The sequence below is a fragment of the Balearica regulorum genome, chromosome Z (genome assembly GCF_011004875.1).
Source record: "Balearica regulorum gibbericeps isolate bBalReg1 chromosome Z, bBalReg1.pri, whole genome shotgun sequence".
Taxonomy (NCBI): domain Eukaryota; kingdom Metazoa; phylum Chordata; class Aves; order Gruiformes; family Gruidae; genus Balearica; species Balearica regulorum.
The window spans coordinates 12575695-12719873 of record NC_046220.1 but is presented as its reverse complement, the minus strand read 5'-3'; the positions used below and the strand labels follow the sequence as shown (position 1 = coordinate 12719873).

General features: G+C 40.5%; 1 protein-coding gene across 7 annotated transcripts; it reads left to right on the top strand.

Annotated features, from left to right (window-relative positions):
* The first annotated feature begins 35472 nt into the window (after nt 1-35472).
* On the top strand, nt 35473-133638 carry ELAVL2 (ELAV like RNA binding protein 2). 7 transcript variants are annotated; one of them, XM_075739331.1, is made up of 9 exons: nt 35473-35510; nt 36137-36253; nt 77367-77457; nt 79779-80019; nt 102112-102215; nt 124027-124180; nt 126701-126926; nt 130442-130480; nt 130939-133638. In XM_075739331.1, exons 3-9 carry the CDS (start codon nt 77386-77388, stop codon nt 131267-131269), a joined length of 1167 nt encoding a protein of 388 aa, XP_075595446.1. In that variant the 5' UTR covers nt 35473-35510; nt 36137-36253; nt 77367-77385; the 3' UTR covers nt 131270-133638. The 7 variants fall into 7 exon arrangements, with proteins under 7 accessions (XP_075595446.1, XP_075595450.1, XP_075595448.1 ...); XM_075739334.1 differs by lacking the exon at nt 35473-35510 and adding an exon at nt 35621-35852 and having other exon boundaries at nt 79782-80019; XM_075739332.1 differs by lacking the exon at nt 35473-35510 and adding an exon at nt 35621-35852.
* Nucleotides 133639-144179: the final 10541 nt, after the last annotated feature.

The window sequence follows — 144179 nt, the reverse complement described above, 5'->3', positions numbered from 1 at the left end:
TCTGTTCAGCTGTGTTAAGGGATATTGCAGGTATGTTTTATTATCCACACTTAGCTTGTTGTGTTCTGCCTCTAGGATGTAATGTCTGGCTTTTTATATGAATTTGAAACAGGGATTTATTACCAGAAGTATTTTACTATTATAATATATGCTGAGGATACAGTTTTAATTTTAGTCCTTATTTGTTTCTAGGCTAATGATTATCACATTAAATATAATTGAATCTATATTTATTCAAAAATATAACCTATTGGTATACTTAAAGTTGTACAAATTCATGAGGCTGTAACTAAGACAAGGATGACACTGCATCGTATGTAGAAAGTGGTATAAAAAATCTTCTTCTGTCTCAGGAAGATTTCTGCAATGATTTTCAAATAAGCATGGAGCTTTCAATTGACAGAGAGGTTGCTCGCCAACTCTATCTATGGCATAATGTAAATTCAGACACATTTAAATAAATATGCTTTTTAGTAGCTGTTTTGAATTACCACCACCAGTTTGGATGGCAGAAACAATGTACAAGCCAAAATAAAAACAGTGGGTAGGATAAAAGTGGTGCAAACAGGTTGACATTTGCCAACTTGCAGATGCTGCAGTTTGCTAACTATCTGCACGTTTTGGTAGAACATGGCATGTATCCCATGCAAACTTTAAAAAAAAAAAAAACCAAACCACCAAACAAACAGAATGCAGATCATAATGAAAGACTAAGAAACATAGAGTCCATATCTCTATTACTATTCTGAGGTCTCCTTCTACAGGGGCACCAAGACCTTTATCTTTTAGAGATACTAAAAACTCTTCATTTTTCACATGCACCTTAGGATGTTCTCCAAAAGCCCAAAAGCTTTCAAAGATATTGCCAGTTTGGTCGCTACAGTTAATACTAACACAATATTAAGAGTGGAGAAACAGAAATTTCAGAAGGCATGACTCTTCTTGATTAAGTTATTTGTAAACACAGAGATATCCCTTAATTAAGCCTTTTCGAGCTGTTCAGATCTGTTCATTACAGGAGGAGCTCTGAATGGCTTCAGTAGATTCAGCTATTTCATTTAAAAGCTGTCATAAATCTAAAAAAGTGTACAATCAACACAGGTAAATACAGAGAGTATCCACACTGGTTTTTAGCCCTCTATGTCCTTAATATCCAAGCCTTTGGCAAATTATGACCAAAACCTCACAGAAGAATTTTCCTAGGAATTACTATTCTCCACCAAGTCAGCAAAAGCAGCAGCTGATTCATTCCCCCATTGTGTGCACCACCCGTTCTGCAGTGTTGAATGACAGAAGATAAAGTGAACCACTGAGCTGTAATCACATCTCTACACTGACAGATTTTGCACAGCCACAGGGATAAAAATCTAAATTTACCTTGGGCTCTTTGTATAAGGCCGAGTTAAGCTTTGTTGCCCCAGGGAAATAAATAGTGCTATAGAAATCAAAAGGCAACAGTTGTCCACGGTGTACTTGCTCAAATCTGAAGAAGGAAACCATCAATGCTTGAACTGAATGGTAATGTTTCATCTTTGGAATACATAAAGTGACATAAGTTATTTAAATGGGATTGATTCAGGTTTTTTGTAATCCAACATAGATTTACTGAAAAGTAGATGGACTAGGACCATCGTACTGCTCCAACCTCTATTCCAATGCAGGGGAAAGTATAAAAAATATTATCTGAAGTGATGGAGTACTGAAGACAACAGAAGAGAAGTAAATATTTACTGAGAGACTTCATGAGGTATCACAGGAAAAGAAACAACCCACTTTTCTTTTTCCTCCTAACCAAGATGCTCTGACATAAATTCATTTGATTATCATTTATAAAATGCATGCATATTCCAAAGAAATCATAAATAAGCAGGAATCTGTGTAGGATGCAGGGTGTCGTGTTAAGTCCAATTATCAAGAACCTCTTCACAGTAACAGAAGAAAGGTAAATCTTAAACACTCAAAACCACTCCCCTCAAACTGAACTCTGTGTGAACAGATATTCTCTGCACCATACTTTAAACGTGCACAAGAACTGGGGGTCTGCTGAAGAACAGAGGAAAAAACTCTGAGGAAGTGACCCATTACGCAACTTGTCCTATGCCTGACTCTTCCACACTGAACAGCAAAAGCAATTTTGTAATGTGGTACTTACTCATGCAGAACTCATGCATTTGGTCCTGTTCCATTTCATTATAAGATTCTTAGCAGAACTGGAGAATTAAGAAGATTATGAGAATGCAACAATTTTAAAATTCAGTCTTTGTCCTTCCACTCCTTTTGATGTTAAATCCTGAAATAATTTCTGATATTATTAATTGCTGTTTATTTCAAATTTGTAAAAAAATAGGGTGGTGGTATTATTATTATTATTATCATCATCATCATCATCATCATCATCATCACCATCATCACCATCATCATCTACATTCCAAACATGTAACAGAATAATATATCAAATACCATTTTGCCAATGTGACATTATATCATTACATATAAAATTAGTCATATGAACCCATCTGGGAAAGAAGATCATATGTTCAGGTGAAGAAGACGATTATGAAAACATTGACTGGTACGACCCCTGGTAGTTAGCGTATGCTAAAGCCATTAAGATGTTCTACCACTGAGGGACAACATTTGGTGTGCTTCCTTCTGAAATAATTTTGGGAGATTTTTTACCTGTTTCATTTTTTTATTTTAGCTGAGATAATCTCTTTAAATTATATTCTCAGCTTTCCTGCCAAAATGCACTTTTATCATCCTTTATATTCTAACTGAATCTGACTGAAGAAATATTCAGATATTCAGACTCTCAAGAATAGAACCCCATACGGAACGAGTTTCTGCAGCAACAGATACAAACCAGGGATGTTGTCACTAGCAAAACCCTAGCATGATCCTCTTAATTTCCCCTTGGCAAAACAGAGGAGAAGGAGGGTTTCTGATCGCTCAGCAGAAATGGAAGTGACTCTGCTCTACTCACTTCCCAGCAAGGTGAAATGGTAGTGATATGTCTGGCCCAGGAGACAGTAGAATCATGGGCAGTAGAGAAGGTAATAAATTTATTCCAGTATTATTTGCATATAATTTTGTCAAAAATAAATTCTAACCTTAAGTATTGATTGCAGCAAACCTAATGAGCACTTAAAAATTATGTTTAAAAAAAGGAACAAAGAAGTATGTCGTGGTTTAGGCCCAGCCGGCAGCTGAGCGCCACGCGGCCGCTCACTCACTCCTTCCCCAGAATGGTGGGGAGGAGAAGTTAACAAAAGGCTCGGGTCGAGATAAGGACAGGGAGAGCTAATTATCATCACGAGCAAAACAAACTGAACTTAGAAAGAGGGATTCATCTAATTTATTACTAAACAGAACAGAGCAAAAAAAAAAACAAAAACCAAGTAACATCAAGCCTTAAAACACCTCCCCCACCCCTCCCCCCTTCCCGGGCTCAACTTCACTCCCGGCTTCAACCTCCTCCCCCCCCTCAGTGGCGGGGGGGGGGGAAGGGAATGGGGGGAGGGGGATGGGGGTTGCGGTCAGTGCAGCGCACGTTGTTTCTGCCGCTTCGTTGTCCTCGGGGGGAGGACTCCTCTCATCCTTCCCCTGCTCCAAAATGGAGTCTCTCCCACGGGCTACAGTCCTTCCCGAACTGCTCCGGCGTGGTCTCTTCCATGGGGTGCAGACCTTTAGGAGAAAACTGTTCCAGCGTGGGTCTCCCACGGGGTCACAAGTCCTGCCACCAAAACCTGCCCTGGCGTGGGCTCCCCTCTTCACGGGTCTACCGGTCCGGCCAGGGACTTGCTTCAGCCCAGGCTTCCCACAGGCCACAGCCTCCCTCGGGTACCTCCACCTGCTCCAGCGTAGGGTCCTCCACGGGCTGCAGGTGGAATCTCTACACCCCCTCATCGGTCCTCCATGGGCTGCAGGGGAACAGCCTGCTTCCCCATGGTTTTCACCACGGGCTGCAGGGGGATCTCTGCTCCGGTGTCTGGAGCACCTCCACCTCCCCCCTCCTCCTGCACTGACCTTGATGTTACATCTCCGCACTTCCCCCTCCGGAAGTAAAAAAAAAACTTCCCACCTTCTTAAATATGTTATCACAGAGGCGCTGATTGGCTTGGCCTTGGCCAGGGGCGGGCCCATCTTGGGGCTGGCTGGCATTGGCTCTACCAGACACTGTGGAAGCTTCTAGAAGCTCCTCACAGGAGCCACCCCTATAACCCATGCCCCCACCCACTACCAAAACCTTGCCACACAAACCCAACACAAAGTAACACCTCAGTCCTGAAAAAGAACCTTCCTTGCAATTTGAGTCCACCTTTTTTAACAGTTAAGTTTCTACCTAGAGGTCTGTAAACAGTCTCTGTTATATTATCCAGCTCTTGCAAAATACTTGTTTGGAGCCTGTCCTTAAAGAAACAAAGTTCTTAGTCTTCTGTTTTGCACACACATGATTACAGGCCTTACACACATGGAGGCTCACACCAACACTGCTGGGATCTCAAAACTGCCAGCAACAGCTTCATTTGATTTTAAATGAAGTTAGAAAGCAGAACCTCTTACATTTTCTCAAATGGTCAGGAGTTGCAAAGGAAAATTATAAAATAACTTTATCCATCAGAGACAACAGATGTTACTTCTGTGTGCAACTGCTAGGATATTTACAAAATTGGAAAATCTTGTATATATTATGTAACATTATTCTTATTGAGAGCCATAAACATTCATAAGTTACATAAAATTTCTCCAGTGAAGAAACTAATCAAGTAAAATTTATTAGGAAGAGAGAGTTGCAAATTGCCTATATAATGTCCACATTGGAAAAGTCAAGAATGTATCATTTTTCTGCAAAATTATATGACTCGCACCACTGAAATCAGCTATTGTTTGAAAATTACTGGGTTTTACCTCTTCTTTCCCTTTACTTCTCATTATTCATGGAACAATATTCAATATTTAAGTCCTGTTATAATGATCTATTTTTTTCCATTTCAACACTAGTTCAGTTGTCACTGGCATGTTAGATAGGATGTCTTCAATAACCAGAAAGTTTTCAACACATCATTCATCCAGTGTGTTTGTACAGGTGATAATTTAATCACGTCACCCACATGTAAGGCAAGCCTATGGTGTACTAAATAAATATGTAAACACAAATAATTGCTAGCCAAAGAAAGGTGGTTGTCATTTAGTTCATTTTACTAAGTGTATATGAAGGTTATCCGTTGCTTTTTATCTTAGTTTAGGGAAATTTTTTGCTCCATACATCTTAAAAAATAAGCACAGAAATATTTTCCTTGATTAAGGTTATTGCATGTCTCTCATTCTGAGACCTTTCATATGCCTGAAGTAAGAGACGTGATTAGAACTGGTAGCAATTCAAACAGCAGCAGTGGCATGCCTGTCCTCACAAGTCACCTCACAGTAACACCCGATGTTTCTGTTTTTCATGAATCTCACCTAGATTTATACAAAGATAATGAGGGATTGTCTATCCAACATATAGATGGGAAAATTCGCAGGGTAGTAGTGATTTCATGCAACAATCCATATATGATGCAATGATCACAGTATACCTAAGTTGTCCCCTATTTCTGCATTCTTACATTTCCTTGGGTATCTGTCTGACTCACTGATAACGCTAGCCACCTCTGGGTAAATGCTGATTTCAGTCAGATACCTGTGGACCTTACAGGAACAGCTTGGGAATGTGATTATTAGAAACCAGTAGTAACAAAAAAAAAAAAAAAAATTACTCCATGTCCAAGGAGAATGCTAGTGAAAACTACATTTTAGTGCCCATTACAAAGTTAAGTGCTCATACGAAAGTCTCACAAAAGGTCTGTGGCTTTTTAATGGAAACGTAATTGTGTTTTGAATTTGTGCGTTACCAATTCCATTACACTTCCCAAACCTACATCATTCCGAGTATCCATTAATTATTAAAAAAAAAAATCTGTTAGCTATAAGAAAGAAGAAGGAAAAAAAAATTCTGGATAGAGAAAATTTCCTTATTTTAGGAATTCCAAACTATGCGGCTGGAGTGCTGAAGGAAGAGGCTATAGATCTAAGAAAATGTTGGTTTAGAGAGAACACTACAGTATTTATTCAACACAAAACCACAACAAATTAGTGAACGAGACCTTCTATGTATGCAGGCAAGCTCATTGTCTTCCAAATCAAGCTACTTTTCCAACATGCAGTGAAGAATGCTTTCTGAGATTTGTTAAGCATTCAGTCTTCTTGTAGTCTACAGAGAAAAAATTGATTTTCCCTCCTTTCTGTTTTACCTGTAAATATGATTTTTGAATGAAATATAATCACACATTTGGAGTCTGAGGTAAGAATGGAAATTAATAGCTCCTGTTATTGATCTTCACACTTTGTAACCATTCACCAGATTACTCACAACATTATTATTGCTTGGCTGTAAAGTCCTGCTGCAGCCAGGCTCTGACACAGAACCCAGCACCGCCTGTTGTGTGCTGCCTTTCATGCAGGAATTCACTTGCGCTCACAAACCAAGTTTATCGTGGTCTGAAATGCAAAGGGAGATCTTGGCCCCATGACAGTCAGACAGGATTTTGCCAACAGCTTGTGAGGCCGTGGGTTCACACAAACTCTTCCTGCCACCAACCATCTCATCGCACGATACAGTGAATTTAAAGCTGAAGGGATATTGAGACAGATTTTCATGTGGCGTATGAGCAGAAGTGTATTATATGCATTCTTTCTACTCTGGATGTCTTTTCTAACATGAAAACATCCTGCACAGCAAATTAACTACATCTGCTCATGCAATCTGTTTACATCCTTCTTAGTTTGCACCTCCTCAAAAGCCTGCTCAATCAGTGTAGTGTTCAAAAGCCTGACTTCAGCGAAGTGCCCTCTGTCAGACCAAATCACCAAATTAAGTTGAATCACTAATTAGTCATAAAATTGTGAATAGAATTAATTGGAAAGTAATATTCTGAAGAATGTTAGGAGCCTTTAATTCTAGAGGTAATCTTTTGTGATGCTACGTTAGACTTCTACGCATATTAGCAGTTTATTACTATTGCACATGGTAATAAATCATGCATGAGATAGAAAGGTCTGTATACATACAGTTTTGCACAGATGGCCTGGTACTTACCTTTAGGAGGAACTTCTGTCACACGATTCTCTAGCTAAATTAACAACTGTAGCAATATTGGGGTTCATATATGTTTTGTTTCATTTCTTTGTCTCCATTTTCTGTGTATATTCCTGAAACCTTTAATTATGTCCAATACCTATTGAAATCAGCAAAAGGAGCTGGCATGGAGGGAATTTGTGCTTAAAATTCAGTACAGCTACAAAGACCTGTTGCATCACTTTTTTTTTTTTTTACTTTTTTTTTTCAAGTATATAGTAAAATCACCTGACAGTCTTTTTCAAATTTTCAGGTTTTCATTACAAAAATTCCAGTGATGATGGAAATAGAATTTCTCATTGATTTTGACTCACTTTACACATTTACAAAATGTATAATAAAAATGTACTTATTTCACAAGACCAACACACTAAATTAAATTCATTCTAAGATCTTTGAGTGAAAGGCATTTTGAAAGTAAAAAATAGTTTTACATTAGAAACAAATCATTTGAACTGTGTTACCAAAATAAAACAAATGTGGTGGTCTATTTATCTGTCTTTAAATCTTTCTTTGCCTAAAGACAAGGACTTGTCTTCCAAAAATTCATCTTTAATCAAAATGTTTGCAAGTTGATCTTGTTCAAAAGAAAATAACGGAAGCACACATTCCCCTTAAGATTACATCAGGCTAGTGTGAAAAACAGGGTAAGTTTCCTCCAGCACCCACAGAGTCTCCTGCTGATGACTGTACATGCATTAATGCACATATCTAACTGTAGTCCTCATAATGAGCCTGCTTCCACTTCTGTTCAGTGACCAGCTTCCAGAGTGGCTTAAGCAATTCCTGAAAGAGAGAAAAAGCTCTTTGCCATGCAGATAGATAAAAAGGAGTGAACCACACACAGATATTTCTCATTAAGATTAAAAGCATTCCCATAAAGTCTTTTTTCTAATGGATGGGGAATGGAAGGAGGGGAGAAATAAAGGCAAAGTTATTTCTCAGATGTAGTGGTGCGATTCCCATGTTTCTTGTTAATTGTTATAGCAGATAAATAATGCAGCCCTTCAAATTGTACACAATTTGGATGTGCAGACATTTTATCAGCCATCTGCTAGATGGTATCTTGTCACAACTCTCAAGTCTGTCTATTCCCTTTCTGAGTGAAAATTTCTTTTTGAGTTCATACTTTGTTGATTTTTAAGTTACATTTTCATGTTGGTTCCTGTGTTTTCACATTTAGTGAGGTTCTTTTTCTTTGCTAACTGAAGGCAAAACCTGCAAGGACGGCTGTGGAGGACTGACACAGAAAAACAGCTGGAAGGACCAAATTGAAAGTTAACACACTTCCTGCCCGTGTGCTCCCAAGCAAAAATGGGTACAACCTTCTGTTAAAGAGTCACTGGCATAGTTTTTCCCCTACGCTTCCTTGAATAACTAACTTTTGAAGGAGTGGAGGTTCACAACAGTAGCAGTTGCAACATCACGGACCAGAGAGAAATCAAATACCTTTTCTGGGAGGACCAAGGGGAAAGATGCCATCTCTCTAACCATCGTGGGGACATGAAGTAGGGTGAAGCTCTCACTGCCTTTTGCAACTAGGCTTGGAGTGGAAGGGGTGGAAACTAAGTGATTTTGCATTTGTACCATTAAACTGAGTAAGTATGTTTCAACAACAACTGATAACGCTGCTGCATTGTTAGCTATTGGCAGGAAGATGCTACAATGCAATGGTTTTGTGGGTCTCTGTAGTACTGTTTGATGACAAGATGTATCTCCCACTGCTAAAGGTTGAGTACTTCTGTGTGTAGAATAAGAAGATGTTACTCTATTAATAGACAAAATTTACAGACTTGATCTGACCCTGCTTTCCAGATAGTACCTAAATATCTCCAGGTCCCAGGGCAGAAGAGAAAATTTGAAGCGGCTTATACAGAATCCCAAAATGAAAGACAGAAAGAAACAAGCCAGTTCCTGTCTTTTCAGTTAGGAGATTCCCATTCTTTTTTACCACAGGTGTGGCTATAACTTAAGGAGGCAGTTCAGCTACACTGGGGATGGTAGACCAAAGTCACCTCAGGTTTCAGAAGACCGATAAAGCAGAAAGCCTAAGCCATATCATCTTGGTAGAAAGCCAAACATTTATAATTTATATATATTCACTTTCTAGAGTCCAGAATGAAGACATGTTTTCATCTAAATCCACACCAAACAATGAAGCCTACTTTTTTTTTTTTTTAATAATGCTATTATAAAATAAAACATTTGAGTATTTATGGAACCAATAGATACTCAGCAAGTTAGATCTAAAAATAAGTTCACACACATGAACTGAAATGAAAAATATTCACCATTATCCTAGATGATATAATGAGAAGAATGTAGCAAATAGATTGTATTCTGATGATATTTGCATTGGGTGATTAAAATCTGAGGGCATGACATTTGCTTAGCAGCTAATGAGAAATTAATTGTTCTTTGTCAGATGTTACATAAATATCAACCTAAAAACACAGATTGTGAGAGCATAAAATCTTCTGAAACAGTGAAGACAGATATCCAGACAGGAGATACAGTTTTATTAGAATTTTGGCTTTGAAATGTCTCATAATCAGACATTTTAATGATCCAAGAGCTGAAACCTTACACCCATACTTCACTCAAGTTCAGCTACCTGCAATCTGATATAAAATCCCCCAGAACAGCAGACAAGCAAGAAAAACCTCCAGTAAGAAGAACAAAAAAGCCCTCAGTCAGAAAGTTAAGTGATCCATGGTACTCAACATGGTGGTATATTATCTGATCAATTTTTACTCTCAGACACATTTCTCAATACATTGTAGGCTAACCAAAGGGAAATATTTACCATGTACTCTAATGTTCTACACTAATTACTTTTTTTTTGCTCATTCTTTACATTTTTCAAGGAACAGAAATCTCATCAGTGTAAAGGACTCTTTTTTTCAAAGATGCAATCACCCTGATCTCTACGAATCCAGACAATATTGAGGAAATTCACTAATTTTCAAAATGTTTTCAATAACTTAAAACTGAATGAACATAGAAAGCAGGATAAAAATGCACAGAAGAACCTAAGAGCAGACTGAAGAAAAGAAGTTATATGAAATTCAATGCCCAGTGCAGGATATAGTAATCTCTCCTTTTACTTCTGTAGCTAACAGGACACATCATCAATGAAGCAGAGTGCTTGTAAAAGCTGAAAAGGGATTAGGGATGTTATGAAATAGGCAGAGAAGGACATGGCTTCCAGAAATCATTTGTCCTTGCAAGTACTACAGGACTCTTGCCTAGGCGGTCTTTTGGAGCAAACATATCTAGTACATACTTCCCAAATAAAAAAATAAAAGGGAAGTAGTGTTCAACATAACCTCTGTTTTTTCTTGCTTTTATAATTTCTTCCATCACGAGCTATTCTGACCTTTCCCACATCCCTGTACAAACACTGGACACAACAACTTTGTAACTGCCGAGTGCTTAGGGACTTTGTTGAGGGCTTTGTTCTTCCTAACATTTAACAACAAGCTATCATCCCTTGTCATTGGGCACTGGGTCTCAAAATGAGCCTTTGTGCAGGAGCAGAGCAACATTTCCATGTGGGCTATGGGTGGAATCAGCCAAACACAAACCTTCACCTCTCTGTCCGCAGTGACACATTCCTGTACAGGCCAGCATAGTTACTTACCAAGAAAACATTAAACTCAGCTCTCATCTCCCAGTTTCTTCTTTGGGCCAAAAAACCCAAGTTCTCAGACATGGTTGTCACACAGACTATTGTATATATTTTTATGCATGAGAATAATGCTATTTTTTAAGTATACATTCTGTGTATATCTTTTTTGGAAACAAAATATTTGAGAATTTTTTGTGTATTCTGCTCTTCAGCAGAAAAAATGCAGCTAATATACACAAACTGTCCTTTAATATTCTTCAGTAGGTACAAGCAATGTTAGTAACAGTATTTTCATGGTGCTTGTCATAGGTGGGGAAACAATAGAAGATGAGCTAGGGCAAATAAAGGACTTTCAAGAATTTTAAAAAGTTAAGAATTAGACACTCCAGGATATATCTTTGCAGTACTGCAGCCATATGCCTTTGCAACACAAAACCCAGAGTATATATAAAGTCCCTGAACAGCACATAGGGAAAAATGTTTCAGTCGAGTAGTTCAGAAATTAACATTGAACAGTTTTAATCTTCTGTTGAAAAATTTTCCAGAACAAACTTGAGGTTAGAGACTAGAGATAACTTTTGTCCTAGATCTGCTAACACCATAACATACAGTTATGCCATCTCCTCTTTCTCATCTTTTCATCCACTGAATCTTTAAGTCCTTTACAACACTCTGGCACAGCTTCAACAAAAAGGGAGGTAGTTCCTACTCCCAGAAATTTTTCTAGCTATGGTGGGAGTTGGAAGATGTGCCTTTGAACCTCCCAAGATGAAAAATGAATTCCTGAATTCCTCCCATTTCCTACCCAAGTTCTCTGACTGGTACAGCATCATGTATCAGATGGGCAGCATCACCAGCATCAATACCAGCACCACAGCTGCCTGTTGTGAAGCTTTACACCAAGGAGAGGTTGGATAAAAGCAAGGAGCAGGGTTACAGACCTATCTGTCCTCTGCACCAGAACAGATTAAAATGAGTCTCTGGAGTGGCTGAGACACCTCCATTCTGAGAAGCTTTATGCTGAAGGTCTCAAGCAGTATTTGAGCAGCTGGGAAAATTAAATTACCACCTAGGAAATGCTCGCTTCAGATGAGGAGATGAACCTAATAACCCCCAGGCAAATATAGAGCAAAACAGGTGTTAGGTCTCCACAGTTCAGGCGTCCAGTCACTATCCCTTGCGTGCCCAGCTCCTTTTGGTTTGATTCAGCCAAAGTGACTCATCCAAACTCACACCACGAAGCAAGGGAATGAAGTGCAGCCTTGTGCCAGGGCAGGGACTGACCAACAGAAAGGAGCTCAGGTCTTTGGTGGACAGCCCAGGGGCAAGAAAGATGGTGCTGAGTGAAGGAGGAGGAGGCAGCAGCATGAATTCGGGATGTGCAGGGAAGGCGGATGGGAAAGCAGCCTGATCTTTTCCAGCCAAAGGTGTCTATCACTATGGGCTCCATGGCTCCATGGGATATGGGCTAGCAGACTGGTTCTAACAGAGGGGTGATGACAATCTCTGAGAAGGAAATGAGGAGGAGTGTGGGGTGGGGTGTGTCAGAGCAGGGTATTATGCAAACATGACAGTTTATGGGTGGATGTGCATGTTGACTGCAAATACCCCACGTGGCATTTGACAACATGAAACCCCTGCTTCCCAACAGGCACAAGCAATATCTTCCTGGAGAAACACTTTGGACAAGATTCACTAAACTGATGGTGTTACACCTCCTCACCTCCAGCAGCAGAGTCTGAGGCAGAGGAACAGATTTAGGTAAAGGCGAGGGTGGCGAGGAGGGCAATACAAGCTGTCCAGGCTAGGGAAGCCAGTCCTGCTGGGGCAGTGGTGCAGAAAGGAGTGTCACTGGCGATGCAGTTGCAGCCAAATCCATTGCATGGGGGGAAAAAAAAGCGGGGGGGGGGGGGGGGGGGGGGAATATCGCAAGAGGAGCTGGAAGCAGCGGGGTATGTTCAGATCTGACCAGGTGAGCCCCAGCCAGCTCTCTGGCTGCACGGCGGGCTGAGCCGCTGAGGACGGTGCGCCCCGATGGCGGTGCGGGCCCCGCCAGCAGCATCCCCGGGGCTCGGCCGCCGCGCCGACCTCCACCCGGCTGTGCAGGCAAGCGAGGCTCACTCTGTGCGTGCCGGACGGTTTTGGCCTTTTTTTTTTTCCTTTTTTAAGGCAGGCGCTTCCAACAGCCGGATGGGAGCGTGGATCCTTCCCCTCTACCCACGCGTCTCCACCACCCCCCCCCCCCCCCGCTTTTCCTGCGTGGTCTGGAGGGGCGGGGGGGGAGTGTTTGGTCCGGGGTGGTTACCTCGCCCTCCTTTTATGTGGTGTACTTTACAGCGCCGGCAGTGCTCCCCCCGCCCCCCGCCCTCTTTGACCCTAGCACAACTGTTTTGAAGGCGCATACATACGTCTATGTGTGCGTGTGCGTGTGTGTGTGTGCAGGGCGTTTCCGAAGACCATGACAAAGCATTATGAGGTCAGAATGGTAAGTATACATAGTATTTTTAATTATTGTAATTTCTTCTGGAATCGGGTTAAAAAAAAAAAAAAAAAGCAGCAAGCACCGTCGGTGAGGGCGAGTGAAGGAGAAAATCCTCGCACATAAACCTCGTGTCTACCCAAAGTGCAAGCGGGAGATCGCGCCCTGACGCAGCCGAGGGAGCGGGACGCTCCGCCGCTACCCCGTCGGTCCGGGGCGGGCCGGGCACCCCCGCAGCGGGGGCGGCCCCCTGGGCGGCGGGATGGAGGGGAGGAGGCAGCGGGAGATGTCCGGGAGTGCGGGCGGCAGCTGCTCAAAGTCTGCTCCGCTACCGTTAAACACCGGGAGGGATCCCACCTTCCCGAGGGCGCGTCGGGGATCCCTCCCGCTCCTCCACGCTGCCAGCCTCCCCCCCGCCCCCCGCGGTTTTGCAGAGCGGGGCGGGTCCGATGCCCTCTGCAAGAGACCTTCATACCGGTCGTCTGTCCTTTACCGACCGCTGCGGCGGGGGGGAGGGGGGTAAAAGTAGCACGTTTGCACACTGAAACGTGCCTTCGTACAGCAACGAGCCCCATCGCGCTCCTGAGGATCTCTAGTTCACAAAACAAGCCGGGCAGTGCAATTTGCTGATTGATTCTTTTTATTTTATTTTATTTTATTTTATTTTATTTTATTTTATTTTATTTTATTTTATTTTATTTTATTTTATTATTTCATCTCATTTCATCTCGTTTCATTTAATTTCATTTCATTCACTTTATTTTCTTATCAATTTGATGTTATTTATTTTTTAAGGGATGGATACTTACAGCTGCTTGAGCCAGCTAAAGGAATAATAACGAAGTTCCCTCACTTCATGATTACCTGAGGTAACTTTCCTCATTGCAACATTTAGAAATAGCTTAGATTTTATATCATATGGTAGACAGAAATAATTAACTTGCACTGACTTTTTTCTGTGGATATTAGAATAATTTCTATAGAAAGTGGCTGTAAGTCAGTATTATTTAACTTCACCATTACTTAAAGCAATACAGATAATTGTCAGCAGAGGTAAATCTAGTCCCTGTTCTGATAACATTGTAACACTTTTAGGCTATTGTCTGTTACTGAAAGTGACCAGAACTTACATGTAGTCTAAATTGTATAAATGGGGGACAGGGGGGAAGGGGAACGGGAGAAGGAGGAGAAAAAAAAAAAAAAAAAAAAAGAAAAATTAAGTCTGCAATAGAAGACTTTAAGAAGAAGCTATAAAATTCTAGCTGTAGCTACAGATAAGTTTGGGTTGTGGGGTTTTGGTTGTTTTTTTTTCCCTAAGATAATTTCATCTTTAATAAACAAGTTTTTTGTCTTTTTTTTTTCTTTTTCTCTTTTTTTTTTTTTAATAGTGTCTGTCCAAAGACAGTAATGTTTAGGTTACTATTTCCCACAATACAGTGAGATGAACATGCAGGTATTCCAGCATTAGCTTGCCTTTTTTCTTTTCAAAAACATTATTCTTCCTCTGACCAAGTCAGTAATCAGTGAAATATAAATATGTGAGTACATTCAGTTTAGTTAGCTGAACCATGCTAATAGACTGCAGGTAGTAAACTGCACACATATTTCTGTAGCTAGAGGGTTTTTATGACAGAAAGGCTGTTTCTCCAAGGAAACTAGATTTACCACATGTATTAATATTTTCCTTTTATAGTAACCACATAGAATATAGTGCAAGAAGTATTTATAATTTCGAAGTCTCTTTCACTAACGGCACATTTACTCTTTCTTTCCATTACACTTTAAGTGCTATGCATGGGAAAAGTGGTGAGTGTGGAGCGCAAAAGATGTTGAATTTGTCAGGAAACTGACCTAACTAGAAGGGAACTCGCTTTTCTTGTGGATATTCTCCACAAATGCCATCAAGTTTACAGGCAGGGAGTAGATAAACTTACCTGTGCCCAGTGGTCTGTTTTCTCATCAACTCTCAGGCGGATGCACTCAGCCTGGGTGGCAGCAACCACCCGCCCGCTACGTAGCCCTTCCGTGCTCCCTGCCCCGAGCCCACCCATCCCGCCCCAGCGTGGTGGCGCAGGACGTACCTTCATTTACTCTCACCTGCATCTGGTTCTGGATGTATCACATATTATGCATTAGAGACACTGGATAAAATAAAATAAAATAATAGTTAAGAAGGCAATAGATCACATTTAGCCCAAACTGCGGCTTTGACAACCAAGAAAACAAGATTTGAGGATGCAAGATCTGATAGAATTATCTTGCTTGACAGCGGATAAGAATTTGATAGTCTAGGTAGATAATACTAGAGAAAAGGGTTTATGTTCCTCTGTGATTAGAAACACCTAGTAAAAAAGCCTGCGTGCTCATGCAAACACATTGTGTATGATACCTTCCTGAAGAATATACAGATGAATGTTCTGATGGAAGTGTTGTTGAAAATTAGAGCAGTTACTGTAAGCAAAATATACACAGAGACTTCTGTGTGAAATTACAAGAGGTGGGGTGGGAAATACATGTAGACATTTTACAGCAAACAATTAGGTGATGAATTGAAATTCTTTCAAACTATGTGAATATCACACTTTCTTACTTCAACGTACAGCTTTAGTGTGGAAAATGAGAATTCCAGTTGAAGGGAAACAGGAAAAGTACCAGAACTGCATTAATTAGTAAAGATTTTCTTGACAAGTTAAAGTAAAGGTGATTGTCTGGAGCTTCCTGGGCACCCTCTTCTGCTTTCTCATGAGTTTCTAAATGATGCTTTGACATTATTTCCTTATAAAACCACCTAAAAGGTGTGAAAACCCCTGTCTGTTGTTTAATATCAAGTGCCAAAAATACACATATTCTGTTAGAAGAAGAGTTACTTAAAGCAATAGTTTTATACCTAAGACACTTACAAAATAAGGTAACAAGCACCACTTGTTTTAGCACCTTAATGTAACTGTTTATTTGTTTTCTCTTGAAGGGTTATTACTGTACAATAATTATACAGAAAGATATTAAAATCAAATAAGCATAGTTCAAGTGCTTTCCTATCTGCCAAAATACTTGTATGAATTTATTAGGTCTCAATTTGTGATGTTTTTAAAGTTTATGTTTTGCAGACATGTATAATCAGAGCATGTTTTCATATCAAACTACTTAATGGTTCAATTATTAATTTTCAGTAATGATTCTCATCCTCAGAAAAGAGTTTGAAATTTTGGGAATCAAAGTTCTAAACAAGACTTCTTTGCCCATTTTTACAGAACAGATGGGAAATCATGGAAAAACAAGATCGCAGTTATTGCAGGGTTTCCATCTTCAAATAATGCAGATGTCTATTAGTCAGAACTGTGAGAAACATTTAAGAATTGATCTCAGCCTAATTCACATAGAAAAATAAAAAAATCACACTGCTTTATTCAGAAGCTATCATCTCGGTCTTTTTTGACAAATATTATTAAAGCCAGTTAACATTCCTAATTTGAATGTTTGGTAATACATGTAAGGAAAGCTGTTGACCTAAATCCTGCAAATAATTCTGCATGCCTGTAAAGTCAGCAAAACTTAGAAATGCTCTTAAAGAAATGCATATATCCTTGATGCTCCCAACAATACTGATAGGTGTCCTGAATCTGCTTCCGTTCCTTATTTATAACAGGGTATTGGCAGATATATTTGCATGGATACACATGCCTCATATTTATTATGGAGAACTAAACATTTGTAAATTTGCCCAGTCCTTGCAATTAAATTTCTTTAAACATCATAGAAGTGCAAAACATTAAAATATATATCTTAGGAACTATTCTTTAAGTTACTAAGTCTTTTAAAACCTCAATACTTAAAATAAACTTTTCCTTTTTTATGTATTGGTGATATTAAGATCAGTACTTCAGATGTCAGGCATTCAGAGACCTCTGGCATTAGAAGAAAATGTACATAATTGTCTGTGAAGAAGAATCTGTATTGAAGCCGAACCATTTAGGCAGCAGAGAATGTCATTCATCAAAGCTGTGTTTTTCTTGAAAGTTGGCTTCACAAGTTGTGTTTCTTGCCCCAGGTGGTGTTTGGTGACCTGGTAATAAAAATGTCAGGCTAGTCTGACATACCTTAGCAGAAATAGAGTTGTATTTTTCAGAAATTACAGGTCTAAAAATCAGGGTTAATATGACCAGAGTGTTAGTCTACTGAGTGGACAGTAAATAGTTGTTATGGCTAAATAAGTTGTTTCTGTGAAATGCAGAAGGTATTGCTCAGTCTTTTGGTAGCGCTGTGCAGTTTGTCCCTATGCCTTTCTCAGGGTTATGAGGGTAGGAGGAGAAGACTCCCTTCCCCTGTTTGCCTGATGCTTATGTTCAGTCTGGGCGTTAAGACTTCTTTCTGTTCCAGAAATGAAAGATACACAGTCATCTATGGCCACTGAAGTGCAAAATTGGCACCATCACTTTTTTTTTTTTTTTTTTTTAGTATGAGGTCTACATACTTAAAGTTATTAACAATTTCAAGAGGCACGGCCATATACAGCCTCAGCACAGGGACAAAGCTACAAATATTCCAATTTCAAACACTGGTTTGTTGTGGTTTTTTTCCCCTCCAACAGCACAATTTAATGTGAATAAAGTATTTCCAGCTTCAGTGGCTATTTTTTCTACTTTGGGTCTGAGTTGCTGGGGTCAGCATGGTCTGAAGTAAAGCTAGTTATTCCCTCTAGGCATGATTCATACTTTATTGTTCCTGTAGCCCTACTGACCATTCAGACAGCCTGCACAAGTGATAATTTATAAACAGAGTGGCAGGAGTGGGCATTGAGGCCCAGGGAGTACAGGATGCTTAGTTTTAGCCAATTAGTTTTACCAGTAGGTCAAGGTTTCAATTCTTCTGAGTTACATGAAGATCTTAATGCCTGTTGAGTTCATTTTGTCTCTCTAGTTATGGAATGTTAATTAATGCAGGCTGGGATACTAAATCCAGATGCTGTAAAATGTTCCAATATCTGCACTGAAATATAACATTTAAAAATATACATAAACCAAGACCAAAAAATTAAATAAATAAAAAAAAAATTACAAGGTTTGTTTTGGGTTGGGTTGTTTTTTTTTTTTTGGGGGGGGGGGAGGGGAAGAAATAAGAGCAAAACTACTTCTCTGACTAATGTTTCACCTTCAGTTATTATTTCTTTTAAAATGGGTGGTCATTGGATTCCACATTAAACTGAATGTGCTGTGATGGGTTTTTACATCCCATGGTACACTATGTTGTTCAAAGCATGCCGAATATCAAACAGATGGCTTGGGAAGATTGTCAAAAAGACCTGCTGGGCCTTCTCTGGTATTACCTTAAAGCAAGGGAGAGGATGAGTAAGTGTGCTGTAATTTTTGGCCTTAGCACAACATTCAGGAAGTTCAGGCTTCTGAAGGAATGCTTACTCAATCACAGTAACACATATGAAAACAAGTATCTATTTAAGATAATGGTACAAGAAATTATTTGAAATTGGGATTTATAATGAAAGGAAGAAAATGGAAAATTGCAGTGGAGGAGGGAGGAAGGGCAGACATTTGCTTGAAGATGCTCATCACTGGGCTGAGTAATGGAACAAAAATAAATTTCTTCAGGAGTTTCACAGGCCATCTTTAAATGTTTTTGTGTACAATGTAGTAGAAACTAAATCCTTCAATCTTTAATTTTGATTTTTTAAAATTATGATTTCAGAGGCCTCTTTATGGCAATAGGAGTTGTGCCTTCAAACTGGCTCGGTTTTGGTATCAAAACCTTTAAGCATGTAGTATCTTCTAAACAAAGGCAAACATTGTATTTTATACTAGAGAACCTTAGGCAGTAAAATCAGACCCTACTGTATAAACTTGAGTTTGCAAGACAGTGTCTTTTTAGGAGATATTTAATATACTGAGAATATATGCTTGCACTTTTTTAGTATTATAAATAGCAAGCAATCCAAATGTCATCATATTCTTGTCCACAGAAAATTTTTGGAAGAAGTTGGGGTTTTTTTGGAATCTCACTCCTGTAGCTGCATACTGTCTTACTTAACCTTAACTGAGAACAAGTAGACCTAGTATTTGAAGACAAAATTACTAAAAGTACTGCATATTTAGTAGTAGCAGTCGTATTAAAGTAATTCCATCTTTAAGTTCACAGTTTACTGAAATGAAGATTTATTTCCAGAAATTATTAGGTAACAGTTCGAAATGTGGAGATGGCAGTGTAAGGAAAGCAAATTTCTTTACTCATTGCTGAATTTGTGTTAACTATAAAAATGACCATCTAAAATGATCACTGAAAGCTTCAAATTTTTTTATGCTACACATTTAGTGTCATTGTTTCCAAGTTACTTTATTGTCTGTTGTTAGTTTCCTTAAGGTATTTTCATTGCTCAGTTGTCTGACAAAGCTGAAATGTGTAATTATCTGTTTCACCAATATTTTTATTTTTCAGCTCTAGAGTATAGCACATGGCTTTGCAATACAGATATGTCAGAGCTTTGGGAGATTAATACTTGTTAAAGATGGTATTACAATAACTAAGTTTATCTGTTTTTTTTGAAAATACACCTTTAGCTTATTTTTATTTAGTCTCTTCTTGGCATTGGGTTTTCATTTCATGTTTTAGGAAAATCCTATAAATGTTGTTATGTTACTACTTTGAAAAGGAAAAGAAAGGAAGAAGCATGTAAAATACTCTTGAACTCATTTTGCTTGTGATTTTGAATAGCTTTCAAATTAGAATGATTTTTCCAGATTTTTATAGGCTTGCCCAATCCAGCTGTATATTTTATATGCTAATCTAAGTTCTATTTTTGTTCCCCTTGGGATTTTAAGTGATTATAATTGTTGCTCTTCAAAAGCCAAACAGATGATGATTGCTGCTTCAGGAATATACCAAAAGAAACTGGCTTTCATTAAACCTGCTCATCCACTTCATAATTATCTCCATTTTATCTCACTAAGAAGCAGGAAAAAAGCAACTACAGTTCATTGAAGCCAGTTCAGTTATTTAAACATCACTTTACTGAGATAACAGGAGGTGTTAAAGTGGGAGGCTTTTTCCTTTCAAACACTAAAATGTAGCCAGTACTACAATAGGGTTGCCAACTGGGAGACCAGATCCTTCATGTCAGCTTGAAATATAATGCTAGAGGCCAAAGGCAGCAGAAGATACTGTGGTCTGGGCCACTTCTGGAGGACAAAACGTAAAGTAGATTGACAGCTATTTTGCAAGGCATCTGCTGGGCTGACCTCTCCACAAGCAATAAGAAATCAGACTAAGCAGAAACATGGCAGAAACATGGGAGGTTAGAGCAGGCAACAGCATAGAGACTAAGGAAGATAATAAATAAGCGAATGATACAAACTTTGATCGTAGGTTTGCTCTTTATATCTGTCAGACCTAGTGATGCTTGGAATGAGCTGTGCTAGACCAGAAGGTTTCTTCAGTATTTGTTTCAGTAATGAATTTCAGTTTAATTCCATTTTAAGAACATTAATGGAGAAATTTTGCAGTGAAGATCAATGTTGGAGAGGAACGGGTCCCTGTGAATTGCACCAAGATGCTGCAATATCTGACCATGAACACTGGCATAGACAGTAGTAAAAAGGCACAGAGGTTTCTCAAGACCTAGAAATATGTAACCAGTTCTTTAGTTCACATAACTGGTTATAAACCTCATAGCTTCAAATTTCTGCTGGTATCTTCTAATGTTTTCCTTATCTTACAAATATAGATAGGTTTTTTTTCTACCTGTTCTCTGAAGTGAGGCTCCTGCAATTTACAGGAAGAAGCCTGACCATATGTGTTGCCATTTGTCTTCTGCTGTTTTCTTTATGCTGGCAATCAGTGCAGTGCTTTTGTATAACTCACAGCTTACCACTCAAGGGGACCTGTAAAAAACCAGTATTATCAACAGTTTCTTCTTCAAAGACAGACTGCAGCAGCTGTCTGAAAAGCTGGTTCTTTCATCAAAGAAAGCAAGAATCCTTCACGGCTTTAGTGTCCCACATGACATGTTTATGCCAAGGAGATGACCAGGAAAAAAGCAGAAATTCACAAAGGGATGAATGTGGATTTTTATTTCTTAAATTCAGATACCTATATAAGAGCAGAAGTTAAACTTGGCCAACCACCAGAAACTCCCTTCCATCAATTATAGAAGGAAAACTGTCAACTTGTGTCTTCTAGCTTGTCCAGAATGTCACTGAGTTTTGGCTGTAGCAGTGTAACCTGAGAGAAAAATTTCAGGGCCTACAGCGTGGAAGGAAAAAAAAAAAAAAAAGTATGTTTCAAATAGAGAGAACAGAGCTGAAACATCCATTGATTGCAGTTTTGTTGGTACAGCATCGGGAGTCAGGCACTCACTCTTGTAAAGTAACGAGGTCTTGTAAGCATCATCAGTATGCCTAACACCTCCTTGAGACCAAAAGGCAGAGCACAGGTAGCAGGCTGCCAGGAACACAGATTGATCAATTCCTGAGCAGCTGTGTTCAGTACCACCAACAGTTTGGGGTGAGTTTAACCTCCAGGTAGTGTCCCATAGGACCACCTTGAACCTTCCACGTAATGCAGGAGCCACAGCAGCAAGATCTACCCTGGGAGGAAAGATCATTGTGCTCCTGTCACATGCAGACCCAGATTAGGTTTTACAGTTGCAGCATGGCTGAGCAATAGCAGAGGTGCTTTTTGTTTTGAAAATGGCTTTCAGATGAAAACATTATTTACTTTCTCCAAAGGTCTGATACTGCATCTAAGTCCTTCTCCGTTTCCCTCTTTTCAGCACAAGTTCCTCACTTTCGTCTGAACCGAGCTGCATTTTCCTCCCTCCCTCGCCCCACTGTGGCAGGAGGATTCCCGATGCCGAAGCAGTGCCCTTCCTTGTGCAGCTGTTCAGGAAAAAGAAATCTCTTGCCCATAGAATGGCAACACCGAGATCAGTCCTACCCGTAAGGCAAGCAAAGAATAGGTGACTGATGATACAGGCAGCTAATCTAGGAGTTTATCAGAGCTATCATCTACTTTTCATTCATTACCAAGAAGTAACTGATCGTGTCACTACTGCCTCTCTACCCAAAAGCAACAGGGGTCAGGAAATCCTGAGCTGTGAATCCTATCTCAAAGTTTTACTTCTTTACTTTGCTTAATTGCATATCTGCTTCCTAAACAAGATGTGTTTCTGTGCTAGTGAGTTTATAGCACAAAGACACACATTCTGCCATATCACTCTCAGACCAAACTCTTTGTAGACAGTGCATTTTCACAACAGCAAATGGTTCTTCATAGTCCTCATTACAAACTAGCCTACACGCTTTCAGCAACAAAGTGTTTTTAGATTCTACAGCTGGAGAAGTATTTATGCAGCTTCTGTAATTACTTGCTTACATTTACTTCTTGTTACATTATCATTCAAAATAAGCATCTTAAGCCAAATTAACATGGAAGGTATTGAAAACGTGCAAAATAAGCATTGAAAGAAAACTGTGCAAAAGTAGAATATTTTGTAATGAATTGCAAAATGTAATTTTCCACATTAGGAGTACCTCATTAAAATGGAAAACAACTGTAGTTGGTATTTGGCTTTCTTTTTATTAGTTTTCAGGTTTTGCTGTATTTGTGGTAGATACCTGATCTTAACTCTACGTTGTCTGCTTCTGGTGTGATTGCCTTGCTTAATTTAGAACAGAAATTTGCTAAATTAGAAAATATTTTTACAGAACAAGTAAACACTAATAAATTAGCTGTGATGTTGTAAAGAAATTGATTAAGATGATGCCTCAGTATTTACAGCTATGAATACAAATTGACTAGAAACATTGAGGAGAGTTTATTTTTAAAAAATGGTACCTTTATTCTCAAGTCTTTTTTGCAGAGTTCTATAAATTATAAAAAACCCAACAAAACAACAAACCAAAAACCACAGAAAATTAAAATCTAGTATAGATAATGGTAATAAAACCAAGGCAAGAAAAAAGAAAAAGCTTAACTGAAAATTACCAGGATAATAGGAGTTAAACAATGTAAGACTAGGAAGGATTCTTCTTTCCTTTGAAACCTAAGGGAAGCATAGCAAGAATAAAAAGAGATGTTTCACAGTACATAATGTCAGAATAATTCATGAAAATGTCTGTTAGTACTCAATTCAAAAAAGTCTTTTCTACAATTTACATTAAGGCATTTGACTTATGATTACTAAAGCGGTTCCTAAAGCAACAAAAATATTTCATTTCTCATAGGAAACTCCAAAATGAATGAGGTGGCATTTTTGGTGTACATTGCTATTCCATTTGAGAACAGCTCCTACATACAGTATCAAAATTATCTCATGCAAAATGATACAGGTATAGTGTTAAGTAATACGAGTTCTTGGCAGTTAAATAGATGAGAAGTGTTCTGCACGTTTGACTTCACACACTATAAATATTTCCATTTATGTCAGTAAGACTACCATAACAAGGAGAGCAAAGTATGCGTTGAAGTTTCCAGTGTTACGGCTCTACAGCACTACTGCTAAGCCTCACCCAAATAGAAAGGACAAAAGTCATTCTCCACAACAGCAGCAAAACTTATAAGCAAGGAAGAAACATTCTCCCCATTCATTGGGACTATGCAAACATTTTCTGGGTTTGTGTCTTTGTTTTTAAGGGAAAACAGAAAAGCATAAAATCCGGTAGTTATCTCTTCTTTCTGTCCAAAGCATTTTGACTATTCAAGACAACACTTGGGTGTGGCTGAATCAGCACTTCACAATGCAGAGTTGGAGGCAGGGTGGGAATTGATGGGAGGGAAAGTCAGAGAAGCAGCAATTATATAAAGGCTAACCGCAGCTTTGTTATTTCATATAGCCCCATTTCTTCTTGTCTCACTGTTATCAAGAACCAGGAAGGCCATAGCCCTGTGGACTGCTGGGAGATGTTAGATGTCTCCAAACAGCACAACTTGATCAATTATTCTCATGTGCTCTGAAGATGCAAGGACTGAGCCTCCTCTCTCTCTTTTATTAGCTTGAGGATGAAGTTCCAGGGGAAAATTTCAGTTCAGAGGAATGAAAAAGATCTATTCTGAATTCAGTCTACATTTCTCCAGCTCCCCGGTGTAAATCTCTCCCACCCCAAGGGTAACAGCTCTCTTTTTTTGTTTTGCTATGTGGCTCTTTACATATCCAGAGTCTCTGCTTCTTGCTGATTTCTCTTGTGTGTAAACAAGGCAGTCTCTCCCAGCTCAAATACCTACAACCTAAAATATGTTCTTCACTCATTTGTTTTCCTGTTCTTGAATACCTCGATTTTCTCTCCATAGAGAAGACATTGCATGACCTCGCACTCACAGCCCATCCAGTTGGTGATGTTTCCTGTTTCATACCCACACCATCCAGACACCGGGTGACACAGCATCGCCACAAGTTAGCACCAAGTTATGGCAAACCGGCTGTAATGAGAAACTCTTTTGATTGTGACTTTAATAGCCTTTTTATCCCATGTTGTGGAAGCAGGTAGCACATTAATAAACCATCTTCATCAAAGTATGCATTTAAATATTGATTCTCTTAAGATGTACTCTATATCAAAACTGTGGTGATTCCACACAGGTACAAGCTATAAATCGTTCATCCCTCTGTCTTAGTCTTCCGTGGAAAATATGATTATTCCAAACAGAAAATGCTGCAGAATAAGTGACTGCCTGAACATCACGTTACACAATGTATTTGCATGACACAAAATCCTCATTTGCATAGTTATTGCATAGTAGGCTCTTCAGACCTGAACTGCCCAGTCAAAATAGAAAAATACAAGAAAGTATTAGCCTGTTTGAAAACACTTCAGATTCAGGGGGATCTGAATACATTAAAAAAAGACTGGGAGAACTAATGAGATCCCATTTGAAGGCAAATAGTTATCATGTGTCTGGTATAAAGTGAGAAGATGGATGTAACTTTCACAGTTCAATTATTACACTCTTGTTCTGAATGCTCAATGACAGCTACAAGGATGTTTTACAAGGATTAAGGAAGAACTGTAGCCAACAAGTGTTAAATAATTATTTGGAGAGTAACCTGATATTTACCTTTTCTTTTACTGTAGCAGCTAGGAGCACTGATTAAGTGCTAGCTAGAATAAATACATCTGGTATAAATCTTGTCATTTTCAAGATTACCATGCAAGGAAAAAAAAAGAGAAAAAGGTCTGTGGATGGAAATATTAAGTAAGCCTTTTTACAGGTTTTTTAATAATTGTGGCTTAACTGCTTTTGCTGCTTTCATCCTCTTTCATGCATATTGGAAATGTGCATCTCATTTCATGTCTTTGGGAAGGAGCAGTATGTTTTCAGAATCTAAAAGGCACTATCCAGTCATCCTAATTCTCTCCTTTTTTTTTCCTTGTCAACACATCTAAAAAAAAATAAAATTTAAGTTCTGTATGGTTAAAGGCGACTTGAGGGAAGGGGGCAGATTTTAGGTTTGGAACCCAAATTTGAGTAGCAAGACAGATATTTTACAGCTTCTTGACACTTGATGTGACTTCACTTTCTGTTTTGCGTTAAATATCACATGACTTAAGTTAGCTTTAGGTCTCATAATGTCTCTTCCATTTTCTGTAAAGGATGGAGAAAATAAACTAAGCGTGATTGTGGACACATTTGGGAAGAAAACCTAGTAGAGTTTTGCACTATCAAGAAAGTACTGTGGAAAACCAGTTCCCATCATTAGGACCTATTTCTAGACCATGAAAACTTAATCCTGGCCCTTAATCACATCTATTTCAGGATTTTGTTATTCAAAGGTAAAAAGAAGATATCTCATTGTAGTTTCACTTTCTATAGATTACAGGTGAATGGCTAGCATTGTTGATTATGTCTGATAATCATGTCTAAAGTGTAGAATTTTTTCATTCTCATAAAGACAGAATTTGGTAGGTATGTGCATTTGTGCTACTGATTCAGAGGGGTTTATCCCATTATATAACTTATCATTATAAGTTAATATGTCACCATTTTTATGTGCTGAAATGGGAATTACAAAAGGATGCAAGATTTTTTAGAAAGCATATTGTCTGCAGCTAGCTTAACTCTGGATTCCCATGTCTCAAGTGGACAAAAAAAAGGCAAATTAAAAATCAACAACCAAACACTGAAAGGCACTTTGAAGATAGAGGTCTAGCAGATCAAAAAAACAATCAGTCTTTGAATTCATCTGGAAAAAATGCTAGAATGCAAATAGCTTTGTTCATCGGACTGGTATCTGCTTGGTTTCAATGCTTATTGACAAAAAGGAAAAACATGTAGACAACTTTTTTAGTACTTTACAGATTTTTTTTCCTCAGCATATCACATCTATTTCTCTCTTGTTTTTTGTTGTTGTTGTTTGGGTTTTGGTTTTGGTTTTGGTTTTTTTTTCTCAGGCATGCAATTGATTATAAAAGATAAAAAGGGAAAAATACTATTGAGAACTTTAGTCATTTTGGTGGTGGGGAATGATATCAATCAGAAGTGTACATCCCTAAGGAGTCTGAAGAGATCAAAGAATTCTCTGAGGATAAATAAAGTGTATATCTAACGTTGAACCTCAGTAACTTGCTTAAGTAATGTGGTCCAGTACTTAACTACTCTTAAAGAGTATTTTCCAGTTGTTAATCTAGATTTTATCTGTTGTGAATCAAGCCATTTCTTTTTCTTTATTTTTTTTTTAACTTACAATGCACATGAAGACTATTTTATCATAATCTGCCAATAATGACTACTTCTAAAAGCAATTTCGTATATCCTTTGTCACTGTTCTGTTTCTAAACAAATTCTCTCTTAAAACATATTCATAGGTCATCTTTTCTAAAACCTGTACTTTTAAATACATTTTTGTGAGCTTTCTCCAATTTTCTAAAAACATGGAAAGACTGGATACAGCATTCTGTTTTCAGCTTATCAATGTCAAATAAGAAATTTATTCACGTATGCCTTTTGAAATCACACTCTTTTTTACACATCTCAGAGTGAAATATCTTTCTTGCAACATCATATTCCCATGCCTCTTTTAGTATGATACAGTAGTATCTTACAACCTCTTCTTCAGTGCTGCTGTTATTCTCTGGTTTTTATTTGCACATTTGATTATGATCTTACTTTTCTAAAAATCACAGTCACTTGCCGCTTATCCTTATTGAGCTTTATCTTGCTGGTAAGTCTCTCTGTTCTGAAAAGATCATTTTGTATTCAGCAGTTAACCACCAAATGTTTATAACCATTCTGCTTGCTGCAGTCCACAGTTTTCATAACCATTCACTATGTTCCATCTTTCAAAACATGGACAGAAATACTATCTTGACCTTAAGAGATATAGTCCAGTAGGTCTTTATTTGATACAGCCATTCCTCTGGCAATGAACTATCGCTAAGTTTTCTCTAGATATACCCTTTTACAGTAATTTAAATAACGCTATGCTTCCTTTTTATCCTATGAGAATGCAATGCAGATTGGCAACATATGCTACTTCTCCGCCTTACGCAACATGCTATGATTGTAGAAGGAAATAGGATTTGCCCAACAATTTGTTCCTATGTTTCTTAGTGCTGTAATTCTGGGGGCTTCTCTTGAATTAACAAGCAGAAATAAGACTGAGTCGTCTTCCTTTTCCTGAATGTCTGTTTAAAAAAATGAACAATATAGTACCTTTAAACCCATTCTGCAGTGTGTATATATATTACCTAATGACCAGATAAACTGGAGAACTTTCAGCAATGAGTAAATGTCCATGACATCATCAGAATAATTTGCTGTAATTTTATTACATATTTTATTCCACTAAACCACGTTACGGTGCAGTATGTTACTATTAGTTTGAATAACCTTTTAAATATTTGCAGCTACATGATCATTTATGGTCTGGATTTTGCTTATGACTCATCTCCAGCAGAATCATAGTACAGAGCTGTGCATAATACTTCTGATGCAAAAAAATGAGTTGTATAAGCAGAAGAAACAAAACCTCCAGCATTTAAAGACAAGAAAACTAGGCCAGCACCAGTGGAAGACCATTAAGTCATCCACACATGAGTAATTTTGACATTAGAAAGAAGAAAAAGTACTTATTTAGATACTTTTTAGCCTGATCCTTCAAAGTAAAATCTCGATGATCAGTGTAAGTAAGATAAGGGAAGTGCTTTTTGGAAGTGAAATTTGATCTTCGTTGCTAGTATTTGCAAGGAGTAATCAGCAAAGTCTAATTCTACTACTTTTAAATACTGAGCTACTTCCTTATAAACCAATTGTAACTTGTAACATATAAAAGAAAAGCGTGAAGAACTGGGTGAAGTTATGTGACAAGCATGAAGGGGTACATAGGAAAGGAAAACAGGAGTCAACTGCCTTTAATATAATGCTAAGAAAAAAAGCATTTTTAATATCTCTTCTCAAGAGTGTGTAGATAGGCATCCACTCCCCACCACTGAGCAATTATAGTAGGTGCATGTCAAAAAAGGAAGAACTTCATTTGGAGGAGGTGAAAAATATACTACTTTCATAGACCTTCTAAACTCCCACCCTTACATGTTAGAGCAGAACAGTATGTGTACGTCTGCTGAATCATAATTGCCAGCTGGATTTGTATTATCTTAATTGAATAAAACAAAGGATTCAAGTTGATAGTTAAAATTCTGCGGAATGTATTTAAAGAATCACTTTACAAGGTAAAAAAAAAAATAAATTATCTACTATGCATGTGATCTAATTACATATTATACAAATACTTTGGAATTTATAAGGACTTTTTCAATAAAATAATAGTAGCATCAGCCACTATTTTACTCCACTATGCTGTCAGCAGGAAATATGCTGGCATACTAAAAAAGCTATCTTCGTGTAATACATGCTTTTCCCTCAACAAATGAAAACAAATACATGCTTTTGAAAAAGTAAAATCCATCTTTTAAGTCAATATTCCAAGAGCTTTAATACCATGAGAGGACGTACAAATTACAGTAAGTTTGTAACCATACATCTTTTTCCTGGAGAAACTTATGGTGGAAGTCTAATCTAACAGAATTGACAGTATTTGGGATGATTCAATGAAGAGCTTAAAAGGACTTGTTATTTTTTGATAAAAAACAGCATTAAAAATATTGATTACATTTTTGCTTTTGGTTGTTTCTTTTACACAAGGTTATTTCTCCTCACATCTCCACACAGTGCTTCACTGGCAAGAGTATCAATCACTTCAGGCTCTGGTTACATATTCCCTACAAATTAGAAAGGCTGAGGGCAAATTATTATAGTTGAGTTCTCTGATTTGTGACCTTCATTAAATTACCTACCTACTTGTGAACTACTGAAATGCATCTTAAAAACCAAATGTTTTTTCTGCTTTTGTAATAGCCACTTGGCACTAATTTCCATGTGTTAAAACCACACAGTCCACCTAAGTTGCTGAAAAAGTTTGACCTTATCCACATCTGCCTTCTGTTCTCTCCTGCACACCTTGTGATTTTACTCTCTACCACACCACTAGAAAGGCCCACAAATTTCGGGGACAAGCAAGGGCGTGTTTCCAACAAAGTGGATGTGCCAAAGACGCCTCCTTTCCCACCTCACCTGATTCTGCCTTTCCTCTTGACTCTGAGAAAGCTTACTGTCTTAAAGCATGAAAGAAATTAGTCATCTTCTGGGTCTTTATTACTCTGCTTTCTCTTCTTCCTTGCTAGCTCCCGCTGTCTGATATGTTTAAGTGACAGGCTAAGGCCAAATACATGTAGTTAGATTATCAGGAGGATAGCCCTGGTCTCACCTCCCTGCCCTCCATTTAACAAGTCTGAGTGGTAAGTCTTTATGTTTCTGTTCAGGTTTCAAGTTCCTCTTGGCATAAGGACCAAGCAACTGGTCTTCTGTTAAGAAATAAAGTTAACCTTATCTTAAATTATTATCCAGAGAAGAGGGAAAGTTAACCTTAATGGCCAAAATTCGATAACATAATGGCTTACAAGCCCATACAGTTACTCCAGATATTCAGGAATCAATCACAAGGAGTTAAGTGAAGGTAGCCGTCCCTTCTTTACAAAATAATGCTTTGTGACCTTAGGTTATATGCTCCATCTACATCATTCCTTTAATTGCATTTTCCACAAAGCTTTCTTCCAAAAAACCCAGATCAAAGATAAGCTGAACTCAAGTCTAAACTAAGTATTTCTGCTGGAAAAAGGTGGAGCTACAGTATTCTAATTTGATGCCATTAGTCAATCAAAACACAGTTTGAAATAAGATTTTGTGCTCCTATAAAATGTCTTAGTGTGTACTATGGCTTATGTTTTGTCAAGTGAATAATTCTAAAGATCATTATAGATCTTTTTCACATCAGCAATTAATTTTTGTTTATCTGTGCTCACAAACACATGCTTCTGTATTCTGTTACAGAATTGAGCGTGTGTGCCTTAATGTGAGCTTGACTGTTGTTTATTAAAAATCACAGTGCGGTTTCTTCTCCTGCAGAGGAAATGGAGAATTGAAAATAAGCTACTGCAGTTTCAAAGTGTTTTGTCCTTTGTGAAGAACTTGACAGCCAAAGGGACAATTTGTTCTTGGACTCAAAGACATGTCACAACAGTGAAACAGATGAGGAACTCCCACTCCAGTTCAGGTACTGCTGGGAGAGCAATTTGGGATTGGGATGTTAAGGTGTTTTTATTAAAGCAGCATCGAGTAAGAGAAACCTATTTCTCTTTGCTGAAAACATCCTAATGACAGTTTACTTCACTGGATTATCAGCAACATGCTGGCCGTGCCACCTGAATTTCAATTTCTTAATTTACAGCACAGATAAAATAGAATAGAGCTAGATCTCTACTGCTCTCTACACTGGGCTGGTCTTATCAAGCGTGAAGTTTGGCGCATTGCAAACCTATTCAAGTCATTATCTGTTGAGGACCTCTTGAGCCATCTCCATCTCTGCAGTGTGCTGATAAGACAGCTGTTTCTGTAGCTGCAATGTCTCTCTGGGCCCTGGTCTTCTTTCAGTGCAAACTACAGCTTTGTCACTGTGCCCTGATGCTGTCACTTTCTCTGTTGTGCAAGCGTTTGATCCAAGCACAAAAGAGGCAGCAATTGACTGGCAGGTGAGAGAGTCTTATTATTTTACAATTAAACATGCATTACACACTACTGGAAATACAAATCCTCAATAAAGGAAGCTACCCAAGCTGTGGTGCAGCTGAAATCTGCCTCTGCCTGGTCACAGTAGGAAACAAGCAAGGATACAGTAATTTGAATAAACAGACAGCTTCTTTCAGGTGTTATATTTATCTGGATTAAGGTTCCACAGTTATCGGTAGAAAATTTGAGTAGTTGTGGTTACCTTGTGTGGAACTGAGTTTTAAGATACCTTTTTAGTCTCAATTGAAAAAAAAAGTGAAACACTCCCCATTCCTCTCCCCATCCAAATGCTAACCTCTTTCTGAAAAATAGTTTTTATTAATAGTCAGGCATTGCCACATAATAGAATAGAGTAGAATATAGCAGCTTCAGTTGCAGTGTTCATACTATTGAAGTTTTATACAATATCCATATCTTATGACCAGTGAGAGGCTCAGAGGAGAAGGAGGTAAAACAATCACACACCTATACTGAACTGCAGAGTCCATGCCCGTATGTTTTGTACCAGGAAGTCTCAAGACTTGATCTGAAGCCTTCGTGCCTATTCCTGTTTATTTGTCAAAGTAACGGGAACAAACATCACCTTGCACTGTAAAATGACCCGTAGAGTCCCCTGGGGTGCAGTAACACGCACACGCACACACACATTCTCACACGTACCCGCGTGAGCACACGAACACCGCTGGGCAGAACTATTTGTCTGAGGTGCCTCCGAGAGAGCCGAGCCCACAGCCACGCCACATTCCTTACCGGTTTGGTTTTTTTTTTTTCCTGGGGAGAGGGAGGGGAAATTCCCACTTGGCGCGATGCTCTTGGTCGCTGCAGCGCCAGCCAGCCAGCCGCCGGCCCCGGGAGCGAGCCCCCCCCCCCCGCCCCGTTCCGCAGCAGCCCCCGCCGCCGCCAGCACCCGGGGCCGGGCCGGGCCGCGCCGTCGGGCCGCGCCGCTGTCCGTGGTGCTGACGCGGCGGAGCGGGTTCCCCACGGCCGCGCCGTTCGCTCCTGGCCCACCCCCTCCTGCGGGAAACCGCGGCTTGCAGCGTGCGGCGAAGCGGTGCTGTGCTTGCTCGATTTATTCTTCCTCCCCCCCACCCCCACACACACACACTTTACGCTGGTTGTTAAACCTCTTTCCGCCAGCGCATTGCGATCGCCACTTTCACTGCCGTTCCCGGACCTCCCGGTCCTGGTCGGAGGGTTCGGCATGCCTAAACAAGCAGTTCCTTTCCTTCCTCCTATAGCTCTCTCATTTCCAAAGACTATTTAATAAGCCATACACGTTTTAGCTTAAGGCTATGTCCAGACAGCCAGCTACTGCTAATCATAAAGACTTCTCTGCAGACATATTACCTAAGCAAATGGGAACTTTGCAGAAAAACGTGCTTTTCCTGAGAGAGGGGAGAATTTAGCTTTCCTTCTTCTGGCACTGCCGGCATCAAAGGCCTCTGAAAATGCACCAGAGACAGGAAGGGCCGATGACAAGACAATTCACTTTAACAGCTATTTTCTGCCTAATTTCACTTCAGCACCGTGTATCGACAAACGTGACAGACGTAGTGCATTATTAGTAGAGGTATTAAGCCTCGAAATAAAATGCATAAAGTTTGGCTTTTGTTGCTAAAAGCTGGTCACTAATTACAGCTGGAGGACTGATCCTTTTGGGGACGAGCAGGGGGGCAGATGAAACCAGAATCCTGAGTATCAAATCTGACAGGGAAGCTGTGAGTAGAGTTCTTTAATTTCCTGAAAGTTCAGAAAGACACACTTCTGGCTTCTAACATCATACATTTTGACTTCCCCTTTAAGTCAAGTTTCTTTAGTTCTAAGAACAGCTGTTATTCATATGATTTTTTTTTTGGGGGGGGGGGGGCGGTGGTGGTGTTAATGCATTGAACTGTTTAGGAATTTGAGAGAGCTTATTGTTTTCTTCCTTCCTTCCTTCCTTTCTGTGTCTCTTTCTCTTCTCATACATTGCTGACATTCCGCTAAGGAACACCGTCATCTGCTTAAACACATTCAACATAAACTGGATGAGGCAAGAAAGCAACCAGCAACTAAATCTAGTAATTCTGAAGACACAGTGCACAAGTTTTACAGATGTTTTCTACTTGGTGTCTGCTCTAATCCATGCTTCGAAACTCAGCCTAGAACAATCACTTTTTTTTTTTCTTCAAAAGATGTATACAAAACTTGTTGATGTATGCACCCACAGCATAAAGTACATGAGCAAGTTCATTGTTAATTGTGGTATCATTAGGAGACTTTCAAAAGCAGTTTTGCTGTATCAAAGGGTAACCGTCGCCATAATTAGACAAGGGTAAGCATCAGAGATAAGCTGAACAACAGCGTAAGCTCAGAGGACCTACCTTCTTGAATACTAACAGACACTGCTGAGAGCACAATTTACACATGCAATTCCAGAAACTGTGTGTGAATAGACATAATTACATGTAGGATTTTTGTATAAGCAGCTTTGAGGGAATAGCTACCCCCACCCCGTTCTTTATTCAGTCCTTAGAGCTGCTAGCTTGGCACTTGTTCCACCAGGGAGTTATCCCCTTTTTTGGAGTGCTGCTGATTCAAAACGTTGGTGATAGATTGTAAATAATCAGCTAAAGACTGTGTGCTCTAGAAAAACATCAGATGCATTCGGCGTATATCTAATTACATAAAATGTAAACACTCAGTTATTGTTACAGTAGTAGGAGAGGGAGATGGTAAGAAACACAGATGATGTATAAACAAGCATGTTTTCTCTTTCATTGTATTAATAATTTATAAACACTCAAGCATAGTCTCAAGAAATATTACTTTGTCTCTTTGATACCATATGCCTCTTTATTTTTGCGCCTTGCTACATGCAAATACCAGAATATTCTAAATAAGCATTTCCTTTCTGCAGGGTTTAAGTGCTTTGCTATTGGAAATGCATTATATACACTGGTGTGTTCTGTGTCAGAAAAGACACAAAAGAAAAGCCACGTCTAGGAAGCACTTTGGATACTGGAAAGAAATTATGATCAAGTACAATGAAGGTCGAACAGTACAAGGCATAAAAGGCATGTTTCTGAACACAATGCAGATTTTTTTTTCCCATACAACACAATCTTTTTCTCCTCAAACACTTATCTGTGCAAGACATGGGAATCGATCACATAATGAGTAAAAGCTTTTTTCCTTCCTTCCTTCCTTCCTTCCTTCCTTCCTTCCTTCCTTCCTTCCTTCCTTCCTTCCTTCCTTCCTTCCTTCCTTCCTTCCTTCCTTCCTTCCTTCCTTCCTCACTCCCTTCCCTCCCTCCCTCCCTTCCTTCCCTTCTTCTTCCCTTCCCTTTTCTTCCTTCCTTCCCTTCCCTCCCTTCCTCCCTCCCTCCCTCTCTCCCTCCCTTCCATTCCCTCCCTTCCTTTCCTTCCTTCCTCCAGCCCTCCTTTCCCTTCCTTCTTTCTACCCATAACGTTTGTTACAAGACATATCACAGATTAACACGTTCACTCTCGGAAGGGCAAATTGCAAGAGCAGTCCCTGGGCAGCGATATAAACTTTACACGCGCGGTGCCGTCACACGTACGGCCAGAACTGCGTGGAGCGGAAGAAGAAAAGCAATAGGCTGCTTTCCTGGCAGCTCTTCATGCGAAGGAATGGCCCACCGACAGCGGGCTGCCCCGGGCCGTGCCGGGATGCACCGCTCCGCTCCGCTCCGCTCCCAAGCGGCTGGCTCGGAGGACGCGAGCCGCCGCTTCCCCACGCCGCCGTCCGCGCTGCAGGAGCGGTGCCCCTGCGCCCCGCTCACCGCCCCGCGGCGCGGCGTGGGAAGGCAGGCGCGGGGCCGTCGCGCTGTACCGAGGAGACACGCGTGGCCGCGGGCTGTGGCCACTCGCGGGACCCCCGCGGAGCCCACCCGCGTCCGCGGAAACGGCCCCGCGCGCGGCAGCGCAGCCTGAAACGCGGCGCCATGGGGCTACCAGAGTGGCGGCGCGTGCGACCAATGGGCGACCGTCGCCTCGCCGGGGGGCGGGGCGAGTGGGAGGCGTCCGGACCAATGGGGGCTCGCGGCGCCGCCAGCAGCTTGCGTTGCGCCGGGGTGCGGAGACGCTGCCGCGCGTGGCGCCGGGGTAGGCGCGGAGCGGCCGCCGGGAGGGGGAAGGGGCGGGGGGGGGGGTGCGCAGCCGCCCACGGCCACACGCCCCCCGCGCGCACCCCCACGGCCACGCCGCCGGGCGCGGCACGCAGACGCACGCACCCCGGCGCGGCGGGGCGGCAGGCAGGGAGCCGGGCGGCGGGGCTGCTATAAATCTACGGAGCGGTCCGCCTCCCTGCAAAGCACGGCACGGCGCGGCACCGCACCGCACCGCACGGCGTCCTCCCCCCGCGGCCCCGCGCGCACTCCGCGATGCAGCAGCTGACTCCGGCGGCGAGCCGCTAGGAAGGGACCGGCAGGCAGGGAGAGAGAGAGAGTGTGAGAGAGAGAGAGAGAGAGAGAGACCGTCTTTTAAGTCGCCCTTCCATCCCTCTTTTCTTTGTTCCTTCATTTCTCCCTCCCTCCCCTCTTTTTGTTCGATTGGGTTGCGAAAGGAGGGTAGTCCTGTCACTCTCTCTCTTTTTGTGTCCTCCCTTTTTTATTTTTTAATTTTACACATTTTTTTCTTTTGGATTTTTTTTCCCTAGTGTTGGACTGTTGGGGGAGGGAGGGAGAGGATTGTTTATTTTGGTTTTGTTTTTTTTTTTTTCTTCCTCTTAGAACTGTCCCCAATTTAGCTCTTGTGTGTTGTCTTGAGAGAACTATCCATCTGCCTCTTACTCCTCTTTATTGAGAGAACTGCACCGTTACTTTTTTTTTTAAGCCGAGGAGAGGAAGGTAAGTTGTGGCTTGATTCTTTCCGTGATTGTACGTGTGCGATAGGGTCCACGCGAACGCCTGAGGTGCATGCCGCGTAGAATTACGTTGATAACCTATGTTTGCTCCGTATTAACACCGTTCGTGCCGGCAGCGCTGAATAAGGCCGTTCGCGCATATCGCAGCGTGCCTGCGGAGCTGAGTTGCTGGAAGTGTTTGCAGCGTGGCGAGGGCAGCCGCTGAAGCTGGGGAACCACACCGCGCCCACGCAGGAAGGCGTGCGCATCCCTACCTGTCCTGGCCCAACTGCAAAGTTCCCAACACCGCCCCGCCCGTCCAGCTCCGGGCACGTCCCCTTGCGAGGAGCGTCCGAAGGGACGGACCCGCACCCCGCGGGTGCAGGGAGGCGTATCGTTTTGAGGAGATGAAGGCGCATTTGCAGATTAGCCGGGATAAGACCCCCCCCCCGCGCCTAATTGCATTAACCGCGCGGCCTTTCGTGGCTTTCCTGTGGGGCTGGGAGGCGGCAGCGTGTCCACGGCGCACAAAGACGTGGCCGGCCGGAGCAAGAGCGGGCAGCGCGTATTGTCAGCGGGTGCGGGGTGCGGAGAACCGGTGAGCTCTCCCTGGGAGAAGTTCATTACCGTCCGCGGGAGGGGAGGGGGGAGGGCGGGCTGTGTCTTTGCGTGGAGATGATTAACCCGCTGCGGGAGGGGGCGCGTCCCCTTTGTTCGGGGCGGCGGGGCGCGGGCAGCGTACGCGGGGCGGCGTGCGCGGCGTTTCCGCGGCGGCGGACACGATCTCTGTCCGTGGTCCTACCGGGGCGGCGCGGGGAGCGGTCCTGGGCGTGCTCGGGGGAAGTTCGCATCCGGCAGCTGCGGCGGGGATCCGAGCGGCGCGCCGGGTAAAGGGACGGACGGGGCGTCCCGTCCGCGGGCGCCTCTTCCGCCCTCTCGCCCTCCGTCCCTGCGGCAGCGAGAGGGTCCGTGCAGGAGAAGGAGGCGATGGTAAAGGCTGGCGCTGCAGCGTGTGCCCCCGGCAAGGACCGGACCCAACGACTGCCATTGTTGTTTAATTTATGCCCAGCACGTTGCTCCGTACCCACCTATTCCACGTATTAAAATAATGGAGAGCTATACAAGCGGGGCAAATTGGTAGTTGGACGTGTTCCGTCAACTCGTCTCCAAGGACCGGTGGTGCTGCCGGCCTTGACACGGTTTGACTAGTCCTTGCGCGCTGCAGCGCCGGGAGGGCGGAGTGCCCACCGAGCCGTGCGGCCCCCCCGGGAACGGGACCCCCCCTCTCCCACTGACTCCCCCTCGGGCACTCGCTGGGGTGCTCCCCGCAGGGCGAGCAGCGGCGGGTCCGAAGGAGCGGAGCCTCGGACGGCTGTCGCGGCGTTCGGCAGCCGCGCTTTCCCGCGGGCGGTCTCCGCGCCGTCGGACGCCGTCGGGAAACGGGATGGTGCTGTTGCAGCGGCTACTGACCGCCGCGGGGGGCTCCGAGCACGGCTGCCCGGAGGGGACCGCGGAGCGCTCGTTCCCGCTGCGTCCCGTCCGAGGAGTGGCTCGGAGGTTCGTCCGCCCCGCCGGGCCGCTTCCGCAGAGCGAAAGGACCTCCGCGGCTCGGCGTTTTTGCAGGAAAAGGCGGCAAGCCGGGGAGACGAGCGAGCACTGTGCGGGTCCTGCCCCTGACACCGACGGGAAGGAGAAAAGCAACCCCCCGCCCCACCCTCCTCAGCGCAGCCCGCTGCCGCGCTCTCCCCGCGCCCCGAAGCGGCCTCCCCGCCGCCCGCAGGTGCTCGGCGGCGCTCGCAGGGTGGGGCGGGGCCCGTCCGGCTGCGGCGAGGAGCGGGGCGGCCGCCGCAGGGTGCCCGATGGGCCCGGGGGCGCGGCCCCGCGGGCACGGGGCTTCTTGAGTGGCCGGCGGCGGCGTCACTCAGGCGGCGGCCGCGGGGGCGGGCGCCTTTATCAGCCCGCCGCCGCCCTCTTCTCACCCTCTTGTGGCGGGGCGGCACCGGTGCCAGCAAAGACAGCGGGTGAGGCGGCTGCGGGGCGCTGCACAGCCTCGTCGGGGCAGCGGGCTCTCCCTCCGCTCCCTTCCTGCGGCGGCGGCCACGCTTCGCGGTTCCTGCCACCGGCGCGCCCCGCTTCCCCCCCTACCCCCAGGCAGGCCGGCAGGAAGGGGCAGCGCGGGGTCCCCGCGGGGTCCCGAGTGGCTAAAAGGAGCGGGGGCCGGGAAGGGCGCGGTGCTTGCAGCACGCCGGGCTTCCCCACGGGACGCGCGTAGAGGAGAAGTGTATCCGGAGCGGGTCTGTCGTCGGCGTGGGGAGTATGGCGGGGGGAGGGGCGGCTTGGGCGGGGGGAGGCTCAGTGCGCGACCGGGGGTTCCCCTGGGAAGGGGGTGAAAACCCGGTATCTGCGGAGACCTGCACCCTCCTCGGCTGTTGTAAAGGACAGGTGACTTTGCGCTTGTTGCGCTCCCAGTTGCGAACTCCAAGGTGTTCGCGGCGTTACATCGAGAAGGGGCTTCCTGTTGCTGACAGTGCTGGGGTTTTTTCTTTCTTTTTTTTCTTTTTTCTCCGAGCGGTTCTTCTCTCTCCCCCCTTTCTCGTGCTAGGCGGGTTTCATCGCTTTTTGTTTTGCTCTGCCCCTCCCCGCCCTCCCCCATGTGGCGCTAATTGGGCGAGTTCAGCACCTGTTCTCCTGACAAAACGTTGCTCAAATAACCCCTTTGTTTTGTCTGCAACATCCCTCTGGATGACCTTCTCCCTCCACCCATTTCCTTAGCGCGGCCCTACCACTTGAGCGTAGCTCCCGTTCTTCCCCCGAGCTGCGCCTCTGTTTCCCTTTTAGGTCTGACCTTGCTCTAACCGGATTGCCGATACCCACAATAGTGCATCTGCCGTCTTCTGCCCGCGCCGTCTCGTCTGGCGGAGGAGCTGCCGCCGCCCGAGCCCCGGGGCAGCAGTTGGGCGAGGGTGGAACCGCGCGGGGGCTGTCGCTTGCTGCAAGGGGTGCTGCGGCCACAGCCGCCCGCGGCTCCCGGCGCACCTGTGCGGCTGCAGGGCGGGGGAGCGGAGGGGGCAGAGCCGCGCGGCGTGCGGGGACCTGTCGGCGGAGCAGCGCCCGCAAGGGTGCAGGGCCGGCGGGGCTTTGGGACGCGGGGCTCCGTGGCCGGTGGCAGGAGTCCTTGCGATGGAGGAAGGCGCGGTAGCTGCCGGCAGAACACCCGGTCCCGTACAGTCCCGGCGGCGGCCCGCGGGGTGGAGGTGCCGGGGGTCACGCCGTGCGAGCCGGCTCTGCCGGGGCTGGGGTTCGCCGCGCTGGAGGAGGGTGCCGGGGGGGGGGGGTGGGGGGCGGCTGGGGGCTCAGCTAGGTGCACGGGTCACTTGTAATCTGTTTTATTTCGGGGGTTGCTTCGCGCTTCAGATGCGGGGCCTCATGCCAACTTGGCGCGCAGAGAGACTGTCTCGCCCACTTTTCTTTTCTCTGGGGGCTATACCTGGGTTATACCTATTGCCCACCTTTTCAGTTTATCCTGCCCTGCAAAAATTGGAGTGCCCTCCTTCTTGGGTTGTGTGGGTGGGGAGTGAGGTGGCTTTGTTTCATCTGCATAGATGGATAAGATAGTTGGAGCAGAGAGACAGCTCAGTATCCTGTTCACCTCTATAATCCCCGATGTACATCCATTTAATTACAGGTATAATTTGTTAGAGTAGTAAAACTGATCTTTATTTAAAAACAAAAAAAAAAGGCAACACAAACCAATACCAAACAGAATGTAAGCAAAGTAGGCTTATTGTATTTGATTTAATTGAAGTCTACAAGACTAAAATATGTTTATGGACTTTTGAAGACAACTTTGGTAATATGGTTTAGTAGCTACATAGGATTTCAGCATCTGATTTTCTTACAAGTGATAGTTGATAAAGTAGCAATACCTGATGGATCGAGTATTTCACAACTTGTGTATTTTCTTGAAAGGTAAAAGGTTCTGGGTTTTTTGTGCTATAAAACTCCATGCCATCTGACTTTATCTGCCTTGATGGCCAATGTTAAATTAAACTGAAAGAGTCCAGAAAATATTCCAGTAAGTGGGAACCTGTTCCGTTCAGGAAAAAGACACCAGGGTATTCACTAGAGCTTCAATTTTGCATTTTTCCTTTTAGTCCCGTGGATTCTGAATCCTAAAATTAAATTCAGTTTTTCCTTCTCCCTCGCTTCTCTGGCCCTTTGGAAATGTTGTATTGGGAATGATAATTTTAAGAATGGACTTTGAATCTGTTCTATAGCTATTATGCATAAATAATTTTGTTTGCAAATACGGAATTGGTAAGTCTGCATACTGTTTAAAATGGGATATTTAATCGGAGAGAAATCTAGATATACGAAGTTTTTGCTGTGATATGTTGAAAGCATTTGCAACTATAGACACATACAAATGACCTTGAAACAGCTAAGGAATTTTATCATACTGAATAAAATCTGACAAAGCACATCTTTAATGCCTCCTTCAAACCTCTTATGGCTGTACCTGAACTCATATTTCTGCTCAGCAATAGCTGTCTTAATTTTGTATGCTTTTATTCTGGTGGAGTGGTTGATCCTTTCTGTATGCAGTACGGATTTTTAATTGCTTTAGTCTTTGAGACGTATGCCTCTTCAATATATTCATATTTGCATAAATCTCTTCCTATTATTGGCTTAATTGTACTAGTGTAGTATTTCTGCATGTGAATTTATTGAAACTTTCCCATACTAACGTGAACATGAATTTTCACACCCTGGATTAATTTTAAATGCTGTTGTTTTAGTGAGAAGGGAAGATCCTTTTATCAGTGTTGTTGTTGTTGATGTCATTGTTTTAATTATTGCCTCTTAAAAAATTGTGAGCTACCATACTTCTGGTTGAGCTGGGTGATCCAGGTATAGTGAGTTGAAAATTTTCTAAACAGCTGCTAGATCTGGACTATCTGCTTTTAAAAAAAAACAAAACAACAAAGCAAGCTGAAACCAACAAAAACCCCACCTCAAAACAGAAAGTTTTTCAGATTATTTCCCAGGTTTCCAGATGGCAACCTTAAAACTACAATGGCACCCCAACATGAATTCTATTAAAGCCCCTGTAATGCTAAGCTAGGTTTTTTTGGGGGACAAAGCTAAGCTTGCTTTATTTGGGGACTAAGTAGGAGATAGATGACATGTGATCTATTATTTTAAAAGGCCAAGGAATATTTAACCTTGCCTGTGCTTCTTAAAATAAGTCAATGCCATTGCAGAGGTGGACTTTGCAGGTAAAAATAGTACAAGGATGCAAGTGTAAGCTCCTTCCTAGGAACAGTGATGTTGAAATAGTGCTTTATAGGTAAAACTTTTGCTGTCTTAAAATGTAAAGGCTTTTGATTATATTTATTACCACCGATGTTCTTCATAGCAGTAAAACCGATTGTTAGCTAATGGATAAACTCAGTTTGTGCTGAATCTACATTTCTGTCTTGCTTTAAAGCCATCTTTGCTTTCTCTCTAATGCTTTTCTGATAGATGTTAGTAGCTACAGAGGGCAGTGAATGTTACCAGCTCTTGCAAAGGCTTTAAAAGTGAGAGAATATTACCTTTGTGCACAGAGCTTTCTTTTCCTGACAGCCCCCAAATCAATTGAAAAATCACGATACTATCCAGCAGGATTAGCTGTTGGTGTGTTGGGCTTCGACATCTGTAGTTCCAATTCGGAAGGAAGACCCTGCATGGTTTTTAATCTGTTGCCTGTGTAAATCTACCTAATTCGGCTTACTCAAAAGGATTAGTTCTGGAGAAGCTGGTATAACAGAGTTAGAATTCATAGCTTTTAGCTACTACAACCGATGGGCTAGATCAAGATGTTTTGCTGCCTAATCCTTGTTGTCGAAATTTAAAAAGTCATCCTGAGTTTCCAGTGGCAAAATAACACAAAGAGGTAGGCTCCTTGATTGATTCCCACTTGAAGCTTGGAGAAACTGCCAATATCGAGCAAGCTGCTTTTGCCCAGTAGGCATTGCTCTGGATTTGTAGGGACCCCTAGCATCTAGTATTTTACCGCTGACCAACCAAATATCATGCTAAATTTGACAGAAGCTGAGGTTAGAGAACAGCTAATTGTTGGTCTTCCCTGTATTTGGAAGTGCTTGCTGTTTCGCATAGAGCTCTGCACAAAGTACACCTTGGAAAGATGACCTCAGTGAAACACTTGGCTTTAGTAGTCAGTGTTTTTGTAGGGACTGCAGTTTTTAGCATTAAAACAAAGTTAAATAGTTACAAAAAGCTTACGGCAGAAATCTTAAGCATGCTTTTTCAGAAACTTACTTAAAAATTCTAAACCCACATCAAGTTTTTGAAATAGCTCACAGTCTAAATCTGGCAAAATAGCTGAAGTTTTAGGAGCAGTAATTATATAATGACAAAAATTGTAATGGGAAGGTCTTTCTTACGTTTAAAAAATGCAAATTGGGAACAAGCTGAAGCTTTCCAGATGGAGCTTAAATTAGTGTCTCACTGTTTTCTGTTTCGTTTGAGCCACTGTTCCTCATGGTACTCCAGTACTTAAGCAACAGGAGGTTTCATTTGTTTTGATAGTCATAGTAAGCCCAGACATAATGTGGGTTTGGAAGAAGCTGTAGTTTCCTAATAGAAGGTCAAGATGAGTGTTAGGTGTTTAAATCTCTTGGCAGTGCCTCACTATGGTGAGTGCACCAGCCTAGGATCCACATGAGAATCATTCTAGGCAGCCTCAGGCTTCGCTTCATAAAACACTTGTGATATTGATTCTCTCGTCCCTCATGTGGTCCTGACATTGCCGGTGACTCAAGTGGTGCTGCTGATCAGAAACTGTGCAGATGCTTAGACTCAATGAAGCTGTAAGACGTTGCAAGAATGAGTATCTTGGTTTGCTGTGTTTAGCAAAAATCAGGTATATCCCAGTAAACCTGTGATGGTTGACTAAATGACTTGGAAGCTAGAAACTACTAAAGTGCTGAGAAGACTGTAGGGATGGTCTTAAGGACTCCAGACACTTTCTCTGGTCTTCAGCTGAGGGTGGAGTAGATGTAGAAAACTTCATATGCTGAATGTTTACTGAATTACTAGAATGTAAGGTAAAGTATGTATGTGCAATTTCTTGAATACTTAATACCTCAGTACTGGTAAAATAGGGAAAACTTAAACATTCACATGGTTTGTAAAATAGTCTGCACAGAGGTAGCAAAAGGCTGGTCAAGGTGTTCTGGAATATTCACTGTGATGTATTGAGCAGCCTTTCAGTAGGTCTGTGCTAGCTGCATTCACTTTCAAACTCCCCAGGGTGAGTTTGTTTAACCAAGTACTTACTCAGATTCAACTGAATAAACTTAATGTATTTTTGTGGAATGAAACTGCTGCTGCAGTACTGGAGTACTGATGTTCTTCTATACTTCAGATTTTCATGACAGAAATGTCCTGCTTCTTACCATGCTGATAATGTTTTTCCATAGTATTCTTACATATTTTTTCAAAAGTAGAATTATGGTCAGAAAGGGTACTTGGAGTCAGCATTCCTGTGGCTTTTTAGTTGCTTGTTTCTTATATTAATTTGCTGAAGATTTCTGCCATATTACCTGGAGTGAGGTAGGGGAGGAGGCAGGACAGAATAAAACAGATGGATACTCTTTATACTGTTTCTACCTGTCTGAATCACGAGGGTCATGTGGTGGTTCCAGTGAGTTTTGCGGATATTCGAACTGCCTGCATGCCACGGGGCTTGAACATGTGAAGGAGGCCCCTTAGGCTGGCCTTGTCTTTAATGTCAAGGTGAGTAGTGGATACATTGCAAGCATTAATGTTCATGGCATCTAAATTGAGTTTGATAGGGGAAAATGTGTGATTTTGAGTCCTGAATCGAGAGCTGTGTCTCTCTGTACTGAAATCTGGACAGTCAACTTCTGTTGACTGCAGGGGGCATCAGGGTTTTGTTTCTATGTAATGACATGGGAAGTTTTCAGTTAATATACCTTAATGAAGATACAGTCAGCTAAGGATTCCATGGTTATGTCTGTTAATAATAGAACTCCATTTCTTGAAGGCACTTTATAGTTCCTTGTTTTAGGGCTGCCACAATGGATATGAAAAGTAAGAAATTAAGTACCTGAACACCAGAAAAAAGGCAAGGGTTTGTCTGCCTTATGAGCTTGGCACTTCTTGTTCTGTAAATGTTTGTGGCATGTGATTTTAGCTTCACTACCACTCCTTCACTACTTCTCTCTGATTTCAGTATTTTCAGGGTATCTGTGAACGCATTCTTGAAGTTAGGGTCTTCTCCTTACATGCTGCAGAAACAACTGTACCTGGATTTTAAGCAGCACCTTTGGTGAGAAGAGTATGCTGAATGGCTGAATAGCTTTTGGTAGCTCATGGAGCCAGTGGAGCACAAGTGCATTTGTTTACCTGCAGAATACCATTTCAGGTGACCCTGTGAGAAGGGCATGCAAGTTGGGGAGGAGGAAGAGGTCCCTCAGAGCTCTGGTCTAGTAAAGCGGTGTTCCTGATGAGGAAGCTGGATGCAGGAGGCAGTAGGTATTGCAGCTGTTGTGGCAGAGGAAAAGATTGTTAGGGTGTATTTGGACTTCTGAATTTGCTTTGAGCATATCCATGCATAGCACTGAAATGGGTAATATATTGCAAGAATTCTAGCAGCAAACATGTCTTCACTGTGTACCCATTTTGTTTTTGTAACGGAGTCCTTGTTTCAGTGCCATCCATTTTGTTTGCCCTTTTGAAATGTCAGGAAACTAATGCTGTGACCTCTGTTTTTATTCATCCATTAGCATTAAATTTCATATGCATCAAACCAATTTAAAGGCAGAGCAAGATCTTGGGGATTTATTTACTTTTTCTGTATCTACTGTTCGTCTCTAGTCTTGAACCAGCAAACATAACTAAAGGGAAGAGGTGAACACTGTTGCTCGCAAATCACAGTTTATTCAAGAAGGGCTTTTAAGTCTTCTAAATTTAGATCTTAAAAATCTTAGTACCTGTGATAATTGTAATTAAGGATATTATTTTTATCTCTAGTAACACGCTTAGAAATCTCATCAGACTTCCTGCTGTAGTTCCTTTCTACCCAAATATGCTTTCAAAGCTGCTTTCTGTTTCCGTAAGAGGGACAACTAAAGTCATAATTCTAAAACACCATATGCTTCTTGTAATAAACTATGCATGTACTGCATGCATGCATGCAATGGTGAAGAAATTAGTTTATTAACGAGTTTAACTTTTTCATTTTGATGTGCTTACACCTTCAGCTATAACCCAAAATTGAGTTCCTGACCTAAAACTGCTGTTGCTAATCTGTGAGGAAGACTTTAGAAGCTGCTTTTGCATTCAGATAGCTAAACTGTGAAACTTGGCATAGTGATAGTACTTCCCTTGGACTGCATCCATGGTGAGATGTTGGTAGGCAAGATGAGAATTAAAGCCTCATTAACCGAGTAGCTGATTTTTTTCTATAACAGTTGAGCAAACTGAAAGAACACTAAATGGTGTCATGCTTGTCTTTTGATAAAGGCTATTTCTATGAGGAGACTGGTTCTTGTATTGAAATTCCTCTGAACTGGTACAGTGGAAGGATATAACACTAGCCATCGTGATGGAGACCATGGCTCTTTTTGGATATAGCTCAGATCAAGGATCTCTCCTCTGCTGAAATAACTGGGCTGTAGTGTTACTTTTTTTGTGTGGAAGATTTCTGGCACAACTCAGTGTTTGAGATGGTGACTGCTTCCATATCGAGTGGTGTAACACAGATGACACGTACAAAGGTTTTGGTCTAGTGGAAGATGTCCCTGCTGATGTCAGGAGCGTTGGAACTAGATGATATTTAAAGGTCACTTCCAGACCAAACCATTCTGTGAATCTATGATGAAGTGTCTGTGAGGGAGACTTTCTGTCCAAGTTGGGTAATGGAATCTACATTTCTCCTAATACTATTAATTTTGGGGTTTGATAATCTAGTCTTGCAGAAGTAGCTGTTAGAGCTGTTTATTTTGTGGATATGGCCTTTTTTGATCTTTGCAAATACTGTATGTGTGTAACCAGCTGGAATAAGGTTTACCTGTTTTGAAACATGTTTAGGTGTTTTGAAACAAGGGTTGTCAATGTTCTTAAATGCTAAGTCAATTGCCTTTTTTGGGTGTGAATTGCATAGAATGATGAAATGCACCAGGTTTCCTGTTCGAAGCAATGCATGAGAACAGAAAATGAGTTTATAGGAAACTGTTCCTACAGAAACTTTTTTTAAATTAACTGTGCAGTATCAGATTTAACTTACATATCGTATCGGCGTATCAATCTCACATAATCTTGGTATGTACTGTCCAAGTGCCCAAGATCAGGGACCTGATTTTAGTGGCTGTTGCTAGTACTTGCTCAAATATTCTAGTACTGAAAATTAATGACTAATTATAACTGTCCCCCTGTTTGTTAAACTGGGTTGACTTACTGTTTTAAAAGCTGATTCATGCATCTTTTCATGACTTGCATATCTAAGAAGGCTGTGCTGCTTTTATCTGTATACATCTGAAAAATCTGGCTGTTAGGCTATTAGGAAGAGCTGTAGGCATGTGATTTTAATCATACGTTTAGTCCAAATTAAGCTAACTATGAGTAAATTCCCATCCAATGCAGTATGTGTATGCAGTACTTTCCATTAACCTACATAATGGATATGAAATGGTACATTTAGGTACAGCATGATGTAGACAAATCTACTACTTGAGCAGCTTTGAACACAGATGGTAGGTGTTTGTCGTGTAATGTGTATGGACTGAAAGGTTATTTAATCAGCAGAAAAATACGGAAGTTGTACAACAGTATTAAATGGGAACAGGAGCATCCATTTCCTGAAACATAAAAGTATTTGAAGTATTGTGGATGTAGTAAAGGGGTGAAGATGCCTTTTGTATTCAAATGCAAGATAAATAGTTTGAGCAGTGTCTGTGACCCAAACTTGTGAAGCTTATCAGTCTCCTGGGACATCTCTTAAGGTATGCCTGACTCCATGTAACTTGTAATGCTCTTTGAAAACTGTGCAGAGTCCTTAGCTTCCAGATGTGCCCTTCCTTCTGGTATCAGTTCTGTGTTTTCTTTCCTCACCTGAACAAGATGATGAGCTTACTTGCACACTTACGATGCTACAGTCTTAAGTCAGTGACAGCCTCCAAATTGAAACTGTGGTGGCATCATCATTGTCTTGTGTTAAACATTTTTAAAAGTTTACTTGAAGGCTTATGCTACTTGATGGTCTAATCGCTACAGAGATTCTGCCCTGCTTTGACTTGAAGGTGGATGGGCAAACATTGAAGATAGTTTCCTTAATGCTAGACAGTAATTTTGCCACAGGCTGAGCTCTCTGGGAAGGGGGGGCCGGGGCTACCAGCACCAGATGCGGCTGGTTCCAGCTGGATCCACAATGGCCTCACTTTTGCAGGACCCAGCTGACCTGTCAGGGGAGCCTATGGTGCCTCCATGAAAACATACCTAGGACAAAATAATGCACAGGTGGAGAAGAATGAGGGGGAAAAAGTGTGAGGAAACAGCCCTGCAAGCACTGAGGTTGGAGGAGGGGAGGAGGAGGAGGTGGCACTGCTGGCCTGGGGCAGGCATGGCCCTGCAGCCTGGGGAGGAGACCATGGTGGAGCAGGCCTTTCCCTGCAGCCTGTGGAGAGGACCATGCTGGAGCCGATACTTGTGCAGCAGCCTGTGGAGTACCTCGTGCCATAGCAGGAGGATGTTACCTGAGGAGCTGCTGGCTGTGGAGGGCCCTTGCTGGAGCAGGGGAAAAGTGTGTCTCTAAACCCATGTCCTTGACCTCACCAGGGGGTGGTGGGGAGGAGGCAGAGGAGTTGAGAATGAAGGGTTGAAATTGACCCAGGGAAGAAGGGGGTTGAGGTGAGGGGAAGGTGTTTTAATGTTGTTTTTGTTTCTCACCAGCTAAACCCATTGTAACTGGCAATATGCTAATTTTCCTAACATAGAGTCTATTTTGCCTCTGACACTCACTGGTAAGTGATTTCCTTCTTTTTCTTGACCCATGTGCTTTCTCATCGTTTTCTTCCCCTGTCCTGCTGGATGCTGGGCAGGTGTGGCAAACCCACCATGCAGGTAACCAGTCAGTGCTTAGTCTGTGTCAGAGGGTGGTGAATCTCTGGAAAATGGGCAGTATATTGGTGGCCAGACATTGTTGGCTAAGCAGAACGATATATTAGGGTGAAGGTGGCTGTGCTGTGTGTTAAAAGGCTTCTGAATTTAGGTATGTCTGCCTCATGTTTGTGTGCCTGTGAGATGTGGCTTCTCCAAATTCTGTCACCTAGTTAGCAAGGAATAACCAGGCTTTAAAGTGGCCCAGGAATGTACATTCTGAGTGTTATTAGTGAAAGGCTTTGTATTTTCTTCTGTACTACAAGTTGTGCTTGCAGGAAGAGATGGTTGCTTTGTGTAAGTATAGAAACTATCCTGCCTAGGGATCTCAAGACTCATTTCTGTATGAATACCTGACATGACAACAGATTTTTGTCTTTATTTATACAGGTTGGGGCTCTAAATATGAGCAGTGTTACAGGAATGAGAGCCCTCAAGAAGGATAAAACAGTCCAAAAGAAAGCCCACTTTGAGTGTCTTTACACAAGTGTGACAAGCAGTGGAATGCAGATGTCTTTGTAGGTCAGAGCTGTGGGACTGCTGGAGAAACTGAGATGTGGTGGAACTGCTTATGTGGCTGCTGTCCAGTGATGGAGGTATACAAGCCCTCTTGGAAAGATAGGGAAGAAAAGTCTGTCCTTTATCTGAAAGCTCACATGCATGGAGCTGTTCTAGCACTTAAGAAAATCAATAGTCATATCACACTTGGTTGTACAGGAAACTCATGCCTGAGTTCCAGTGCAAAAACAGAGGTGTACAGGAGAGGGCAGTGAGAATGAGACATAAAAGAGAAGCATTACCAATGAAGAAAGGAATGTTGTTAGAAAAGCTAGAGCTCACAGCTGCAATTGGTGAATTATGTTGAGGGCAACAAGATGGGTAGCAGCAGCAGAAGGAAAAAAGGAGACTCTGGGCTTGGTGCTGAATGGGATGGATGATTTGCTGACAGCAGATAGGCAAGGTTGGGAGGTAGCCAGTGCTTTTATTGGCTCAGTCTTCACTGACAGGGTCTCCTGAGCTCTTACTGAACAGGGAGGGGGTGCAAGAAGGGCAAGAGCTGCTGGTAGTAGGAGAGGATTGGGTCCGGGATCTCTTAAGAAATCTCAATTGTTTCAGGTCCATGGGTCTGAGGGTATTGAGAGAATTGTCTGCAGTTGTGCTGAGGCCATTGACAGATCAAGAAGATCAGGAATGTTCCTGCTGACTGGAGAAGTAATTTCTGTGCAAATTAAAACAAAGGTGATTTGAAGTAGCCAGGTTGATTTACCAAGGGTAAATTGTATTGCAACAGACAATCTTTGAAATTAATAGGTCTGTGGATGAGGAGAGTGAAAGGCATCATCTACATTGAGTTGAGCATGACTCTTCAAGTGGTTTCCCATAGAATCTTTGTAACAGCTAAGGTTAACGTGAAGGTTTAGGTGGGTGGACAAATAGATACGTGGAAAACTGGTAGGATTATGGAGTTTGAAGTTCAGTGGTTAAAACTTAATGATCTTCCTGGAGGCTTGTTAGAAGTGGAGATCTTGGAGACACTGCGCTACCTATTGTATCTACTATTTTCTTCAGTGACCTGGGGAAAGGGAGAAAGTTCACCCTCATCAAGTTTGCAGACAGCAACTGAGGGGGTGTAGCTGATGTTCTCAAGGGCAGGGCTGTTATCTAGAGAGACTAGGACCAGTGAGAGGAAGGGGCTACCAGGGACCCTGTGCAATTCAGGCACGAGCAATATGCAGTCCTGGGCAGGCAGAGACCCAGCAGTGATGCCAGTGGGACTAGGGGGAGAAGGTCCTTGGCCCTGTTGGGCAGTGAGCTGAGCAGGTCTGGAGAGGCTGGAGAGAAGGGAAAGCTTTTTCCTCCAGAAGAACAGCTGGGCAGTGAGCTTGGGGTCCAGAGAGATGGTGCTGTCTTCCTCCTTGGAGGGTTTCCAGCCCACACAGGATAAAACCCTGAGCAACCTGGTCTGACCACATGGCTGAGCCTGCTCTGGGTGGGAAGTCAAGACTGGAGACTTCCTGAAGTTCCTGCTGGCCTGAATGATGCTGATCTCTTTTGCTGATGAAATGCATTTACTGGACAGGATGGTGTAGGTAGAAGATGTCAAGATCAGATTCTGCTTTGTCATCTGTGCTCTTTAAGAGGTCACTAGTTTGGAAGATGTGCTGTAGCTTTCAGTTCCATGTGACGGAAGCTTTATATAGAGAAGAAGATGACAAACCCAAGCTGGAATATTTTAATATACAGAAATGCCAGCACAGTGTGAAACTACTGGCTTGTTCTTATGAGTGCCTTTGAAGCTGAAATTCAGTCCTTTGCACTTTTGACACACTCCCTTTTGACACTTCATGCTGTAGATACTTGGGATAGCAATTAGACACCTAATTATGGGCAGCTGCCCATATGAGTCTACACTTAATGCATATCATCAGTTAACAGTTTTTCCCCAAGCTTTTTCATTAATAGTAGTAGAGCCTAATGTTTACTGATTCTGAGGGGCTGTATGGTACCGTTCTTTTGAGAGGAAAGAATTCAGTTGTCTCTTCCTCTATGGAAGTTGACCTATTGAAAAAATAAATAGTGTCTGTCTGAACTTGTTTTCCTGGTGAGGATCAGCCTAGAGGCTCCGTATTTACTTTTTAAGTAGTCTTCAGAGCCCTCTTGGAGAGCTTTTGCAGTAGAGGGACTTCTGTATAACAAATGAAAAATGTAAAAGCTTTGTCTATAACCACTTGTGACAATAAATGCTTCTGACATGTTCTTCTGCTTCTACTTATGAGCTAGTAATGTTGCAGAAGCAGCGTGTGTAAGCAGCATGCCTCTTCTGCAATTAACAGTATTTGGCCAACTGGTCACAACTTGTTTGTATCAACAGTACCTTATTTGCTGTCCATTTTTTCTGTGTTACACGATTCTGGGTGATCTCAGGACGATTAGGATGCAGAGTTACAGTGAAGAACTGAGCATGAAAAGCAGCAGTGGTGGAGGGAGGGATTGTAAGTAGTTTAGGTATTGCCTCTGGCTCAGATATTTTAACAATAGCTAGCTGTCATTGTTTTGCGTTTACTTCACTTTGCTGCAAAAAATATTTAACTTGCAATACGACATGGACAGTTTTTGTAGGACTTGAAGGTAGGAAGGAAATGGAATGCAGCAGCCTTTCCCAGTGTCTTCTGTGGGACAAACAGTAGTGGTCGTGAAAACCAGGTAAGTACCTGGAGGATTATGGAGAATTGGAAAACATGACTATTTGAGTGAATGGCTAATAGTTGTGCTTCAGCTTCTTTGCCTTGATACTGATGTGTTCTTCATTGCCTGCAGTCCTTTGAATGCAGTGTATACCTCCTGTGAGTGGCCTCTAAAGACACTTAAAAATGTGGATCCTAAACTGCACTTCTAGTCCATCTCATGGCCATTCATTCCAGTTAGCAGTTGGGATTGTCCATGCAGATCAAAACCAAAATGATTGCTGTCTTCTACAGTCGTCTTACCTCTTCAAACCCAAAAGATAGCTCTTAAAAGATGAACAAGGAATTGTTCCCCTTAAATGGGAGGAGATAAGTGGATCTAAAACTACTCATGTGGGACTGCTACTAACTGGCCATTGTGGTATTGAAATGTGGCACTTTTCGTCTTGGGATTTATAAAACCAGAACATTAACCAAAGTTAATGTTTCAGTCTAACAGAATTAGTAAAAAAGTCTTGTTCTCTCTGCCTTTCTGATTCTCACTTTTCTCAGGAGAAGCCTGTTGCTCAGGATTTAATCCTGAGAATAGTTTTGATGCATCAGAGTTGAGCAAGGTAGCCTGAATAGACTGTGGTGGGGCTAGCAAAGGTTAGTCTTGCAACCCAAACATGAGAGTGATGATGTGGGGGACTTGCTCTATTCAGGCTGCTGAATCCAGCCATGTGAATGGATGCAAAGGAAACTTGTGAAGCCTGGAAGTAGACTGGTATCATAGGGAGGGAGAAAACCTCCAGAGCTATTGTAGTCAGATGAAACTTTGGATGTCCTTATTTAATGCTTGTTTTATGACTAGATGTTGATAGGTTGTTCTGTCACAATAACTGCTCTCTAATATCTAAGCAAGACCTTCAAACTTATCCTTTCTAAGTGATGTCAAGAAGGACTCATGCAAAAGGTATGCTTGATCACCCTTTTCTAAAGAAGCCTGTCTGAACTTTCAGACATCTTTTCAGTCCAGTGAATTCTAACAACCTTCCAACTTAATAAAAAATAGCCTCTCCTCAAGGTCAGGTTCCGGAGTGAACTAGGGTGATGTCATCAGTTTATTAAGGAGAGTGGCATTTTGAATATTCTTAACAGTGAGCAGCTGGCAATATCTATGGCTTTTCCTCTGAAAGCACACAACAGTTATCTGCAGTGTATTTTCTCTGAACTGCTTTGCTGTTCCTTGATTAGGAACTGCTTATGACTTACTGTGCTGTGTGGGTGTAGCCAAAGCACAGCTTCTTGCTGGCTAATCAACATTTTCCTGCTTTTTTTTTTTACATTACAAAACTAATCTTGCTCAAGCTAAATGTAGCCACCCTTAAAACCTGCAGCACTACTGCTGTGTGTCAGTAAAACTTCCTTGGAAATGTTAGAACACAGACCTGTGCTTATTCTCTTCTCTCCTTCCACCCCACAAATATTTGGATAGGGAAAGGATTGTGTTAAGATATGGATTGTAAGTGACCTGAGATTTATATATTTTCCACTCTGTTTTGTGAGAAGCAGGGTGTAGTATTTTATGAAGTTGTCTACCTTGCATGTAATGTCTGATTTGGAGAGGGTGAGTGGAACCTGTGAGGATTTTAGGTAGTCATGTTCATTGTGGGGCCTACTGCCAGTGAGGAAGCAGTTGATAGTGCAGTTGTGTACTTCTCAGTCTAGTAGCAATAAGCTACTGTTGTTCGCATGAAGGTACCAGCTGTCTTCTCCTTTTTTCTTGTAAATCTTATGCTAAATTCATGTAAGGTGAGTCAAGAATTGAAATACGCAGCTATGCTAGAGTTCTCACCTGCCTGATGCTCTGTGTGGAGTTCCTGGAAGCAGAGTGGCCACTTGTGCCTAGCTGTGACTGCTTCTGGTACATGCTGTTTCAGATTGCAGTTCTCTACCTCAGCATGAGCCAATACACTGGTAAGAATAAGAAAGCCAGGGCCACTGATTATGCAACACCAAGATTGTTCATCAGTTTAGTGTTTCTACTCTGCTTTTAATGCCTGTTTCTGCATAATGTGTATGGCACTTGAAAACCCCATTCTATGTGGGGAAAAAATGAGTGTACTGAATAGCCAGCAGAGTTAAGAACACTGTTTTGTTCAACTTCAGGTAATTATTTCCAGTTATGGTTTGCAAAATAGGCAAACGGTTGTGTTTTAGGGTAGGTATTTGGTGAAAGTCAGGTTGACTGTAATGTTAAATTAGAAGTAATTAGAAGATGGCTAACTTGAGTGGTATCACTGAACTGCTGTGCAGTTATTTTGTCCATCAGCATTTTGAAACAGTGTCTTGAAATTTCTCAATGTGGTATCCATCAGGATGGAGGGTGATGGGTGGGAAGCAAAAACACTGTCAACAGTTATCTAAAGTTAGAGGTGGTTGGTAGCTACAGCACTGCAAAGGTTGTTGTAATGGAAGGAACACAGGCATACTCAATCTTAACAAGATTAAACAGATGGAGGGGTTGGAATTATTTCAGTATAACACAGCTGTAAAACTTAGTGTGTTCAGGAGATGTCAGTGGAGAGTCTGCTTGGTGACGAATTACATAGGCAAGATTTGATATGTGAAGGAAAAAAAATCTCAGCCAGAGCAGTGATGAACTTGTGTAATGGATCAAGCAACAGTTGCTATTCAAGGCAATTTTCTTCTGCTTCAATTCATTCCCAAGTGTGTTTTTTCTTTTCTTTTTATAGCTTGCGTACAACTGCTCCTTAACATTAAAGAATTCGGTTCTGAAGCCTCTGTAAAGGCATGACATGTCTTGTCTCTCTCCAGTTGATAAGGAAGCTATCACAAACAGCCTTGAGGAGGTAGACTCTGCAGTAGAAATCTCAGAACGAACTTGAGGAGAAATACCAGTTAGACATATCATGAGTTATATATATCAAAAAATTTTGAATCATAAAGCTTTATTTCTCTAACTTCCTTGTTAAGTCTTTTAATTCATTGAGTGCGTTTACTTAACCTAGAAGGTAAGGGTAGTGTTGAATAACATAATGTCTTGACACAGGTCTTGCTGTTACCTACCTATTTATGTTGGTAACCGTGACAGGGCTGTAAGCCTGGGGAGGAAAATGGTGCTTATTAGGACAAAATGGGCTATTCTCCTGAGCACCGGTGGAATGCTTTAATGTGCTCTTGAGAACACTGTTGTCCTGGGCCATATTCTAGAATGTGTTTTATCAGATAAACTGGAGAATGGAATTGCATGGTAAGTGGAGACTGTGTAAAGACTTGCAATCTGAGTGTGTAATAAGCAGTGTTGAGCTAATATTTTAGAAGTTGAATGCTACTTTGCCAAATACTTTTTCTGAAGTCTCATGTGTGAGTTCTTTCTCCATTTATGCTGGATAATTGAGTAACACAAATATGTCTTTTGCTTTATTGTTGGTGCTTTCTGTAAAGGGCACCTTAAAGGTATCAGTTTATCCACAGGACATATGAGTAACATACATCTTATTCTTCCCCAACATTCGTGTGGATTATAACATAGTAATAGTTTGAAAGCTTACTAACAACATGACCTTGGGCTGGGAATTTAGATGTCAGATACTCCTTAAGTATCTCCTCCTCTCTTGTTGCCTTATCTTGCTGTTGCTGCTGTTACAATTATGGAGGGGAAAAGTTGATGTCTAGGTTTACCATAATGTATTCCTGTAACTGCAAGTGCATTTGAATATTAATGAAATATAGTATAAATGAACTCTTTGTCATTACAGGTAGAATAATAGGATGACTACATGATGGATCCGTAAGTTTCCACCACTTATGGCTGGTAGAAACTTCTCAGTAACTCTTTTCCAGTGGCAGGAAAACAGAAGGACACAGACTGAATGTATTCTGCTTGTGTTCAATACTGTTTCAATGACTAGAGCTGGTGCAAGTGGTTAACAGTCCTCTACTGGCTACGTTTGCTTTTTTAGTCTATTAAAAATTATCAAAGGTATATTAATGAGTTAATCAGTTACATTAATAACTGAAATGATTTAGAATTGCAGAAGTCAGCATGCACCTTGGGAGATTTTCTGGTTCAACCCCCAGTTTAAAGCAGGGTCAAACTAGAGCAGGCTGCCCAGGACAATGTCCAGTTGGGTGTTGGATGCCTCTCTGTCCCAGAGAGTTTGTATCCTCTGTGGGTGAGCTGTTCAGTGCTTGTCCATGTTCACTCTGAGAATAAGTTTTTGTATATTTAAACATACTGTGTTGTCCTGACACTGGGTACACCTGAAAAGAGTCTGATTGAGTTGTCTTTACTCCCTTCCATCTGGTATTTCTATTGGTCTTACTGGTATAGATCAAGGTGAAGAAGGCAGAGACTATCTTAGCCTCTTCCATGCCCATTGTCATCAGGTTACCTGCCCCATTCAGCAGCAGACCCAAAATTTCTGTGGTCTTCCATCTGCCATTCTTTTTTCCAAATGTCTTAAGTTGACCTAAGTCTCTTGCAAGCAATGCTGGTAAGTTGAATTAACTTTCATAATTTTAAATTATGCATTGTGTAATCAGTCAACTTGCTAGCACTTTAAAAAAATGTTAAGAATGCTTTTTCTTCCCTCTGTATTAAGATACAAATGGTTGGGTTTTAAGAGCTTGTTTTCACTGGCTGTTTTTAGTTCTGTTTCACACTTCTTACCATCATCAACAAAAGGAGCTATAAAGTAAAGATCTGCAAACTTAATTTTTCGACTTACTGAGAAATTACCATGCTTTCCGTCTTAGATAAGAGCAGTTAATATCCTTGCATTTAAAGATGCAACTTGGGCAATAGTTCAGAATCCTGTGTTATACCACAGATATTTACTGGTTTTTTGTTTCCTCTGCAGGCTGTTAGGCTCTGGTTGGAGAATTGCTATGGTATAGAGTGCATGATTGAGTGTTCTTTTTGAAATTACTGTTTTATTTGTAACCTGCTTTCCATATTGTGAGTTGCATGAGAAGGAGTCAATAGTTACTGGAGATCTGGTTTTCAGAAAGCTCTGGATGCGCAATACTAGCTAAGTTCTAGTTTTAAGGACTTTCTTAAAAGAATGTGTCTGGTAGGAGGTCTAGTGAAAGTCTTTGACCTTGTCAGAATGCCAGTAACAATCAAGTATGTCTAGAATTTGCTTTTCATCTTTAACCTTCTGGGGAGGAACCTTGCACTATCTAAATGATAGTTTACATTGATTTTACGTGAAGGGGGGGGAATCAGCTTTTGGTGTTGCAGAAGAGTAAAGTGGATTATTTATCAGCAGCATCTAAAACTGGTGAAGACTGACAATTGATGGTTGAGTAAATGTATACTAAGCTTGTTAGCTTCTACAGACTCAAAGACATTGCTAAATCTCAAGATAGGCCTTTGCCACAGCTGTCCACAGCATTTCTGCAACCTTTGACTGAAAGTGTTTTGGGGGTAGGAGGTCTTTAATCTGCATAGTACTTTACAGGCTTGTTAGAGGAACAGGTTTTTCCTCTGTGTTTAGGCTTTACTGCTAACAAGTAATCCTCAGAGTTCTAATGTGCATACAGGACTGCTTAGATTCTGCAGTGGGATCTGAAATTATAGCAGGCAATTCTTTAGGAAGATGTCTGTTTCTTTTGGTAAGTGTGTGTTTTAGTTGAGAGCTAATGGAAGAAATCTCCATTTGTAATGTTGCTTGAAAATTCCATTTGCATGCTGGTATTTACCTTTTCTTTGTGGTGTTTGCTCTTCTTAATGCAAGACACAAGCAAAAAGGGTGTTACATGATGGCTTTCTGTCTATGAACTGATGTACCAACAAAAATAACAGATAATGTTAAAGGTAAAAATAATTTTCTTGTTACAGAAATAGCTAAATATCTTTTTCTGAGCCAGTTCTCTAGCATCACTCTCCTATTTTTGACAAACTCAAGCATTTCCTCATTCTAACTTGAATGATTCCTAAATAAAGGACAAAAATAGTAATGATGAAACTGGAAATAAACTGTCACAAGTCTGAGCTCAGCAAGAAGGTTTTGTAGTATTTGTCAATGTCACTTCTGTAAAAGAGCTCTTTTTTGACAAGTTTAGCCATTGACAAGATCTGTAGGAGAAAATGTTATAGCATATCAAAGGCATGATGGTTAGAAGTATATCTTTGTGTCTCTGGGAAGCCTTTATAGAAAATGCCATAGATTCTGGACCATTCTTGTGTGAGAGAAAAATCCCAAGAGTTACACTCTCCAATTATCTTTGCCCTTAGTGGACCAAAGTTTGAACTGGAGCTACTGTTTGTATGGTTTGAGAAAGACTGAAGTGCCTTGGACAGAAACTCTTGTGTTGACTGACTCAATGTGTGTTGGCTAGCTTAGCTTTTGTAGCACAAATAGGAACTCCTGTGCTTTAACAGGTTTTGACTCAAATTGTTTCTTTTGAGTAGAAGAAACAGCAGATGTGTGACATCTATTTATGTAGTAGATGATGGTGATGAAAAGGTAGAAAACAGGCTAGTGTAGTCTTTCTGACTGAGTCTACTAGACCTGTAGCTTCAGAGCAATAACCGCAGTTGGGAGGTTCATCAAGTCCCCTGGCTTATCAGAAAAACAGGCCTAGTGAGTGTATCCAGGCTTGCATGACTCTTTCTCTTGACTCTTAAACTCACAGGAGATCTGGCCATCTGTTTTAGGTTGTGTATAACTGTCGGTGTTTAAATAACTTATTTCTGTGCCAAAACTGTGTCCTGTGTAATGGTTGAGCTGAGCTGGTGCAAAGAATAGAAAGCAGAATTAAAAGCACTTTGGCAATCTGTACAAGACTGAAGTGTGTTATGGGCTAAGGAAAAGTTACTATTTTGTGCCTCATACCCATTAACACTTCCAGTAAGTTTGAATCATTCATTATGTGAGACTTCCTCTTTGTGAGACAGTGTTACCCCTGTATGGCAGATTGCACTGAGGAGGAAGGTAAGAGTTTAACTCGCTGAGTTAATGGATTGAAAGAATTCAGTTTAAAAAAAATTTAATGGCAGTGGAACACTTGATGCGTTAAAATTTACTCTAAAAACTGATCTAATAAAAGGATAATAGGTAGTGGATAGGGTGCTAGTTCAGGAGAGGTGAAGTTGATATAGCACGTTGACACAGCCTGGCACAGTTTCCTGTTTTTGAGGTCAAGTTTCTCTTCAGAAGCCAGGTGGTATGGTGCACAGTGTGCTGGATAAGTATCTGGTGTGTCAAAATTTGATATTGAATGCATACGATTTCTGAAGAGAAGCAGGTAGTCTGAAAATACTTGGTTTTAAAGCTAGAATAAAGATGGGGCTGGCCTTCCTTATTTTTGAACTCCAGTTGTCTCCTGATGAAAGCAACTGCCTTTAAAGTGAGATTTTCTTCATAGAATCACAGAATACTTTGGGTTGGAAGGAACCTCAAAGACCATCTAGTTCCAACCCCCCTGCCATGGGCAGGGACACCCTCCACTAGACCAGGCTGCGCAAAGCCCCATCCAACCTGGCCTTAAACACTTCCAGGGACAGGGCATCCACAGCCTTTCTGGGCAACCTGTGCCAGTGGCTCACCACCCTCACAGGGAAGAATTTCTTTCTAACATCTAATCTAAATCTACCCTCCTTCAGCTTAAACCCATTACCCCTCATCCTATCACTACACTCCCTGAAAAGGAAACTTTTAGAAGCTCTTGTCTGACAATTTATCTGCTAGAACTGAGTGAGGTGCTTGGTACTAGAATATGAAAGATTAAAGGAAACCTCCTTGAAGAAACAGCTTGTCTGTTGCAGTGTTTCTTATGCCACAGGTTTACTGGAGTAGTGCCAGGAAGCAAATGGTTTGCCCCAGATTTGAGACATTAACTGATGATGCTGATAATTACCAGTAACTTTTGGTGCATATATATGGCTATTGCTTATCACTGTCAAATTTGGGATTTCCCATTTTTGTGCAAACATTATATAGTTTGGACTTCTGAAATGTCAGGTGTAAAGAAAGTGTCCTTGTGAGTGTGTTCAGAGTTGCAGGTGGAACTTCATGGATTATTGGTATGAAAAAGCAAAAAGAGAACTGCAGAGTTGTGTGTTTCACCTGTTAATGCCCAGGGTAACTAACCACAGGGTTATATTTTTTTCTATCCTCATGATTTGTATCTTTGTGTATGTGTACTGCCGATAAAGATGCAAGGGGTCATTGCCATGCTCTGAAACTTAGCACAGTGCCCTAGGTACAGATGGATCTGTAGTATGGCATCAGTGAAAGAAGTGCTCTCACAGCATCCCAAAACTGGGAGAAATGAGATTTTGAATTAAGGTCTTACCATGGCCCAAGAGGTTATATTCCAATTTGGTATCTAGGGTTTGCATCATTAACAACTGAAATCAGATACCTTTGGATTCTGCCTATCTTTCAAGGAAACACTTCGCAAGTGTATCTTGAGGACTGCTGTTTCTTGATTCAGGTCTTTTGGATTTTTGGTTCTTTGTCAAGACACTGAAATGGGAAATACTTTAGCTGTCATGATAGGGGAAGGCTTTAAATTACTGTTGCTCACAGTGGAAAATTAGAAAATTACTTGTCAGGAACAAGTTAATAACTTGTCCTTAAGTTAATAACTCTTCAAAACTTGACCAAAATGCTCTGATCAGAAATCGTTAGGGAGTGATAATGGAGGGTTGTCAGTTGTATCGCATTCTTACAGTGGTGTAGATTTTACTAAAGTACTAAGTTAGCAGCCAGTGATACCTTACATGGGTAGAGTTTCACATCTATTGATACACTTCTAGCTATTTTTGCTTTTGCTCAAATTCTTGAGGTTTCTGTGTTTAGTTATTAGGACTGGAAAAATTTAACTTTCTATTTAATGAAGCCTCTGCCTGGCTTATGCTTGGAGGTGGACACTCTTGTCTCCTGAGTTCAGGAGAGACATGGATATACTGTAGAGAGTCCAGTGAAGGGTGATGAAGACACTGAAGGGACTGGAGCATCTCTCCTATGAGGAAAGGTTGAGAGAGCTGGAACTGTTTAGCCTGGAGAAGAGAAGGCTTGGGGGGGATCTCATTAATGTGTATAAATATCTGCAGGGAGGGTGCATAGGGGATGGAGCTAGCTCTTTCCAGTGGTCTCCAGTGTACAGGACCAGAGGCAATGAGCACAAATTGAAACATGGCAGGCTCCATCTGAACATGAGGAAACACTTTTTATTTTGAGAGTAACCAAGCATAGACCCAGAGAGGCAGTGGAGTGTCCCATCTTGGTGATGCTCAAAAGCTGTCTGAACATGGTCCTGGGCGACTGGCTCTAGGTAGACCTGTTTGAGCAGGGGAGTTAGACCAAATGATCTCCAGAGATCACAACCTCAAACACTGATTTTTGTGATTTGGTTGGGCAGCTATTCTAAGAATAGTGTATATGGTGCTTTATTGAGCTGAGTTTTAACTTTGGGAAACAGGAGATGTTACTGCTGGAGCAGCTGTGGGAGTTGAAACATGGCAGGGTCTGCAAAATCAGGCTTGCAGGTGAAAGATCTGTTGTCTGTGTTCTATGTGTAGATTCTGAAATCTTTAATTCAGTTTTGGTTAACAAGTTTGTAGGATTTGTTGTTGTTGAATTCTGCTTTTTGCAGGTGACTCTACATTTGATAGACACTGGGATTAAGCACTAATGTCCGTTACTAGGACTTCAGCCTTTTTTCACTTAGTAACAAGACCGAGTTGATGTGCTAAGTTTAGGAAGTGCTCTCAAAGCCCTCCAGCTAGAGGAAAAAGTATCATGTTGACAATCTGGGTTTCCAGACAGGATGGAGGCATGCTCTTCCTAGGATCAGTGACTTGTTTGACCACTCAGTACCACTGACAGTTTTTGAAATGGCTACCATATGTCTAAAAGCTGTTGAGGCACATCTGACTATGGCAGGCTATAAGAATTGATAGCTGGTAGCTTTTTAAAGGGGTGAACGAAAACATTCAAATACGCAAGGCTTGGAGATAAAGATTCCATGTAATGGATGGCTCCTAGCATCCTAGAGCTCACCTGATGAAAATTTTGTTCATTTCTTACTGTCATCACCTACCTTGCATTGATAGTGTTTAACATTTTATGACAGTTTTGACTTGGGATATCTTCCTCTCCATCTCAAAACTTGTCCTTGTAAATATTAATAGTAAAATGCTAAGTGTTGAGTCTTCAGTTGTTTTTTTAAAACTTTCAGAAGCACCTGTTTTTAGCTAGAAAAACTTGGTAAATACTCTTTTTCTGTTAGTCTTGTGCAGCACCAGTGTTTGGGGGACACAGCTTTGTGGGGTGAAGGAATTCGTTTCATGGAAGTGGTAATAAAGAGTATTTTCTTACCTCCATAATGAACTTCCAAGGTCCCATGATTATGCTGTTGAATCAGTGAATCACAAAGACTTTGCTGAAAACCAGAAGGAACAAGTAGTCCCAGGAGCAGATTGCTCCCCAAGGTGAACAGAATCTGCTAGGTCAGCTTACACTGGTGCAGTTTATTCTGGGTCAGGTAATCTAATTGTGATAGGCTTGCAAAATAATTGATGTTACATTTCTCCACTGGCTTGTCAAGTAGAGACTCTCAGCCAGCTGAATCACTTCTACCACTTACTCCTTTCTGAGGTCTGTTGAAAGATTCCTCCTGCTTCTTTTCTGCCACCTGTCTCAATAAATGCAAAAATCCACCCCCAGAGTCATACCTCTTCTTAGTGCCTCAGAGAAGAGTCTTGCTAATAATGTTAGTCCATGTAGCTAATCCACTTACTGTAGTGGATTTGTAGAGAAATATAACAATCTGTACTTTGCATAAGCAAATTAGAATGTAACAGACTGGGGTGACAGCTGGGAGACTGCACTGCTTACTGTTTTTTAAAATATTGGAACTAAGGATAGGTCTGGAGTTTTGTGGGTTTTGCCTCTAACATTTTATATTAGTTTCTGGTTTACTGTTTGAAGAGTGTTTCCCATCCAACACTGTTTCTGCTGGCTTTGGGAGCCTAGGGGGAGAAACTTTCACTACCTATGTTGTAAGTCAGCTGTGAGGAAGCACTTCACTGAACAGATAGTGTTCACAGACTTATTTTTTGAAATTCTGGATGAATAAAATGTGTTTGCTGTGTAAAAAATCAAGAGGGAAGAGAAATACAAGAGCAATTTTGGGGAGAAACAATCTTCCTAATTTTAGGCGGTAGTGCTTGGGCATGCTAACATACTTCTGAAATACCTGGAAGACTGTTTAAAGGCACTGCTGCTGTGTGTTGCAGCTTGGTGTGTGGTTGGTTTACCTGTCTTCCTTGAGGTTTATCTGACTTCTTCTGAAGGGTTTATTTAAAGATGTTGACTTAATTGTGTATTTTCTTTGACTAATGAAATAGAAAGCTCAAAGATCTCTGTGTAGCACAAACAAAAAAAGTAGTTTATTGTTAAACATTCTGGAACAAAATGCTTTTTGTCTGTCCCTCATTCTGTGTCTCCCCAGTGGATTTGTGAATCTTTCTACGTGTAAATGCTACTGAGAAACAAGGAGTGCAACTGTTGGTAAATTGATGAAGTTTCTTGTATTCAGCATAAGTGTCACTTTCCTCTTAGCAGGTATGGAAGAAAGACCTTTAGTCTTACTTATTTTGCATACGGACAGTGCTTTTTGAAGCACTTGGTGTGGATCAGTCTTTGTCAAAGCTGAAAACATTGAGTAGCTTCTGAAGCTTCTCCTGCACCACATCCCTCCCTTCCCTCTTCCCATTCTGACATAGAAGATGAAAGAAGATGAAGTAAATGCATTTAACTTAATCTTGAATACTTTAGATTGCCTAATATGTTTTTAGATTTGTGTTTTATGTCCTATTCTGTTTGGAACTGGATAACTTGCAGTCAAATGACTTAGGAGACACTCTGGAGACCACAAGTTTTTCATAAGACTGGAAAAATGCTAGTAAAACTTTGGAGGAGGATATGATGAACTTTCTGACACAACTCTGCTTTTAGTCTGTGTTCATGCAGGTCATTGTTTAATATATCAAAGGCCAATTGATGACTCCCAGTTGTTACCAGTAAACTACTCAGGCTCAGGTTTGAGAAATTCTTGGTGGAGACAGCTGCCAGTATTCCAAAGTCTTGAGTTTAATAATTGGTCACTGAGGCTTAGTGTGTGCTGTACACTATTGTTCAGTTTAAACAAAACTTTTACATAGCTCTGTGTGGGAATCCCTAAATGATTTTTTTGTGTGTAGAAATAATATATGGATCTGTTCTTAACCACTATTTGTCCAAGTTACTTCAAGATCTGATACTTTTAGATCCAGTAGGCACCTGTTGGAAAGATGAGCTTGAAAATCTTGCAGGCATTGGTTGTTCACCCTATTTCAGTGTGGCTGATCACAAGCTCCTATGTCAAAGTCTGTGTAGGAGTTATCTTTATAAGGACTTCAGGTTTTCAGTGTTTAAAGCAGGTGAGTACTTCAAGGATCAAGGAATGCAGACATTCTCTGCCAGCAACCATCGGAACATACCAGGTAGCATACCCTGTCTGATACCATGTTGATAATGTATCCAAGAGATTACAAATGAGGGGGTGTTTTTGCCTGTGTTGGTTTTACATGCTTAGCTACAGTACAGAGATCATTCAATAGCTGATGCAGAGTACAGCCAGCTGAAGGATGATGGAAACTTGGAGACTGGTCAGCCACTGAGCTCTGAGCTGTGTCACTTTTATTGTAGTAATAAACTTTTCTTTGTGGTTCATTAGATGCAGCTGCAGTCAATTAGAACCAGCTTAAATATAACTTAGCTGATTTGCTTTGAATCTGCTCTAGGTGTTTTTGTCAAAAGTTACAGGCTTGCTTTTCTTTCAGGTCCTTACTATAATGTTTAGTTATGGAAGCTAAGTGCACTTTGAAGGGGATACAGTTTTAAAGTTTGAGCTATGTTAGTTCTAAAAATTATCCCAACTTGTCTTTTCTTTATGCAAAGGATAAAAATGAGCTGAGGAGCTGGTAGTTTGGAGACACCCATGTGATTTCTCTAACCTCTGATACTTAACAGTCTAAAAATAGTTACCATATGGGATGTCTTTATTGTGAGGACAGCCTCTGCTGCTTGAGAACCTTTCTGTGTTTAAGCACTTTCTGTGCCTAAACATTTTTAGCTATTTCTTCAACTAGATGTAAGTCATCATATGGCTTTGAATGAGAGCTGCTGTCATTGTCCATAGATCTAGAAGGGAAAGGAGTTTTTTCTCTGAATTTAGTAGGGGTGGATATGGCAGCATTATGCGTTTGATCTTTTTTTCTACTGGGTCTGGTTTAGATCTCAGTTGAAAACAAAATGTAAAAAATTTTGATCTTACACAAGGGAAGAATGCATCAAATTTTAATCTTAACACCTGACTTGTATCTGTTTCAAGGCTGGCTGTTAGAGTTGTTTAACCTTCTAGCAACCTACTGAGAATTTGTAGCTTCAATGGAGGTTATTCAGAGATGTGCCTAACAGACCCTACTTCAGTAGTTGTTCTTGTTGTAGGGAGTTCACAAGCTGCTGAAGCAAATAAGAAAACATTTGATACTTGGCCTATGCTGAGTCTATTTTCCAGTAAGCTGTTGTATACAAACAGAATAATCCTTATGGAGCAGTTGCATGTCCTTTCAAGATGCACAGTAAATAAAGTAAAATCTAAACTTGCACACACTTGGTGTGGCAGAGGTTATAATTAGTGTATGTAAACTATCTGGTATTTTTCTCCTGGCAGTTTGTGGTAGGTTTGGGAGGGAAGTTACCAATAGTTTACTTTTTTGCAAATTTGAAATAATTACTACAAGCTCTTTTCATCATCAGTCAAATAATGCTTCATGGCAGGTCCTCAGTGTCAGGATGCTGCTCTTCATGTTTTACTTGTGCAGTATCCTGATCTTACCTTCCTTTTGTCCCTGTCTCTCCTGTTGGCATAGACTTTCTGTAAAGTGACTTGTAGGTTTGTGACTTAACTTTGTGACAAACTTTTCCAGCTTTCCCATGCATTGACTTTAAGTCTTTGCAACATCAGACTCCATAGCTTTGGTATAGTTAAAGGAACTTCTGCAGTTATGAGCCTCAAACCAATGTTGTTCTAAAATTTTTTTATCTGTAGATTAACAAGTTCACTGCAGCTGCTGTTAGCCTTAGGCAACTAGTCCTGTGCTCTCTATGCCTAGAGTAAAAGAGCTGTAAAGCTGTTGCATTACTCATTGTGCATAACCTGAGCACTTACAAATCTTTCAGCTGAGGCCCTGTCTTGCAGGTAACTTGTAGTGACCATGCAGCTTGTACAGAATGCAGGATTTGCAGTAAGAAAGGTTTATATTCCTTTTTCTTTACTGATGTTGCTAGGAGGCATACTTGAACCTATTTTTCTACTACTTACCCAAAAAACTTTACAAAGCAGTGAATAAACTTCTGAAGGTTATAAGTTGAGCATTGACTGAAAGGTCCATTTAATATACAACAGTATAATATGCCTGTAGAGTTAAATAAACAGATGAACATCCTTTTTGACTTAGGAGTTGGTTTAAAAATAAACAACCCTATATTCTTGTTTCTTTATATTGTACCTATATAATGGGACAATGAAATACAGTTTTGATCTTTCAGGCAGAGATGTGTGGGTCATTGATATCAGGGCTTCAGGATTTAGAGGTGCTAATCTGTGTATTAGGAAATCGGTTGAAGATGGTTCCCATGTATCTTTACTTCTTTTTGGTAGCAGGAGAGGAGGTAGAACGATGGCACTACTAGGAAAATGTAATGTCTTTAGGTAGTTATCTACAGTGTGAAAAAGGAAAAATCCTTGCTTCCTGACTGTGGGACAATATAGCACTTTGTATAACTGAGTCCTTTCAGATTTTGGCTATCCTGACTATGAGTTCATTTCCAGAAGTGGATGATTGATTGTCTTATGTCTATGTCCTTATATATTTTTATATATTATGTTCTTTTAAATGCCCGCATTTAAAATGTGGGCAGCAAAGCTTAAATGAACAGCCTGTCCAAATGAATAGTGTGGAATAAATAGTTTTCTTCCCAATAGACTTTCTTTTAGAGCTAGATCATTCTGACACCTAATGAAACAGACTTTTTCAAACTTGGAGCTGCTTCTATTATAATTTGTTGAAGAATCTGTTCCAACATAATCTGGATGGTACTTTTTTAAAATGAGATCTATGGAACTTCAACTCATTACAAACTACTGTAGTAGTGCAACTTCTACCTTTTTTAACTGTTTGGGACTCCTGTGTATGTATGTGGGAATGTATGATCATATAGGACAGTGAGAACCCATATTTGATACCAGCGAGGACTTTAATACTGACAATAGCAGTTGAAGACTTCTGCATAGTACTGATGCCTTTTGACATGTTGTCAGCCTGTCTCCAGTGCTTACTTTTGATTTTTTTTTTCTGCTGTAGTAAAACACATTCTTTACTTGATGCTGGTAAAGTGTATGTATAAGAATCCTGTACTTCAGGAGATTCAGTATATACCACTATCAACTTTTTGGCAAGATAAAAATGCCGGGAGGGAAAATGCATACTGTTTCTGAACAGCCTTTATTAACTTATTGATGCCTTTGCTTCACAAGACATCATTTTCCCTCCCCAATCATAATGTTCATCCTGTGAAAGTGGACTTGTTTTGGAAGTATTTTTTTACGAAAAAAAGACAAAAACTTCCAAACTCGGATTCCTCTCCATGTCACAGGGATGTCACAGCATAAAATCCACCATTGGGTTTATTTTGAGGTATTCTTCAGTACTTTGGGTTCTGTGGCAAATAACATGATTTGTCAGGTCTGCTACAAAGGGTGTTAGAGGTAAGCAAGGTCTTCACTACCTGATCTTAAATTTGAGTGCTGGGTGAAAGCAGCTGCCCTTCTCCCATGCCTCAGAGTCAGGGCATTGCTGTAGTGAAATGGTGATAAAAATATCCACGTTAGCCAATATAGGGAGCAAGGGTATCTTAAGCCAGGTAGGATCACCATCATGTTTCCCACCTGCTGAGTTTCTCAAAGTAAATTTTTTTGTTGCCGCTGCATGGCTGATTTTTCTGTCCACGTTCTTTTTTGTCCTGTAGTGTGTGTGTTACAGGGAGGTTTTTCGGGCATAGGGGACTTTCTAGTGCTTGATGTACACTGATACAGGGCAGAAAAGTCTAAAGTTTGTTCAGACCTGTGTGCTGTTGGACAGACTTTGTTCTTGCTATCATGCTGTCTTGAGACTTCTCATCAACTTTGTAAACAACTCTCTTGATTTTTCCTTTCATTTTAAAGTTTGAAGATGTACACAGGAGAATAAAATAAATTGGAAAAGATACGATTCTGAGTATTTGGGAGCTCTGCAGTGGTGTACTTCTGTAACTACTGTTTCTCTTGCTATTGAATTAGGCATAAAATAAGTTTTACTATGAAATGGTGTAGTAAAAGGTTTTTGATGCAATAATAAATCTCCTAATACAGTGAACTCAGCTTTTCAAAACTAATTTGAAAGAAGATTACCTAATCTAGAATTTGCTGTTACAAGGTCTAGATTTCAGTAATATGTATATACAATATTTAGTGTGTTAGACATAGATAATCGAAATGTCTGCTGCATAAATATCTCAAGTTTTAATAGGTTTAGGTATTATGCCTAGCATAGGTTAACACATGAAATAATATACCATAAGAATAAAATAAAAACATGTAGGTTAGCCCACATAAGGAACAAGGATATCTTAAGTCAACTTAGTGATACTTAGTTTAATGCAACTTGGGAGTACTGTAAAACACTAGAGGTGGAAGACAAATTGGTTATGGCTTTCCATGATCACAGGGTTAGGAGAAAGAGCTAGAGTGTATGGAAGCCAAAACTTTGTATTTTCTGGACAGAATGATAGGAAAATATGTATCAGTATTAACTATGATATATCCAATTCTTAGAGATTTAACAAAGGGTTCTGTCGTCTTGGCTGCTGTGTTTCTTGGTTCTTGAACTTGTTTGTGCAGAGATTCCCATCCACAGAGGTCTTGGATAAAATTTGTGCTGACTGAAATCAATAGCAAGATAATTTTAAAGTAGCAAAACTTCTAAGTATCCACTCTCTGCATTTTTAGTTGGATTATACAAATAAAGATTTCTGCACATAAGTCATCTCAGTACAGCATATGGATCTGTCATGTCTGTGTTGCATTATTCATAACTCATCGTGTAGCAGGATTAAGAAATTAAGCTCTCTTCATCTGCTACTGGAAGCCTGTGCTGCATTCATGGAACCACAGTGACTTTCTGATGTGGCAAGCAGGGAGGAATCATAGCTGGCTTTAAACTTGTTGTTTTTTTCTGAAAGATGTGATTATTAGCATTCTTAATGGTCTGAAGTTACTTAGAGACTGAATAGTCAGTCTTTATAACAATATGGTTTTGCCCATATTTTTTCATATTAGTTCATTATGAATTGTTGGACAAGAGTGGCTTGTTGATGTCTTCACTCTTCCTGGATGATCTTACATCCTTTTTGAGAAAGGAAGTAATGGAAGCCTCATAAGGCTGTAAGTGAAGTCTGAGCTGCTTTTGACTGAAGAGGGCAGAAAATGCTGACTGGAAGTGTTTTGGTTTGAGCAGTGTTCCTTTTGCTCTTCCAACCCCTCATGCCCAGCTGTGAAGAATTGTGTGGCACAAGTCAGTTGGTTCCACAAATCTCTTATTTTTTTTTTTGCCTTACATTCTACTTTGAGGCCTTTCACCAACGGAGGCAGGCAGATATTTAGTATTTGAATGTTTAATGTCTGTAAGATGTGCTCCTAGGTCATTGAAGCAATTTTGGACAATGTCATGTCCTGGGCTGTTCAGGTAGTTTGTTTGCTGTCATATCTGCTGTAATGCTGAGTTCATGGCAAACTCCAGTTTGCCCTGTCTTGCTAGGTGAGCTCTTATCCTTCTGAAAATCTCTTCCCAGAAAGTTTCATGCAAGGTTTAATTTTTCCTGTGCAAAAATGACTTGATTATATGTGTATGTAATAGGGCATGTTTCAGTTTGGTTTGAATACTTTTTTGTGTTTCACATAAGCTTTGCTTGTTGTTAGTTTTAGAACTAAAAGAAGGATGCACTCTCCAGCTCAGGATATGGCTGGCTGTCAGACCACTGGTGATCTGGGCTGGTAGAGGCATATGAGTGTGGAGGCTTTGTGTTGCTGTCCCAGCCTGACACAGCTTTGAAAGAATTTGTGAAGAACGATATGGAGGAAAGGAGAGCCATGGAGGCTGCTGGGTTTTGACTTTCAGCTGCTTTCTTTTTTTCCCTTTTTGTATGGGATTGAGGATGTCAGTTACTTAGCTAACTAGCTGGGTACATGAGGGTTTAAGAGGTAGGGATATTGAGTCATGCAATTTCTTCCTTGCCTGCTCTGCATTTGAGATAAAAGTTTACTGTGAGAACAAAAACTCCCCTGAAGGGAGGAAATCAAGGGAATTCATCCTGTACTTTTTGAAGGGTAGGGCTACGATGGAGATACCAAGTTCTCAAAATCTGGCTCTGTGGGTCTCCTGGGGCATGCCTCTAGTGGATGGTCTGCCATACGGCTGGGTTTTGGGCCCAGCCATCTCTCCAGGTTACCAGGGAGCTGTGAGGAAGAAGATTGCTGCCATGAAAAATGAGTGGAGCAGGTGTTTCTCTAACCTTGTCCTCAGCCTGGAAGATGAGTCCTGTCATCCATTGCTGGGCCATCCATTGCACTGAGGAAAGCTGGGTGCATGGGAGACAAAACCTTTTAGCTATGCTTTTCAAGGAGAGGAGTGGGAGAGTAAATGGAGTAGTGGGTGGCCTTGAAGTTGACACATGCTTTCTTGATCAGGAAGAAGCTGTTTTTCTAACTTGTTTTTAAATTTGGGAATCTCTTCAGTCAGACTAACCTGACTTGCTTCCTCTTCTTGGCTATTGGTAAAACTTCAGCTTTTGAAATTGCCAGTGGGGCAGAAGATGTAACTGCAGTGTGAAAGAGGAAGAAGTTTTACACAGCCTAATCTTGCCAATAGCAAGATAAATGCTGAAAAATTGATGTAGGCATCCTAGCCAGCTCAAGTGGGGCAGGTGCTGTATGTCTAAAAGTGGATGTTGACTTTGAAGCCATTCAAGCTGTATTTGAAAAGTCCTCCAGCTGTCTCACCCTATTGAATCGGTTTTCTTCTGTTTTTCTCAGTGGGCTCGAGTACTGCAGATGTACGAGGCTGAAGGGAAATGTCTGCAGTAAGATACTGTTACTTCATGCAGGATACATCTGCATTTTGACAGAATTGTATTGCCTTGGAGAGCACTTTGTTAGGCTGGGACCTAGCACATGAGACTGGGACAGCCTGTGTTTAAATGAATAAAAGCAAAAACTGTAGTTGGCAAGACTTTGAAGGGTAGGGTGCAGTTGAAAAGTCTGAGCATATCATATCCTTCTCTTTAAACAACAGTCTCATTTAAAGTATTGATCAAGTCTGAAATTGTTCATAACTTGTTTGAGGTTTGTTCTTTGTTTCAGGTCTGAATTGCTGGCTGAGTGTGGAGTGTGGGATCCAGTTATAGTTTTGGTAGAACTCTTGCTGAACATCAGCAATATTGGCTGCATTAAGACAGGCCCAACTTGACATTTAGTTAGGCTTTTGAATATAGCAAAAGTAATTGTTTCCCCTCAGCGGGCTTTGAACTTTTTTAAATGAAAGAGGGTGATGAAAGAATATAATTTTGTACAGAGTTATTTCATCTTCTGCATAAGCTAATTAATGCTACATGTTGATGCTCTCTTGCTCAGGGAATAAATTGTTACATTGGTAGAAGTGGTTGTGTGTCTAAATTGACCTGAATAATTGGGAGCATAAAAATGGTTTCACTTTATTGGAGTCCCACTTGAACTTATCACTTAACATAATGCAGGTGTTTATTTTCTTTACAGAATACTCTTAGAGTTGGTATTTCTAGTGTGGCTTTTTAAAATGACTTAAATTACCCTGTACATTTCCTTTGCTTTACCACAGCTGACAAGTAGTGAGTCAGTAATTGCAATCAGACAGAAGAGCTCTTGCATGGTCTCTAGACTACTCCATAGTCAAACAATCATAGAATCATAGAATAGTTTGGGTTGGAAGGGACCTCAAAGACCTTCTAGTTCCAACCCCCCTGCTATGGGCAGGGACACCCTCCACCAGACCAGGTTGCCCAAAGCCCCATCCAGCCTGGCCTTAAACACTTCCAGGGATGGAGCCTCCACAGCCTCTCTGGGCAACCTGTTCCAGTGCCTCATCACCCTCATAGGGAAGAATTTCTTTCTAACATCTAATCTAAATCGACCCTCTTTTAGTTTAAATCCATTACCCCTTGTCCTATCACTACACTCCCTGATAAATAGTCCCTCACCAGCTTTCCTGTAGGTCCCTTCAGGTACTGGAAGGCTGCAATTAGGTCTCCCCAGAGCTGCCTTTTCTCCAGGCTGTCCAGATCCCAACTCTCCCAGCCTGTCCTCATAGGAGAGGTGCTCCAGCCCTCTGATCATCTTTATGGCCCTCGTCTGGATTTGCTCCAATGGCTCCGTCTTTCTTGTACTGGGCACTCACCTTGTTTTTCATGCATTATTTTTCCAGAATGGCATGCAAATCTTTTTGCTGACTTCTTTCCTAATATGCTAGTAGCATTAGTGTGTGTTGTTTTAGAGCATTCCGTAAGTCCTTGGGTGTCCTACAGGAATGCAAAGAGTTTCCAAAAGCATTGCATATTGTGTGGAGACATTTTTTAATCTGTGTATACACTTTTAATGTTCCCTATAAATTTTTACATTCAGTATGTAACTTGCCCTTTCTTACTGCTGTCCTTTTAGTGCTGTCAACAGGACTAATGAGTTCTCTTCCTGACAGCAGAATTCATGCTTATACTCATGGCTGTTTCTTGTTCAGCCGTCTGCAGTTGTCCACTTGTCTTCTCACTGCCTACCAGGAATGGGCAAGTCTGTCGAGCTGCCTTTTCTTCCTTGCTCAAAGCTTCTGCAGATTGTCTTTTGCAGCACCAATCACAAGGATTAATTAAAACTGTTTATGTCCCATATGGTTTTTTTCACATCCATCTTCTGTCTTTTCACTCAATTTCTCATCATGCCTTGAAGGCTAAGATATAGCAATGTTAAGTGGTATTACTTGTTTAGTGATTCATATAAGAGCCAGTGTGGAAAGGTTTCCCTTCTAACGTGTTACCTTAGAGAGGCGCTCTATTTTGATTTTATTGTTGCACAGAACTCTTGCTTTCTGGTCTTAGTTGTTTGTGTTTACATTAGTAACTTTGGAAGATACTTTGAAAATTTTGAGACCACCTTATCAGAAGCTAATTCTAAATTTTCTGTGAGGTTTTTTTTGTCTTTTAAGTATTGTACCACAAAGTTCTTCCTCATAACTTTGCATAAATCAAGAGGTACTGTACTGCTTGGTTCTCTTGGCCTGGGTGAGTTTTCTTCTGGAGCAATACCCTAATCTAGTTTGTGCTACAGATTTTTTCAATAGTGTAATGGAGGGAATGACACAAATAAGTGGACTTGCAAGTGGGGAGCGCCTCTAATGGAGAAATGCTGGTTTAAAATAACAGTGAAAACACAGACCAAGAAATCTGCATTGTTTAGACTATGCAGACTCAGCAGACGCAATATGTGCTGTTAGTGTGGACATCAGAGTAACCATCAAGCTCTCCTTGACAACTATCCTTTCTACAGGGAAACTGAAAGAGTAGTATTTTCTTCTGACAAGTAAGGTGGTTGACTGAAAACATGCCCTGTGACCTGTATGCGCCTTTACCCATAAAGAAGTTTGCGATGTTCTAGCAGCCTGTGTAATAGTTTCTGCGTGTGCTGGATTCAACAGCCTCCATTATCTCTTACTGTAACACTTTTTTGAGTATGCACGAATTAATGCAGGCTCATAAGAGATTTGACTATTTGAAGAAAAAAAAATGAGCACTTCAGATTAACGCTGCAGTAAAGATTAAAATCAGTAAAGGGGAAGCATTAAGAATTGCAGCTATTCAAAGTACAAATAACTGCATTTTTTGGAGGTATTAAATTTTTTTTGCTGAGTTCTGTTTTTCAAAGCAAAATTCAGCATTTAGGTTATCTGGACTATTGCCTTTCACAGAGCCCACAAATGGTGATTTATTTTTATTTCTGTTCAGCAACACTCCTCACGCACAACACACAGCTTATCCTTGCTAAATTACCTTTGTTACTGTTGTGAGTCGAAGTATGGTATAAATCCTCTAAACCACACTGAGTATTTAAAAAAGAGAATAACTGTATTACAAGCTGAAACTAAAGTTCTGATTTACACCTTATCTAGAGGATATAAAGGACATTGTACTCAGCCATGGGCTTCTGCTTGTTCTGCTATATGGTATTATGAAAACAAAATGTGTAACATCTGCTTGTCCAAATAGCAGCATGTGACAATTGTCCTGTGCTTCCATTGCACTGTCTGTATCCAAGAGGAAAAAGGGCAAATAGTGAATTCTAAATCATATTCTGAAAGTTACTTAGTGTGTAACTCTTCAGGAGGATCTTCAGGAGCATGTTTAGGATCTTTTAGGATTTTATCAATAGCATTGTATCAGCTGTGGCCCTTGAGGCTGGAAGCATCTCATGGTGCAGCTTCAGTTGCATCTGAAGAGTGGTAACCTGCTGCAGGAGGCAGGTGTGTTTGATACCTGGTGTCTTGCCATTTAGAATCAGGTTGCTGATTTTTCTGTAGTCACCTTATGTAATAATACCATTTAGAAGTATATAGTTTAAGCAGCACAGGCATCTGTGCAGTGATTTTGGTGTCAAATCTATAAATAGAAGTAAATTCAGTATATAAAGCCTGTGTGAAATACTTTTTTCCCTTCAGTGCAGGGATGCACAGGTATGAATCAAAACAGGTGGTAGAAAGGTTTTGGCCAGAAATGCCATGCACTAAAGGTTTCTCCTTAGCATATGCATGTGAGGTGGTAGCAGTGGTTGAAGGCTTTTGTGTTTTGCCACCTCACCTTGGTTCTGTCTCAACACTGCCGGGATCCAGCCTCAACTTCCACTTTCAGCCAAATGTGAGCAGTTGAGTGTGTTACATACCAAAATACTTGTTTTGCAGGGAAAATCAATAGACCACCGTGAGTATTGTTTTGCTGGTCTTATATTGCTAGCTCTGCTTTATTTTCTAAAGCTCTCATATAAAAATCTGCTGTTGATATAATTGGAACTGTTCTATGGCAACCAGAACTAATTGTGTAAACCATATGGCTTTTTAACTCCTGATGTCTTTGGTCTTCAAAAAAAAAAAAAAAACAACAAAAAACAACCTAGTTGCTTCTCTGCTAGGCAAACCTTCCTCATGACATACTTAAACTGCAGCTAATTAGAAACTAGGATTTAGTTAATGGCACAAACTGTTTTAAGAATGTTTAGATTTAAAATTTTAACTGTGCTTGATGAATTAAAAGTAAGTTTATTGAAAGGTAGATGGCTCCCATGCACTCTGTGTTAACCAAGGAACCACTCAGTTTGGTGAACCGAACAACTTTGTGTTCAGTTCTACTTCTTTTCAGGACTGTAAAGAAAGTAGATTTCCTTTTCCAACTTCATTTAAATGTCCTCCTCTTAATCTGGATATATTTTAAGACAGACTTACATTTTTTTTTAACAGGCATAGAGCCCTCTTTCTTGAACTTACTGATTTCTTAGGTTTTGAATGCACTAATTGGTGAGCTATTTTAATAATCTGAAGTGTAATACTGTCAAAAACTGTATGAGCTTTTTTAATGGTATTAGTGACTCTTCAAGTACTTCAGTATTTCAGAACTTTTTTGGAGACTGTTCACAGCTTGAATTTTATGTTAATATGCCATTTTTAATCGGAAAGTACAGTGTTGAGGCTGGAACCTGGTTTTTAAAAATTTACTCTTCTTCCTTTGTAATTAGCTATATCCCTTATTTTCAGGTCAGGTAGAAGTGTAAATAAAAGGGTAAGAACTTGTAGGGTTTTTTTAATTAGATGTAAAAGAGCATTCTGTATGGCTTTGAAAGTAATAAAAATGGTAAAAGAATTGGTAGAGAACAGCTTGCTTTTGAGACATAATGGTGTGGTAGTTACAGAACTGACTTGTATGTTGATGTGAGTACCTTGTAGAACACTTCAGTGAAGACAGATGTGTTATGCAAACTGGAAATACCTCAAATGGGATGCTCTTTGCTCTTTTGAGAAGTGCAGCGATGCTCAAAGGCATAGTGAAGTCTATGTAGAGTGTCCACTGATGTCCTGTTCACACAAGTAAGCTGTCCTATTGGAGTTTTCCATCTGCAGCCCATGGCTCACAGGAAGCAAGTAATTTATCAGGGCATGCTGCTTTGAGAGCCGTAGAGATCACTACAGTCTCTGTAGGACAGAGATTTTCGTAGACTGCCACTTTAATGCAGTCTCCATAATGAAGCTTGTCTGGACTTAAAGTCAGTTAAGACTTTCAGTTTTTCTAATGTAATAAGCAGTTCATCAAACATACTTGCCTGTATACAGTGGAGAGCTTTAGAAGTGCAGTTGTTAGCATTGGTTTTGGGTTGAGACCAGAGGGAATGGCTGATACCAAAGCCTCAGTATTTTGCATAAAGAGATGATGAAAGGTCTTTGTCAACTTAAGTTAGAAATAAAAAACAGACATGAAGTCAGCTAATCGTATGGATCTTGGTAGCAAACTGAAATGAGGACTATTTGTCCTGTTTTAAAACAGGAAAAGTTGTTTTGAAGTATGTGTTTATAAACCTGGATACAGCAGCTGCCTTGCAAAATCTGAGTCCTTGTTTTTTATCAATTTAGACTTACCTCATCTGCTAAACAGTGGCAAGGAGTATCTCTTGTATTTACAGCAGTCTCAAGCTGTGGCAACAGTCAGGAGTCTTCCTATTTGTGTCAGTATTGTGGTTATATTTAACATCTGGACTACTTGTAATCATCTGCAAATGGCCCATTAGTTTTTGTGGTATCCTCCTAGCACTGTTCAATTCAAGTCTAAATGGATTTGCAATCATGTTTTACTTAGAAACAAAACCCAATGTGCTTGGGGTCAAAAACACCCTTATGAAGAACTCTCTTGCATTTTTTACTCCACTTGAGAAATCCTTGCCTGTACTGCTGTTTGTATGTCCAGTGTTACTCTTAAACAGCTATTGCAAGGTAACTTACTGAATACCTTGTGTGCAAGACTTTAATTTACTTTTTTTTTAAAACCTAGGATTTTAAGAACAGACTGGATTCTGGCAAAGTCTTGTGTATATTTTTGTGGTCTGGGAAAGGCATGTAAGGGGAGCTGGTTTTCAGTGGTGCATGGTCATCTTACGTGCCTATGGAAAATCTACTCACTGCATTTTCTTTCTTTCCTCTTCAGTCTTGAAGCCTTAAAGATTTGCTTTGTGGTATAGTTCCTTTTAGGCATGGTGTGGTTCTAGAGATAGTTTCCAGCGTAGATACAGGGGTAACTAGACTGCATTGTCTTTTAAATCTTCTTAAAAATAAGCATCTTATTTCATGTAAGAAAAACAACTTTAGAACTGAATTTGGAAAGATTAGATTGGAATTGCCTCAAATCCAATTAAGCCACACTGCATGGACGTGCTGGGAATATAAATGCAATTACTGTAAATTTGTACAAACTGATTTGTTGCATTATCTTGCTAATCTAACATACGGTACTTTTTGTGTCCATATTGCAGACGGCAACTCCAAACTAACATGGCAGTCAGACTGTGTGATGTGGCTTCTCTGCTTAGAAGTGGTTCGTGGGCAGCAGAGCCTTGGACTGGGGTCTGTGGGATTTTTCTTAAATTCTGTAGGCTACTTTTTTTACATGTTAATAGTGCTGAGGCCATACCAAACTCTTCAATCTTCCATTTGGAATGTTAACTCTCTTCTACGTTTTGTTACAGGCTGTAGGTTGTGTCCCTATTCTTTGAGAGCCTAGAGCACACTGGCGTACCACGACAACTTTTTCTATGATATGGTGATCTCCTGTAGAAATTATACTGCAGTGGCTTGCCTTTCTTCTAATGTCAATTAGATTTTTAGTACTAATTCAAAATACTTGGTGTATAATTGAAGAGTAGTATTGTACTGAAATGGTTTTGGTATGGTCTGAATACTAAATTGAAGTAACTTTAAAAGCCTGTATACTGTATATTTGATGACTATTTTTAAAGTTTATTTACAAGTCTTATTCTAAGAAAATGTTTGAAAACTGTAAATTTATCTCAAACTATTTTTTGTGGTGGAAAATATTTAGTAACTGGTGAAGTGCTTTGTTTTATGAAGAGTTGTATTCAACCTATCAATAGAATATGCATTATTTGTAAAACATATTAGTGTCACTTTATTCAGAGCAGATGGTTCTATAGCTGAGAAATGCTGTAATTTCAGCACACACAGGCTACTGCAGCTGTTCACTTGAATGTTGGCTTAGGTTCTCATTCTTGCCACCTGAACATGAAAATAAATGTGCAATTAAGTGAGGATTGTTTGTTGTCCTTGCTAAATCCTGCTAATTTTCATCAATGAATACTTTAAATTTGAGAGAAAAGAGGAGGGAAAAAAGCAATCCTAGAGAGCCTCAGAGTACAGCACTTCTGGCTACTAGCTCTGCCAGATATACTAGTGTTTTGAAAAGTAATTTATCTTAATTGGGATAATCTACTTTCTCATTTTTCAGCTGACTTGTTTCATCACAGTGCCAGAAGCAGGTTACCCCTTGGAGTTTGTCACAAGGGAAGACAATGTTGTTCTGGTTGTAGCTCCTCAGAAAAACTAGATCACATTTTTATATTAAATGTTAACAGATGTGTCCTCCCTTTTTTTGTGTTGTGCTGAAGTAACCTCTTGGAAAATACTTCTGTATGCAGAACATAGAAATGTGTTCCCAGGAATGTCTGAATTGTAGTTTAAGACATTCACCCCCTTCTCATACTTTTGGGAGAGTCAAATTTGCACTCACTCTATACAGTTGACCTAATCAACTGTTTGGGTATGCATTGATTGTGTATGCTATTTTGAACAGGACAGTTAGGACTCCAGAGGTCCTGACATTATGCTGTGATATTACAATAGGCGCTTTTGTGTGAAGACTCATACAAGTTTAAGTATGAGGTTGGATTTCAGTAATTGCTGGATTTTTTTTTAGTGAAACTTCTTGATGAGTCTTGCTTCTGTGTTGAAATGTTTATTACTGGAGAATTAATTCATAGACTTTTCTGTTGGACGTTGTCCTATATAGTTGGTCTCAGAGTAGGCTGCCCAAGTCTTGGATATTAGTCTGCCATTAAAAATCCAATGTATTTAACAGCAGTTACCATTCAGTCACTGATTGATATGGCAGAATGTCTTTTGTACATGTCATAGCTTGTGGGCAAGAACTGACACTTCTAATGATTGCTGCTGTATCTACCAATCATACAGTCACTTTGAGGTGAAACGCAGTAGTTCCTGGAGTGGTGGTCACTTCCTTATTTTCATGTCTAAAAGTAAATCAAGTTAAAATATCAAATTTAAGTGTTTTCAGGGTGCAGGGGAGGGAAGAAGTGAGAACCAAGAATTGTCAGTTTAATCATAAAAGCATTTAGAGACCTACTTCCAACCTGTGGTGACAGAAGGTTGACCTAGAGGTTATCAAGGAAGTGTTTGTTTTCCATCCCAGTACATTCGTGTATCTATTTAAATTACTAATCTTGCTTTTTGTTCTTGCTTATGATAAAGAAATAGGCTCAGGATACAGTTAACACCCACCTCTTTGAACCTGGCCAATTCTGGCTGGTAACTTCTGTACTAGAAAGGCTGTGATGCCTCTAAATGAAGGGAATGGGGAGGAGGGAGACTAAGCTTTCAGTGTTGACTTCATTGAGAGAGCTCCTAGAAGATTTTAGTGACAACTTTATTTGCCTCTTAAGTTTTCAAAGTATTGCCTTGACTAACAGTTAACATACCTCTATATTGGTGGGGACGGTTTGCATGTAGATGCAGTATACGGCCCTGGCAATACCACTTCTGCATAGTGACAGGTCTTCTAGATTCTTGTCTGGACTTTCCTAAAAAATGTTGAAATATGGATTTTGATGGTTCTTGTTTTCTGTGTTTTTCAGCAGGTAATTGCTGCCATGGAAACTCAACTGTCTAATGGACCAACGTGCAACAGCACAGCCCATAGTTCAGCCACCATAAACAATTGTTCATCACCTGTTGATTCTGGAAACACAGAAGACAGCAAGACCAATTTAATAGTCAACTATCTTCCGCAGAACATGACACAAGAGGAGCTGAAGAGTCTGTTTGGCAGCATTGGTGAGATAGAATCCTGCAAACTTGTCAGGGACAAAATAACAGGTATGTTGATTTTTGGATTTTGTGCATGTTTTCATTATCCAATCAGTAAGCTATCAGACTGTGTTCTGTAATTCTTAAAGCATGGAATAAAGGCAGAAGAAACCAATGCTGATGTTGCTAGTCAGAAGGAACTTAGGTTCATCGTTATCTAAATTCTACACCCAAAAAAAAAGTGGCTGTATTTGCATTTCATCTAGGTTTGTGTGAGTGCTATAAATGGTAACTGGGCATTTAAATCTTCTGAGCTTTAGAGTCTTTGCAAAGAAGATTCGGATTGGAAAAGCAGATATCTACATAAGGTTTACTTGAGTTTTTATTCAACTCCATTGGAGACATGACTTCATTAGATCTAGTTGATGCAAAACTTCCATTTTCAGGAATGCAGGTAATTAAACTTGTGCCTTGGGATAGGGGTGGACTCTAGTTATTCAACTTGGTAGGTAAAGCTGCTTTTGCACTTGAGCAGTTTCTTTAGGATGCACACTTGAATGAGTGTCCTGTCTGAGTGCAAGTGTGAACTGCAATGTGATGTATTCTGTTAGTTCTTTATTTTAGCAACAGCTGATGCATATGTTGCATGTATTTAGACCAGTTGTTTAATTTTGAAGAACTGCCAGAAGAATGCCTTCACTTTAAAACAAGAATGAAAGAATGCTTGGAAAAGTTTAGTTTCTCATCTCCATTTTTCAGCTCTGAGCTCTCTCAAATTAGAAAACATTGATATACCACTTACATCAACATTTCATTAGTTTTGTTCAGAAATGTTGACTTTGGGACTTTATTTCCTGGCTCTTTTTTCCAGAGTCCTCAAATATCCAGCTTTCAAGAACATAGCTTTAAGTTCACGGTTGCAACTCTTGAATGTGCTGGTTAGATTTTGTGTATTTAAAATTACATCTCTCCCAGGCTGCGTGTTCTCTATGCTTTGGTTTAAGGGATGGAAGCCAACACTTCCCTATTACTGAAAGGTCATGGCAGAACATGGACATTTTTCTCATGCTAAATAAAAACTTTTTTGTGACTCAGCATTCCCCAAGCAGCAACAGTGGGAAGTGGAAAGACAAAGGCTTTAGTTGACGCAGATTGCATGTAGCTTCAGTCCCCACTAAACATCTTTGGGTTGATGGCTTGGGTGTCCTGGAGAGATGTCTTCCCCAACTGTGTACGAACACATGAATACTGGAAGACAAGGCGTAAAAAGTGTCAGGCAGCTCTGGCATCAACCCCGGGACTTGTCTTTGACATGCAGCACATGCTTTCTTCTCTTGTCCAGATGACATGTTTGCTTTTCTAGCATGGGAGAAAAGTTATGCCACCTTGTCTCACACTGATGCAGACAGTGCTGTGTCATAGATAAAAGGATGATGCTTAAACAAGAATCTGACAACAAAGTGTTACAAAGGGGAATATTTCCTGAGTGTTTAGTTCATCTGTATCTGCACCTGCTGAGGATGAGCAGAGTCAGCTAAGGGATCTCTTCTCCTAAATTTCACCATCTAGCCTGCTGCACAGTGAGACTGACTTTAGCCAGAGCCTATACCTTTTTTGAATAATAAAAAGTAGTTTAATTGCTAGTGCTCATACCTGTATTCTGCTAATACACAATTAGTGAAAATACTGGTAACACACTGAATAATCACCATCTGTTCCTGCTCAGGCCTAGAGAGGAGATGCTGTGCTTCTGAGACTGCAAGAGTGGGATTTTTTAAGTCTTGATGTTTTCTATTGACTACTCTACAGTTTGCTAACTGGAGAGCAAAATACCTCAAAACAAGGTGCCTGCTTGAAGAGTGTGACACTTAAAAGATGATTGCTAGAATCCATACCTCTGTCTTGGTGAATTCACTAGGCCATGCTTCATGGCTGTTCATCATTTCAATTAGTGATTGCTGACAACTTAACCTCCCTGAGGTAGGGACCATTTAGTGGCACAAAATGAGTCAAGCAGAGAGGCTGCTTGAAGCCCAACACTGGCTTCCTTTTATTGAATAGTCTCTGGCTGACTTCTGTGTGTTTGAATGTTGCTTTGCCTCCCCTTTGGATCTGAATGACCAACACTTATTCCCATAGCAGGTGGCTTGCTCTTAAGATGTTAGGTAGTGCAATGGTTAAATCTGTAAAGTATGCTGCTTCAGCATGGTAGCCTCGACTACTGGAACCACTGCTTTTAGTCCTCCTGGGCTGACCAAACCTCAAAGCGATCTCTGCTCTTCACTGTGAAGAATATGAATGTGCTTGGGGATGCCGATGAAATTAGACTGGGCTGATGCCACACCTTGCTATCTTAGTCTGAAGGCTGGTTGATGCAGAAAACAGGCCTGTCTTCTCTATAGGGTAATGACTTCACTGCTTCAAAACAAAGTCCTTTACTTAACTGTTTCTTGACCTTTTGTTCCAGGAGTAGAAAGATGTAATTGGTACTTGATCAGTCAGTGGGATGGCTATTCAAAGTGTTTCTCTCTGTCTTGTAGATCTGAGTTCACATATTTAGCATTCCTTATTAAAGGTGCTTAGGGATTACATGCTTCTCCCAATTAAGAGGTTACTGTAGGCACACAGAAGTAAGCCTCAGGGTCTTAATGATGGATGTGCAAATTGCCCAGATCCTTAAATGGTTTTGATGTTTTATTTGCTAGATGCTTGCATTGCTGCTACTTAATGTCAAATGACTTCTTGCTTGGGAATGGAGTGGAGCAAGACTTAATTGCAGACCTCTTGTTTGAAGGTGTGATGTTTTCTGTATAGCATAAAGTGATGCCTAAGAAAGAGTCTGAATTTAAATTACATTCTTAATAGGTGAGAACTCCAGGGCTGGAACTATTGGAGATACCGTTGGTGTTTCTCCTTTATCAGAAAGCAGCTCCAACTTTAAGGCTTACTTTCAGCTGCCAGCAAAAACATTCTATCAGTCTTGTTCCAAAAGGTTTTAGTATAAATGAGAGAGAAGTGTGGTGTCTGACCTTATAACTGCACTGGGAGCAATACTTCTGATTTAAGTAGCCTAGGGCAAGGTTACCTAGTGTTCGTGGATGCTGGGGAGAGAATGCTCTAGTTCCAGTCCTGTTCTTACTTTTTCAGGTTTTCTGCAGAGAGTTCTTGAAAAGCAGATTGTCCTTTTCTTTCAACAGTTCAGAACAGGGATTGTTACCAAGTTTCTGCGAAGGAAGAGATTTGGCATAAATTTGAGAATTAACATTGGTCTAATTCCTGTGTTAAAACTAATTTTTTCATCTTAAATGAACTGTCATGAGTACTAGATATTTGGTGAATACTTTTAATTGATGAGAAGTTTAGGGGAGCATAGAAATTAAAATACACTTTCATACAGACTAGACAACAAATGAGAATTGATAAGAGGCAAAGCTTTGGTCTGCCTTTGACTGTTTAATTCAGGTTGGTCCATATCAGTATTGGATGCATCCTCTGGCTGCTTCATGAGGTGAAACTTTATTTATGACATGCTGGAACTGAGAGCTCTTTGCCAAGCAGATGAGACAGCTCCAGTATAGGAACGCTAAAGAATTTGGTAGTATCTGCATGGGTGAATGAAACAAAACATGCAAGTGAACCATTTCACAGCAGTGAAACATTATTTGATGAAGAAAACTGGACAGATAGGTTAGAATGTTAGAATTAGCTGGCAGTGTCAGAGTCCCAGACCATACCCCACTCCTGTGATCCACTAGTAAATTTTAAGACGTAAAGAAACCTGCTACATAATGGGCCACATGTTGAAATTCAGAGGCATCAAGGATTGCTACTGCCACCTTGGCCCAAATACTTCTCAGAGGATCCTGTGCATTTGAACCAAATTATCTCCCTCCCTATTTAATACTCAGTCTGCAGTCACATCTGCAGCACTGGAGTGCTTTTAAGACTGCATTATAGCAGTGCCCCAGTTCTTGGAGCTGTCTGCACACTTTAGGATTGAGACAAGTTGAGCTTGAGGGCCTCCCTGCCTCTGGAAAACCTATTGGAGGGAAGGAAGGCACCCTGGCATTCACTTTTTAATTCCATGTGAGCAGTCTGAAGCCCTGTTTCTAAATGGCTGTTCTAGTAGTGTTAGTAATGCTTTTTCCATGAGTGGAATTTGTTGAAACAACATCTTAATTCTTTCAACCAATGGTTATAGTTCCTTGCTGTGTACTGTCAACATAAAGCTTCTGTCCCTTACTGATGTTTATCTAAGTGTTTAGTTGTGAGGGAGGTGGGGATGAAAGCTGAATTGCAGAAGGTTCCTCCTGGTCATCTCCAAGCATGCAGTTGATGGACACAACTTTCTGTTGGGGCAGCATTGGTAGCTGAAGTGAAGTTTATTTTCTCAGCTAATGAAAAAACACTGAAAGTGTTCTCAGCAAGAATTAAAATAGCTGATTGCTATTCTGTAGTTTTACTGAAGGTAGAGAAATTAAACGTTGATACTAATGAAGATTTTAAAGGAGGCTGAACGAGAATCTCTCCATGTGAGAATCTAATCAAGAGCAGCATCTGAGAAGTGGGGCATGAATGTCACTTATTATCTGTTTGGAATGAGTCATTGTGCCCAGATATTTTGGAGTCTTACATACTTTTGATTAACACAGATGTATGTATATACAACATACAAAACTACCACATGAACTAAATATAGTTGTACAATAGGTGGGAGACGCTGATCTCAAAGCATCATAACTGAATTCTTACCTGCTGCTGTAGACAGCTGTTTAATTTAGGTTTAAGTGTTTTTACATACTTAAAAGCAGCAGAGAACATTGTAATTAATCTAATGTTAAGCATGTATAATTCTAAAAACTGAGGTAAAAACACTTGACATGGAAGAGGGTAAAATGGGATGAAGTCTAGTTATCAAACTGCCCCTGGTCAAGCACTTAAAAGCACAAACTTTCTGCTCATGCGAGACAGCTGACAAAATGCAAGGGAGAGTGGTAGCTACCACTTAAAAATGAACACTTACCTTAGTATGGCAAACTGTATTTTCTAGACCTACTTTTCTGAAACTTGAATATAAGTAAATATAGCAATGAATGTGGTGTCCTTACAAAAAAGACTGCACTTATTTTTAATGCCAGCTCTCTTTAGGGTAAACTCAGTTGTATGTGTAGAAAATAAATGCTTATTTTACACGTTGTGGAAAAATCTCCATGATTTCAGGCCTTTGCTTCTTTGTCACTTACCTAGGAGTACTTGCAGAGTTGTTAGCTAAACTGAAACTTTTTGGAATTCAGACTCTGATTTTAGAGAGCAGCTGAAATCAGATGTCATTAATTCAGGAGAATTTCTCAGTTTTAATGACTTCAAAGCTCCTGTACTGTTCTATTATGATAATCATATGCTCATCAAATTCACAACTTCTTTTCTCTGAAAGAGAACCTGTTTGGTAAATCATTTTTTTTCTTGTCTTTTTGACAGAGTGAACTAGTAATAATGCGTATATGTAGACTTTGCAGTTTAGCATGCCTACCTGTTCTGCGTAGAAAATGAGGCAGGATGTATTTAGAGATCTAGTCTGGAACAATATTTCACATTCATAGACTTGTGTAGCTGTGAAGCCTGGCAATAGACTCTTCCATTTAATACAAGACAGGTACTTACCACCTGAAGGTTTCTTTTTGCATTGCTTCCTACTGTCAAACTTCCTGCCTTCTAAACCTGAAGACAAAGTCTATTTGAGGACATTCCTGCTGATCACTGTCACATGGGCCTGTTTTTCAAACTTGATCCAGCTGTCTTACTGTAAAGCTTACATGTTGGTTGAAAGCCTGATTCTTTTGCACACTTTTTTAAAAAAAAAAAATCTATGTTCCCATTTGGCCTGTGGCTGGTTAACTGATCTGTCACATTGTGATGGGGTTTCCCTATGGTCAACATTATAGGCTCTCAGAGTAAAATTCTTCAGGTTCTATTATGTGACCCCTAAAAACTTTCTAGACTTTTACAATATAGAAATAACCCATTGTCATGGATAGGCACATACAGGAAGGGTCACAGTGCTTTCTCCTTTTGTCCTGTTAACTTCAGTCTTAGGAAAACGGGCATATTTAATGTGTTTAACTGTGCACATTTCATCTTGCCCTCTGCATATACTGATTTCTCAGATATTTGGAAGTATTGTTCCATTACTATGTTGCACACAGTGCAGATGCAGAATACAGTGCACATCTCAGCAGGTGCCTGGAACTACAGTTCTAAAAAAATTGCCTAGAAGTTGAACAATTACAGAAAACTGTTGATGCAGCTGTAGTCAGTATGTTTTGCAAGTTTGTACAGAAATAGTTTTTAGTTGTTAATACTGAAATTTTTCATTTATATTCTCTGTTTTCATTGAAGAACTGTGGTAATAAATGTGAAGGATTCTGGGTTGGTCACAGAAGAAAATAGAAAACATGTATGAGTCAGACACAATGTCATAAGAGTTGATGTTAACAGCAGTAATAGTTCTAGTGTGTGCAATGTACATGCATACAGCCAGTGCAGTGTTAGGAGGGACTCTGTCCTGTCAGATACCTTGGTTAGAGTACTCTCCTCGGGTGCAAAGTATGAGGACATACCAGTGCCAATGCTGAATTGTAGTCTGCCCAAAAACTGAGGTGTGAGATGGAGGACTTCTTTCTGTGGGGAAGGTGCTCTCATTAATGGCTAGTTTTCTCTACTTCTGTCATACCAATGCAAAAACTCCTAGGCCATGTTGATGTCTGGCAAGAGCAGAGCTGTTGGAAACCTTGTGCCTTATAAGTGCTACTGCAAAGCTCCTGACCTCTTCTGTATGTTAACTTTTTCAGTGTGATCTCATTGTTCAGTTGAGCCTAGGCTGGCAGTTTCTTTCAAGTCTCTTGTCACTATTGTTTTGAACAGTGCTAGCTTACTCTTCAACATTAATCTTCACTTACCCTAGAATTAGTCTTACATTAAGGCTTTTCAGCTAACCTTACAGGAATATGGGAAGAAAGTATGGTCATATACCTTAATCTGAGACTCTAGACTTGTTCCTGCCTTGAACTACTGTATGTGGAGATGAGGTAGGACACAAACTAGGCAAGTTCTCCTTTGATTCTTCATGTCCCAGAGGAAGCAAGAGGAGACAAATAGTATGGCATATCTGTGGAGTGGCTTAGTCTGCAAAGTGACTATTTATCTACAGTGTAGAAAGTTTTAAACATTCCCATGACAAAAAATGAAAATTTTGAGGATGGTATGACAGTGAGTAGCTGGAATTCCCAGGTATTTGCTTATGTAGCACAAGTGCCCAATACAGAGGGGACCACATTAGTGAATAGACTACTACAACTTTGCCACTTTCCCAAAGAGCTTTGCTGATTTTGTGAAACTCTTCAGCTTGTTTTCCTTCTCAGCCTTTACTCCCAATTTGCATGATGTTTGTAGTCGTATACCACTCTAATCTGTCAGATGTTCCTGCAGGGCTTTGAGTGCGGTCGTGGTGGGAGAATAGAGCAGTTGGCAGCTAAAGGAGCGAGCTAGCTGAAGCTGGATGCTCTCTTGTGGTGTGCTGAGTCTTGTGAGAGGCAGGGGTTCTTGCTAGCTGCTGCTTAGTGGTGTGCTGAGATAAGGAATGAGTTCTGGCAGCCTAACAATTTCTGATTTGGGCAGGGATGTGGACAAAAGGTATTGCCTGGCAAACTGTATCTTGCCAGCAGTATGACTTGTACAGACCTTGAATAAAATGTAAAATCCAAAATAAAACCCCAATGGGATTTGAGGCAAATTTATCTTTAGATACGGTGACTGATCTCTTTTCTGGAGTAACTTGCTTAAGATCTTGAAGCATAAATTTTCTGAGGGTAGGTGTGAAGGGGAGGGTTGTTAACATTGGCTTTTTAATTTTCAAGATAGTCCATGTTTTGAACTCTGCAGCTGTTAATGCAGTCTCTGATGTGGCCTAGGGACTCAGTGTGTTGTAGCAAAAGGTAATAATATAATTTTGAACTTCATGTGCTTGTTGGAAGAAAGTGTAACAGCAGAGTGTTGGCCTCCTTAGCTGGTGGTTGGAGTATTGTCCTATTGTCTGGACTGCAGAAATAATCTTGAAAGAGTTATGTTTTCAAACAAGCCTTATGTGTGGACCCAGAGCATTATTAATGGACACTTGTCTTAAGCCTGTTAATATTGTATCCTATAGTTACTCTTCTCTGATTCTGCATATTGCTGTTTAATGTTACTGAAAAGGACTTAGCAGCATTTACTGTGCTTTTTCATAGTAAATTGCATAATTTATTGCACTTTGCATGTCTCCTGGAAGTGAGTCATGCAAGCAAGTGGAAATGAAGGCGCTTGTTTCATTTTATAGTACTCAAGATAGCACTTGATTGCCTTTGCACTTCCATCCACTTGCTTTCCACTCTTTTGCAGGCACAACACTGTTTTGACCTTATAGGCTTTGTTTTTACAAAGAAAAAGGTAGCAAAAACCGGTTTGACTAAACCTGCATAGTCTTTTCCAGAGATTTAGTTAAGTTGCCTAGTTAGTTCTTACTACTGATGTTGTGGAAACGAGCTATTTTTAAAATGGTTGAACAGTTTATTCATCCGTATATTAATCTGAGTTAATGAGCTGATCTCAATATACAGAATAAGCAAGGACTTAATGTGTTAAAACTGGAACCTTTTTTATAAGGCTAGATATGATTAGAGACCTCCCCAAATGTAGCAAATAAGAATATAATCTTCATTAAATCACTCTGCTTTTCAGCAAGCACTGTGCTTTTTGATGGAGATTAATGCAAAATACATTCTCTTGCACTTTCCTACAGACAAATTAAAATTCATTCTTGTCAGTGATTGCAGTAACTTACAAGAAGCCCATGGAAGCATTGGGTCTTGCAGATTGATGCTGGTCCTCTAGTGATGTGGAATATCTTGTGTGCTTTCAGCAGAGGTAGTACTCTTTGCTTCCACCTTGGCAGTCCCCAGGCTGCCTGTTTGGCATGTCTTATCACTGCTTACTCTTTCATAGGTGCCTGTAGGTATATATTGCTGTTATGTCCTAGTGATTCTAGGGCAGCTGTTTGAATAAATGTTAATTCTAGTGGAAACTACTGTGTGTTAAGAGGCCTCAAGTAATCTGGAGGTTTTTATAGGCATCACTGCCTTTCAGGATAATTGTACTGTGAGATTAGTGCAATGCATTTGTAATAATCAAAGTGTGTTTCAGTGAAGTCTGCCTCAGGTTGGGTGGCAGTGTTACTGATCTGCACACCCTGAAGCCCTTTCACTCGAAGGATGTCATATGGATTATAAGGATGTGGGTATTACTACAGAAAGTGAATACTTCCTCTCAGCCATCACAGCCAGAGTGGTAAGCAATAAGGCTTGAAGCTGCAGATGGTCCTAACTGGTTCATGGTTGGTCCCTTATGTATTGAAGCAACTAGTAATATTGCAGTATAGAAGCAAGACCTTAAATATGTGCAAGGAACATTCTTTACCTGCATGTAAAGCTATACAAAAGCACTTTATTTCTACATTTTATTTTCTTTTACCATGGTGCACTTCAAGTGGCAGTTCTTAGAATACAAATTCGCCAGGCTGACATCGTGTTTCTTTGTGCACAACTGCAGAAAAGGATTTATTCTACTATTTTTCTATGAATTTTTTGTCTTCCTGGAGTATGCCAAGTGTGAGTAGAAATAGGCAGACAGTTGAAGGCAACAGAAGGAAAAATGTGCAACCCTCTGATTTTAGTGACATAATAATTTAATCCATATGTAAAGGGAAAATAATTGACACAAATACAACTCAGATCCTGCATTTAATTTTGATTTCTGTAATTATTGTACACCTATCAACTCCTAGAGTTATCAAAGGCACAGCCATGTTATCTTGAAGCTTTCCATGCTATTGATCAGTTTCATTTACTTTTTCAAGTAAAGTTTTTACAATGTCTTATTTGAGACATTTGGTAGAACTGACTGAAACAGAAGGAGAGTTGTAATCTGAATTCTTTCCTATTTTCTGAGTTCCTGGAGCTACTGAAGATAAAAGTTGCTCTTTTTCTCCGTGTCTTTCTGGTACCTATGGCTTCGTGCAGGTTAAGCCACAGTCCTTTTTGAAATGCATTTGAAGCCTAATGTTGTTGCACAATGGTTATGAAGTCTTGCATCTATAGCAAGCTACACTGATTATTCCCTGCCCCCCCCCCTTATTAAATTTAAAAAAGCTTCCTTCTGGAAGAATTTTGCTGTGTTCCTATAAGAATTACTTTGTGGAGACCTATTTCAGTTTTGAGTAAAGAAAATGTAATCTTTTCTCAGCATACCCTTTTCCTGTGTATTTACCAACTGCAGTGAGAAATGGCTTGTTTTCTACTACTTGGTATTGCAGATTAGTAGTTGTTCTTGTTTGTTAATCATAGCTATTAAAACTGAAATAAGGATATTCCTCTTTGACATACTTGCAAGGACATATCATTTTGAGCTGACAGTTAACATTTAGGCTAGGGAAAGAATTTCTTTTGAAAACAATTTATCATTTTGTTACTGTTTTTCAATCATCAGTAAAGACCAGAAAAAAACCTACATGACTGAACACAATGCTGCAAGTTAACTTTGGCAAAATGTACTGTAGAGGGAGAGAACAGTTTTCAAACTTTTCATCACAGCACACTTCAAGATGTCTTTCAAAACTAAGATTAGGTAACAGATAGTTGGGCAGGGGGAACCAAACCAAAAAAAAAAACACCAAAGCAGAACTCCAACAGTGGTATGTTAATGTTAAGTTTGGGGAAAGAATTTATGTTCAAATGTCACGCTAGCTTTTTTACTTGGATGCACAAATTACTGCACATATCTAAACACTGCAGCGGTAGAACAAGATGCTTTATCCACCTACTTATTAAGGTGACTAGGTGGTAAAATAGAGCAGAATATTTAACATTGCTGGCTATATTCCTGACAAGGAACAAATCAACTGCAAAAACCAAAAATTCTCAGCTGCATAGAACATGTTATACTAATAGTGGTAAAAATTAAAGGGTGAAGCTAGCTTTCAAAAAGTAACTGATTTAGCAAATTGTGGTATATTTTCACTTTAGCATAGTAAGGAGCTTCTACTTGTCATATGACAAGCTTGTTTGTAAGAAATCATGCTCCCTAGGTCAGTCATTATTTCAAACAGTTCATGGTTGTCACTAGTTATGTTTGAACGTGAGAGGCTGTAACAGGCAAGACTATCAGTGTTCAACCTCCTGTAGTATCCATAAGCAAATGCCCTGTTACTTTTGTGCGAAAGCATACACCTTCCCACACAGTCCCAGCTTCCATCTGTGGTTTTGGAGATTGAGACTTACTATTTGGACATGGTATATCTGTTAGTGACTCTCAATCACTGTTAGTCACTCTAACATCTGTTAGAGACCCTAAGTCTCTTCTGGCTTACTGAAGATCTTTCGGGTTCATGTCAATCGTAGCATCCACAATATCCCCTACCCTTGACTTCCTCTGCCTGCTGTGAGGAAGAACCTGAACTGCACTCTCATTTTTGTATCTGACGTCAACAAGCTTGTGTTGATGAAGCAGCAGACAATGATGTTCCTAAGATACGAAGAATAATGCAAAATGTAAGGCAAGAGGATGCCATTAGGTTAGTAAAAGGGCAGAATTGAACCTGACTGAGAAGAAACTTTGGTTTCTCTTCCTGAAAAATTCTGATTTTTTTTGATAACTTACAGCTCTGATAATAGCTCTTTAAGTAAAGACAGTAATCTTATTGTATGGCAGGATAAACTGTCAAGTACTTCGATCACTGTTTTATCTTTTTCATTCAGTCTTCAACTTGTGTTTTTTCAGATTCAGAGGAATAGCTGAGAAATTGGGTTTGGGAGAAAGAAGTGTCAGATATTGAAAGCTAGTAGTGATCATGGTTTACAGGTGTTTTCTTGCAAGCTGCCTAGCTTGCTAGCTCAGTGGTGTATGAGTTATGGGTGTTCAGTAAATAGAATCCATCTCCTGGAACTGTGAGCAAACTGCAATTAAATTGAGGATTGCTCAGTAGCTCATGCAGTTTCCCTCATCTTGCTGAAGCTGCTTTTAAAATGCAGTTCAAGCCTTAATGGAAACTTCAAAGCACTGTGAAACTTGAACAATAATTTGTTAAAAATAAATGGGAAGAAACCAACACTGATGGTATTCTGTGCTTATTCCTTTAGCCCATCTTGTTAGAGACCATAGCTATGTAGGTAGTTTTAGGTACAGTACTTCAGTTAAGTGAATTGCATGTCTGGGTGTGTGCTTCTAGCCTTACTGTGTCAAAGTAATACTGTGGTAATCTTGGTGGCTTAAATCAGATGCAGTTGACAATGATGATTTATGAACATGCAGAACTTTTTTGAAAAAGAGCTGGCACCAGCTGAATGATCCCCCTGTCTTGGCACACAAGTGCTCTATGGATTTGTGTCTCAGGAGGATCACCCTAGCATATTGTGGAGTGTTCTGATGTCTTGAATTGCAAATCCAGACAGACAAAAAGGTTGAGTGTTTCTTACTCCTGTATCTTAAACTCTGTCAAACTTTTCATGTTCCTGGCCTGTAGTCGAACTTCAGAAGTGCTGTTGATCTTTCCTGTGCCACACTGGTTTGCCTTTAGGACATCATAAGCTGTGACTACTTAAGAGTTTTTCGGTTGATCTTAACATCATGCTGTGTCTTTTAAGCTTTTGTGTGCTGGTCAGGGAACGCATCTCCACTCTGAAATTTTAGGAGACTTGTGAAAAATTATATGGGTCCATCAGATGAGTTCAAATGAGACCTCTGTATATGGGCTTGTAACGTTGTCATGTTTCTTTTAACATTTCTTCACCAGTGTGTGCAACTTTAGGAGTGATGAAATGCAGAATAAAGCTTAAGATCAAGTTGCTGTGAACTGATTTGGTCCTCTTTACACAGATATGAAGCTGACTTGTTCTTACAATACTTTAGTGGATCTGTACCAATTAACTTCATATACAGACAAATTTACAGCTTTAAAGTTATGCATAGTTTATTGAAAACAGTGTTTGATCTAAAATGAACACTTGCATGGCTGGTGGGAGAAAATGTATTAATACTCACTGGAAAATAGACTATTCTTTTTCAGTCAAGGCTGGCTGACAAATCGTCAAGGACTAAAGCACAGAAGACAGGATACCTAGCTGAAGTTAAATTATTTAAAAAACCCAAAACAACAAAGCCACCAATCCACTAGAATTCTTAGGCTTTTTTCTGTAGACTTAGAGTGAGTTTCAGCTTCTAGACTTTATTACTTCACCTCAGAAGTACGTTCTTCACTGGTATATATTGATGCAAATAGTATGTAATTTTTTTGGAAGATAGGTTTTTTAGCATTTCTTCTCTGTGATACTGTAGTTCTTGCTGGTTCTATTCCTTTAACTCATTATTTTGCAATAAGATCTCTTTTACAGAAGTTGAAATAGTCTGAAATATCACTATACTAAAAGTCACTATACTGAAATAAATTACTGTATTATAGAAAAATCCTATTTTTTTAAATGCCTGCTTATCTTAAATTTTTATTTGCTGTCTGTGGAAGGTAAATGTGTGAATATGTGTTGTTTGCTGTTGAGATTTTTAATTTTCCAGAATATGATTGCTCTGTGTTTGTGGTAGGTTTTTTTACTAGACTGTGAAACTAGTTTTATAGCTTAGTGGTATGTATTTCAGATGTATTATTAACCAAATGTAAGTGTTATTCTGGGTTTGTTTGCTTTATATTTAATATGCTTATGAGGATGATGATTTGAAATTGAATGGTAGTTTGGGGTTCTCTTTCTTCTAAGAATTAGCATTGATATCACTCAATTAGTGGGGCTATTTTTATTTTTACCTGTTAAAGAGATCAGTGAGTAGAGGAGGGGAGGTGGAACTTACAAACCTAGCTCTGCCTGTTCCTTAAAATGGAACAGTTTGTTTCATAAAACTCATTCAGTCTTACCTTACCAGAACTTGAGTACATACTGAAAAGGTTTTGTGAACTCAGACGATCTTGGCTCCCAATTTTTTTGTTGTGTGTGGAAGAAACAATTATCTGAAATTGTTGATTGTCTGTTTGGTCTGCAGACCTTACAGGAATGTTTAAGAATTCCAGACAAGTTGCAGGATGAGCTGGGTACTCAGGTAATTTGATCAACAACTGCTTCCTAAAGGTATCTTGCTCAGCCCTTGCGTTGGGTGTTCGATAGCTCCGACAGGAAACAGCAGCCAAGGACTCCCTCGTGTGGTGGGTGTGCCAAGGTTTCAGAGGCACCTTGCCGCGTTGTGGAACCTCGAGTGTTCTCGCTCACGAGTAAGGAGAGCATGTTGAAATAATGCCAAGTAGTTGACCCTATGAAGAAATGCAACAGTAGAAACTCTGTAAGTACTGAAGTTGCTGGGTTTTCAGCACCTGTTAGTCACTTGCTAATAATACTATTCTATACTAACGCAGCAGTGCTGAAAAAAATACTAGCTGTGTGCTCAACACAAAAAAATTCTGCAGTAGTGGCTCTAGATTTTGTCTAGGAAGACAGGCTTCCAACAATCATGCATGTAGGAAAATTATCTTTAGCGGTAGCTATTTAGAGAGAAAAATCATAAGGACACAGATTCAGTAGACAACTGGACAGGAGACTTCAAGAGCAAAAGATAAGTAGGCTTGATATCGGCCAGAAATTTCTGGGGTCAGATTTCATGTTTCTGCCCAAAAAACATGCAGAGAAGACCCAGCAATTTACCAGGGTGCTTTAATCAGTCATGAAATAAACTGGCCATACTAATCAGCTGCTCTCTAATCATGATGTTATGCAGAAAAGAATATGCATTCTTTTTCAGGAGTAAAAAAACCTGCATTTGTAACCTCGCAGGGAGGACTTGTGTGATACAGCTCTCAGTGTTTCAGAAGTGGCTTTTGAAAGGGCTTACTTAACATTTGTTAAGTTAAAGCTCATACTTGTCTGCCTTTCAAGCTTCTCTTTTAAGGTGTAACAGATAGTAAATGACACTTGAGCACTTTCAGGCAAACTCTTATTAACAGGACTGCATAGTTCAGATGACTGAACTCTCTCTTACTATGCATCCAGCCCAGTGGCATTGAGTAAAGAGCTGTTGAAGATGCTGCCTTTGGCACTTGTGTCTGAAATAGTATTTCTTCTTGGTTTTGAGGTGCCTACAGGCTTTAGGGAATGCTCCTCTGAAACTGAGTGGTAGCTTGTAGGTTGAAAACTGAACAGAAACATTTTACCGCCATTCTGCACTCCAAGGTCTGTTATGAAATGGTCATCCTTTGGCCACTGCAGAAGGGAGCAGCTACACAGACATTCCCACATATCTGTCTACTTACAGAAGTCTTCTGTTGTTACATGCTGTAGTCCCCCATTTTTATTTACTTTCACCTGTTTTCCAGGTGTATGGGTATAGTAGTCAAAGGGAGAGGATCTCTTTAAATCGCCCTTCAAGGAAGCTGTCTGATCTGGAAGCTCTTGTGCTTTTTGTCCTTCTTTTTGGAAGTGCAGCATGGAGAAATGTAGCTGTTATGTGGCAGGTAAATTAAAGCTTTAGAAGACAAGCCACTGTCTGTGGCTGTTGCAGCTGCTTCCAAAGACAAAAAGGAAGGAAATGAATGTTGGTGAGTATACTTTTTCTGGCAAGAAATGTTGTCAGGCAGGCCACTTTGCAGGGAGATTGAGAGGAGAGGCTGTAAAACATCATAATTGCTGGCCTGGTGTGGATGGCCTAAATGACCTGGTTCAGCTGTTCATGTAACATAACAGTAGAATCTTAATGCAGGTTTGTTGGAAAGAAGAAAACAGGCTTGGTGGTGGTATATAATTTAGTTTAGAATTTAATTTCAGGTTTTTGTATGTTTGGTGTAGTTGAGTTACTCTTTGGAAATAAGTTCTGGATTTCTCAGAGAAACAGGAGTCTTAGACACAGTCAAAATTGTTTGAGAAGAACAAACTACTAAGAGCTGGTAATTACATACAGATGTAGTGGGTTGCCCCTGGCTGGAGGCCAGGTGCCCCCCAAAGCTGCTCTGTCACTGCCCTCCTCAGCTGGGCAGGGGAGAGAAAATATAACGAAAGGCTCCTGGGTCGAGATAAGGGCAGGGAGAGATCACTCACCAGTTACCATCACGGGAAAAACAGATTCAGCTGGGGAAATTAGTTTCATTTATTACAAATCAAATCAGAGTTGAGTAATGAGAATTAAACCCAAATCCTAAACCACCTCCCCCCACCTCTCCCTGCTTCCCAGGCCCAACTTCACTCCCCATTTCTCTCCCTCCTCCCCCCCAGCAGCACAGGGGGACAGGGAATGGGGGTTGTGGTCAGTTCCTCACATGCTGTCTCTGCTGCTCCTTCCTCCTCAGGGGGAGGACTCCTCACACTCTGCCCCTGCTCCAGCCTGGGGGCCCTCCCACGGGAGACAGTCCTCCACCAACTGCTCCAATGGGAGTCCTTCCCACGGGCTGCAGTTCTTCACCAACTGCTCCAGCGCGGGTCCCTCCCACGGGGTGCAGCCCTTCAGGAACAGACTGCTCCAGTGTGGGGTCCTCCACAGGCTGCAGGTGGATATCTGCTCCACCATGGACCTTCATGGGCTGCAGGGGGACAGCCTGCCTCACCATGGTCTTCTCCAGGGGCTGCAGGGGAATCTCTGCTCCAGTGCCTGGAGCACCTCCTCCCCCTCCTTCTGCACTGACCTTGGTGTCTGCAGGGTTGTTTCACACATTATCGCTCCTCTCTCTGGCTGCGAAAGCTGCTGATAGGTTGGGGTTTTTTTTCCTTAACTCTGTTATCCCAGCGGTGCTACCACCATCACTGATGGGCTCAGCCTTGGCCAGTAGCAGGTCCGTCTTGTAGCTGGCTGGCATTGGCTCTGTTGGACAAAGGGGAAGCTTCTAGCAGCTTCTCACAGAAAGCCACCCCTGTAGACACCTCCCCAAACCTTGCTATGCAAACCCAATATAATAGGTTATCTTGGGAGAGTAAGTAAAAACCTTTGTTATCCTGCATTTGTCTAACTCTTCATTAGTATTTACAGGTGCTGCCCTCAGTCTAGTTGTGGTATAAATTGCTACCTTGGATAGGCAGTCACCAGTAGCAGTCCAGCCTTTAAACTGTCAGTAGACAGACGGTAGCAAGGAGGTACCACCAGTTTTTAGAGTGCAAACATTTCATATGATTTATGCCTCATTTTATAATCAGAATATATGATCTCTAAATTGATAACAAATTAGAAGGCAAGTGATGTCAGGTTTCCTGTTGAAATGGAAGAGATGAGCTGTATTTACTATGGAAGTGAACTGAAGTGAAACCTTTAGACTACAGCAACCAGCAAAATCAGTGACCTGTTGCTCTGCACTCTTACTTGAGATCATGTCCTATTCATTGTCCTATCTTGAGCAATCTCTGCTCTTACCTTAGCTAGCTACTTTTCCAACACTGAACTGGGGGATGTCTCAGGACATCTAGGCTGCTTCATGCAACCAAGTGTTTCATGCATGAACACTTCTCCAGCAAAGGACTCACCTGGGTAGTAAGATGCATCAGTGTTCAGACAGCTTCAGTGCTTATTTTTTCTTTCTTTCCTGTCACCAACTCTCTTGCTTATCTCTTCATTATGAATAATTTGGGTAGCAACAGGGCAACAGGAAAAATTGCCTTCTTTCCAGATCTCTTATTCCTCCCAAAGTTCATGAGAGCTTTGCATAAGTGATTAATAGTGATCAAGTGGTATGAGCTGGCTTGTAATTGCTTTTGAGCATTCAGTAATTCAGCAGTAATCTCTTTTGGATGGTGTAAATCGTCATGCCTCGTGGAAATGTACAGTGCAGTGTAGTGATGCATTTTTTTAATCCCACAATCCTTCTGAGTTACCTTAAGGAAAAATTAGATTTGTCTTATATTTTGCTAAACAACCAGTTAATTTTCTCGAACTTTTTGTTATTTCTTCACTAGTGGCACACTCCAATATTCCAATATAAGTCTTCATCATGAATTTTTACTTCTAAAATTCCATTCTTGCAACAGTACTCTGTTACAATCTGTGAGCGTGTTCATTTTCAAAGCAAAAAAAAAGTGACATTTTTTTACTACTGGTTTACTTCCCTCTTCTTGAAAATGTTTTGGTCTTTTGCTGACCAGCGCCTGTGAAGTCTGTCTACTTTGCTTTCTGAAATACTGAGTCATTGTGTTCCTTACTTGCTTATTTAACATATGTATTACTTTTTCTACGCTTTTCTAGTGTGCACATGGATCTCCACACAGTTTCTTGTAGTCCTTTCAAAGACTGATTAGAATTAAATTGTTTGAAATTGGTTTTTGCCCCTTTCTTCTCAAAATCCATTCTGTGTATCAACTGTAATGTCAGAAAGTAACTTTAAATTACTCTTTTAATTTGCATCATCATCATACATGGTGGTCAAGTGATATTTATGAAGCTCATAAACTTGAAACGTAAATGGAACAGTTTCCCCTATTAGTGAGTAGCATAGTGCTTTCCAGTTCACGTTTTCTTGTACGCCACATTCTTAGAGGCTGAACATTTGTCAGTGGTATGCTTAGTGGTGGATATAGCATGCCTAGCTTCAAAGAAATGCTTCACTGCAAGGACTTTTTTGCTACCTATGCTTGAATTTTACTTTGTTGCAAGTGTCAGTTACATAAAACTTAAAATGTAGTTTATGATTTTTAAAGTTCATATTCATTACCTTTCCTTTAAGTCCTTTGCTGTCTTACAGGCTTGTGAGATGCACTTCTGTTGTGTGGATTTAGGGGGTTTTTTAATCAGGTTTTGTTGAAGCGAAACTCAAGTCACTGCTTTTCCTCATGCATTTCCTAATTCCTTTCAGATCATTTTGTCACTTTGGCTTTTCCTACTTCAGGTGTTTTCTTCTTTTACCAATCATTTCGTTAACTGTTGGTTTATTCCACCCCACATTGTCTAATATTCATATAGCCTCAAGCATAAAATCTAGTAGAAACTGTACAGAAAGAGCTTTAAACAGTGCTGTGAAATAGCCACAAGAACTATTAAGAAGAGCTCAACTTGATAGTTTGAGCATGTAACTTCTGAAGTATTGCTCCCTTCTGCAAATGAGCAGAGTATTCCCTTTGAAGGTGGTCAGTGTTTTCTTACTGACCCAGGTAATAACTCACAAAAATAAGAAACTCAGTCACTTGTAAGGATTTAATCCTTACAAGTTAAACAAAACTGCACAGTAGGAGAACTTGTTTGAATTATACTGGCCAGGCATCTCTAATTTTATTTGTGTAAAATTTGTGTGCAGTGGGCATGCTGCTCCTCTTCCGTCTGAAATTCTAATCAGATGGACTTCTCTGGCTTGTACAGCTGCAGTGGTACTAGCATAAGTTTGGACTGAAGTCCTGTATGTGAATGAAACACTTAGGAAGAGCTAAGCTTCTAACTTCTTGTAACCCAGTTGGCACTTTCCCACCAAGTGAGAAATACCACCAGCTGTCAGACATACTTTGCAGTAATTGAGATGTCTGTGTTGTTTGAAATAGCTGCTTCTACTGCATTTTGTGAATTGCTTGTCTGGATTTTCTAAAACTAAGCCATCTGTATATGAACTGGCAAACCTCTTAAGCATCTTCCCTTAACACAAGCAGGAAGGCTTAAGAGTGGTCCCTCAAGCATCTGATTCTAGAAATCAGGTTTAATTTACAATTATTTGTGTTTCTTGTTGAGAGCAAAGATTCATCTTTATGTGCTTCCATGAAGAAAGTGATTTTTGACTCTGAATTATTGATGGTGTATAATTGAACCACTAATCTTCAGGCAAAATTTCGATCTCTCTAAGAAGCTTTACCTTTTCTTAACCTTTTCAAACACCTAAGGCCTTTGGAATGTCAGATCTGAACACATTTGAATTTTAGCTGATATCCCAAACTAAACAAAACTGAGTTAAGTAAAATAATCATTCACAGAATCATTGAGGGCAGAAGGGACTTCTGGAGATAATCTAGCCAACTCCCCCTCTTCAAGCAGGTTCTCCTTAAGCAGGTTTCCCAGGACAATGTCCAGTTAGACTTTTTAAGTCTCTCCAATGGAGACTTCACAACCTGGTGGCCTGCTTCAGTGTTTCACAACCCTCACTGTGAAAGCTTTTTTTAATTGCAAAATTGCAGAATAAACCTGCAAAAATTGATTCAAATATGACCTGAATAAATTACTGGATTTTGTTTGTGCAGCTTTCTATGTTGGTCTACTAATATTCCTCAAGCTTAACTAATAGAATGTCTGCAGAAGAACTGGTCATAAATTGTATCCTTTGTAACAGCTGGGTATGGTCTTTACCTGCAGTGGTCTGGGTGTTTTTAATGTGGAAAAACAGATTACACCAACAGAGGGGTAGTAGAAGTAATTTCTGCCCATCTTTTTCTTTTCACTCTGGAATTAGGGAGTGGTGTATTTGGAATGTCTTATGTGAAATAGCTTTCTCTTAGATGTCTTAACATCTTTTAAGGTTGTGGTTTAAATGGGGTCCTTCCTATAAAATCAATAATGACACCAAAATACCATTTCTGTATTAGGAGATAAAATAAGCCATGCACAAGGAGACACATTGCTTTAAGTTGCTCTTTTTTTTGGAGGCAGTACTGGGAAGAGTTTCTGCAGACAGTGGGAGTGATGGAGGTGACAGTTACAGAAATTGCTCTACCATAATCAAACTAATAAGGAGAAAAAAGGCACTTCTAGGATAAGGAACTTAGTTATATCTAGGTAGAGCTGTAAATGAATAGAGAAATGCTTCTGCATATTTCTATATTGTTTGTTACAGAAACACCAGATTGCTGATGTTGGAGGCACTTATGGAAATCACGTAGTCTAACCTCCTGTTCAGAGCAGGGCTGTCTAGAGCAGGTTGCTCAGAATTTTGTCCTGTTGGGTTTTGGATTTTTGTGTTAATAACTTTGCATATAGTAACCTGTTCATGGCTTCATCTAGCCAATTTATTTGTGTTTGTGTGTCCTGTTTTAAGGAGGAGAGTGGGAAGAATTGATTATCTTGGAGGGGTGGGGTGGTAGTGGTGTCCTCTACCATCATACCAAAAGTTAGCCTAATTTGTACAAAATTATGAATACCAGCAGTGGTGGGCTTGTTACTAAACCCTCTTGTCTTATTTAATCAATTACAAATTTTCCATCAGTTTTTTGCTTTATATACTATTTAATATATACTGTATAGACAGTATATATTAAAGAAATATAGACAAGAACACAATACAGCATAGATTCCTTTATGTCTTTAGTAATAAATGAATTTGCTTTTTGTGCTTTATGTACTATTGTTTATCCATTTATATTATTGTATCTCCAAACTAATCTTTCAAACTAGCATTCTCTGAATTAGATATATTGGATGTTTCCCGTTGGCTTGTTGACTGGTTTTTGGACCTCATCATTTCAGTTTCTATAAAAAAAAATAGTCAAGGAGTATGGGGGATAGTTTCTGAAAACATCCATGCTAATGAAGGATAGTATTCTTACTAAGTGGTATCCTTTTGCTATGTTAAATTTTGCTACCTATTTGCATACTTATGCACTAAAAATATTTTAAAAGAGTATGCTGAAAGCAGCTAGTTAAGGATGGTATACTTTAGGTTTTGAAGTTGTCAAGAAGTGACTACTGCTAAACTCTCAAGTCTTTAAAAAGAAGTGCTTAGACTGCATAGCTGTTAAATAATAGGCTGTGGTTCAGTGATTAAGAGCTAATTAAAATGCTTTATGTCCATCTAGCGTCTGAATTGCCCATCTTAACCTTGAAGTTCCTTCACTTCCTCTAGTCTCTAACAGATCGTAACAAACTCCTGAACATATTTTGGATAGCAATTTTAAGTTCTTTCATTAAACTGACTGTGGCCATTTCTGCAGTGAACTTAAGGCAGTCTATGGGAACATAGGAAGTTAGTTAAACACTAACCTTACTGAAAAAATTAGTTGTGAGCCTTTGAAACTTTGTTATCTGGGGCAGATACTGTTCTTCAATATAAGCAATTTTTGCTCAATGTGTCTATATAGATTTTAAACACTTAGTTATCCATTGCATAGCACTGTACTAATGATCACTGTTCTTCTTTTTAATCAGGACAGAGCTTGGGTTATGGTTTTGTGAACTACGTTGACCCCAAGGATGCTGAAAAAGCTATCAACACTCTGAATGGATTGAGACTTCAAACTAAAACCATAAAAGTATGTAGTGTAAATCATGATTTAAAGAAACAGATGTTTTGACTTCTTGTTGATCAGATGCATGATTTGTTTTCCCTTTTCAAGTGTAACTTAAGCATTCTGCTAATGTCAGTAGCATAGACTAAGACTTCACCATGTAGCAGATGGTTAGTGCTTTGTAGTCTATTTAGATCTAGAGAGGTAGATTATGATTAAGTGTAGAAAATTTCACATTTTTGGGGCACTTGATAACATTTTAGATGAGCTTGAATGGTTTTAACTAAGAAATTGTGTGCTTTAGTTGCAGAAATGCAATATTGCATATAGTCTGAACACTGCACTATGTGCTTCCTCCTTACTTTCTCAAAGATGATAAAACTTCCTTATCAATACTCCCTTTTATAGGCTGCTAGTGCCTTTTTTTCTTACGAATCCTTAAAATTAAATGGTGAAATAACTTTTGGTTATCTGTAAATTACTGGACTATTAGGGCTCTAATCTCTAGGTCTCTAATGTTAGGGATTCCTGGTTTTTTGTTTGTTGCAACCCCTGTACTTCTTGTTTACTAAATTCAGTTTCTTGAATTTCTAGGAGAACTCTTAAGAGTTACTTTTTCTCATCTACTCTTATTCCATTATCAGAAGAGTAAGGATACTTGTTTGGGCTCTAAAATCGTGAGAGAAGAAATGAAATAAATGTTATTAGGGAATGCAGACATTTGAACATATTTTACAGTTGTTGGTGACTGATGGCAATCCGTGTTCCAACCAGCCTGTTCTTCCTCATTAAACAGCAGGGTTTGCTAGCTGATCACTTGGATAGTGACTGCCCTCTAACTAAGGTCATGTTTGAGCCATAAGATAAAGCTCATCTCTAAAAAGGTTTGAACTTAAAGCAATGCAATGCCACTTAAAGATAACTGAGACAAAAATAAGATGGCAGTAATTATGGTTAGCATGTCCTACCTGTTCTGGATTCATAAGATTTAATAGTGGATTTCACGATTTGAAACTTAAATACTGCTGTTTAACAAATGGTGAATCATGGCTCACAATAACAGTGGATGAAAGACATGGATAGATGCTTTGCTGCAGAAAGCTCCCTATGTGATTCTAGCAGACTTCTTGCCCACAGGCAGTCTCTGCCACTTTCTGCTTTGAGGGAAAATAGAGGAAAGTCATTTTGTGCTTCAGGTTTTTTGAAGCTGTCTTTTGGGTGGTGGTGAGAAAGGGAATGGGTTTGCCTTCCAGTAGTATTGCAGGTACACCGTATCTTTACATTTAATGTCTTGGACAAATAAAAAATGTACCTGTCCAGGGTGGTAAGTTGGAAGTTCTGGTGACTATATAGCCAAGCAAAAAAAGAATGTTATGGAGAATCAAGCCAGGTCTCCTAAATCAAAATGATCTGTTAAGGGATTCCAGTGACTTACTTTATGCTGCCAGTTTATGAATTCTTAATCCTCTTTCATCTTGTGAAGTGATTAATGCAAACAGCCATTGTATTTCTGCAACTAAAAAAAAATGATTGTTAAAGTCTGGGAGGAAAAAAGTGAAAATAGAATAAACCAATGTGGGTGATGACACTAGTGCTTTTCCTTTCCTGCCTTCCCAGGACATGTAAGTAGAATTCTAAGTTACAAACAATACCAGATGGTGACCTTTGCAGTGAGACTAAAGGTTATGTATAAACTTTTAGGGACTTGAGCCTTAGATATCCTTAGGTAAAGAAAATGTGAAACATTTGAGTTGTCACAAGCCAAAATGATAACCAAAATAAAGAAAATCTTCATTTAGATAGGAAAAAAAAAGTATCTATAAATGTTGCTTGTTCATGTTACATGTAAAATTCTGTCCCTAGCTACCCTCATTCAGCCCTGTTTGACTTCAGCATCATCTTTCAGTGTTAGTGTACATAACTTGAGGGGAAAAACTGCTTTACTCCCTTCTCCTTTATTCTTCTTCCTTATTGGACATAAGCTGGTTTTTGGGCCAAGTTTTCATGACTGGATTCTCCCAAGGTGCTGCTTTAAGAGCCTGCAGAAGGGGCAGAGGCTAGGGGCATCCCTAATGTGTTTTAAGACTAAGGAATTTATACATTGGACAGTTGTTTCTCCCACTAAAAGAACTAAGATGTCTGTGCACCAGTGACTTGAAAGGAGAATGTGTTGGGTTTGCGTGGCAAGGTTTTGGTAGTGGGGGGGCTACAGGGGTGGCTTCTGTGAGAAGCTGCTAGAAGCTTCCCCTGTGTCTGACAGAGCCAATGCCAGCTGGCTACAAGATGGACCTGCCAAGGCCAAGCCCATCAGCACTTCTGTGATAACATATTTAAGAAGGAAAAAAAAAACAGTTAGAGCTTTTGCAGCTAGAGAGAGGAGTGAGAAGATGTAAGAACATCTGCAGACACCAAGGTCAGTGCAGAAGGACGGGGAGGAGGTGCTACAGGCACCGAAGCAGAGATTCCCCTGCAGCCTCTGGAGAAGACCATGGTGAGGCAGGCTGTCCCCCTGCAGCCCATGGAGGAAGGATGAGGGCGTGTAGAGATTCCGTCTGCACCCCATGGAGGACCCCACGCCGGAGCAGGTGGAAGCACCTGAAGGAGGCTGTGACCCTATGGGAAGCCCACGCTGGAGCAAGCTCCTGGCAGGCCCTGTGGTCCCATGGAGAGAGGAGCCCAGGCCAGAGCAGGTTTGCTGGCAGGACTTGTGGGAGGGACCCACGCTGGAGCAGTTCGTGAAGGACTGTAGCCCGTGGGAAGGACTCACGTTGGAGAAGTTTGTGAAGGACTGTCTCCCGTGAGAGGTACCCCACGCTGGAGCAGGGGCAGAGTCTGAGGATGAAGAAGTGGTAGAAACACCGCGTGATGAACTGACTGTAACCCCCACTCCCCATCCCCCTGTGCTGCTGAGGGGGGCGGAGGTTGAAGCCGGGAGTGAAGTTGAGCCTGGGAAGATGGGAGGGGTGGGGGGAGGTGTTTTAACATTTGATTTTATTTCTCATTGCTCTACTCTGTTTTGCTTCATAATAAATTAGATGAATCTCCCTTCTAAGTTCAGTCTATTTTGCTCGTGACGATAATTAGTGAGTGATCTCTCCCTGTCCTTATCTCAACCCACAAGCTTTTCGTTATACTTTTTCTCCCCTGTTTGGTGAACGAGGGCAGTGATAGAGCAGCTTTGGTGGGCACCTGGCCCCCAGCCAGGGTCAGCCCACCACAGAGACTCATCAAGAACATCGGCCTTTACCTGTGAATTGATAGAAATGTCCAGCCTATGGTCAAATGCTTTGTAATTTACATATTCCTCAGATCAGCCTGAAGGCCATACTGAGCAGAGGTAAAGTTGATGTCTGAGGCCTTTGCTGCCTCTGGTGGCAACACCTGGGGTGGATAGTCAACTGTGAGATCTCAGTGCCAGCACCTTTGCAGATACTACTTTTAGTTTATAGACCACAATGTTCCTATTTGTCCAGCATTGATATTTCAGTTAAAAAAAATTAAAAAATCTGTTTGGGAAACTCTGAATCTAACCCTTAGATTTACTTTCAGCTTTAGAAAATGGATGTCATTGAGATTTTTATATATACTTTCATATGCAAAATTACAGGATAGGGATTAGTGGATATTATGACTTCAAGAGAAAAACATTAGATGTTTGTTCTCTCTGTACATTTTTGGGACTTCTGTAGAAAAGTTTAGTAGTTCCTAGATTAATGGTGGAAAGTGGAGCATTCCCACTCAGAGGGAATTGTCCTGATCCTGATGTGTGGTTGTCTAGATTGGGGCTGTGATATATACCCCTGATGCACCTTACTAGCCTGTTAGTCACTGGATATATTTCTCTGATCCCTAAAAGGGGATGCCACCTACTGTTATGAAATAAAATATTTAAAAGGTGAATTTGCAAAGTACTGGCTCAGCTTTTCTGTATGGGTAGCAATATTAAAACCTGTTACCTGCTACCTTTTTAAAATCAACATCCTGTGGAATGCTATGGAATACTTTATTGAACTATTTGCAAAGTATCTTAACAAAATTTCAGATCCATACCTCCAAAGCAAGTAATAGCAGTTGTAGTCTTGTTTAACATGGTGCTAGTTGTGTTGCCTTCTGATTTGACCTGAATATTAACACTGGGTGGTGGGTATATACACTGATGTTGAAGGCACATCTAGGTGTGTTAAATACATGAACCTCACTCTGCTAGGCAATATGCCTACATATATTAGATGGTGCCCCCTGTGGCATAATTTATGGTTTATTTGCAATGTAAACAGGCTTATCTGTATTGCAGCTAGCCTGTGAAGTTTCATCTTCATTTAATTACGCAACTTTAGTGTGAAAACCAGTTGTGTCTTAGAAAAGGTAAAACATTTTCTGTGACTTCTCTTTTGGAAGAAGCTGTTATTGGGAAGCAATTTGGCTCTGTTCTATTGAACAGCCAGTGAAAATGTGAATTTCTGGGCCTGGAGTGATTTTTCTGCTTACCTGCTTGCTTGTCCACAACTTTTTTCATTTGGGTTGTGCTAGAAATCTCAGTTCTTCCCAAATGTTGAAAACTCAGAGGAGCAAACAGCATAAAAGAGTCCCTGATCTGCACATAGTGATAAGAAAATTCACCGCGTGTTTTGTTGGCTTGGCTTCCACCTGGGAGAGTGGAAATCCTCAGTGGCTTTCTTTTCCGTTGCTCCTGGGCACACCCTTTCAAAAAAACCAAAAAGATACAGGTGAATTTATTGTGTAGATGATCTGAACAGGAATATCTTTCACTGTTGAATGAAAGACATTAACAAGGCAGTGTAGTAAGATTCTCTGTCTTAACAGGAGTGGGCAAACAGATGGCCTACCCTTGAACTGGTGTAGAGCTATGTAAGATGCTGAATAGGAGGCAGCTTTATTTAGGAAGACACAATAAAATCTTTTTGGCTTTTCTCCATGGATGCTAGACTGTTTGAATGATGGACATGGTTCTTTTGTGGATCACAGCTTCCAAGGGGACACTGCAGATTGCATTACTGCAGTGCTTGTCCCTCCCTCGCTGGGTGAACTGGGGCTGAGGAGCTTCCTGCTGTCCTGTCCCCAGCTCTCCAGTGTGAGAGGGCCTGAAATGGCACAGCCTCTGCATGTGGCAGCTGGCAGGTGGTTTTCTTACTAATTAATGCATCCACAGACATGTATGCAAATATGTATTGGAAAGGGGAAAGAAAATAGTCTGTCCTAGCTAGAGGCCTAGGAGTTATCCTCTTTTTTATAAGATAGCATTGATTATTGAGCTGTATTTTACCTAGCTAGTGCTTCTTAAAGAAACAGATTTTTTTAAGGTTTCTTCCTCTTAAATTCTTTGGACTATTAGGGTGTTTACATGGATAATTATCACCTGTCAGGGGGATAGAGATTTAAGAAATATTTTTATCTAAAGTATTAAATCTGTAGGTTTTCTTCCCACTCCTTTATAGCTTTGCATATATTTAAAAAAAAAGGCTTAACATAACATTCTGCCAACTTCCTGTTGGAATGAAGTTTGACACATTCTTTGGCTACAAGCACAGATGTCTTACTTTGTCATCATCACCTAGTTAACTGCCCTACTGTAGAAAGCTGTGTAGTGAGTAGAGCTAGTTATGACCTCTGAAGAGTGAATACTGATCGATCTATCAGCTTTACAAATGCCCAAAGAAGTGCAGTACAGCAAGGGAAGACTTGAAGTGAGGGATGTGCCACACCTTCATTAGTGTCCTCTGAGGCAGAGTGTCCTTAACACTTGGCATTATGCAATGCAATTTCACTTGGTGCCTTGAACCATTACTTAGATTTACAGTAAGATTCACTTTAAAGGAATTATCGTTTAACTTAACTGTTCAAGGTCTCCACCCTTGTGAACTTCTACCTACAATAGTACTCCTGAAAAGGCTGTGTACACTTAATAGCAAATAACAAAAAAACAAAAAAAGAAACATGCTAGCTTGAATTCTGCGTTACTGTGGGTGAAAGATTGAGAGTGATATTGTTCCTTCTTCACTATTGATACTTGTAGAGGAAAATTTTGGTAGTGTCACTTTTTGTAGTGATTTCTTTCATTGACTAATGTCCTTGGGGAGCAATGGACTTGTGTAAAAACTCTATTAAAATATCAGAGGCAAGTGAGCTGTGAAGGTAAGAGAAACCCTCCTTACCTTCTCTATTTTTTTCTTCCAGCAATAAAGAACATTGATCTAGTGAGTAGCAAAAAGGGATCCTATTTGGAGGTTTAATTAAAGCTTGTGAGTTTTACTGATGCTATCAATCAAGAAAGATTGAGAGAGGGGGCATGGTGCCAGACCATTTAGTGGTCTTGACAGGGTAATTAAATACCTCAGGACTGTATTCTCAAGGTAAAATTGAAGTGCTCTAGCAGATCTGAAGCAGAAGAACAATTTGTCTTGGAACAAAGGTAAAGGTGTTTTATTCCCTTAAATTTCTGCAGGAGTTACATAAATGGTAATTATACAATCTTCTAGCTATGTTACAGTTAAAGCTTTGACAGCGTTTCCATTTTAAACCCCTTCCCCACCCCGCACATGCCTCTTCACCCCCAGGTAAAACTTGTTCTTCGCTGAAATTCAAATCCCCTCAGACTTTCAATGTTACTTAAACAGCTTAAGCTGGCTGCTTGTTTTTCACGTTGCTGAATAATATTGAGAGAAGGATTCACTTCTGAATGCCTATTGCTGTCACTTCCTGTAAACCACATTACAGCGGCACGGTTGTTCATTAATGCCTCACCACTTTGAGGAAAATAACATAGTGTGTCAGACTGAACTAGAAAATGTGTTAATCTCACCTTCAGCTACTACATACCTTGTTTTTTGTTTGGACCCCAAGTGCTGTGTTTCAGCTGATTAGAGGTTGTTCCAGGAGTCTGTCCCTGCTTTCCCTGGGGAAGAGGACCCTTAGACCAATGAAGCTGCTGAGCAGGTTTGCAGACAAAAACCTCAGTGGTGCAGTACGGTCCTTTCTGAGCCTGTGAGAGAAATGGAGATGTTAGAAGGGGCCAACAGTACTGTATGGAGCTGAAGAAAGACTGCAAGCATTGCTCAAAAGCCAAGCTCTAAGCAAGCAAAAAAGCCAACAAAAAACCTGCTTGTTACTGCTGAGATCAATCTTGCTATCCTCGGCCCTCCCCATGCAAAGGCCTGTAGGATATGGCTTTCTGCATGGCTTCAAAATGCTGCAAATGCCAGGCATTGAGATCTGTCTGGGGTTTTTTGTAGTAAAAATAGTTGTTTTCTCCATAAGAATGTTTTTACTATTGCAAAATATAACTGCTCTTTTTTCTGAAATTGAGATAAATTGACCCCTATTAAGCTAGTGGCTTTCAAGTTTTTTGACATATTACTTAAATATTTGCTTTAGGAGTCTTTCATCCATGCAGTAGTAGTTTTCACTGAAAGGTTGTAAGATATTCCAGTGAAACAGTAAGTAGCAATGGATAGGTGTTTTGTGCATTTCATGTGGAATGAATAATGCAAGAGACCCCCAAGGGATGTGCTTGCCAGTGTCTCTGTCAGCAGCAGCAGCTCCCTAGACACAAACATGGAAAAGCTGTAATATACTCGTTTCCTTCAGAAGGGAAAACTTGTGAACACATTCACCTCAGCTCCAAAAAACGGAAGGAGAATTGGGGTCTTCTGTTTGGAGATTTTGTTCTTGTTCATATTATTCCTGTGGAGGGCTGGATATTATTCTGTGTACTCTTGTCCTCTAAAGCATCTGAAATACGTGGTGCCCATACACTGGTTGGACATGGGTGGGGAGGGAGTATTTATCAGATCAGAATTAGGAGTGCAAAGTATGGAGGAAGGATTCTGAGACTATCAGGAAGCAAAAAGTAAGAAATTGAAAATGTTTGGAGACTAGATCTCCTTTTGTTTCTTAAATTCTAAGTACAAGGAAAAGATAAGTAAAGTATTTCTTATTTTTAGACAATGATAATTACGACAGCAAATTTTAAAATGTTCTTCTATATTAGTCCTTTCAAAGGCAAAACACCAGAATTGCTATTCTGTGACAGAATGCATAATTCGCATCCCTTAGTGTGGAAAGAGATCAGTGAACTAATAGGAAAAAAAAGTGGTCTAGAGCCTATCCAACCTAGTCATCGTACCCATCCTTTCTGATCTTAACCTTGGCGGCAAACAGCTACTTTTGTCTTAAACAGTGCTTATAGCAGGAAACAGAGAAGGAAAGCCAGTTCACCCTTTGCAAGGTCAGTCTCTCTGGATGCTTAATCTAAAATTGATTGAGCCATCCTTGCAGAACACGGTAACCATTGCTTGGAGATGTCCTCTGGCTTGACACTGCCTCTTGGAGAACACAAGTGCAGCTTTTGCGTAAGCCAACTATTCAAAATGCTTTGTGCTAGCATTTTACACTTGGCTCTTAGCCTAAGCAAGGCCAAAAAAAATTTAGGAAGATTGGTGGTTTTTCTGTAATGTTGGAAAGTCCTCATCTGGCACTGTGACATGCTCTGTAAAGATCCCTTTGCTAACTTTAGTCATGGCTTTGATGTTTTTCAAAGTCTTTACATGAAAAATTGTAAGGACTTCAGAGTTTTTGTGTTTTAAGACTCTTAAGGCATACTCTTACTCTGTGTCACTGATGTTTCTGAGGAATGTTTTCAGAGCACTGGTAGAACCATACAAACATACAAGATACCAGGATAGTGCATTTCTTAAGAGCAAAATCAACTTGATCTGTCCTTTGCTTGCTGAGTCACAAATTTATCACTCTTACATGAAGTAAATTCAGATACCTTTGAAATACTTTCCTACAGAAAATTTTCTTACAAATTGGAAGAAACTTGTTTTAGAAACCATGTTCCTCCTGAGAATTGTGGAACAAAGGGTTGTTTTCCAGTAGCTACTGAAAGTCAGAACAGGCCTGCTGATGTAACTGAAGCACCTCCACTACCCAAAGAATTTTCTTCTTTTGCTTGCAGACAGCCTGGTCAGATGCTTAGTGAACTCTAGTTGCTAGTTTTCTCTGGCTTGTGAGAACTGACAGCATAAGTCCTTGTGGTGCGGGTTTAGCTGCTGGGAACTGCTGCACAGGGACTGATGCCTGAAATCCCATAAGGATGTCACTTTCCATCATCATGACTGCTGTTTTTTCAAATGAAAGATGGTTCTCTTGGATAATGCAGTCTTATGCAAGGGTGTGAGACTGAACTAGAATCAAAGCTCCTTGAATCCACAGCAAAGGGCATCCATCTAGCTGGGTACTCTCAGCATGAGGGGAAGGGGTTGGTTAGAGTCTCTTTAGACACTGTAGCTCTGATAACATCTGTTACTACTATGTGTATTGAATTTGATACCGTTATTGGTCAGTATTGCTCCTGCCTAGTGATGAAACTGGCCATATTTTATTGGAATACTCATGGCCTAATGGCTTGCTTGATGATGACAGGGAAGATGAGTTGATGTCTTGCTGATACAAGACGAAGGGTTTGTCTTACCTATGTCAACATGAGTGTTCAGCCACTTTACATAGTGAGTCTTCAGCATATGAAAAATATCTTGGCTTCACAAGGAAGTATTTTGGTACTTTATTTCAAGATAACCTTGGGAATAGTACTGAGAAAAAATATTTCCCAGACTAGAAAAATCCCATTCTTTTTCACAAGAAATCTCAAGAAGAATTAATTACAGGCTTTCACCTTCTTAGTCCAGTTGTGTTTAATGTCTCACTGCTGTTGCAGGCCTTCATCAGTCTTCTCTTCCAGACAAGACCTGATCATGGTCTGAGTTCCTCTTAAAACTTTGGTATGCTGCCTTTGCTTTAATCATGTCCCATTCTGAAATCATAAAGGTGAGAGGGAGGAGTGGATTAACATGCTGAGCTGGCACTTAGAACCAGAATTAAAACCGGAATTTTCCTTAGATTTCATGCTGATCCAAGTAACCTGAGTGGCTCACTTGGTTTCCTAGCTTTGTTGTGGAGTAGGGCTTTTGGCTTGCTGTCCACTGGAAGGCGGGATGAGTGTGGGCTGTGCTGCAGGCGAGTAGTGCAAGTGGCTGTGGTGGTAGTTTCCTAAGAGTCAAATACAGAAACACGGTCAAAGATGAATAAAAGTAAACAGATCGTTCTGAGCTGTGGTACTCATTGCATCAGTAATGCTCCTCTCAGTAACTAATCTGAAAATTGGTGGAAATTGCTGGAGGCATCCAGTGTCCATACTGTGCACTAAAATCTTGAGTGAAGGTGATAAATATGTAAAGCTGGAAGACTTTCCTGTGAGCAGTTACAGCAAAAGCTGCAAGAGACTACATCTGTAAGGAGACTTCACCTTCTTGTAGTGGAAGTTACCTGCAGAGAGGTCATTCCTTAGTTTTGATAAACACATCTCTGTGTTAGTTTTTCCCCTGATTAAAAAACCCTGTTGGGTTTATATTTGAGTCTTACAAGATGTGGTGTGATATTTTTTAGCCTACAGCTCTTTGACAAGTTCATATTATCTACATAAAATTATTCTAGTTCAAAGGAAGAGCTTTATAAAATACAGGTACTCCTACATTGGCTAGTCATGCTCATGTGAACTACTGTGCCCATCGGTAATCACTGTGAACATCATATTTTAGGTCTGCTTGTGTAAGAAGCTTGTAGAGAAACAGGAGCTTCAATGCTGTTCTAGCTGGGCTGCTGATTTGGACATGTAAATGGCTGCCCTGGTCAGTGTAGCTCTCCTTGGGTGCCAAAGTTGTAGGTGATCGTTTGTGTGTGTAGCAACTGACATAATTACTCTGTGCTGCAATACCCTGAGGCAACTACTGACTTCACAGGTCCCTTACAAATAATGCCCTGCTCTATGCATTACTTGAAGAGAAAGCTTTGATGTCAGGGCAGTATATTGATCAGCCATTTGCCTCAAGTGTAGCTCATCATGATCCCCCACCAGTTAGCACTTCATGGCCAGGTCTGGTTCTAATGTGTCTGTTTTGTGGAAGAGCAAACCATCCCATTGGTCTGTTCATGCCCTCAGCTGTGCAGGCACAGAACACACATGGATCCCATTGCTGACCTCAGGGCTGCAGCTCTGGCACTGGTTGTAGCTGTCAGAGCTGGCACTCTTCATGAGCTGTAGACTAAAGTAGTAAAACCTGATGCTATTCTGATGATAGTGCTGAAAGGGTGTTACTTACATGTCCATTTTTTGAATGTGCTGCCTATTGCACATTCAAATAATGTATACCTATATGGTATCCTGGGCGATATCACAAGCAGTGTGACCAGCAGGTTGAGGGCGGTGATTCTCTCCCTCTGCTCTGGTCTTGTGAGACCCTACCCTGGAGTATTGTGTCCAGCTCTGGGGTCCCCAACATACAACAGACAGAGCTGTTGGAGCAAGTCAAGAGGAGGGTTATGAGGATAATCAGATGGCTGGAGCACCTCTCCTATGAGGATAGGCTGAGAGATTTGAGGTTGTTCAGCCTGGAGAAGAGAAGGCTCTGAGGAGACCTTATTGCAGCCCCACTTAAAGGGGGCCCACAGGAAAGATGGCGAGGGACTATTTACAAGGGCATGTAGTGATAGGACAAGGGGTAATGGCTGTAAACTGAAGGAAGGTAGGTTTAGATTAGAGATCAGGAAGAAATTCTTCCCTGTGAGGGTGGTGAGGCACTGGAACAGGTTGCCCAGAGAAGCTGTGGATGCCCCCTCCCTGGCAGTGTTCAAAGCCAGGTTGGATGAGGCTTTGGGCAACCTGGTCTAATGGAGGGTGTCCCTGCTCATGGCAGGGGGGTTGGAACTAGATGATCTTTGAGGTTCTCTCCAACCCAAAACATCCTGCGATTCTATATTTATTAACTTAATCTAAACACATAAGTGAAGCTGCGTTGAGTAGTCTGGTTTTGCAGTTTCAGAGTTGAATCTAAATTGCCTTTGCAGAGGGAAGTCTATTGTGTTTCCAATTTGCTTTGCCCACAGAAACAAATACTGCTGCAAGCTTGCATCACAAACTTAAACTTGCACAGCATGTACATGTTTAACAAAGCAGTTTTGTGTATACTGGGAAAAGTGGCATTCAAGCTTTGTTTGCAATGGAACTATCTTTCATTTGAGGGGAAACACAGTAAACTTGATGAATATACAGTAATGTAATCTTCTGTTTCAGACAACAACCTATCACTGGCTAGTGACAGCCGAGAGCCAGTCTCTCCTCTGTGCTGCAGCGTCTTGTTACTGGAAATCAAATTAAGAAAAAGAGTTCTTGAGCCATGGCTTCTCATATACTAATTTAAGTGCAAGTTAAGAGCACTTGCCTGGCACAATGGTCTCTGAGAATGTTGCTGTAACAAAAAGAAAGAAATATGACTTTGTTTTTATTGTGCTCGCCAAGGGGACTTATATTCCTAATGTATTCCTCTTTCCAATATAAATCTGTCTGGTTTGCAGGAAGGTTCAACCCATTTTCATGTGCACAGACTGGGTGGCAGTTTATTGGGATTTTTTGTTGGCTTTTTCCCCACTGAAGCATGCATTATAAAGGAAACAGGTACTATCCATAAGCAAACAGTGTTCTAAGCTGAAAGTTTACACTGGAAGTTATTGAATGTAAACATATGAAATTCTGATTTTAATATTTAAATATTTCAGATTTAAAAACCTGCAAGAAGACCTTAAGTAGAGGTGTTTAGAATTTAATATCACTTTTTTCTGAAGTTCTTGCAAGTAATACACTCTGCCCTCTATACTATTAAGTCACTCTGCCCTCTATACTATTAAGTATAGTATTGTGCTGATGTATCAAAAGGTAATAGCAGATAGTAAGAAACTGAAACTGTCATTTGTAGGGACTGGGTCGCTTTATTCTTTTTGGCAACTTCTCTGCTTAACCTGTTAACTTTCACAGTTTTGACTTGAAAATTGTAAATCAGTTCATCTTGATGTTAAGAAATGAAATATTAAAGCAGTGAAAATACTTGGATTTGGTGTTGTAATGTTTGCATTTCTAGAAACAAGTATCTTACCTACTAACCGCAGTGGAAAATTCCAGTGAAACTGGTTTTAAATTGGTGTCTCCAGAGTAGCTGTGTTCAGTGTTGTACAGTGTGTGTCATCGTTAAATATTTAAAACTGTAGGCTTTCTGGCTGCTTCTTGACTTGCATTGTGTTCAATGGTTTTGACATTGCATAACCTTAATGTTTGTCTATTAAATATTCACCTGTTGAAGTAGCTGTAGAAATAATATTTTAGTACAGCTGTTTGGTGCATGTTGTATATTGTTTGAAGAAACCAAATCTAGAACTATTGGCAAGTAATTACTGAATGAGCAAACAGGTAGGATACAGGTAGGGAGATTAATCTGGAGAGTCTGTGCTTTAAATCTGTATCAAAAGTGAAATAGGTGGACTTTGTCATCAATAATGAATAGAAACTGTATATCCCATATCCCAGGCAAGCTTCTTTTGCATGGGAATTAGTTCCCATATACTGGGTAACATTTTGTGGTGTCCTTGTTTTTCTCTAGTGATGCTGACTGGTGGTAATCACAGATCACTGGTAATGCTTTGTCAAAGAAAGTCAAATGACAGTTATGTTGGGTTTCTGAAGTTCTGTGTTTCTTTCAGATTTCTTGCGCGGCCAGAACTTCTAGGTGCTTAGTAAGATGTCTAGAGATAGGGTTTGGATATTGGTCATGAAGTACTGATTTCAGTTGGTATGTTATTCCTGATCAGATTTGAGTATGCATCAGTCAGGATACAGGAGTAGTCACTGGAATACTTTCCATGTAGGGTAGTCTGTGATCAGTGTATGTTCTTAGATGTAAAAAAACCTTGTAAACACATTTCAAGAATTCAAAGGGAATGACACTGAAACTGAACTTGTAATGGTAATATTTACTGGTTAGAGCTTATTGTTTTCATTTATTTGCTTGCTTTAAATTGCATTCAGTATAGGTCTTGACTACTATGTCAAACTCTATTCCAAATAACATTTAGCAGCTAGGGAGTTGGGCAATAAACATCACTGGATCAACTGTCACTGTGAAAGAATCCATACTCATTTGACAGAGGAAAAGTTGAGAGGAGTTCTGCAGATACTGTTTTATATCTTGATAGATACCTGTTCTGCAGCATAAGGTAAACTTACAGGAAGTTAGGAAACACTTTTTGTGCATTTTCCTTCTTCCAAGGGGCTCTGAATGAGTTTATATCCTTGATATGTTACAGCACGTCTAGCAATGTGAATGCACCTTTGGAAGACAATGTATTTTAATTCCTCTTGGAAGGAATAGGGAGGGAAATTACTGTATCACTGGTTTTATACAAAAAGCTGTGTGGGAATCTTCTGTCTTGGCTCTACCTTCATTTGATTCAAGTTACTTCCAGACCTTGGGTAAAAGTCCATTTCAAAGATTTTCCTTAAGATTTTGTTATAAAGTGTTGTTGCAGAGTCACAGAATGGCTGAGGTTCGATGCACCTCTGGAGGACTCTAGTCCAACATGCTCAGAGCAGGTTCAACGTAAGGCTCAGAACTCTACCTAGCTGGGTTTTGAACATCTTCAGGGTCAGACTGTACAATCTGAGTAACTCTAATGCTTGACCACCCTTTACCATGAAAAGGTGTTTTCTTATAGAATGAAATCTATCTGGACTTTCCAAATGAACTTTTCTGTGTTTCAGTTTGTGCCCTTTGCCTCTTGTCCTGTCACTTGATACTACAGAGAAGAGTCTGGCTCCATGTTCTTTACTCCCTTCATCAGATTTTTATGGCTAAGATCCTCCTGAGCTGCCTTTTTCTCCAGACTGAACAATCCCTGGTCTCTCAGCCTTTCCTTGCATCAGAGATGCTCCAGTCCCTTAATCACTTTTGTAGCCCTTCACTGGACTCGCTCTAGTTGTAAATATCTGTCTTGTATTGGGGAGCCCACAGCTGGAGACAGCACTCCAGAAATGTCTTGCCACTGCTGAGTAGAAAGGATCACCTCCCTTGACCTGCTGGTAATGCTTCTACTAATGCAGCCCAGGTGGTTGTTAGCCATGTTGTTGCAAGGGTACATTCTGCTGGCTCATGATCAGCTTGATGTCTACTAAGACTCCAAAGTTCTGTGCTAAACTGCTTTTCAGCCAGTTGGTTCCCAGCATGTGTGAGTACATATGATTATTCCTTCCTGGGGGGGAAGACTCTGCTTTTCCTGTTGTTGAACTTCTTTGGGGTTCCTGTTTGGCCAGCTCTCCAGTCTGTTCACATCCCTCTGGATGGCAGCATGATCCTTTGGCCTGTCAGCCACTCCTCCCAGTTTTGTATCATCTGTGACATTTCTGAGGGTGCACTCTGCCGTATCATCCAGGTCACTAATGAAGATGTTAACCAGTATTAGATCCACTATCAATGGGGGGCCAGTGGCTGGCCTCTAAGTGGACTTCATGCTACTGACTGCAACCCACGGAGCCTGGCAATTCAGCCAGTTTTCAGTCTATGTCGTTGTCCCACTTGACTAGTATGTACTTAATAGTTATCCAGTATGTTCTTAAGTATGTGCAGCTGTACTTAACGTGCACTTTGTAAGGCTATTATGAAGGAGAGTGTCAAGTCTTACTAAGCTGAGATAAACAACATCCATTGTTCTCTGCTTGTCCACCAAGGCAGTTATGTCATTGTAGAAGACTATTACTTGGTCAGATGTGATTTCCCCTTTATAAACCCATGCTGACTACTTCAGTCACCTTGTCATTCATGGACTGGAGGAGATTTTCATGATTAATTGCTCAATCACCTTGCCAGGGTTTGAGTTGAGATTGACTGGCCTGTAGTTCCCCAGAGAGCAAGATGCTCTTTCTTGCTGCTCTTGAAGATGGTGATGTGATACTTGCTTTCTCCCACTCCATAGAAACCTTCTCTGTCGCTTGTGACCTTGGAGAGACAACCAAGAATTGCCTTGCAATGACGTAGTTCAATAAGGCCAAGTGCCAGGTCCTGCACTTGGGTCACAACAACCTCAGGCAATACTACAGGCTTGGGGAAGAGTGGCTGGAAAGCTGCCCAGCAGAAAAGGACCTGGGGGTATTCGTCAACAGCCAGCTGAATGTGAGTCAGCAGTGTGGCCAAGGTGGCCAACAGCATCCTGGCTTGTATCGGAAATAGTGTGGCCAGCAGGAGTAGGGAAGCAATTATCGGCACTGGTGAGGCTGCACCTCGAGTCCTGTGTTCAGTTTTGGGCCCCTCACTACAAGAAGGACATTGAGGTGCTGGAGCGTGTCCAGAGAAGGGCAACGAAGCTGGTGAAGGGTCTAAAGCACAAGTCTTATGAGGAGTGGCCGAGGAAACTGGGGTTGTTTAGTCTGGAGGAGTCTGAGGGGAGACCTTATCGCTGTCTACAACTACCTGGGAAGGAGGTTGTAGCCAGGTGGATGCTGATCTCTTCTCCCAAGTAACTAGCAATAGGACAAGTGGAAATGGCCTCAAGTTGTGCGAAGGGAGGTTTAGATTGGGTATTAGGAAAAAATTCTTCACCGAAAGGGTTGTCAAGCATTGGACCAGGCTGCCTAGGGAAGTGGTTGAGTCAACATCCCTGGACTTATTTAAAAGACACGTAGATGTGGTGCTTAGGGACATGGTTTAGTGGTTGGACTTGGCAGTGCTAGGTTGGACTTGATGATCTTAAAAGCCTTTTCCAACCAGAACAAGTCAATGATTTCTATGCCATCCATGAGCTGCCTCAGCACTTGTGGATGCAACCTTTCAGGCCCCTTGGACTTTTGTCTGTCCAGTTTAAATACTCCTCAGTGTGATCCTCCTCCACTGAGGATGAGTATTCCTTGTTCCGGACTTTGTACTGTCTCATGAGTCTGAGATCCCTGAAGGTAGATATTACTGGTAAAGACTGAGGCAAGGAAACATATTAAGTGTCTGGTCCTTTTCTGTCCCTGGTGAGCAGTTTCTGTGCCCTGTTCAGCAGGGGGTCCATGTTTTCCTCAGTCTTCGTTTTGCTGCCAATATATTTGTATAGATGTTTTTTGTTGCCCTTCAGATCTCTCACTAAATCCAGGTGGGCTTTAGCTTTCCTAACTTCATCTGTGTGTGATTGGACACCATTTATATATTCCTGCTTTCACATCCCGTACACTTTGGTTTTGTGTTGGAATTTAATCCCCTGTTCATCTAAACAGGCCTCCAGAAACCTTTGCTTGATTTCCTACTTGCTAGGATGGACCTTTGTTTTGGAGGTGATCAGTCACTGGAGATGGCATGCAGGGATATCAACATGGTTTCCAGACCTATAAAGCTGTTGTGGCAGCTTGCTTTATAAGAACTGTGGTATCCATGCCTGTGCTGCTGGGCTGTGGTAATCACCATGGAGGTCCATCAGGGCAATGTATGGGTAAGAAGGGAGAATTTTCATTTCATTCTCAGTACTACTGAACTTGAACTGCAGATCAGGCAGACCTTATGAATTAGTTACTTGCTTCTAGCCTATGTTAGTGTCACTGACCAGGAGGGAAACAACTTTAAAGTATTAAGTGTTGCCTCACAGGTCAATTATTTGATCTTCTTTTCTTTTTTTCTTTACTTTTTATGTGTGTGTCCTTTTCTGTTCATAAAGAGCACAACTCTTATTTCTGCTTACATTGTACTTCCTCAGTTTTATTCATGTAGTGTGTTGAGTCAGAATAACAGCAGTGGGCAGCTGGATGGAAGATCCAATTACTGTATTAGATTGGTTAGAAAATGGAGCTATTTAATCTATCAACATCTGTAGAACTACTTCTAAAGCAAAGCGTAGGTATTTTGGAGACTGGGAAAACAGTAGCACCATGAAGTATGGCTTAAGGGCTTTCGCAGGCCTTTGGTATCTTCTATTCATACAGACTTCTTTTATCCTGTTTGAAAGGAGTTTGAGAGGCTTACATTCTGCATCCTCTGTTCTGAGTGGTTGCATGCTTAGAAAACAGCTTAGTAACAGGTATTTATCGAAGTTCAAAGCTAATGTAAAGTCCACAATATCTCCTTAATTGTCAGCAAACCATGGTTTGTTGGTTTTTTCCAGTTTCTCAGTGAAATGTTTGACCAGCAGTTGCATAGCTTTCTTTTTAAATACAAAGATAAGTCACTGTTTTCCTTCCTTCCTTAAATTGCTGGTTGCTCCTAGGAATTCTGACTTCTCTCCAGAATACCTGACTAGACAGATACAGAAAGAAAAACTTGTGTCTGACAGCTATAAAAGGACTGGATAGAACAGTTTTCAGTGCATCTCAATTCCAGAGAGAAATATAAAACTGGCAGATAAAATTGAGATGTTCCAGTGATGCATGCAGCTATTCATCTATCTTCATCTAGTTTATAAGTATTGCTTGTCCTCCCCTGCTTCCATTGGCATCAAACTTTACATTAATAACAGTTCATTGTTTTCAGTTACAAAATGGAGTTTGCTGTGCCCTCCTCCCATGTAGAGTTAAACTTGGGGGGTTGGAAGGGTTCCTTTTGAAAAACATTTATTTGGCTGTTCAGAACTGCTTGGTTTTGATAATTCAGGATTTTGTGTCTAGTCCTGTCCACTGGCCAGTGTGCCTCCATTCGCTGGCCTTGGGTCTCCTTAAGGTCATCCTACCAAGTGTGCAATGGAGCTTTATTTCTTAAAGAAGCTCATAGCCAAGTCAGCAAGTCGGGCAAGTTCTTTCATTCCTCAGCTGTTGTATTTTTCTACTTCTTGGGCAGCCGTTGCTGTCCTTGCTGCTGCTTTGGCTGAACGCAGGCAAGCTTTACGTTTCCTATCTCTCATGCAACTTTACCTGTCAGAATCTCTGTCTACCACAAGATGTATACTTTTGCCTGTAGAAGAGTAAGAAAATGACTCAAGATCTAGAAACTGTTCTTTCAAATATGGATGTATGTACTGTGAGGGTTGAAAATACAGAATAAATAAAAAAAATAGTTTCAAACAACTTGCAAGTACGGGGCTTTAGCTGCACAGCCATGTAATGGTAGTGGATTTATCACTTCAAGAAAAAAAAACCTGGTTTAACACAAGCTTTGTAAAAACCTTCAGCATGGAACTGGCAAAATCAGTCACTTGACCTAACTGTGTCAGAACCTGCCATACAGCTGGTAACTGAAGTCTGACTCTTCTTCTCTTTGACTTGCAAGACTGTACTTCCCCTCATCTTTATTTCTGTAGTTCCACTGGTACGTGTGGTCCTTTACTTTGCAAATACTCATCTAAAGAAAGGATATCAAAATTATAACAGTAGGGTCTCTCCTTTCCTTTCTTCCTCTGAAAAAAAGCTGGTGTTGCTGATGAGATTTGGACTCAAATATTGAATCTACTCTAGCAAATTTTAAGAAATCAGACGTATGTATTTACCTTTCCTGAAGGACCTGTTAAATTTGTCATCTGCCTTGTGAAAGGCTCTTGGGAATCAACTGCTCTGTCACATGCAGGAACACTACTGCTGTTCTTGTAACATCTATTATCTGGTGTCTTGTTTCCAGTAGTTTAGAAGATTCCATCATTGCTGTAATTTAAAGTGGTCCTGCATAGTATATGGATAAGTTACTTATGCTGCTGCAAAATGGCCTTAATCACTTTTTAATACTACAATTCTGATAGAGAGGCTTTCTGTGGCAGGTTACAGTCACTTATGACCTGAACACTCCTGCTGTGTGAAGCTGACTCCAGCTAGTAGATATTGTCTTCTAGGTATAATCCAATGTTGACTTTCTTAAATGGCAAGAATCAAGTCAAAATAGAAAATCTAATCTGTCAATTTGCAGCTAGTCTGCAAAATGAACTACTACTTTCTCTTCACACTGTATCTTGAAAAAATCACAAGAGATGTTTTTATCTCTTCAAAGACATTTATCAAATAAAAGACATTTGTAAAGAAACAACCAAAACTTTTAACTTACACTGACAATGGGTATTTTCCAGTATGTGACTGGATTATAGAAGAGGTCCCTGTGGCATGGGAAGCTGAGATGGAAAGATTTGTCCAGAGTCGTATAGCAGATTCTTGCCATGACGAGATGTCAGGAATATATTTTAGTGTTTGGTGGGGCCTCTTTTTTTTGGTTGTTTTTTTACACTTACCATCATAGGCATTTTTGCTAAAGGGTCTGTGGCTTTCTACCTGGCACCTTGGTGGTGGTAATTTTCATGAGCTCTTCTGTGGACAGTCCGTAGTGCATGTTAATATAAAAAAGGGAGGGGCCACGTAGAAGGAAGAGGACTAAGTAATCTTTTGTTCAGCGGGCTCAGCTCCAGTGGAAAATAAACTGTTCTTCAGTGCAGCTTTACTGGAGTGGAAATAAACAGTATGGAACCTAGGAAATTCTGTCATTCCTGCTGTAAAATTGGACACTGGCAGCTTTTCTATTGTGATTAAACTTGCACATCTTCACCCCCCCCAAAAAAAAAAATTAGGAGAAAAGGGTGAGGCTGTTCCCAGCTGCCTGTGTGGGAGATTAGAAGACAAGCACTCTGAACACAGGTCTTCAGCTTTTATGTGGCTCTCCCATTTAAAGAGCAAGGCACTGGGGCTTACAGGGCTCTGTGTTGGATGGTGCGTTATCTTGGACAGCTACAAGTTTTGTAGGTCAGCCCTGTTCAGCCAGCTTTGGAAGATACCTTGCACAAAGCCTCTAGGTAACAATCACAGCAGTGTTCCAAGTAATGCTTGTTTAGTCTCCAGGGTGCTCTATCTCAATTGCCTTTTTTGTTTTGCTTCCACAGGACTCTTAAGAGTCTGCTGATCTGCATGGAAATGAGACAGGGGGAGGATTTGAAAATAAATGTCAAAGGATTAGGCAAAAGATAGATTTACAGAGTTAAGTTCCAGCTGCCCAGAGTTGGCTAATCCTGCATTGCAGGGAGGAAAGGAGATAAATCTGACTGCTCCTTGAGGCTCCTTTTTAACTTTACAATTTATACCGTGAAAACCCCAAATGAAGTATTTTTTCCTGTCCTGTTCCGCAAGCATGGATGTTCTGTTCTAATCTTTCCTGTAATAAGGACAAACCACTCATAGAGGCTTCATTGGGAGGTACTGAACTCTTCAATGCGCTGTTTTTATAGTATGTGTCTAAGGGTTGATGAAACTAATTGACAATCTTAATAAAATATTTCTGACTGACACTTCGAGGCAGCAGGTAAAAACTGTCCAAAATGACCTGAGAAGCACACTGTTACTTGGCTTTTTGTTTGTAAGACCTCTGTGTTGCAGAAATTGGCAAGCTGCTGAACAGCGAAAATGCAAGTTGCATTCATACTTCTGCCATTCATTCTTAAGCCTGTAAAAGTGATGTAGCAGAGTTTATCTTGATCTCCTGAAGGACTGTGTGTCATTTGATAGCAAGCTCAATACATGTACAAAGGACACAGCACTTGAAAAACACTTGCAAAGCTCTGAGTGCTATGTACTGTATTTTTATCGTTTTGACCTAGATATCAAAGTGAAATCTTTTGTATTTTTTTAATGCTTTTTAATAATTAAAAGGAAAACATTCTTGGATCTTCTGAAATTTGTCTTTTTAATATTAATGTAAGGTGAGAACACTTTTTCTCCACCGAGGCTTGCTGGACAATGTACCTAGTTCTTCTCCTTTATCTGAAAGTACTCCTTAAATTATAATTTATATACGAGTTCATGTAGTCAGCTTGTCCTGTGTGGACTATGTTGTGTTCCTTCAGTGTTTTCACAGAAGCCAGCACTGAAAACACCACTTTACGGGCTTTGCATGGTAGTTTTTCTGGCTGCCCTTAAAAACATTTCAGTATCTCAGAACAAATAACACTGTCCTACTTCAACTGTTTCTAAAGTCTTTGATTTCTGTTTTTTTTTTACTTTATTTTTCTTAAGGTATCCTATGCGAGACCAAGTTCGGCCTCTATCAGAGATGCAAATTTGTATGTTAGTGGACTTCCGAAAACAATGACCCAAAAAGAACTGGAACAACTCTTTTCCCAATATGGACGTATTATTACTTCTCGTATTCTGGTTGACCAAGTCACTGGTAAGTAGGCAGTTTTGCATTTCCCCTCATTTTTGGACTGGCAGTTTAGGAAATGTTTCACCTTTCAGTCCAATAGTCTTTTCTCAAGAATGTATGAAAGGTGTATGTAGGCCAGAAAATGCAATTTTCTGCTGGAATTGTTCATAAATATGCATGGACAAAAATAGATAGTGGAGTGTACTAGGCCAGCTTGAGTCATTTCCACCCTGAAGGTGCAGGTTTGAAGCCTGTTTCATGGCTTGTAATAAATTTACAGCTGCTATCATCATCTTCTCCAAGCTGCTGTGTGAAAATAGTCCCTATGTGCCTTATGAAATGCTATTAAACATGTCTTTTATAAAAATAAAATTTTATGCAGAAATGCACAGCTGGTTCTCTGAGGCTAGGATTGCAAAAGACTCGGACTGGTAATTGCTGTTAAGACTGTTGTCAAAGTTGCTTCATTAACTTTGGGCATGCTGAAGAACATGAACTTTGAGTTCTTCAGGAGCGGGTAAGTTCTGTGCTTAGCAGTGCCTTAAAGAACTAAGCTCTAGTAGGTTAGTTGTGGTGTCACAGTATCTGTCTTAACCAGCGAGTGGGTGTTAGTGACACTCTGGTTACTCTTCAGACTTGGACAGTAAAGCATATGTGTTTGCTGGATGAAATGGCTGATCTTGAGGAGCTTTATAATTTGCTGCCTCACCTGCTTCCAGCAGGCCTATTCCAAAAAATAACTAATCAAATGAAATGCCAAGTACATGACAGAAGTATTGAGTGTACAAAGCAAAAAATACAAAGGAGCAGGGCTCTCCAAATTCTCATCTTTCAGATAAACTAGAGGTGTGGAAAGGAAGAATTCATTTACTTATGTAATTATTCCCTAAATAATAAGCTAGCTTGGGTTTTTTTATAGTTGTACCTTTTCAAAAAAGTTGCATATCATTGTGGGTGACAAACAGCTTTCAGCTGTAGGAGGTCATAAAGTTTTCAAATGGTCTTACTTTGAAAGGATTGTGCATGCCAGTGTTTGATGCTTGTCTGACCTGTAGAGGACCTCATGTATTCCTTTGCAATTCCATTATGTTAACAGAAATCTCAATATTGAGACATAATAGTTACGGAGTGTTTTAAAAGTGTAAGTTGGTGACAGTGTAGAGAAGCAGAGAAATGAAAGCTAAAGGCCAAATAATGACTTGTAGAAGCAGCAGATTTGCGGGTCAGATTTCCAGTCTTTGCGCAATAAATAGCTGTTTACAGTATGTTCCTGTATATTCATGCATAGAAATGGTGGGATTTCACAAATGGGCCAATTAAGTAAATGTAATTAAACTTTTAAACGTGTACTGTAATTCTAAGTACTCATAAATCCTAGTATGTGCACAGTAGTTCTGTCATAGACCGTTGTTCAGGTTTAAGCTTTCTTCCGATTTCCTTCACAATTTGAAAGAGAGACTCAAAATGGTATGAATAATAAGGTTGTGACACAAACTGACAGATGACAAATGCAAAGTTGAAGCTGTGACATTTGCCTCTTTAAAGCTTTCTTACACCTGCTTATTGTCGCTTTGATGGTTTAAATAGTCATTGTTTATGAACACAATGCATTTCTTGTCATTAATGTCTTCCTCAAGTGAGGACAAGCATCTAACTTGTCTATTTATGAACCAAAATATAAGGGGGCTCTAATGGATTTAGGAATATTACAACAAAGCATGCAACTAACTAGTGTTGGCTGTAGTAGCTTTAATGCTAATTGGTTCAAGTATTGACACCTCAGTATGTTTATATTTGAGCCACAGTATAAATTTTTGAGGTGTGATGTTCCTAAGACACTTGTTCATAAACACTTGCTGACCCCCTTGCATGTTGTTTTTGACTTTTCTATACCAAGGAAGAATCTATGGCCCAAGAAAAATTTCCTTCAAAAATAACACCTAAAAAAGTACGGTGGTATGCTGAAACTGAATCTTTTACTTAGAGGTAACCACGAACTGTTAAAACAGGGCCGTAATTCCCATTACTGCAATCTAGAACGTGTACTCCATTGTTTATCCTCTCAGCATATTTGCTCCAAAGGGAGTTCAATGGGTTCTGCAGGAGACCATAAGACACTTTTTGCTGCTAGGTAGCAGATGACTAAGCTATTTACAGAATTTTTGTGAATTTGGATACAGCAGGATAGCATAAACTGAACAGAGGTTACAGTGCAGCTGGTTTTGACTTCCCCCTACACCTCCCCCCCAGATTGCTTTGTTTCAGAAATACCCTTTGGCTTACTATGTTTAAGTTGTCTCCACTGTGTTTTTCCCTCAACCTTCCAAGCTTTCTACACGATGTATCTTATGTTAGTTAAATTTAAAACAATTACAGTAGAAAAGTCTTACTACTTTGAGCAAAAGCTCAGTTCTAATAAGCTCAAAATTATCATGTGTTCACAGCAGTTGGTCATTAACATAGTAATTGGCTATGAAAATAATATACTAACATCTAATGCTGCAGAGTCTCTGAATTATTATATGCTTCCTTCACCTTGTGCAGGGGTATCAAGGGGTGTTGGCTTTATCCGGTTTGACAAGCGAATTGAAGCAGAAGAAGCTATCAAGGGCTTGAATGGCCAGAAACCTCCAGGTGCCACAGAGCCCATCACTGTAAAGTTTGCTAACAATCCAAGCCAAAAAACCAATCAGGCCATCCTTTCCCAGCTGTACCAGTCTCCAAACAGAAGGTATCCGGCACCTCTAGCTCAGCAGGCTCAACGTTTTAGGTAAGTCAAATACATACTTGTGTCAACAGTGCTGGAAGCCACGTGTTCCTGTGGGCTTGTTGGTTTCCCTCCACTCTTTCCCTTCCCTGCTTGTCTGATTTCTATGTGTGAAAGAAACGCATGAAAATGTTGAACTTCAGCTATGTTCTTACAGCTAAAAGCAAAAATGCATTTCATCCTATTGATAGCATTTAGTATCTAATAAACCTCCTTAGAGTTAAAATGAGATGACATCTTCCATACAGTCACCAAAAAAAATCCCTTTGTAAAGGTTATTTTTAATTTCCTAGATTATTGTTGATTAATGTGCAAGCGGATTCAGTTAACATTGGCCTAGGCAATTCAATTTTCTTCACAGCCATATGGCATGCCACAGCCAGCCTCCTCTTTCCCACCCCCTATCTCCTCCCTGTTCTGGCTTTCAGGTTTTTTCCTAGTCAGTTGTCTCAATCCTGCACACCACACTTTGTCTTCTCTTATTACAAACTTCTGTATTGCAGATTATTCAAATATTTTCTGCATGTGTTTTTTGCGGATATATGTTCCCATCATGTTGAAACTACAGCCATAAAGTTTCCTGTGATATTTAGTGTCTTGGAAAGGACAGATGGTGAGAACAAAGTGAAACAAATATTGTATTATCTACATTCATGAGTACATCAGATTTTTTCCAGTGATTTTGATCGTTTCTTCCCAACCTCTGCCCCTGGGCTATGTGACTAGAATGTGTTAAACAGTAATATACTCAAACAGTTACTATTTTATTTTTCAAGAAACAAAATGAGCTGGCAGTTTGCTTCAAAGAGAATATACCAAACTTCAAAAGCTCTGCACTGGCTACCCTTCTAGGCAGAATATTCAGAGTTCATGGACTGCACTTTTGGCAGAACTGATTTTTTTTTTCTTCAGCTTTTTAGCCTTATGTGCTGCAAGGTGTGAAGGTCAGCACTAGAGTAGGATTTCTGCCCTAAGGAAAGGCATAATCAATTTTATTCATTATTTGTTGGGATTTTCTTACCATTTCTTAGGAAATAAATGAGTTACCTTAAAAGGTGTGCTGAATATTGGATAAAGGTAGGCTTGCCACTGTTCCATAGGCAGAGCATAGGGGCGGAACTTGCATTTGCAGATGGACCCAAGTGCATTATATGAAATAAGATTATGAGGGAGCTGTTGTGCAGCCTGTGTGTACTGACTCTGGCAAGGCTGGCCTGCTGACTCTTTGAGTTCTTATGAGTGCACTTTATCCCAGATAATCAGCTGTGTTTGGTAGTACTCTGTTTAACTGATACTCCAGGTAAATCTATCATGATTTGTAGAAATTCTTTTTCCTTTGGATAGGACGTAAAAGCTTCTTTGCAGTTAAGTAATTTCAATACACTAGCCTTGTCCTGCAACATTAGGCTTTGAACCTTAAAAATTTTAATTTTGTGATTTACTTTTGTTTAAAAAGGAAGTGTATTTTCACAAGTGCCCATTTAAATTTCACTGGAAAATTTTTTGAGATACGAAGTGTAAAGTGATGCCTGAAAGAAACATAAAGACACCGTGATTTACTCCACTTAAAAGTATAACGGTAACAAAAAACACTGAGTAGGTACCAAGTCTGTAGTGAACAGGAGGAAGAGTAAAATCTCTTTCACTTTTACTGATGTGGAAGGAAGAACAAGGTTCAACTGACTGGTCCCAAGGTGGTAAACTGGGGTTGCAGACAAAATTAGATTTTTTTTTTTAATAGAATTTTTTGGGAGGAAGCCCTTCAGACATTGTTTCTTTAAAAGAGACAACCTTGCAGAATTTTAAATTCATATAACTGTAAAGGGCAATCCATCCCTTTTTGGCTTTTTAGGTCTTTGCTCTTTGCTGCATTCCAGCTCTGCTGCTAAGTAATTCAGATTGCACCGATGCTTTCGATCTTTCATGTCTTTCACATGCAAGAAATCTTAGCTGTTGACATTTCAGACAGGATTACCTGATGCGGTTGCCCTGACTGTTAATGGTTGACAGAGGCCTAAAACAGGGTCAACGTGAATTTTTAGTAGTAAAGAACAATAGGATCACTACAATGCTGCTTTTTTTCTTATTAAGAAAAATGTTGAGCTGGACTTCCAAAAGCAGCTATATGTAATTGTTCCTCAGTATCTGTAGGATGTGTAACTTAAAGCATCTTTAAAAATTGTCCAGTGAATTCCCCTGAGAATTTTTCCAGAATATTTTTAAGTCATCCAGGTAACTGATGAAAACTATTACAGTGATACCATTACTGTGAAGTCTGCAGCTGACTGCTCTACAGCAAGGACCTCTGAGTGGCAGTGTTTCTGGAACTCTTCACCTTCCTCTCCACCCTTAAATGTTAATGACAGTAGACCTCTGTCATCCACACTAAATCTACTGATAGTAGTCAGGCGTTTTTTAATTTCCTCTTCTGCTCTTCTAGGGGTTCAGTGCCTTGCTTTATTGTCAGTACATTCCACAAACCCTGCTCACTGCAGAATCATAATGTTCTGTTGTTTGAAACCTTTACTTGGATGCAAACAGCAAATATAATTATCTTCAAGTGGTTTGTGCACAAGTGTAGTTACACTACCGCAGCACTTGAGTTTGGATTCTGTATACCAGTGATGGTTCTTAACTCCTATAGCTCATTACTGGAGAAGAATCACGAGAAGGTACAGATCTGTAAGGTAGCTAGCTGTAAGCTAAAAACTGAATCAAGGGTACTGTTTTTACCTGAGCTTGTATTTTGTGGAGTCCTGAAGAGAACCTTTAACAAGACTTCCTCTTCATGTGTCTGGGCTCTGCCAGGAAGAAGCCAGAGGTTTTTTTGGTAGAAATTTGCTTAAAGAAACACTTCAAGGACTTCAGGAATAAGATTAATAGGATTGGTAGGCACTGCATGTTCCAGGTATTGGCTAGGTAATTCCAAAGGTTTTAGAGTTATGGTGGCATACTACAGTTTAGTAGCTTGGGGGAAGGTGAGGGAAGAAATACATGGAGAAAGCTTACAGTCTAATATATATGTGTGTGTATATATATTCTAAAAACAGTTTATTCTGGAAAAGAGTAGAAAAATGAAAAATCTTTTTTGCAGTTTATGTTCTAACATTTCTTACTGCTCCAAAACCCTGCATCTGTCTGGGTATTCATGTCAGGAAACTGTCAGAAGCCTCAGTAAAGTCTTCATCCAAAACAAGTTAGTAATCTGGAAAATTTCACTGAGGTGGTCACTGCCTGTAACTCTATGCTATCAGTATTTGACTTAGGCTAAACTTGTGGTAGTGGTGCACTTTCTGAACTGAACTATTTGTGGTTGTGGATGCTACACAAGAACATCTATTCAGTGTTCACTAACTGTATCAGGTGTGATAAGGTGCCACAGCTCTTTCAGTGGTGATGCTTTAACTTTGCATGAGGTTCTGTGCAGTGCAAGGGATGTGGCAGTAATATACCAAGTTTCCTTAAGATTAAAGGGTGGAAAAGTCTGAAGACTGAACACTTTGCTAAATGTTTTGCAGGTTGGACAATCTGCTCAACATGGCTTATGGAGTAAAGAGGTAATAAAGGACTATTAGGTTCATAATAACCCACTTAAGTATGTTGCGCACTCTTTTTCAGTAAGACTTACTTTGGATTTTTTGCATGTTGAGACTTCAGCTGAGATTGTTCATTTTGGTGCATTGTGCATGAGAGAGACAAACTTTTTGTAGCAGTTCCATGGAATTCCTGTTTTAGATGGCTTACTAATCCTCACTGGTTTTATGGCATGCTTTTCTTTTGGTTTTCAATGTTACTCCATTAGAGACAGACCTAGCATTGTTCCCCCTACTTATGTATAGTATTTGACATAGTATTTTTTGCAATTGGGGGGAAAAAATATTTTGTTACCTAATTAGTCTGGTCAACATGTTCATGCTGTGAAAAGCCCTGTGTCATTTTCTTTTTTTATTTTGAAATGTCTTTGGAATTTTCTGTGAACAGTTACTTTATGATTTTGTTTTCTTTCATTCTTCAGTAGGTTTCCTCCAATGACTATTGATGGAATGACCAGTTTGGCCGGAATTAATATCCCTGGACATGCAGGAACTGGATGGTGCATTTTTGTGTACAACTTGGCCCCTGATGCTGATGAGAGTATCCTCTGGCAAATGTTTGGGCCCTTCGGAGCAGTAACCAATGTGAAGGTCATCCGCGACTTTAACACCAACAAGTGCAAAGGTTTTGGATTTGTGACTATGACAAACTATGATGAGGCAGCTATGGCAATAGCCAGCCTGAATGGATACCGCCTTGGGGATAGAGTATTGCAGGTCTCTTTCAAAACAAACAAAACGCACAAAGCCTAACAAGTTATTCTCAGTGCATTAATACATGAAATCTATACAACAAAGGCAATTTACAAGAAGCTTTATGCATTAGTAAATGCCTTTGTTGTATGCCAGTGTGGAAATGGGGATAAAATGACTACTTAGCATCCTAAGAATATGTGAGATTTTTTATTGCTAATATTTGAATTAAAACTTCTTAAATATCTTTTGTGTTTGAATATTGACAAGAGATACAGGGTTTTTACCTGTCACAATGCATATTCTATTGCCTTCTTTGAAGAAGGTGGACCTTTTAAAATGTTTCAGCTAAGGGAAGAAGTTTTTTCTTTGTACATGACTGCCTTTAACCTATGAGTAAATATTGAGGCTTTGTGTTATACTTTTTAAGTTGTTTTTTTGTTATTCTTGATTTGCTTTGTGTTTAATTTACTTTTTTATGCATTGGTGTTTTGTTGTTCCAGAAAAGAATCTGAAGTTTACATTTTATTTATAAAGTTATAAGCAGTATTTATTTTATAATTATCATTTGGGGAATGGGAACACATTATAAAAGCTTATTGTAAGAATACTGGAGAACTTTTCGTAAAGCAGTACCTTGCCAAAGAGATAAGAGCCTCTTTGATGTGGGTTTAAAAAAGCATCTATTTTTATAAATAAAAAAATAAAAAAATTTGGAGAAACTTTTTACTGGTCCTGGAACAAATATTTTGACTTAAATACTTTGAGAAATCTCTTCATATGACACCTAGTGAGCTTTTAAAACTTACCAGGAAATTTGCAATTGTTGGGGAAAATTTAGAAAGATTTATGATGTAGAAATACTTTTGAGACCTTTGTATTAAGAAGTAGAGTCAATGGGATGCACTGTTGATTTCATTTTTGTAATCATCAGTGGAGTCTTTGATCATCCTGGTTATTAAGTGATAGGTGGCTCACATTAATTTGTGATTTTGAAACAAATGAAAATTTAAAAAATAATATAAGAGCAAGCAGGAAACTTAAAATACTGAGAAATCGGGGAAAAATCTGTTCTTCCTAAAGAATTCCCTTCAGATTGAGCTCATGGTGTTTAGTGATGTACTTGCTATTGTTTGAAGAATTGTTTTGTCTTAAGAAAAGACATTGAGCATGGTTTGCGCACTAGCAAATCAGCAGAATTGGCCTCAGTTGGGTGTATTTGGAGGTATTTTGAAAGTTATGTTCAAGGCTAACACCTGAGCTTTGTGTAATGTAAATAAGACCTTGAGTTATGAACCTTTTGGCTAATTTTTATTTTAGTTTATTTAAGTTACATGCCAAGTGATGTTCAACTTTGAATGTTTTTGTATGAGTTTTTCTTTGTAAATGGCATTAACATTGTTACTTGAGGTCTGCTTATTCACTTTTGTTGTCCTGAGGACTTGAATTTACAGTGCATCAGATCTGTTGCTATTTGTAGATAGTCTAGCTTCAGCTGTTTATGGTGATGCTACATTTTTGTTTATAAATATGTTTGTGGTAAAAAATGAGTATAATCATAGGTTTTGAATAAATTTCCTTACATTTTTCATACAAAACCCATAAATATCTGTATGCTATTGAAATTTAACTTTGTATGATGCTTAAATCACTATTTGGGGAAATAGAAAAAGTCTTACCATGTATTGAAGAAATTTAAGGAAAAAAATACAGAATATTTTCTGATTAGCATCTAGCTTATAATTAAATTTTTAAAAAAAGCTGAGGGTTTGATGCCTTCACCAGGATGCACTGACAACTGTGTAGTAACGTCCTGCTTTTTGTATAAACTGAGATGCTCATACGCTTCCCCTTAGAAAAAGCAATGTTCTATGCATAACATAGCTGTACACTATCTTTGCAGTTGCTTTTGGTTCCTATTCTTTTAAATTGTAGTTATAAATTTCAGTATCGTACAGTACATATACTGTGAAGCGCGTGCTAAAGTGAATAAGCGAGTTTTCATGCTGACCCACTCAATGCTATTCAAAAATCAATTGGCTCCTGAGCACTTCCTCATTCTTAGGTGCATTTAGATTGTTAAAGCTAATTCTTTGCATTAAAAAATGTATATACTATAGAAATCACAAACTTTCCAATGTGAGTGAAAACCGTAGCTACATGCTTGTTTCCTATACTGCTGTAGCAACTAACAGCATTGATGAGAAGGCATGTGAATTTGGCTTCACTTTACAGTGTTTATCAGAGCACTTAGTAAAATATAAGGCTGGTATTTATTTGAAGTTGTATAGTATGACTTAATTCACATCTGTTGGAATAGAAAATATATTCTGTTGAGTATTTAAGAGGTTGTACATGTTTTCTTTTGTGTTTGGATCCTTTGTACTTTTCCATGTTCAGTACATCAATAAACAAAGTTGAAGGGAAAACAGTGTCACGAGCAGCTCTTTCACGGTATTGTCCTCTGCTTTCATGGCTATGCAATTTGAGTGCAAGGTTTCTGCAGATCTCTCAAGCTCCTTTTAACTTAGCTTAGGATCCTAGTTACCAACAAGGAGGTAAGACAGTGGAGCTGTGTACCAGTTCTGTTACGTTAGAATTAGTGTTGAATATTTTCATTCTGGTTTTATATGAACTGCTCAATACCTAGGCTGATATAATAAATTAGGATCATTAAACATATTCAGTAAAAATCAATTTGCTGTCTAGCAGACTGCTATTCAGTGTAGCTAAATTAATGCCCTAGTGTGTTAGGATAAAAACAGAGAGGGAAGGATTTACTCTTTATTGCAATGGCCATTTGCTGTTTAATTACGGCATTAATTTCTGGGCTCCATTAATTGAGTGGGTATTCAGTTAACCTTAGTTTGCTGCTGTTTTCCCTTCCCAGCTCTTGAATAAATTCTTAAAAATTAGTCAACTGTCTCTTGCCCTTATAAAGTACATATACTCCTAAGTTAATTTGCTCTGCTGAATTGAATGAGAGTGAATTTTCTCCAGTGAGAACACAATTCCAGTATAGCTTTTATTTTAAACTGTTTTCTTTCATGTTCTCTTTTACATCTTTACTGACAGATTATTTTTTTTAATACAAAACATTGTAGCATGCGTTGTGCTGTGAAGCATCTCCCATCACTACAGTGTGGTGGACTTGAATTTGCTTGGATGATGGGGTCCTAAGTCAGTGAACAACACATGTAGATAATAATACCTCAAGATGTCAGTCATAACCGGTGTTAACAGACTGACTTTTTACTTACAGAAATAGTGTGTACTGATGACTTTTTATGCAGTTATGTTCTTTGGCAGCTGGAATAATGAAAGGATGCAAGACACAGTGCTTGGCAGCAAATGACCTATACTTGGAGTTCAGATTCCAGCAGAGACATCTGTGTGTTCAGCTTGTGCTCTTTCACAGAAGGATAGTTTTAGTTCTCAACTTAAACCAGTTTCAGTACAGTGTAACTAGCCACAGTTGAATTATTTTGTTATACAGAAATGAGGACAAAATGTGTTTATATAATTGTCTTCAGTTTAAAATCACAAACAGCTTATATTTTGAGCGTTAGCTAGTAGTTAAGCAGGCAGTCAAGGAGCAACACTAAAAATTACCAGTTATAAGTGGTGTTTTCCAGGGAAAAGGTCAGCACTGAACTTCCCACCTGCATCTAGAAAACCTTCCTTTGGCAAGACAGCCTTTTCCTGCTGTGAACAAAAAAGATGCATTTTTTTTTTTAAGCAGACAGCTGTCCTTTGGGGTTGTACATGGTGTATATTCATTGCATAAAACCCAGGAGTCATCAGGTACTAGTAAGTCTGTGATACTCTTGTCTGTACTGCTGAGCAGGCCTCACTGATGTTTAAAATCCATTACTCTTTGTATTGTCATTTCAAACATGCTGCATGAAGGTGACCTCAATATAGGAATAGTGACTTAAATCTTGAAAAGCAGCAACTAGTTAGGACTTTTATCAAAAAAATTTATAGCTTTATTTTATGACTGGCAGAGAGTATCTCACGGATTGGTTGGAGTTGGAAGTACCTCTGGAGATCTAGTGCAACCTCCCTGGTAGAGCAGGATCACCTAAAGCAGGTTGCACAGGATTGCATCCAGGCAGGTTCTGAATATCTCCAGAGAAGATACGCCTCTCTGGACAGCCTGTTCCCGTGCTCGGTCACCCTCACAGTGAAGAAGCTTTTCCTTATATGCAGATGGAACTTCCTGTGTTCCAGTTTGTGCCCCTTGCCCCTTGTCCTGGCACTGGGCACCACTGAGAAGAGTCTGGCCCCATCCTCTTGACATCCACCCTCTAGATATTTATAAGCATTAATAAGATCCCCTCTCAGTCTTCTCCAGGCTAAATGTATCTAGCTTTCTCAGCCTTTCTTCATACAAGAGATTCTCAAGTCCCTTAGTCATCCTTGTAGCCCTCTGCAGGACTCTCTCCAGCAGTTCCCTGTCTTTCTTGAACTGGGGAGCCCAGAACTGGACACAGCACACCAAATGTGGCCTCACCAGGGCAGAGTAGAGGGGGAGGATAACCTCCCTTGACCTGCTGGCCACACTCTTCTCAATGCACCCCAGGTACCATTGGCCTTCTTGGCCATAAGGGCACACTGCTGGGTCATGGAGAGCTTCTTGTCCACCAGGACTCCCAGGTCATTCTCTGCAGAGCTGCTTCCCAGCAGCTGAACCCCTAACCTGTACTGGTGCTTGGGATTGTTCTTCCCTAGGTGCAGGACCCAACGCTTGCCCTCATTGAATTTCATATGGTTCCTCTTTGCACAGCTCTCCAGCCTGTCCAGGTCTCGCTGAATGGCAGTGCAGCCTTCTGGTGTGTTGGCCACTCCTCCCAGCTTAGTATCATCAGCAAATTTGCTGAGGGTACGCCCTGTCCCCTTGTCCAGGTCGTTGATGAATATGTTGAATAGGACCAGACCAAGTACTGACCCTTGGGGCATAGCACTAGATACAAACCTCTCAGGTTTCTTTACTATAACACTTTGAGAAATTAACACAATTTGGGTTATGTTCCATCATGGGTAAAATAATAGCCTGGGATTGTGCTATTTTGACACTGTTGACACTTGATCCAACTGTGCTTGCACCTTCGTTAATGTTGGGCTTTGCCTGCACAGTCATGGCATTTGGACTTCAATATTTCAAGGTCTGCATCTCAAAAACAAGAAGAATACACCTATTTTTACACTGAAATTTTCCTAATTAAACTTTGCTGTAGAGCTGCTGTGATGACTAATTTTGGGTGAGCAGATGTGCTAGCACATCGCAGGTCATCTCTGGGTCAAGCAGCTTAAAACAAAGTTGGGGGAGAGGTCGGGTGTTTTGGTGGGAGGAGGCGGAAGGGGTACACTGTGGTAACGTGGGAACTTTGCTGTTGGGGAAAAGCAGTTTTAATCTGAAAAGCTTGGCTTGTTGCTCATGCTTGTAGTAACTATGACAAAAATTGAGGAAGCAATTTGAGGTACTTTCAGGTACCTTCAAAGCAATATGAGTGACTTCAGTGGGTTAAGAGGTTGCCTAACTTTATGCTTCCACGTCTGATGCATTGCTGTCTTATCTTGTAATTACTCTCCTATTTTCTGTTTTTGACCAACCTTCTGCTCTGAGACATAAATAGGAACTAGGAAAACATTAATTTTTAAACTTTTCAGGCCACTCTAAAAACCAAGGATAAGTGCAGGAAGTTAATAAAACATCTGTTTTCTTACTTTTTGTACTACATCATGTGACTCCTATACATAAGTGAGTTTAAGTCAACATTACTTTTTTAGTGACTCTGTAATACTGTAAGGAAAGTTGCTACAAGTGCTGGAAGAGTATTGATTGTAAGCATTGCATACTTTACAAAAACATAAGAGCAGCTGAATTTTAATTTGAAGCCATTCTTTAAGTTATTCTCATTTATGCGGACTCTTGCTTAGTATAGCACATGTATTTCTGTTGCTTTGGGTGCAAGGATGTTCTTCGTTTCAAGTGTTTACTTGAATGTTCTGCTGATAAAAGCTTCTGCAGATCACCCAGCTGCTGATACAACAAGGCTATTTGGCAACACTTAGGAAAGACAATATTCTCTAATAAAAAATTAAATAGCCCTGAAAGCTAATTCCACCACATCTTGATGTCTACCTGTCTCAAAAGTTTGGTATTCACTTTTAGAAATACAAGGTATTCTGTAGTGGCCTGTTCTGTCAGAAGGAAGGTTGAGGTAGGTGAAAGTGAAGCACTTCCTTCTCACCACTGTGCTTTGTGCCATCATACAAATACAACAAGCAAAAGCATGCTGGCAAAGTTTATTTTTTCTGTCCTTGATTCACATTGCGCTATTCTGATGGATCCACAACAGTTCAGTTGTACCCTTCACTTCAAGCTGCCTGTCTTCCCTGTTCAACAGTTCATGTTTTGTGAGAAGTTATGACTCCAGAAACTTTCTGGTTGAATTAATTCTTTCTTGAAGTGGTGTGTTGCATATTCATTGCAAACAGCTGTGCTATCCATTTTTATTGTCACAAATTCAGATATGATATAAATCTGAATTTGGAAAGTAAATGCTTGCCTATTGCTGGTGGTATTTTTTGTATAGGCAAAAAAAAAGTGAGTTTAGGCTTCCTCAGATTCCTGTTCATTGTGCTAGCTAACACTCAACGGCCAGATATGACGTGTGTTGTTCTCCATCCCACCTCTCTGATCTGTTACTAACCCATGCATTCGTTGTGCATCCAAGCCATGCAAATGGATTTGTGCAAGCAGCAGAGGAAAAGCTTAAGAGCAAGAAGGTGGGCGGCTATGTGTTTTACAGGCTTCAGGGAAGACCAGAAAGGGCAAAATTCACCTTCAGATTAGTTCCATTAGGTTGCCTATACAGGGCTTGCATAAACTGACCCACAGCTGATTAACAACTTTCAAGTGAGAACTCATGCCTGGATGCTACTGGTTACTCTCCTCATTGAAGACGAGGTCTTCCACATTCTAGATAACTTAACAATATTTGCCTTGATTCCTAAGCTGATGCCTTACGAATTTATATGGCAATCCCTTAGAACAACAGGAGGAAGAGAGGAGGGAACCCCAAAAGGATCAAGTCTAGTCCAAAAAGTTAAAACTTGTTGAAAACTCAGCTCATTAAGACTTCTCTGTTTCATAGGCTACCCTCTTTAGCCCTTTGGCTTGTTCTTGCTTTCTCTGGGAAAATGGGTATTTCACTTCGTGCTACCAAGATAGCTTCTCCAGAAAAGCAGAAGCAAAGCAAAAAAAAAAAAAAAAAAAAAAAGAAAAAGAAAAACTAAAAGCAAAGGCAGCAGAAACCTGAAAACGAGCTTTATAATTGTGATACCAAATTTCAGCAGTTCTGTCAGTTGGTAGCGGGTTTCTATGCAAAGCATGGAGAGCAGAAAAAATAAAAGTAAACTAAAAAATCAGAAATTAACTTCTAATAAAATAAAATTATAATAAAATAAATTAGAAGCTAATTTCCTCTTTGGTTGACTGAATTGCTACCTGTGAAATGTTGTATATTCCTTGAGGACTTCACCTGGTCACGATAAATCTTTGAAGAGATTTTAAGACCGCCTGCTTTAAGTGCCTGTTCACAATAAAATTCTGTAGCTATCACCTAGAAAAGGAGGAGTTGCAAGAAAGAGATGGCCAAATTTCCTTTCTCATGATGGAATTTCAAGTAATTACTAGATGTATCAAAATAACTTACTTTTTGTTCTCTGTTCCACATAGACATTTTTCCTTAGCAGCAGCTCTAGATGAGGATTTCTATAGGACAATGAAGGAATTGGTCCATACCAGCCACTTAAAAGCAAACTCACTTTTCTTGGAAAAAAGTTGATTCTTCTCCAACTGTGTAAAAGTTCCTGAAAATGCTGCCACAAAGCTTTTCTTTTGCATCTTGTCTCTGAGAACCGGCAGGTACTTTGTTCCATTGATGAAGATCAGTTTTGTAAAACATTCCAGGTGGGAGTGTTTTTGTTTTACTTCAGGGTACTAAGGCTGAGATCACCTTAAAGCATTGTCTAGTTCTTAATCTTTTATAATCTTTGAACTGTAAGCTAGCCTTACAAGGTCTAATCCAGAGAATACATGGTATGTCATTTCAGGAAGTCTTGTCAAGGCATTATGTGACCATGTTTGCTGCTATTTGACCTTAAATGATTCCTAAACATGAAAGGTCCTTTGGTAGTATGGCAGTGTTGTGACAGATGTTACGAAATAGTCCTCCTTAAATTCTGATCATTAGCTTTTCCCAAATAGCCTGTTTAGAAAACAGCCCTGTGATCTGGAGAGCGTACCACGTGTCAAGTATTCCTTCAGCAGAAGGGGCTTTGAAGAGTTGGGTAAACTTGCACATTCAAAGCTATTTGGCAGAATCTAGCAGTAGTCAGGGGTAACAGGTATTAGCAGGTTTTCGGACTGGAAGCTCATTTGGGTTTTCATGTGGGCAAAGCAGTCTTCTCCAAGTGTCCACACATTGGGAGAAAGACAGAGTCAGGCTCTGGGACAGGCCCCATTCCTATCATCATCTGGTTTCACTTAGCCACCAGGACAGGTAGAAAATTAAGAGCTGAAACTTTGGGTTCAGAAAGTTGCTATGAATTTCTTTAGTGTTTCTCCAGGAATGCATACACTATGCAGTGGAAGTCACCAAAGTGACAGTAACAAATGGGATGAAGTGAGCAGCTCTACACTTGGTTATAGGAGCCTGTTTAGCCAGAAGAGATGCACTTCTTAAGAAGCTTGGCCTGGCTGTGGAGGAGAGTAGATGGAGGAGAGTCTGTTGGGGGCATCCAATGTGAATCTTCCACCAGACTTGGCGACATGCTGCTCTTTACCTAAACAAGCTCTGCTTGCACACCGGACCTTTGGGAAGATGCTTACATTTTTCATGTTGGTACTGTCATCTCTCCACCTTGAGTAACTCCAGGCCACAATAGAAATATCATCTGGGATATACCTAGTTTAATTCTTGCTGTCTGTTTAGGTTCCTTTGCCTATAGATGATCAGGTGTGTCGTGTCACAGTGAATGGCACTTTGCTTTGAAGGCCATGCAGTTTTTGTCTTTCGTTAGGTCACAGAATGGTAGTGGTTGGAAGGGACCTGTGGAGATCATCTAGTCCAACCCCCCTGCTAGAGCAGGATCACCTAGAGCAGGTTGCATCCAGGTGGGTTTTCAATACCTCCAGAGAAGGAGACTCCACAACCTCTCTGGGCAGCCCGTTCCAGTGCTCAGTCACCCTCACAGTGAAGAAGTTTTTCCTCATACTCAGATGGAACTTCCTGTGTTCCAGTTTGTGCCCATTGACCCTTGTCCTGTCACTGGGCACCACTGAAAAGAATCTGGCCCCATCCTCTTGACATCCACCTTTTAGATATTTATAAGTATTGATGAGATCCCCTCTCAGTCTTCTCTTCTCCAGGCTAAACAGACCCAGCTCTCTCAGCCTTTCCTCATGCGAGAGATGCTCCAGTCCCTGTGAGAATTGCACATTAAGAAGTTAAAAACACTGGTTTCCGCTTATCTGTTGTATGAATATTGTGGATGGAGATCTGCAAGGTTGGTATGAAAAGTATCTGAAGGAGGGAGTCTTAAGGCAGCAAGATGGCCCTGTTTTGGCTAGACAATGTGGAATAAACAGATAGATGGTTTCTACACAGAATCTTGAAGGCCACGGTGCCCACAGTGAGACCTTTTTCTTAATTATCTGTGAAATTAATATTAAAATTGACACCCCTAAATATGATAGTGAGCTAAAAGAAGTCCATGCTAAACATATGTGACTATAGTACTCGACTCTCCACCCAAATCATGTTACACGTCACCCGAGGAAGGGCACAGCTAAGGCTGGGTTATAAAGGATATCGAGGAAGTTACCTCTGGGGGGGAAGAGAAGAGAATGAAGACCCCGAAGAGGCAGTTGATGGGCTGTGCTCCTTCTCCTCCACCCAAGATAGGGACACCTTCTTGGTAAGCATTGCCACTTCACCCTTTCATGAAGAATACCTGGGATAGCATTTTGCTGGCATCATAATGGTATGTTAGCACTGTTGCAGTAAGTGCATTTATCAACAGCAATTCCGAACTCTTTATATCTGTTGCTTTAATAAACATTCTGTTTCAACTTTGAGAAACTGTCTCAGTGAAAGCCCTTTAGGGGGTTCTGACAGGCAAGCATTGACTCTGATGTGTGGCTTTATACATAATCCTTTAGACATAAACTGTTGACCAAGTCTGGGACTAAGACTGGACCTAGCCGCACCTGGGCTCCTCTCTGAGAAGGAGTTTAGAAAGCAAGGGGGTCCTTTCTGAACCTTGTGACTCAACGGGAGGGCTTCCCTCAGCTGCACGTCAGACTCTCACTCTTTATGCTCCGGTTCTCTAATCACCTTTGTAGCCCTCCGCTGGACTCTCTCCAGTAGTTCCTGTCTTCCTTGAACTGGGGAGCCCAGAACTAGACACAATATTCCAGATGTGGCCTCACCAGGGCAGAGTAGAGGGGGAGGATAACCTCCCTCGACCTGCTGGCCACACTCTTCTCAATGCACCCCAGGTACCATTGGCCTTCTTGGCCATGAGGGCACACTGCTGGGTCATGGAGAGCTTCTTGTCCACCAGGACTCCCAGGTCATTCTCTGCAGAGCTGCTTCCCAGCAGGTCAGCCCCAGCACTGGTGCTTGGGGTTGTTCTTCCCTAGGTGCAGGACCCTACACTTGCCCTTATTGAATTTCATATGGTTCCTCTCCACCCAATTCTCTAGTTTGTCCAAGTAAGGTCCCCTTAAATGTCTTTGGATATTGGCAAACCTTACAGATTCTGCATTGTCCCTTCTAAATCTAGACTGCTGTTCACCAGCTGAGCTTATCAACCCTCTTAAGAATATGATTTTGTCAGTAAATGAAGCAAAGCTGGTTTGGGTGAGGGGTTTTTTCATCTCTCAGCCTCAGCTGCCTATGTATTGTCACTTCCAGCTTTGGCCTGATATTTTGTGCATGATACTTTATTGAAGGAGCGTTGCTTCACATTCAGATTTATTAGTATTAGCATATCAGTATTGCCAGTATGTGGTTTTCAGATTCTGGAGAAAAGAGTGGAGCAGACGATATGAGAGTGTCATTTCACTTTGAATGCTGGTATGTTTTTCTGTCTTTTGGCTAATAACATGAGCTTGCAAGCTAAGCATTTTTCACCAAGGCTGTGCTCTTTCCTACTGCATGGCCTGAAATGCAGCATTCAGCTCAAGCAAATCTGTATTTTTAATTCCTTTCTGTACTAAAATTACAGCAGCACTCTACTGTATGTATTACCGATGCAGTCAGAAGATCATAAATTCTCACTACTACAAATTAAGTTATGAAAGAAATTGTGTGTTCTGGAACTACTGCAGCTCCAATAGATATTCAGAATAAAAATAAATCTCCCCAAACATGAGAGTGTAATTTATGGAGGGGAAGGTTTGGGAGGGAATGACAGTTACCTTGATGTGTAAAGACTAACTTTTTATTTTTTTCTTTGCTTTAGACTGCACATACTTTTTCTATTGCTGCAAGATGTATGGCTGAGTTTACAAGATGCATCTGTTCAAGCTGCTGGTAGGGAGAAGATCCAAAGAAAGAAGTTCCAAACACCTCTTTGAGTGGGGAAGGTGGAAAGACAATTTCTTAAGCAATTGGAAGCTCATCTGGATTCCCCTGTCAGCAGAGGTCTTCACAGGTAAGAAAAAATTGCATTGTTCACGATTTCAGTGTAATCTTTTTCTTTCTGTGCATTGAAGCACAATCTTCTCATTACTCCAGAGTTGAAAGGAAGATTTGGGAGGAGCATTTTTAAATATAAAACATAGCACTGATGCTTCTGCATGTTTAGCTTACAGAGGCAGAGGTCCCTCATAAGGTAAGCAAACCCACCATGTACTTTTGCGTGTATGAACAGCACTTATATATTCCCATGTAAGCACAGCAATTTTCATGCCACTCTTCCCCCACAATGTATTTCTGGCATGTGTGCTCTTGTAAATAACATAATGAATTTTTAACAGGAGTAGGTTCCAAACATGCTAAATTGTTCACAGTTATAACAGCTCCCTAAAAGCACACGTCAGGAAATCATAAGCTGTCGTACAGTGCTAAAGATATACAAGAATAGCTCCATGGGAAGAGTGAACAAGGGCTCTTGTTCTTTGTGTATGAGGGTCAGGATGTTGTGTTGGGCATCTCCTGTGCCAGGTCTGGCAGGCTTGTTTAAGGAACCTGTCACCCCTTGTGCCTGCCTTTCCTCAGAGCCAAAATGAAGGCAAGACAAAACCCAACTTCAGATGTAGTGTGGGAGCATGGGCATCTCTGGGTGATAGTCCAGTTTGCTTGGTCTCTTCAGTTTGCAGGGACTGTGTCTACAGGCTCAAACTGGTGTTGGAGGACATGGTGTGTCCTGGGGTGGCTTCTCTCTGGCCACGGGGCTGTTGCACTTGTGGTAGTTTGCTCTCTGGGCTGTATCTTGGAAGTAAGGCAGGCCTAGCCTTAAATGTTTATGGACAGCTACTCCTTCAGAAATCTGTTAAAGATTATTTTGGGAAACTGGCATTCAAATAGATCATAAATGTTAATACAACTTACTGGAATAGTCTTTTTTTTTTTTTTTTTTTTTTTAAGGAGCCTTTGTCCTGGGAAATTTCAGAAATTCAATGTGAAAAGCAGAAAATTATGTGATAATGATGAGTTCAAAAGAGAAAAGTAGCACTGAGATAGAATTGCTTCATTTCTTCTAAAACAGAAATAATTCTAATAATGGTCATTTTTCACTGTCATCTTGTTAACCCTTTTTTTCTGTACCTATTCATGGTCCTCTCTGCATTTCAAATTGAGTTCATAATTATGTCGGAATTTTTGGAAGCTGCTAGGTAACTATTTTTCCTGAAAGCAGGCCAATTACAGTGTTTCAGTGAAGATGTTAG

Coding starts and splice junctions, on each gene's coding strand:
- ELAVL2 (XM_075739331.1), top strand. CDS start 77,386: ATGGCAGTCAGACTGTGTGATGTGGCTTCTCTGCTTAGAAGTGGTTCG. Junction 80,020..102,111: donor TGTCAGGGACAAAATAACAG/GTATGTTGATTT, acceptor CTTTTTAATCAG/GACAGAGCTTGGGTTATGGT. Junction 126,927..130,441: donor CAGCAGGCTCAACGTTTTAG/GTAAGTCAAATA, acceptor AATGTTTTGCAG/GTTGGACAATCTGCTCAACA.